Source organism: Lampris incognitus, chromosome 2, assembly GCF_029633865.1.
Source record: "Lampris incognitus isolate fLamInc1 chromosome 2, fLamInc1.hap2, whole genome shotgun sequence".
Classification (NCBI taxonomy): domain Eukaryota; kingdom Metazoa; phylum Chordata; class Actinopteri; order Lampriformes; family Lampridae; genus Lampris; species Lampris incognitus.
Genome location: NC_079212.1, coordinates 109,110,591 through 109,227,372, shown reverse-complemented (window position 1 = coordinate 109,227,372; position 116,782 = coordinate 109,110,591). Strand labels below are relative to the sequence as shown.

The window sequence follows — 116,782 nt, the reverse complement described above, 5'->3', positions numbered from 1 at the left end:
ATGGTCTCCATGACGACACAGCAGAGTCCCTGCATGTTGGAGCCGTCCACTAACCATCCGCTTTTCAGCAATGTCAGATAAGTGCTGCAACGATGGCATAACTACACAAACAATTAGTGCCACTGGTCTTTGGGGGGAAAAAAACATAATAAACGCCTCAATTAAGATTTGCACATAAAATCCAATATTCAAACGAAAAAAATTCCCTGTAAAAGTAACTATTATAAGCTCAAATTTATAAAAAGTCATCGTTTCACTCGTAAGACAGCCACAATAGCACATAGATGGAATGAAAACGTATGTTGCGATACCATGCTGTTTTGTCTTTAAAGCAATAAGCGACAAGAAGTCTTCTCGAACTTACCAACACAACTAAAAAAAAAGGTTTATCAATCAAGAGTAATGGTGTGCCACGTTGGTCCTCAGGAGCTGAAACAGAGTAAATCCCTGTAAAGTGAATCTGAAGAGTGTCTCAACGACAGATTTTGTGGAGGAAATGCATCAACAACAGCAAATCATATTCGATCATCACATTTCTGGAGTGAGGAGCACCCCTTCAATGGCACTGAACCAATGAAGACTGAAATACTTACTCAAATATATCTAATTTCACCTTAATGTAAAGATAAGCAAACAAATTCTCAAAGCATGACAAACACAAGTTAAAAGGTGACAGTGTCATACGTGTACGCGCCTATTTTCTTGTTCAGTCCCACACGATGAAAGAGAGCTAGAAAAGTCTCTGGGATGTGAGGAGAAAAGAAAAACACAAACTCACAAACTCTCCACCCGGTACTCTGGTCCGAATTAGGACTGACCGTTAACAGCCCGCATGTGGACGTAGACCGGAAGAGTTCCTGTTTATAGCGGATTTCCTTGGATCATGGCCTCAGGGGTTTGGCTCTGCAGCCAATTGGAACATTCAAATGTATTTAAAGAAACACATGTGTTATACTGTACACAGAAAATACAAAGTCCTCTGGAGTATGAGTTAAAATCTGCTTTCCCACAACCACCGCTCTGTCTGCTCTGCATGATCATTATCGAGATAATTACTCAGTCCGTTTATTTCATCTATGCATGAATACATAATTTCACTATGATTTAGACCTGTGTGAGGTAAAATAAAAAATGCAAATCTCTTTGATCTGTATGTACAATACAAGAGGCCAACCGGGTTGGTCGACTTCTGCAGCCTGTATGTATCTGCAGTCTTGACAGAGATCGCTTTCTCCATAATGCCAATAGGTGGCAGTCTTTAAGGGACTGAGGCAGAATGTGTCCAGCTACTGCATGTACCATAATAGTCTTTAATACTTTCAAGTTGACACTTTGTCAACCGGCTACTACATAAATGACAAAACAGGTATGCTTTTTTTTTAAGTAATAGAATTGTCTCCTATAAAAGCAATCTTTATATCAGCCTATGACTGAGGCCTTCCTTTACTTCACTCCATTTCGCTCGGAAAAAGCTCCAGTAGGGCGCAGTCACAGTGAACGTACAGTGAAAGGCAGATGGATGACAGCAATGGTGTGCACACAAAACGCACAAAAGTTAGAGCTGGCTTGAACAAAAACACACATTCCGAGAATTAGAATGAGCTCCGTTCACAGGTGTCGGAGCCAAGGCACCTCCAACTTGCTGATAAAGAGAGGTTCACCCTTGTAGCGCTCGTCTGAGAAGAGATTTTTCACATCGAACAAAACCTGTCCCATCCCCCCTCCTAGTCCGCAGCTCTCCGGCAAAAGGTAATAAAAGAAAATATCTCACTAAAACACTTCTGGAGGGTCCATGAAAAGATAAAAGTGCAATCGTTTGGATTGATAGATACACATCTGTCTAAGCCAAAAAGTCCTTTGCCTTGTCCACAGATGAAAAGCTTTTACAGAGTGAATCCAGGTTTGGTCTGTGAGGACAGAGACAGAGGAGGATATGGAAAGTGATAGATGAGCCTCTGCTATCCACACAGATGTCACTCCTGAATGTTACTGACCTCAGGTCAGTGTTACAGAGCTGGTCTCAGTCCTCGATGCAGATGACATCACTGGGTTTGCCTGACTTGAGGTCAGGGGTGGCCACGTCTCTCAGGGAGTCAATTGACTTCTTGTCCAGATGGCTTGAAGGGGGTGGGGGACCATTGGATGATACTAAAGTAAGAACAGATATTTTCCCTTTAATCATCAGCTCCTTATTCACAAAGGAAAGGAAGATTGACCATATCGATGGGAAGCCATGCAAGTAAGCTAAGGGAAGACTGTAAGAATGAAACTGAATATTCCGTTAAAAATGTTAACATACAAACATAGTATATAATTACTGCTTATTATTCATCGAGTCAGAAAATACTTCACCAATACGTATTATTCTTAAACCCTGATCGAAACTCTATTTGCATGACAATTAACTGTTAACTTTCCTACTCTACAAATCAGCACAGTGCAAAATGAAACACGTAAGGATGACAGCATTTTATTATAGTAGTTATGTGCAGCTCAGTGAAGCTTCATTATGGCTTAAATGTCCATTGTAAAATCAGATATTAACTAATTGTCTGGTCAAATCACTTCTGGCATTGAAAATAAAGAGGTTATGAGGCACGATTTAATTACAACTCATCTTAGAGCTTTTTACTTAAGAGGTAGACATGCTTTTTTAATGGAATCATCCATCATCTTTGAAAAAACTGAACAAAGGCAGGAAAACCTCCCCAAAATGGCGACACAGCATTTTAGAATGAAGTCCCTCACACATACAACGGAAAGCATGTCAACTTCAAATTCTACTACAATAACAGTTAAATGCATGAATAATCACTGTATGAAGTTGGTAATCTATTTCAGTGTGTTTCTGACATATAGGTTCAGTTATTTGAGCAGTATTCATTAAAACCATGTTGAGACTCTGTCTTTATGCATGCTCAATAATCCAGGTAAGGAAGCCACAGAAAGGTGAATCAGTTCATCCGAACACAACGTTTATTGAGAGAAACGTTTTCATCACTCATCTAAGTGACCTGTTCAGTCTCAATTGAGTGATACCTGCAGTCAGTTCAGACTGAAGAGGTCACTTAGCTGAGTGATGAAAATGTTTCTCTCAATAAACGTTGTGTTCGGATGAACTGATTCACCTTTCTGTGACATGTTGAGAGTGTAAATAGATCTGAGCCATACCACTGACATAGGGTCCCAGAGGCATCTGACTGTAGTTGACCATGGGTTGTCCACCTGGTCCTCTGAATCCTCCACCGAAGCTGCTGCCATACATCTGGGAGCAGCTGAAACCGCCCTGCGTAAAAGGCTGCACATAACACAGACAATGTCAGCATAACACTGTGTTGCATTGAATTCACAGCAAAATAGTCTTAATCCAAAATTGATGCATCTATTATTAACAAACAAAAAAAGAGAAGTTCCACCACTCCACCACTCGGGGGAGAAAATCCCCCCCATTTGTCCCATGCAGTTTTTCCTGGTTCCCGAATTTTCTACAATAAGTGTGTGCATCTTGACAGGGAAGAAAAAGGAAGGTAGTTCCACCGCTATCAGTAAATTAACTGGTTTACTTATGAAACAAAAAAATGGTGCATTCCAACATGTTTTAAGAAGGAAGATTAAAGATGTAATGTTTGCTTTGATAGTTTAACCTTTAATAAAGCACTTTAACCTCACTCCAGCTTCCTTTTTGTTTTTTTGTTTTTTTCATTTTTATCTGATACCATCTAATTGATGTGTGTTCACCATTTATATGAATATAATGTAATGAAACATACAACCTCTCTATAGACACCTGTCAGCTAAATATCAGCTGCTTCAAAACAGGAAGTTAAAAACAGACAACAGGTTACAGTAACACCACTTTGTGTTGCCTAAAGTACATTTTTAATAACTTTGGGAAAGACCTAAAAGTGAAAGTAATCCTGTGCCACTTCAGGATATCTCGTGATTTCAGAGGAGGATTTTCAGAACAGAGATGGTACCGTTCAGTGCCAAAGCCTTGGTTTTAAAATACTTTTTTTTTTATTTCCAATGTATGAAATGTCACTTTAAGCAGACTGTTTGATCACAATTACCAGAATATCTAAGCAGCATTAGTATAGGAATTATTCTGTCCAGAAACTATTGATCAGTATGAAGAAAGAAAGCCACTTTATTTTGTCATTGTATTCTTACAATGAATATGTTCTCTGCATTTAGCCCATCCTATTGTATAGGAGCAGCGGGCAACTGCAGGGCCCAGTGACCAACTCCAGCTCTACTTTCCATTGCCTTGGTCAGGGGCACAGACAGGATTATTAACCCTAACATACATGTCTTTTTGATGGTGGGAGGAAACCGGAGCACCCGGAGAAAACCCATGCAGACACAGGGAGAACATGCACACTCCACACAGAAAGGACCTGGGACAGCCTGTGGTTCGAACCCAGGACCTTCTTGCTGTGAGGCAACAGTGCTAACCACTGGGCCACCATACCACCCATGTCAGTATAACCAGTTGATCTTTATAACCATGATCACTGTAAACGGTTTCCACTGTACTTAATTTATTCCAACACCTTTCAGCTTTTCATGAGGACATTTGTAAAGTCAGACAATTTAAGCAGTGATCTGTGTTATGTTGAGGTGTCCCCTCCAGAAAACTCCTATCCAAAATGTGGCAGATTTTAGTTCTCAGCACAGTATTAAGTGACTAATTAAGTTAATCTTCATGGCGTTGCTGAAACGGTTGACCATTTTTGTCTCACCTGCTGTGGCGGGGGTTCGTTGCCTCGGTTGGTCAGCCGGCTGAGGATGCTCCTCTCAGACATCTGCAGGCGGGCCGACACTGGGGGGATCCTGGACAGCATGTTGGGCAGCCGTGTCACATCCGCCTTCATATCACTCAGGAGTTCCTCCAGTTGATTCAGCACTATAAACAAGAAAACACACACACACACACACACACACACACACACACACACACACACACACACACACACACACACACGGAAAAAATATGGAAAAGTTTTTTGGGGTTTTAGCAGGAGTCCGGTGCACCTGTGCATCAGCTGACTGAAGAGACTTATAGTATGGTTAATAATTTTAGTGATACAAAACAAATACTTGATACAAAATACTATGAATAAGTGTGGTAGGTAGCAGAAAGACATCCCATGTATCTCATCCCAAATGCTCACAGCATCAAAAAGACTTTAGTCTTGTGGGAAAATATGGAAAAATGTGGAAGTGTGTAAGCTAAGGGACGTTTTAGGCATCAAAGACCTGTCGGTTGTGTAGTTAATACAGTTGTGTTTTCAGAGGTGGAACCAGGGACACAAAAAAACATAAGAAAACAGGAAAATCTCCCATTAGAAATGAGTTGGAGCCATTTTTACGGAAACTGTAATGACCAGTCTTTGTCCCTGTCCCTGGTTCCATGATTAAAATGGTCCATAATCAAATTATTAAAAAAAAAAAAAATCACCCAACATTCAAACGATATGACCAGTCTTTGTCTATGTCCCTGGTTCCATGATTAGAATGGTTAATAATCAAATTATTAAAAAAAATAAAATCACCCAATATTCAGACGATATGATGGTCAGGCAAGCATGATCAAACCCATTTTCCATCATCGTAACAAGACCACATAGCAGTTTCTTGCAGTTGTATGTTCGCGTTAAACGTGATTTTTTTCCCATTTCATTGTCACCTCATTTCCAGCATTGAGAGAAAAACAAATCAGAGATAAACTGTTTCTGTCATATGTTGCATCAACAAAATTAAAACTGTCCTGAATTAACCTGGAAAATTATGATTTTTTTTTTCATTTTGCACCTGATGACTGACCTTTGTGCAGGACTGCATTGGCCGGCTTGTTCCCAGCCAGGGATTCCTTGGATAGGTGCTGGTGGGACTCGGCCAGGCACTCCACCTCAGCGAAACGTGTGTTGAGGGCCATGGCCGGGTGACTCGGGTCCTGGGTCATATTCAGGTATGCCGCCCTCCTCAGCTGCTCCTCAATCACCAGAGCCTGCTCCAACAACTATGCGGGGGGGGGGGGGGCAAAGAGTGAATAAAGAGAAAGCGAAATTAAGAGAATGGGAAGTGCATACAATGCATATGCAGAATATTAAAGGTAGAGGGAGATCATTAATGTTACACTTATATTCAGTTCAGTTTCTTCATTGCCACACAAGGAGAATTTTGTTTTGCAGCAAGGCACATTAAGAATAGTCAAACATACAATGCGACATAAAACAAATGCAATACAATAAGAGTCTGTGCAATAAAAGGATGTAATTAAATACAGTCCATATTTTGGGAGATAAGATATAAAAACTAGTCAGACAAAGTGCTAAACGGTGTCAGAGGGTGGGAAAGCAGCATTTTATATTGAGTGCAAATTAAGGTTTATTGTGCATGGAACAAATCTATTGCAGACCAAAATGCGGGCTCTTCGTCGCCATCGATGTAGCATCATCAGATAGTCATTGCAAACCCATTCCTTATCCCTAACCTCATCCCTAACCTTTTCCGTAACCTTAACAGCCCAACCTGCGATGCTGTTCTGAAACCCTTGGATTTTCAAAAGCATCACAAAAGGCAAAAGCATCCGACAGTCGTTCAGTTTCTGGGAGAGACGGTAATGAGGAGCGGCTGATGCCATGGCAGCAGTGAGGAGCATGACGTCAGTGCCAAGAGAGTGACGAATCGACGTTGAGGTAAAGTTAACTTTTACCTAAATTAGTGACAATATGCTGAAGCAGCAACTGGTGACAAACAAGGCCTTCGTTCCAGTTCCAGTAAAGACAAGCCCTCCCAGACTTACCCTGGGCATTCGGCCTTGGGGAACCCCCGCTGCTGTCTTGAGGGGCATCCCTAGCCACATTAAAGTTTGAGGGAAGTTTGCAACAAAAGCCCCTCAATCCCTGATTTTAACACAAGGGGGGAGTTTACAAAACTATACACTTGAAACAGTACCCATATCCTGAGCTGCTTTGTGATTTTTCATCATATCCGCGGGTTCTGAGCAAACACAGCCCCTTCGGCAAAGGCACTCATTCGATGTAGTTCTCACAGTCAGGAGGGTGCGTCTGTGAGTGGGGGGGGGGGTCAAGATAGGAAAGAAATGGGAAGGCAGGCATGGATTTCCTCCCTCCCTAACATCTCTACCACAAACCTGATAACCTATTGGGCACAACTACACTCCGTGTCTGCAACACTGGGTAGGGCAGGGTAAAACCTTCAGACTGTGTTACCTTACCTTAAAGCGTCGGGCCAGGAATTTGTTTTTCATCTCCAGGTAATTTCCCTTGTGCATCTCTGTCTTAAAGGGCTCATTTAGGATGGCGTAGCGCGGGTCATTCTGAATGTCCTGCCAGCGTGCGTAGCCGTGTCTGAGCGAGAGTCCCGGTCAAGGAGAAGAAGTGGGACCACGGCACTTCACAAAGCGCTTCAAATAACAAATACCAGTGACAGAGCATTGTGGAAACCATAGCTGTTGTAAATAGATTTTTTTCCAGCGGTTTCAAATCTGGCTCCCTCCAGGCCTTAGATGATTACATTACACTGCCAAATGATGACTGTTTCTCTCTCGTGTCTGGGAAAGGATACGTTACAATTCCAGCCAGTAGCCAGTAGTCATGGCGGCGATGCCAGATGTCGTACATCTTCCCAGATGACAATGCTGCTCGCTCCTCTGTTTGCCAGAGGGTATGCAACTCTGACGGGGGAAATTTCAGAGACAAACAGTTGATATAAATAAATAAGTAGTGATTCACACTCCTTCCCTTATTTCAAATACAAACAACGCAGCGTATCAACATCATTTAAAATATGGTGAACAAAAGACAGTGGATAACCGGGACGGCTGCAGTGATTCAAGATTGTGTATGAAGTTTATGTACATGTGAGAGGAGACAAAATCAACTACATCAATTTAGTGCTAAATTGTCAACTTTTAGAAATCATAAGGTCACTTGGGCTCAGAGCTGGAGAGCAGATGAACACTGGTTAATGTCTGTTCTCTCCTGAGGGGTTTGAACCCATAACACACACACACACACACACACACACACACACACACACACACACACACACACACACACACACACACACACACACACACACACACACACACACACACACACACACACACACACACACACGGGTCAAAACCCCTAGTCGACACTGTGCATAGTTGTAGACTAATCATTCATCTGTGGTTTTAGCCAAACTGGTCTCTTGGATCTGTGTACAAATAACACAACTTGACACTTTCAAATTGCATGCAGCACATATGCCGAAATCCAATTTTGCAGGCAGGTGTTACACTAATCCTTCCCATTAACCTCAGTGGAGAGCAGATGCAGCAAAATACCACGCATCACCTTGAACGGTCACGACGTCACCGATGAGGCTGAATTTGCCCAGTTCACTTGATGTGCAGTGACCCAGTCACCAGAATAAAATGCTGGTATTTTACATTTCTGCCAGCCATGGATATGTTAAAATCTCGACATTTCCAAACCAAAAATACATTTCGTATTAACATTTCAACTAATAGCCAATGTTGGTTGAGACTGCGTCCATGTCACGTGACTTGTCAAATTTCTGTCTGTGAAAAGAAAAAAAATGGGTGACGTTCTTTTTATTCTCAGTGGAAAATGCTCTAAGTGTTGTGGCATTTAGAAATGACTTGAAAATCGTTCAATCCTTAAAAAAATACTGGGAAAGAGGCGTGCCTTCTGACTCTGAATTATTTGCATTACATATTGTTTAAACCCCCTTAAAGCTCAAGTTAATTTAACTTACAGTTTTATTTTATTTTATTTTTTCTTCTTGTTAAAGTATGCTGCTTGGAATTATTATCAGGTGTGTTTAATCATGATAATGCCTATTTGTTATTTGAAAATGTTTAATATTTTAAAAAATGGAGGAACAAGAGAAATGGAAGAAAGGACAAAATGTGATTTTAAGATAGTTTCAGTATTAAAATGCATTTTGATAACATTTGTAGTGAGAAATATGTGTTTTATTTTCATAATCTTCGTTCAGTGAATGTATATGATCTTTGGTTTGTTAGTTATTATGAAGATTCTTTCAGGTCTTGCCAGAAAATTGTTGGAATGCAACGTTTCTGATATTGAACACAACCCCTAAACATGTTTCCAAAATACTAGCTAAAATATCCTAAATAAATAAAATTTTGTATGCTTTTTTTTTTATTTTATAAAACCACCTAAATACAGTGTAATTTATGTTTTGGCTACAGTAAATATTTGATGTATTCTGCATATATACGTTTTTCTACGACCCTATTTACAACGCTATTTTGCAAACTGGAAAAACTACAACTGTGGTGATTATTTGTATCAGGCTGCATGGCCGCAGCTCAAGGGAATTATAGTTTTTAAAATATAACTAACAACCCTTCCAACATGCACTGAGGTCAGGTTCAGAACTCAGTCTTTCAAAGCAGGAGCCATTTAAAATCTTCGGACTGACATAATGTTAATCTATAGGTCGAAACCTTTCCAATTATGCATTTCATTTAGTTGTATGACAAGTTTTAATTTTCACATTTCATGGCCACAGTCTTGACCCGGGTTTACTTTCAGAGAACCCTTTGGAGGCCCAACACATGAAATGAAAGGGCTTTCGTTTTCGGGCTTTTGTTTTCGGGTTTTGTTTTTTTTTTTGTCTGTTTTTGTGGAAATAGTGACAAACATCATTTAAGGTAATACATTTTTGACTAATTTACAACAAAATTAGTAATTTTGGCCTACTTTGAAATTTATTTTTCTGTTGAAATGCAAGATCTTTCTTTTAAGACCTAACCCTAACCCAAATAATTCCGGCCCCATACTTGTAGTAATGCCCTGGGTAGTCAGCAGGATTGTAATATTTAAAGACAACTTATTTAAAAAAAAAAAAACAATTGGACAAGCAAACAACATAACTTTCATTTCATTTCATGAACTCCAAAGCGTTCTCTAAAACTAGGCCTGTGCCAAGGCTCTGCAATTTGGAGCTCATGAAATCAAATGAAAGTTATTTTGTTTGTTTGTTGGACTCTGGCGTATGCACCGCATGCAATTTGAAAGTGCAAAGTCGTGTTATTTGTAAGCAGATTGAAGGGGCCCGGTTGTTTTAGCACTGCATTAATAAAGCTGTAGCAATGCAGCTACAGTAGTTATGCAGCTGGGGGCGCTGTGATTACAATATAGATTTGTCGGAACAATCCTCCATCCATCCATCCACCCATTATCCACACAGCTTATCCTGCTCTCAGGGTCGTGGGGATGCTGAAGTCTATCCCAGCAGTCATTGGGCGGCAGGTGGCGAGACACCATGGACAGGCCACCAGGCCATCACAGGGCTGATACACACAATCATTTTCTACGTTATGTCATGTTAAATAAGAGATTTAGGGAACAATTAAGAGTGTTTTGGTTTAATGAGTGACCATGTTAACTGGTGACTTTAGTGATGGCAGCTGTTGAAAACACGAACAGAACACATAGTGTCCTCCTAAAAGCCTTCAATTTTACTTTAATCACTTTTAAATACACACTCATCTGTGTTTAATATCTATGCTAACCCTTTACACAAGTAAAATTGCACTCAGCAAGACTCATTCACCTCTTTTAATGTTTCTTATAATGTGGGAAACAAAACGCAGTTGGCAATACAGCTGTATTTTATACCGTTATCCTCAATCAGATAGTGACCCATATTCAATATTTAACCTGTAACATTATAATGTCAAATTCCTCATCAGATGCTAGCTGCTCTGCTACACTATGTTTTTCCCCACGTTAAAAGGAACTTCAACAAATGTGAATGCTTCTTGTTGGCAACACCATTTAATTTACATCATTGATGCGGCCATAACAACCTGGAGCTGAACATGCTCAAAACTGTGGAGATGACCGTGAACTTCAGGAGGAGACCCCCAACACTGCCCCCCCCCCCGCCCCACACTATACTCAACAGTATGGTGTCTGCAGTGAAAACCTACAGATTTCTGGGTTCCATAATCTCCCAAGACCCAAGGTGGGCATCCAACATACACACTATCATCAAAAAGACCCAGCAGAAGGTGTACTTTCTCTGCCAGCTCAGGAAGTTCAACCTGCCTCAGGAGCTGTTGATTCAGTTCTACTCTGCAATAATCCAGTCTGTTCTCTGTACATCCATCACTGTCTGGTTTGGTTCGGCCACCAAACAGGACAGGGACAGACTACAACAGACAGTTAAGTCTGTAGAGAAAATCATTGGGGCCAACCTGCCCTTCATTCAGGACTTATAGACCTCCAGAGTCAGGAAACCGGCAGGCAACATCACTGCAGACCCATCACACCCTGGTCACAACCTGTTCAGACTCCTCCCCTCTGGCAGGTGCTACAGAGCACTGTACCCCAAAACAACCAGATATAAAAACAGTTTCTTTCCGCTGGCTGTCATTCAAATGAACGGTTAACACTGCAAAATAAATCCAACAATTTTGTATATACTGTACTGTACTGTATATTGTACATACACCGGTATGCTCTGCCATGTCCCTCTACCTCAAGCATGTATTTAAGTAACCAGCTAACATCTATTTCAGCATCTCTGATATATTCTCTGCACCTTTGCACTTTATTGCCTCTTATTTCGCATGTATAAGTCAATCTTTGTGTATATGTTACGGGTAATGTGAAAAAACGTTTAATGTGCAAACTACCCGGTTAATGTGCAGATTACCCAACAGGGCGGTTAATGTGCACATTACCCGCCAGAACGGGTTATCTGCACATTAACCGGGTAGTCTGCACACTACCCGCTTGGGCGGTTAATGTGGATAGAACGAACCACATTATCCACATTAACTGGGTAGTCTGCACACCACCCGTTTGGATGGTTAATGTGGATGGAACGAATTCACATTAACGCGCAGATGCGCGTGCACGTGGTTGCTTTAGGCTACTTGCACAGCACAGCTAGTCTATCGACAATCTGTTTGCTCCCTCCCATATTCTCGGTTAGATTAGGATATGATCGATGAAATATGTAGGCTACTAGTAGGATATTAGCCAGGTGAGGGAGGGAATCGGGCACATTTTTGTCTTTTTTGGTGGTTGTGTAAAAGTGCATCTGAAAGGTATCGCCTGTTCATTCATTTTTCTGCCTGATTGGCAGGCAGGAATTGCATTTTGACATATTTTTTCGCTGCTTCTGCTCCTACATACTGGGCTTATAAAACGAATTTGGTTCTGTTTTCATATCATCTAGTCTTAGTATTTTTTCCCCGCCAGTACCCCTCTTCCATAAAGTTTTATTTACCAGTCTGTCCACGGAGTGATTGCCATTTGGGACTGGTTGAATGACGCATGTCTCCAGTGAGAGTAGGCTATAGCAGCCTGATGGAAGATGGCCGAGACGGATATTTCTTTTCACCCTTGTCAAATTTGTAGGCTATTCATTCATATCAGGGATCAGATAGAGAGCGAGGAGGGCTCATGTTTGTGTTCTTTGATGCTATATAATATAGCCTAGTTATACAAGTGGGAGAAAAGGTTGATTTAAAGACAGAATGATATCGCCAATGTCTGTTCTTTCATTTACCACAAGTTGTGATTCCTCAGATGGCCTCACTTCATGAGTCATTAGGCTAAAGGCCTATTGCTGATTTAAATATCAAAATATCGTAAAAACATGAGTTGCAGGTTCGTTCCATCCACATTAACCATCCAAACGGGTGATGTGCAGACTACCCGGTTAATGTGCAGATAACTCGTTCTGGCGAGTAATGTGCACATTAACCGCCCCGTTGGGTAATCTGCACATTAACCGGGTAGTTTGCACATTAACCATTTTTTCCCATTACCCGTAACATATATATCTGAAGATTGTTGTGTTGTAGTGTTGTTATTCTATGTGAAGTACACTGAGAGCCACAAAACCAGAGTCAATTCCATGTATATGCAAACCTACATGGCCAATAAACATGATTCTGATAATGTAGGACGAAAAGGATCAGACAAATATATAGTGTAATGAACATTCAATTTAAGCTAATTTAAGGCTTTTAGGCTTTTCAACAGCTGCTGTCACCACAACAACCACGGACGCACAAAGTCACCAGTTAACATGGTCACTAGTTAAACCAAAACACCTGCTAGAAAGCAGTCTCATTGTTACTGCAGTCAAACTCTCCAGCTCAGACCAACAGTATCTGTCTGTGGACTGCAAGACAGGGGCGGAACGTGTAGGGGTGTTACAGGACTTCCATCACTTCCCCTAACCTTAACCTCCCAACCTTAACCTCGGGAGGGGGGTCTTGCATTGTGGGGTTGTGTCTTGTACACTATGCCCCTCTATTGCACTCCACAGACAGATACTGTTGAGACAGGGGTGTAACATACAAGATACACCACCACAGTGCAAGAACACACACACACACACACCCCACACAGGAAATGCCCTCCCCTCACCTCACCTACTAAGGTTAAGGTTGGGAGGTTAAGGTTAGGGGAAGTGATGGGGGTCCTGTTCCGTCCCTGTCTTGTAGTCCACAGACAGACACTTCTTGCTCAGGATTGCTGGGGGTTTAGTCCAATCAGATTGTGGCTCATTTGTAAACAGCCTATCAGAGCCAATCAATGACTATGCTATTTCCTCTACCCCCACGCCACGTTGGTCCTGCCTACATTAGTTAACCATGAACTGGTTGTATTGGAGACCTTCTTGATGAAAATGTACCGTTGTTATTAGGTGAAAAAAAGAGTAGTTAATCACTATTAAAATGCAGCAGTCATGAATGCCCTAACACACAACACCATAGCAACACCATGGTGGAGTCATTGTAGGGTAAGGGTGAGGGTGGGTTACACACACACTCACACACACACACACACACAGCACGCATCCTGCGTTTTCTCCTACTATCCCCCTCCTATCCTTGTCTCTCTGGAACCTTGAGAGTGTGTGTGTGTGTGTGTGTGTGTGTGTGTGTGTGTGTGTGTGTGTGTGTGTGTGTGTGTGTGTGTGTATGTGAGTGTGTGTGTGTGTGTGTGTGTGTGTGTGTGTGTGTGTGTGTGTGTGTGTGTGTGTGTGTGTGTGTGTGTGTAAACCACCCTTACCTTACAATGACTCCACCATGGTGTTGCTAAAATATAGTCAACTTTCCTAATTCCAAGTTTTACAAACTTAATCAGTGTCACCTTTATGTTCCGTACCTGTGAAGCCTCCATCTGCGATATTGAACATGAACCTGGTTTTGCACCCATTTTTGTCCTCCCTCCTGCTCTCATCTGTTTCATCCAGAGTGTCTTTTTCTCCATTTAATCGACCCTCTGGCATGTCTTCGCTCTTCACATCATCTGTAACAGCTGAAAGAGAAACCGTTATGCAAATGCTTAATTCTGTTGAGATCGTTCTGTTTGAATAATAATTGAAGAAATATTAAAGTTAAAGGTAGGAAGAGTAGGATTGTATAGACTCATACAAAAATAATCACTCTCAAGCATCACTTATGACCCTCTAGACATGTGTGGCGGTGTCTATATCTACAGAGACCCTGTCCTCTGCCTGTATTTTCTTATTTTTCTTATCTTGCTGTGTACGGGACATATCTGGGCATTAACCTTTGGGCAGTGGGACTCTATAAAAACGTAGTGACCAGGTGTCGGATTGAGTTTGTAAGCACACATCCAAAAGGAAGCTACAACAAATGGCGGACACAGCGCCGAAAAGACACAAATATAGCGAGGCAAAACGTCAAGCGGACAAAGCACATTCCAAAATGAGAGTGAATCTGGGGTTGATTTTCACCCGCTGGCGAGCACTGAAGGAGAGGATGGGGATGAAGAGCGACGCGGAGTTGGCCTGTACTCTGGGATGTGTTCTGGCTGCTGCGGTCAGGGGCGTGTCCTTGTGGTGTCGTTGAGCCGGGGAGGAGGGGCAAGCTTTGAATGTTGTGTTTACAAACCGCAGCCAACAAATCCTACTCGTTCTACCATTAAAGTAAAAATATATATATTCATGACAGACAATCCATTGAAGCTGCTTGTCTTTCAAATTCAAACCAATGTTGTCACGCTTAAAAGATCTGTAACAGATTACTATGCATACCTGGCTTATTTTCCTTGTCTTCTGTTTTCGCAGGCGGATCACTCTCCCCTTTCTCTGATGACCTCTCAGAGTCTTTACAGGGCTCCACTACAGGGATCACATAAAAAAGACTTCAACTCAGTTTGACCCCACGGCGGACAGATGATGCATAATTCAGAGGTCTGGCACTGCTCACCTTTGGGCGAAGTTTGATTGTGAGGCGGCTCTGTCTGTTTCAAAGCGGGCTCCTTAGGGTTAGCAGACAATTCTGTCCTCGTTGAGGGAGACTCAGTTCTATCCCTCTCCTCTCCCGTTTTCTCCTCTGTGCCGGCCTTGGTCTCTTCCCTGTCAGTGACTTTCTCTGGTTCAGAAGCTTGCTCTGTGCCTGCAGAAGTCTGCAGAGGGAAGGGGAAAAAAATGACCAAAGTTGACAGGGGTTACCGGGGTAGAAGTAGGAGCATTGCAAGTGTGCAGACAGACAAGTCAAAAGGTGTTGGTGTTTGACAGAAGCGTGCTTTGAGGATGGTGAGATGAGAATGGTTAAAGTGCATTGGCCCACAGAAAGATGGACAAGACAATAAAGGAGAATGGAATAGAGGAGATTGGGCAGTGGGGGGGGGGGGGGGGGTAGGACTCACCTCCTGTTCTGTCATTTTCTTGTTCTCTTGCTCCATGGACTCCTTGTCCTCAGCAGAGCCCGAGAGAGACTCGGTCTTCTCTATAAATCATAGTACAAAAACAACTCAATATTTCTCTTTGACTTTGGTCTTTTACTGAAACTTTCATTTGGATGCAGAGCCTCTCATGAATCTGGCTTCTAATTCACTCAGTGCCTAACAAACTGACATTTAGTCTCATGTTTAGCCATACCATCTGTGTAGAATCAGGGCGGTGTTGCAAAAATGCCTGTGAGGGAGTGCATCTAAAAATATATATTCTGTTGTAAGACGTTAAAGATTTTGCGTCTTCTAAATAACACTATAAACCTCATTTGATAAGACAATTGGCAAATTATATTTTTTCTGCACCTCTACCACTATTTCCAGTTCTGATGTGTCAGCTTGCTTTTCTGAGTTGTTGGGTTTGCTGAAAACTTTATTCAGACGAGGCAACTTTAGCCGCATTTTAACCGATGTGAAAGCTTCTATTTTACTGTCACTGTCAATGTTAAGCATGACCAATACATTACATTAGCTACACATCTGTAAATGTGCCATCAGTACTAGACCTACTAGCTATTACAAAGTTAAGACAATGACTCCATATATACAAAGTCACACGACAGCTGTGCTTTGCATCTATGACACTATGTCTCCTTGCATAAACTCTTGCTACAATCTTGCAAAGAATAGACATGAAAAAGTATAAGCACAGGTATTTGGTTCTGACCTGGTGGGACAGGGGTACCGGGCTGCGTAGCCACTGGGCTGGCTGGCACCGGGGTGTTTGGATCGGAGGACAGACTCTCTGTCAGTTTCTTCAGCTCCATGCCAATAGGGATCAGATCTGGAGAACTCAGCTTACCGTTCACATGCTCAAATTCCTGCACCTACACACAAGCCGCAACATTAAAATGGTTAGGCCAAAGTAAAATATGACAGCAACAGACTTATTATACAAGGCAGCGCCACAGAATCCAAGGCATGCAGCATACTCCCTAGTGTTCCTACCTATCTGATTTCATACTATTAACCTGTCAAAATTATCCTTTACCGTCCAGGGACAAGGGGGAAAAGAAAACAATATAAAAAAGTACTCATCCCAGCTAAGCATTTGGTCTCATATCGAGTCTTAGTCTTATTTTTCTTTGAACCAATTTAGAAATCTGAGATGATCCAATTCGCCGCTGATGCAGATTAATTAATTTCAAGAACTTTCTGAAATGCTTTTACAATGTGGTTACAGTTTGATCCTAGTGGAGTGACTCAACTTGTTTGTAGATATTGTCGCTGGTTTCTTTAATTTTTAAAACGTGATAAGCCACATTGAAAACAAATGATAATACCACAACCCAATGGCAATTTTCTTCTAAATTTGTTTTTTTTTTTATTTGTTTTTATTTTTCCCCCCATTTTCTGCTCAATTGTATCCTGCTATTTACCCCACTCTTCCGAGCCGTCCCAGTCACTGCTCCACCCCCTCTGCCGATCCGGTGGGCTGCAGACTACCACATGCCTCCTCCGATACATGTGGCGTTGCCAGCCGCTTCTTTTCACCTGACAGTGAGGCGTTTCACCAGGGGGACGTAGCACGTGGGAGGATCACGCTATTCCCCCTAGTTCCCCCTCCCCTCCAAACAGGCACCTCGACCGACCAGAGGAGGCGCTAGTGCAGAAACCAGGATACATACCCACATCCGGCTTCCCACCCGCAGACACAGCCAATTGTGTCTGTAGGGACGGCCGACCAAGCTGCAGGCAACACGAGGATTCAAACCAGGATCCCCGTGTTGGTAGGCAACGGAATAGACCTCTACACTACCCGGATGCCCCGATTTGTTTTTTTTTCGATGCTCGAGAGCTACGTGGTTTGTGTGGAATTCTATGTTCCACCAGTGTTTTTCCTTACTTGTTTCTAGTTTTTAGTATTTAGTATACTATTTGTTTCTAGTACTTTACATTTATTTAACCAAGAAGTAATCTGAATATTAAAAATCTCTCTTGAGGGAGACCTGGCCAAGAAGTGGCAACACCAAATGATTGAGTTACTTTGAACCAGTTCAACAGATTTCCTTCACCAACGATGACAAGGAAGAATTTCTGGGATAACTGACATCTTTAGTGAATGACTGAATGACAAACACCTTTTTCCGCACAAGGGACATGACTCCGATCCTGGTGAGGACGTGCTGGCGGGACAGTCCCTCACGTGGGACTCCATCAGCAAAGGTCTCTGCTCCATCCGCCCCTGGCTCACAAAGGTGTCTCATGAACAGAGACACATAGGCCCTGACCAAACAAAATATGTGTTTTACACCACACTTAACTTTGCACACCGCACTTAATGACTTAAACTGCTCTGAAGTGGCGAGAAAGAGGACTATATGTCAAATTACCAGCTGGTGGGTGGCTATATTTATCTGAAGCCAATGGCTAACTGGTGATGTTTAGACTACAGGCTGCCTCTGGTGTCTCAACTCTGGGTTAGATAATATCCGACACTGATGCAATCAAAAACAGACTTATGCAAAAGTTTGCAAGACTCAACTTTACAAGATGAACAATACAATCCTTGAACTGCGATTTCAAAAAGGGGCTAAAATAACTCCAGGGTCAACTCCTAACTCAGGGATAACCCAGGTTCACATGCACATGTGAATGAATGTGTGAATAAACAGTGTGAAAAGAGAGAAGGAATGATTAAGTGCTTTCACTATAAAATTACACTATGAAAGTCAAATATAAAAAATACCAGGGTAGAGAGAATTACCTGAACTCCCTCTCACTTTTCCCTCTCAAATCTCTGACCAACCAGTGGGAGTTGAAGGCATCTTGAGGGGGCATGCCCCAGCGCATGATGGCATTGAGGAAGGCTTTCCTCTGGCGAGCATTGAACCCCAGGACCTACACATTAGAGCCACAGCATTACATTAAAACAGAGGGCACACAGTGCAAACTGAAAATGTTACCTTACGTAAACATTATGCAGGGGATTTGGGCTATTCTGTGAAGAAAAGCCAACACAGAGGAAAAACAACCTTGCTTATATAGATTAGCTTAATAAAGGCCAGTATAATTGTACAAGCAAAGTCCACTGCAATCAAGTTTCAGTGTATATAATAAATTATCTGTCTTTATTTATGACTACACGGGTGACACACAGGTTGGTAAATGAGGGTTGGTCAGGAGGGAGTGAGAGAAAGGGATCGTTCACTTAGTGAGCTTGGCACAGTGCATCTAACTAACCTCTCCCTTATAATGTGTCCCATTAAGTAGGTGCAGAAGAAGAGGCCTGCAGAGTGTCTAAAGTGCATGTGCATATGCCTTGACGCCTCAGACATGTATGCACTGTGTCTTATAGCCTGAAAGGACAGACTGAAGAGATTGTTGGACTCATCCCAAGAGGGTTAAAGCTAACTGAGTGTCTGTGGTGTGTAATCTGTTATATGTCGTAAGCAGAGTTGTAAAAAACAGGTCCAGAAAGTAAAAGTTCAAACCATGTATTTGCTCCACTCATGCACTACACCAACAGATTCTAGTCAACACCACTGAGCAACGAGATAGGGAACACTAGCTAATGAAATCAGCTGATTTATACTGCTCAAAAAAATAAAGGGAACACCTAAAAACACAATATAGACCTCGATGAATTAAATATTTCAGCTGAAAATCTTTATTTATTAGACAGAGGAATGTGTTTAGAGCAAAATAACCTAAGAATGATCAATGGAAATCAAAATCATTAGCCCATTAAGGTCTGGATTCAGAATCATACTCAAAATCAAAGTGGAAAATGAGAACATAGGCTGATCCAACTTCTGTGGAAATTTTTCAAGACGATTCAAAATGAGGCTCAGTAGTGTGTGTGGCCTCCACGTGCCTGTATGCACTCCCTACAACGTCTGGGCATGCTCCTGATGAGACGACGGATGGTCTCCTGAGGGATCTCCTCCCAGACCTGGATCAGGGCATCGGTCAACTCCTGGACAGTCTGTGGTGCGACATCGCGTTGGCGGATGGTACGAGACATGATGTCCCAGAGGTGCTCGATTGGATTCAGGTCTGGGGAACGTGCAGGCCAGTCCATAGCATCAATGCCCTCGGCATACAGGAACTGCTGACACACTCTGGCCACATGAGGACGAGCATTGTCATGCATGAGCAGGAACCCAGGGCCCACTGCACCAGCATATGGTCTGACAATGGGTCTGAGGATCCCATCCCGGTACCTAATGGCAGTCATGGTACCTCTGGCTAGCACGTAGAGGTCTGTGCGGCCCTCCAAGGATATGCCTCCCCAGACCATCACTGACCCACCGCCAAACCGGTCATGCTGGAGGATGTTGCAGGCAGCAGAACGTTCTCCACAGCGTCTCCAGACTCTCTCACGTCTGTCACATGTGTTCAGTGTGAACCTGCTCGCATCTGTGAAGAGCACAGGGCGCAATGGCGAATCTGCCAACCAAGATGTTCTCTGGCAAAGGTCAATCGGGCTGCACGGTGTTGGGCTGTGAGCACAGGCGCCAATTGTGGACGTCGGGCCCTCATACCATCCTCATGCATTCTGTTTCTCACTGTTTGAGCAGAAACCTGCACATTAGTGGCCTGTTGAAGGTCGTTTTGTAGGGCTCCGGCAGTGCTCCTCCTGTTCCTCCTTGCACAAAGGACCAGATAGCGGTCCTGCTGCGGGGTTGTTGTCCTCCTGCGGCCCCCTCCACGTCTCCTGGTGTACTGGCCTGTCTCCTGGTACCTCCTCCATGCTCTGGACACTGTGCTGGGAGACACATCAAATCTTCTTGCCACAGCACGCATTGATGTGCCATCCTGGATGAGCTGCACTACCTGAGCAACTTCTGTAGGTTGCAGATACCGCCTCATGCCACCTCTAGTGGTGAGGGCACTAGCAAAATGAAAAACTAACCAAAGATCGGCCAGAAAAGATGAGGACAGGCAAATGGTCTGTGGCCACCACCTGCAAATCCATTCCTTTTATAGGGGTTGTCTTGCAAATTGTCTAATTTCGACCTGGTGGAAATTAGACAATTTACCAACAGGTGAAATTGAGTCACAAATCAGTGTTGCTTCCTAACTGGACAGGTTGATATCTCAAAAGTGTGACTGACTTGGAGCTACATTGTATTGCTTATGTGTTCCCTTTATTTTTTTGAGCAGTGTAGTAACACAGTTGGAGCAAATACACGGTTTGGATATTTACTTTCTGGACCTGGTTTTTACAACTCTGGTTGTAAGGCTTACCAGAACGCTCCCCTCCAATGCCTCTCCTTCAATAGTCCCCAGTTTGTGAGACGAGTAACACTGCAGTCACTCATATATTGGCATTTGTATAGCTGTGGTCTTGTCTGTTTTGTACCTGCAGCTCTACTCTACCTACTATGTTGACATCCATCCATCCATCCATCCATTATCCAAACCGCTTATCATGTGAACTGAAAATGATGGTAAGGTGACATTTGATTATGCACCATAGGGTAGTCATATTTTTGCTCGGGGCCCCTCCACAGGGAGGCCACAGCAGGGGTTTGGCAGCAAAACTGCACCCCCGAAACAGCCAAGGAATCGGTACCTTGGCTCAAAGGAGCTACAGCAAAGTGGACACATGCCATTATTCGGGGTGAGCACCAGGGTCCTCCTCTTTACTCACAATACCACCCTACTCTCTAAAGTTTTTAGTTGCTACCAGCTTAGTACCTAATTGACATGCCTTATGATGCCTGGGTTAGGGTTAGGGTCAGGGTTAGGGTTAACTCCCGAGAGTTCATACCTCGATGTTGCCCCCTACGCGTGCAAGTAGTGGGGGCAAAGGTTTGTCTTTCTCCCCTCTAAGCTGCCTGCGAGACTGTCTGCGCCCTCCTACAGGAAGACAAAACAGCCAATTGTGAGATGGATCAGTCATCAATGTCTGACTGTGGATATATGGAAATGATGTTAGGTTAGCTGTGTGACCGCTCAAAACAACGTTCAGATCTACATAGGGTTCTGCTGATATGTTTCTTAAAAGTGCACTACTCCAAAATTTGAATGCTGTATCAGCGAACAATTCCTTTCTTTTCCTGTTTGTACACTAAATAGTCTGTTTTTAGACACAGACTTCTCATGAATCTTCATCTGTCAAGTCACATCAAGTCGACTTGACACTTCATCTGCTATTTGACTATGTATAACAATGACATCCTATCCATTTAATCTGAACTTTTTGTAATGTTTTGTACATATTGCATAAATTCCCTGTTATACTTTTATAATCTACTGAAGTGTCTAATGGTCTGCATGAGAAATCCACCATGTCACATTGGTTGTATGTACTGTGGAGTCATTTGATTAATAAAAACAGGTTCTAATCCTGGTTCTGATGAGTGTTCTCCACTGAGGGGCTTGTGTATTTGTCTGAAATAATCAAAAAAATTCAAACCAATATGTAAATCAAAATAAGTCCAGGCCCCACTTAGTAGCACAAAACAGGTGCGTGGGTACCCACCTTCAGGTCTCTCCTCGAAGTCTTCGTCCTCGTCCTCGGACCCCACAGAATACTCGGACTGATTGTCTGAAAGATCATCCTGCCATTCTGAGCCACAGATCAAAGACAAACAGGTACAGCGCATTCACTTCTCTAAGTGGCCACGTGAGGGCGCCCTGGCACTGCAGATTACTACAGACCACTACAGCTGGACATGCACACACATACATACAAACACGCGCGCGCGCACACACACACACACACACACACACACACACACACACACGACCTCTGACCCCCAGTCGGTGAGATTGAAGAGCTGATAACTCTGGCAGACTAATGTCTTAGGCAGTGCTTTATATATGAAGCGAATGCTAATTGATGACGATAGGCTTCAGACACCTAATTCCCTCTCTTAGTTTAACACTTATTGCTGAACTATGAAGAACAGGGTCCAGAAACCTCAGAAAGCAGGCGAATCGACACAACATATAAATGTAATCGGTAAACGGATATCTGAACCACAGACAGACATGTCCCCGGAAACCTGTTGAGGGAAGTATATCAATATTACTTCTTTGTGTTGTGGATGAATAGATTATGTAGTCTGAGCCATGACAAAACTTTTATGTTAAACCCAAATAGAGATCTACCTGTGCAGTATTCATGCTAGGCTATCGTGGGCCTGACACTGAATGAAGCTTAAAGATCCAGTCCAATGAAAATCGAGTTTTCCAGTCTCATTGGATTTTTTTCCAGCGTGTGTTTGTGTGAATTTACCAAAAATATTAGAACTGTTGTTGATATGAAAATATAAATAAAGCCCCTTGAAAAACTATCCTCCTGGATCACAGCATAATTCAACTATTTCATATAACAATCTGCTTCCGGTAATACATTGCTCATCTATTAACCCTGATTTGTTTGGACAGTATCATCATCGGTCTGTCCTATCACAACCAGTGTATTTGCCTGGCAACATCATGCAAGTTAGCGGGCTAGATCGCTATCACATGCATTGACAATGACTAGCTTTCACTTGGCTGTTTTTACCACTGATTCACAACTTGTTGGTCTCTGAGGTGTTCATCCACTTCAGGCTCTTGGACCAGAGTGGCTGGAGTGTGTCTATGTGGGTTCGCACATATATGACACAATAAGAGTTGGGCTATGCTCTTGAGACATTGTGACCAACAATGAGCCTCTGCGACTGAATGCGATAAACAGAGGGTCCATAACCACTCATCCTGCTGAGAACTGGCTTTGCTCAGAGAGGGGCTGAAACAGCTTTCACAAATCAAACGATACATCTGAAGCTGAAAAAATTACACTCTTAACATTAACATTAATATTCAACAAAGACTCTTTCCTGACTTGATTAAAATCATTGGACTGGGTCATTAAACTGACCGAGTGAATCCCCCTTTAAGGTCAAATAGCTCAGCCTACTATAAGACGTGTTTGCTGGGGCCGGAGCCCAGGGTGTCTGTTGTATGGGGACTAACCTTGATCTTCCTGGGTGGTATCGTTGTAGTTGACCTGCTTGCGGATGCGTTTGCCCTTGCCAAGGTTGCGGGCTAGGTCCTCCTGTTGCTGCTCGTAGTGGTGTCGGAGGAGTTTCTCCCAGTAGTCTGGGTCCACATTCTCCTCCTGCTTAATGATCTCCCGCTGCACCTCCTCCTGTATACACAGCATGGCAACACACATTTAAACACACACACACACGATCATACACAAAAGTACAAAATGATATTATTTCTGAGTATATGTAAAGGATAACATTACATAAATATTTTTAAACCATGACAATACATTCACAGGACAGAGTCTCCTGGTGAAAAAAGAAAACATCCAGGGATTCATTTATGATATTCATGCAAAGAAGATTTTATGCTCATCAGTTTGGTGTCAAAACCAGCAGGTTGCAATGTTTTTTTTGATTTTTTTTTTTTGTGATATAAAAAGAACCAAAGGTAATCATGTTCCAAGACATGAATCTGTGAGGTTTACCCTTCGTTCATGTTTTTATCTATCTTTGAAGTGATTATATATAATAAAATAAACTTAAAAGTCAAGAATATTTTAAGAAATAAAACCCCCAGTGTGCGGAGTACCACATGCTAGACTCGGGTATTATCTCATTATAATGTTAAATTATAATCTGGTATTCTATATATAATCCCACCAGAATAGAATAGAATAGAATACACTTTATTTCTCATTTGTACATACATACAATGAAATTTGATGGTGGGAGGAAACCGGAGCACCCAGAAGAAACCCCCGCAGACATGGGGATAAAATGCAAACTTCACATAGTAAGGACCTAGGATGGCCTGGGGTTCAAACCAGGACCTTCTTGCTGTGAGGCAACAGTGCTAACCACTGGGCCACTGTGCCACCCAAGGTAATGTCCACATATCTCTGACTACAAACATGCAACTTTCTCACCTCGCCATCCTCCTCTTTCACCACATACTGGGCCACCTTGAAGGAGCTGAGGTACTCGTTCATGTTCTGAATCTCGGTGTCCTCGGTGGCATCCTGGCTGCGGTCGAGGAGTTTGGAAATAGCATTGTCATCATAGTGGATCACACTGCCTTCCTCGCCGTCTTTAATGTCCCCTGTTGATGAAAAACTTTTAGCAAGTGACTAATTGGGGTCCTTTATTAAACAAAAAAAGGACACACTTTCATGCAAAAAAAAAAAGTTTTGCCCATTGAACTTGAGAGAGTTTATGGAGAATCAATGATAACGCAATTTTTGGAAGTAAATACACACAACTTACAGATCTTGGTTATTTTTCATCTCGAAAAAAAGATGACAAACTGTTCTTCTGGTAACTATAAGTGACCATGCATAAAAAAGTATTCCCACACTGGCGTAGAAAAACAACACATAAAATATCTAAATGTCAAAGTCTCTCTTCTGCCAAACAGAATTGAATCCTTTTTGGCTGGTTAGAGACCAGTAATGAGAGGAGCACATGTGTTATAGCACCATTATCGTACCCATGGCTCTAGCTGCCTCCACCTCATCTTTGAAGAGCTCCTCAGTGCCGAATTTGAGGATGTCATCCAGCTCCTGTTTGGACATAGAGCCCGTCTTGGAGCCCAGGCCGGGCCGCACCACCAGGTGGGTCAACATCATCTTCCTCTTGGCCACTTGAGTGATCCTTTCCTCCACCGAGGCTCGCGTCACAAAACGGTAGATCATCACCTTTTTATTCTGGCCTATACGGTGGGCCCTGCTAAATGCCTGCAGAAGAGGGGAGATGGAGGAACAAGAGAGAAAAAGATTGAGAGGGGGGCAAATGTGATAGCCAAGCAATGAAAAGATGAAATTAGCGAAATTTAAAACGTCCTCACAAGGGCGGGCGATCTCACGAGGGGATCACAGCATTGTAATCAGTTCGCAAGTGGGCCTGGTTTCACAAAGCTAATCAAATCATGCATGGCAGTGGAAACATGCAAGTGGGCACAAGCAAATCTTTGATTGAGCCAGTACTTGGATGTCATTGTGGGGATTCCAGTCGGAGTCGTAGATAATCACGGTGTCTGCAGTCGCCAAGTTGATGCCAAGGCCACCAGCTCGAGTTGAAAGCAAAAAGCAGAACTGCTGTGCGCCCGGTGCTGCAGCGAAAACCAAAGCAAAGTGTCACTTTGTGTGTGTGTGTGAGTGAGTGTGTGTGTGTGTGTGTGAGTGGGTGAGACTGAGTGGGTGAGAAAGAGAGAGGGGAGGGGGGAATATATGCACACACTCAGAGGGATTCTCACCGTTGAATCGGTCAATGGCCTCCTGCCTTAAGCCTCCTGTAATGCCTCCATCGATACGTTCATATTTATATCCCTCATACTCCAGAAAATCCTCCAGCAGATCCAGCATCTTGGTCATCTGAAAAACAAGAAAGAAATTACAAGTTTATATTTCCCCCCACAGCAACTAAAGTCTGTGTTGAAGAGAAGATGGTAACCAACATTAATCAAGTCTTACTCAAAGTATATTGTAGTAAAAACTGCATATATATTTACAAAACATTTGAAGAGGGAAATAATATAAGAATATAAGACTTGAGCTGGCAAATGCACAAAAGGATGTCCACAGTATGGACAGGGGCATTTTCGGGTTTGTTTAATGGTCACTGACCAAAGCTATAAATGGTTCAGTCCAGGTTTAACATTTGTTGGCTATTACCTGGGAGAAAATCAGAACTCTGTGCCCTTCATCTTTAAGTTTCTTCAGCATCTTCTGAAGCAGAGTCAGTTTTCCTGAGGACTTTACCAGCAGATTGCCATCATAAGAACCATTCGGCAATACAGGGGCTTCCTGTAGGGTCAGAGACAGAACATAAAGAAGTGAGGAGTCCACATTAGATGTCTACATTTTTCATATGTCATAAACAGTGCAGAATTTACTTTTGTAGATGTGTACCTGAGGCACATAGATACACAGACTTTCTAAATAGACCCTGTGCATAAAGTCGCAGACCAACAATTGATAGTTGACGTCATTCTGTCTGGTCCATCCCACAGGACAACTCCCACTGGCCGTCTGCGGTCAAAATTTGATTCAAATTCATCACTTTCCCTCAGCCCAAACAGAAAGCAATTCATCTGTTTTGTTTGTTTTGTTTTTTTCATTCATGTGACCAAGACAACTGTGTATTCACCGCAATTCAAAGGCAGTTTAATTACTAACTTATGAATGAGTATAAAGCAAATGGATTTATCACAAGGGTTTCAACAATGCAACACAAAGTGGACTTAGCATTGAGGATTGGGTTTGCCCTTCGGCCTGGTAGAAATAGTAAGTGCAGACATTGCCGATGGACCATTTGCATTGTGGGAGAAAGATTAAAAACCCATCTTTATGCATCTGGCTGAAAGGCACTCCCTCTGACAGAAAGGTCAGGACTCACAGGGTGAGATGACTGAGTAATGCATCTAATAGAGTGAGTACTGAAGGTTTTTTTTTTCTCCATGACCCATAATTTTTCGCTAGAAAACATTGGCATTGACACAACATTGGTTTCACTGACCACAGCAGCCACGGGGAACAGGTACGGATGGTTGCAACACTTCTTTAGGTCCATCATGATGTTGAGCAGCGACACCTGGTTTCCTCCACCCTTGGAGTTCAGAGCCTCAAAATTCCGCGTCAAGATGAACTTGTAGTACTTCCTGCGGATCAGAGGTTAGAGACGCAGACTAGGTGAGGAGGAGAGAGGCACAAAACCCAAAACAGCAACTACATGGGGTAAACCATCTGTGCCTCTCTGTGTTGTTAAATTAATTCGACCCAACGGGCCTTTTTGAGGGTGCTTAAGAAGTAAAGTTATGGTTGGTTTTCCTTCTCTTTCTTGGATTAAAATATACATGGTCATTCTACGTGTTGTCTTGGTTGCATAGTCATCGGGCACCTGAAAGCTGTTATGAGCCAACTGTAGAATTAAAAACAATAGGAATCTATGAAGAGCTTTAGCTCTCTTGAATAACTTGCTCTTTAGAAAACACATGATAGAGAGACGTGAAACACAGCAGGAACTGAAGCAGGAGAATATGAAACCCGGGGTGGGAGGGCATACTTCTGCATTGGGCTGAGTTCCACTCGGACGATGAGCTCTGTCTTGGCCGGCATGTTCTTGAAGACGTCCGCTTTCAGCCGTCTGAGCATGTGCGGCCCCAGCAGATCATGCAGTTTCTTGATCTGGTCCTCCTTAGAGATGTCGGCAAACTCCTCCAGAAAGCCATCCAGGTTACTGCATAGGTCAAAGGTCACAAACAGAATGTTCAAACACTTAATTTGAGGTATTAGGTTTGTGGTTAATTCAAATAATACTATGGTAGAGTTAAAATGTCTTGGAAATAAAGCACCTCATTGATCGGTGTGTGACAGTTCAAACACAAAAGACATTGACAGTAACCAAAGAAGAAAGTAACTTTGTGAATACTGCCCACCATATAAGCACATCCTCTAATTAAACTACCGTTATATCTATCTATCTATCTATCTATCTATCTATCTATCTATCTATCTATCTATCTATCTATCTATCTATCTATCTATCTATCTATCTATCTATCTATCTATCTATCTGTCTAATCTATCTATCTAATGTGTGTGGATATCCATCCATCCATCCATTAACCAAGCCACTTATCCCAACTGGGGTCGTGGGGATGCTGACGCCTATCCCAGCAGTCACTGGGCGGCAGGCAGGGAGAGACCCTGGACAGGCCACCAGTCCATAACAGGTGTGTGGATATATAAAAATTTATAAATTTTGATATTATGCAATTGTGTATTACAAATAAAACATGCTTTGCTGATGTTATACACTACCGTTCAAAAGTTTGGGATCACCCAAACAATTTTGTGTTTTCCATGAAAAGTCACACATATTCACCACCATATGTTGTGAAATGAATAGAAAATAGAGTCAAGACATTGACAAGGTTAGAAATAATGATTTGTATTTGAAATAAGATTTTTTTTACATCAAATTTTGCTTTCGTCAAAGAATCCTCCATTTGCAGCAATTACAGCATTGCAGACCTTTGGCATTCTAGCTGTTAATTTGTTGAGGTAATCTGGAGAAATTGCACCCCACGCTTCCAGAAGCAGCTCCCACAAGTTGGATTGGTTGGATGGGCACTTCTTTGAGCAGATTGAGTTTCTGGAGCATCACATTTGTGGGGTCAATTAAACGCTCAAAATGGCCAGAAAAAGAGAACTTTCATCTGAAACTCGACAGTCTATTCTTGTTCTTAGAAATGAAGGCTATTCCATGCGAGAAATTGCTAAGAAATTGAAGATTTCCTACACCGGTGTGTACTACTCCCTTCAGAGGACAGCACAAACAGGCTCTAACCAGAGTAGAAAAAGAAGTGGGAGGCCGCGTTGCACAACTGAGCAAGAAGATAAGTACATTAGAGTCTCTAGTTTGAGAAACAGACGCCTCACAGGTCCCCAACTGGCATCTTCATTAAATAGTACCTGTTAGAGCCTGTTTGTGCTGTCCTCTGAAGGGAGTAGTACACACCGGTGTAGGAAATCTTCAATTTCTTAGCAATTTCTCGCATGGAATAGCCTTCATTTCTAAGAACAAGAATAGACTGTCGAGTTTCAGATGAAAGTTCTCTTTTTCTGGCCATTTTGAGCGTTTAATTGACCCCACAAATGTGATGCTCCAGAAACTCAATCTGCTCAAAGAAGTGCCCATCCAACCAATCCAACTTGTGGGAGCTGCTTCTGGAAGCGTGGGGTGCAATTTCTCCAGATTACCTCAACAAATTAACAGCTAGAATGCCAAAGGTCTGCAATGCTGTAATTGCTGCAAATGGAGGATTCTTTGACGAAAGCAAAGTTTGATGTAAAAAAATCTTATTTCAAATACAAATCATTATTTCTAACCTTGTCAATGTCTTGACTCTATTTTCTATTCATTTCACAACATATGGTGGTGAATAAGTGTGACTTTTCATGGAAAACACGAAATTGTTTGGGTGATCCCAAACTTTTGAACGGTAGTGTATATAGAATGTGTTATTTGTAAAAGACCAAAAAATACACTATTGTGCAATATCTAAATTTCAGTTATTTAAAATGCCACAACTCATACAGTTTGACATCATATACTGTGACGCTAATGTGAGCAAGTCCAATGATGTATTGCCTTAAGGCACTGTAGGACCCTTGTGAGGGTCATAATGACAAATCCTGGAGCAAAATCTCTGGTGTATCTCCATAACCAGGAAGCCTTCAATAACCGCATTTCTATCCAAGTGTTTTTGTGCAATTTTTTTTCGTTTTGAATAAAAAAAAAAAAAACTTTGGAAATGGCAAATACCAAATGAATCCCCAAAATGCGCACAAATGTTTGTATGCTCGCTTGAGGTGAACAAACTTTTTTGTCGCTATGCAATAAATTGCGATGAAAAAAACACTTGGCAAATAAAAAAGAAAAAGTGAATAAAATGGATTCACATGATCAGCCTTTTCTTAATTATAACTGGTCGATCTTTTTCGTGGGTGTCAAAGTACCGATACACGGTGTAGGACACATGTGCCTGTGTTCATGTTCAGGGCTTTATTAGTTTAAACAGATGTAATGGACATGCACCTCATAATAAACTGCACAATTTACTTTGCGACATGTAATCATTCGCTTGAAATCGACGTGAGAGGTGTATGAAAACATAACAACAGTTGGACTGAAATCTGAATCTGCAACCAGCCTCAGGGACACCAGGGGCTCACAGCAGCGCCCTGTGGGTACAGAGATGGCAGGATGGTTGAATAGATGGACTAAAAAACACAGGTGAGTGGAGAGATGTGGCTTATATAAAACCCCCACCTCTTTAAGACAGTTAAGGCTGACTGAGGAGGCCCAGAGGACAGAGGGATGAGGGATAGGGAGATGGTGGAAGGGTACACTGTAAAAGCAGGGAGGTATGACAGGACAGGTGGTGGGATGGATCTGAGGACGAGGACATAGAAAGACAGGTGAGATGGGAAAACTGAAGGAGGGGATGGGAAAGGCTTACTTGAAGCGCTCGGGGGTGAGGAAGTTAAGCAAGTGGAACAGCTCCTCCAGGTTGTTCTGAAGCGGAGTCCCAGTCAGCAGCAGCTTGTAGTAAATTTTATACCCATTGAGGATCCTGAAAAACTGGACAGGGCGCATTATTGGTGATGGTATGAATACAGCCGCCATGATAACCTTTGCAGTGACAATATATGTAAAATCCAATCAATCGTTTAAGGATTGCAGGGTTTTTTGGCCATTTACTATAATTTTTCAATGGAGATTATTTTTATCTTACATTTTTTCAATTATTAGACAACACTTTTTCTCGAAGACAGTGCCAGGACTTGAACCGTGAACCTTAGCATTGGAATGTAAGTTTACTGCACCACCCGGGTGCACTATGTTAATATAATCTAATAGGATATTACCCATCATGACAAACAAACTATAACATGTATGAAAGAGGATCTAAATAAGAGAAGAGAAAAATTACAAGTACCAATAACAGCAAAGCCGTTAATTCTAACCTTATAAGATGCAAAACAAGACTAGTAAAACAATGAAAATATATGGGTTAACAGCATAAATGGGGGCTTTGAGCTAAGTTAGGCAGACAGACCAATGAAATATGATAAACATTCATAACAGAATAAATGTTGTACGTGCAATATGAAAATATTGAGATGTATGAGGATATACAATATGTTTCCTCAGCTCTACCACTTTGTGTTCCTGTGATCTTGTTGCTTCTAAAGAGCTCAGACAAACAAACACTTTGGATTGGTGCTCTGGTGCCAGAAATGGTGTATTACCTTTGACTGGTTGTTCTTGAGTCTGTGGGCCTCGTCCACTACCAAACAGGCCCAACTGATGGAGCCCAGAATGGCCTGGTCGATGGTGATCAGCTCATAAGATGTCAGCAGCACATGGAACTTGATAGGTGTGTCTTTCTGCAAGGAAGAAAATGGAGAGCATCAACAGAATATGCAGCTACTCATCAGTTTCTGAAGACCAAGCAATTTAGATTTAGTAAAATATGGTTGAGGACGCCCCGCCTGCCGCCCAATGACTGCTGGGATAGGGTCCAGCATCCCCGCAACCCTGAGATCCGGATAAGTGGTTTGGATAATGGATGGATGGATGGATGAGGACGCTGCATAAGAGTCAAAGTATTTAGAAACTACACCAAACTGATTAGTGTTGTAAGCCATGGTCATTTAGTTTCTAAGAAGTTCCCAATATTCTTTAAAATTCATTTTCAGTTCATCCTTGATAGTTTATAATATTTGATATAATTTGAATGTTCAAATAACTTTGCAATTTATAAAATTTCCTGTTAGGGCTAAGTGTTCAATATGAGCAACCTACCAAATCAAAGTCCTAGTTCATGAAAACTTTACTGGCAATTGATATGGACTCGGATTCAAATTAAAAAAAAAGTTCTCAGCATTTGTCTCAGATGCATGCAGTACAAAATATGTGGGACTTTATCAAGACATTTGAAATGACATAAATAGAAAAGTAGTGCATTGTCATTTATAACTAGGTAAACTAAAATTACTTTAAGATGCATCGCAACGATTTTTTTGTTTACTTTCTGGAACTTATTGTATTGCCTTGTCTAGCAAAACTTAGATCTTTATTCCAACTAACACACCTCCAATACATCAGCTGATTCCAGTAGATCCCTTCCCTCTCTGTGTTTGAGGGTAATTCATGGAATCAGCTCTTCTTGTGTTTGACTGAGATGAACACCTGTATACACATGGCTCAAAATGGCAAACCATTTGTATTTACTTGAAAAGCGTAGGTTACCTTCATGCGGAAAACCTTCCGTCCTGACTTGACTGCACTGTCTTCAAAGGTGAACTCATTCTCCCTGATGATGGCCCTGCTGTCTTTGTCCCCAGTGTACGTCACCACATAGAAGTCTGGGGCCCACATCTCAAACTCCCTCTCCCAGTTGATGATGGTGGACAGGGGTGCACTCACTAGGAAGGGCCCCTTAGAATGACCCTAAAAGAGACCAAATGTCATGCTGAGTCATCTACAATATCAATGAGAAATAATTTAACGTACAATTTTATTCTTCATTATTTTCATCTCCTAATAGCAAGTCTGCCATCTAGTATACAAAGCACTAGGTCATTTTCCAAGTCACCCGAGATGAATATGAGTCCATGCATTTGATGAGCCCAGTGGGAACTGAGCTCATAACATCAGCAGTGCCAGTGCTATGCTCCACCCATCAAGCTACACAGGGCCAGGATGTAACGACTGTGATGTAATGTAACATTAGCATCTTCAAGGATCCCAGTGACTCCATAGGACTGAAATGACTACGTATATCAAGCCCATTCTCATTCCCAGGTCACACTATAGCGAAGCTTTGATAAAATCCCTTGGCATCAGCGGATGAACACGGAAGGTACCTTTCTGTGTCTGTATAGCACAGCATAAGATAGCGAAATTTTCATAGCTATCAACCTAATCTTAACCCTGAACTTAACCACTACCTAACCTGTATCTCACTGATATTCATGGATTGGCCTAAACCACTGAAGGAAAAAGGTTCTCACAACCAGGTAAAGAAGCTTTAGGCATCCAACACTGCTGCAGAGGGTTCAACACTGGAGTCTACTGGACACCTGGTGCTACCCTACACGAATGTGTAAAGGTATTTTATGTGTACACATGCTGACATTTTTGCCAAAGCTCCAATAAACTCTGAGGTGCTCTGGGATGAGAATGTGTCACTATAACTTTGACATATCAGATCATTTGGCTCAAAACTGCCCACATTATGAGTTTTCCTGTCCTTACCTCCTTGTAGAGTGAGTAGAGGAACACTATGGTCTGCACTGTCTTTCCCAGGCCCATCTCATCGGCCAGGATGGTGTCTGTGCCTTGTGCCCAGGAAAATCTCAGCCAATTCAGCCCCTCCAACTGATATGGGTGCAAGGTACCCCCAGTGGCGTTAATGTACCACGGCTGATGCTCAAACTTGATGGTTGGCTGGTGATGAGAAAAGGCAGGGAGACATAATAATCCAAATAACTGGATTTATTCAAGAACTTTTCTAAAGCCAAAGTATGCAAAGTGGTTTACAATCAAGACAAAAATGAGGCAAATAGCTGTATGTTGTACAACAATGTACATGGTACATTTTCTCTATGTTAGTGTGATGGTGGCGATGAGTTAAGCCACTTCAGTGAGTAACGTAAATATGAAGAGAGTGGGGGGTGTTGTAACTCCAAGTTAGTTGTAATACTGTCAGTTTGACCAATCAGAAAAGAGCTGCAGTGATGTGATCAATATCCTACACTCCCATTTCCTTTTTGGGGGTCACAGGAGAAGTGGCATGTTTATGAGAGCAACACTGTGGATTTTATGACCAAAAACGGATTTTCATGTAGGAAAGTAATTTTTTTTAATCAAGATTATTTTTTTGCCTAGCGTTCATTGTATCGTAGATACAATGGTTTGACTTACATAACCTGAAGTAGCAAATTTTCTAGTTTAATTTGATGCTTTGCATCCATGCTAACTTCAAACCCACATGCTAAAACAGTTAGCTATGTAATGGCTGCTCGGGGTGGGGATAGTTGCAACAGTTCATTAAAAATGTTGCAACCATCCCCTTACGATGACTCAGTGTTTTTGTACTTCTCTCCTTTTTTCAAGCATGCCTAGGCAGTGAAAGCGGAAGACGGACAGGGGTGTCGCTGCAGACATTCTGAGAAAGGCCGTAATTGAAATCAGGTGGGGAAAATTAGTGGGATCAATCGCCAAGGCCAGCTCCATCTGTCACGTCACATTGCATAGATATTGTAAAGCCACAGAAGCTAAGAGAAGAGGGTTCAATGAGCAGCCCCATGTAGGCTACCGTAATAGTCAGAAAGCCTCCAGTGACTTCTACGGTAGCCTACACGGGTCTACCATAGTAGTAGTAGTAGTAGTCAGAGTGTCTTCAATGAGGCACAGGAGGAACTCTTGACTATTTGAAGGAAGCAGCTGATCTGTACTATGGGTTAACCCCCGAGAGCTAAGAATGAGATAGGCCCAAATAAAAAATGGGGCACTCATATTTTTAAGGAAAATATTTCATTCCACAATTATTGTCCCCATTATGAAGAGGTAGAGACTATTGATTAACAGCTTTTCCGCAATAGTTGTTGTGGCTTGTTTATCACTGATTGCCCAATAGAGTCATACATCATTTATACGCGATAACATGTTTACTGTTGACTTGATTTTAGGTCAGGAAGTTTGCATACCAGTTAGAAGTAGACAATAACTGTAAACACCCCCAGTCATAAGCTGAGAGATCCATGGTAGGATCTGACTGGTTTTCAGTCTTCATATCCAAATCTGTCCATCACAAGTGCACAGCCAACTAAGAACTGTGAGTCAAGTGTGAACATTGTCAGTTCTGGGCCCACAACGCCTGCACCCCAGGGGCAGCCATCTACATTTGCCACAACTGTGATTGAACCCTTATGTGGCATATGCACATTCAGGAATACAGCCCACACACACACACTCACACACACACATACAGCAATTGTTTTTGTGCTAAATTTAGTTTTAGAAAAAAATGTTTTGTCACTTTAAATTGTTCACTTTATTCAAAACTATTTATTCTTTATTATTCAATAAAGTTCTTGCATAAATTAGATAGTGTGGATCTTAATTACCTGTCATTATTACATCTATCCCCAGCTAGTGTTGTAGCTAGCTAGCTAGACAAATATGGGTACCACATATCAAAGTTTGAGAGACCTAGCATGAACAACCACCAATTTACTGATGATCAAACAAGATGTGTTACTACCATCCCTGGTCTCCCCTATCTACAGCAACAAACAACTCAGGGGGATATTTGGTATAATTTTTTTTTCAAAAAGAGACTACACTTTTTTTTTTCCTGGTAGCATAATAGCAGCATCAAGTACTTCATTAGAATAGATAAGAGAAACCTTAATTATACCCATGAGAGAACTGGCTCATTCTGTCCAATGAATGAGTGAAGCATACAATAAATATACACTACCGTTCAAAAGTTTGGGATCACCCAAACAATTTCGTGTTTTCCATGAAAAGTCACACTTATTCACCACCATATGTTGTGAAATGAATAGAAAATAGAGTCAAGACATTGACAAGGTTAGAAATAATGATTTGTATTTGAAATAAGATTTTTTTTACATCAAACTTTGCTTTCGTCAAAGAATCCTCCATTTGCAGCAATTACAGCATTGCAGACCTTTGGCATTCTAGCTGTTAATTTGTTGAGGTAATCTGGAGAAATTGCACCCCACGCTTCCAGAAGCAGCTCCCACAAGTTGGATTGGTTGGATGGGCACTTCTTTGAGCAGATTGAGTTTCTGGAGCATCACATTTGTGGGGTCAATTAAACGCTCAAAATGGCCAGAAAAAGAGAACTTTCATCTGAAACTCGATAGTCTATTCTTGTTCTTAGAAATGAAGGCTATTCCATGCCAGAAATTGCTAAGAAATTGAAGATTTCCTACACCGGTGTGTACTACTCCCTTCAGAGGACAGCACAAACAGGCTCTAACAGGTACTATTTAATGAAGATGCCAGTTGGGGACCTGTGAGGCGTCTGTTTCTCAAACTAGAGACTCTAATGTACTTATCTTCTTGCTCAGTTGTGCAACGCGGCCTCCCACTTCTTTTTCTACTCTGGTTAGAGCCTGTTTGTGCTGTCCTCTGAAGGGAGTAGTACACACCGGTGTAGGAAATCTTCAATTTCTTAGCAATTTCTCGCATGGAATAGCCTTCATTTCTAAGAACAAGAATAGACTGTCGAGTTTCAGATGAAAGTTCTCTTTTTCTGGCCATTTTGAGCGTTTAATTGACCCCACAAATGTGATGCTCCAGAAACTCAATCTGCTCAAAGAAGTGCCCATCCAACCAATCCAACTTGTGGGAGCTGCTTCTGGAAGCGTGGGGTGCAATTTCTCCAGATTACCTCAACAAATTAACAGCTAGAATGCCAAAGGTCTGCAATGCTGTAATTGATGCAAATGGAGGATTCTTTGACGAAAGCAAAGTTTGATGTAAAAAAAATCTTATTTCAAATACAAATCATTATTTCTAACCTTGTCAATGTCTTGACTCTATTTTCTATTCATTTCACAACATATGGTGGTGAATAAGTGTGACTTTTCATGGAAAACACAAAATTGTTTGGGTGATCCCAAACTTTTGAACGGTAGTGTATATATATTGTAGCGAATTCGGGGGGCAGTCTGGAAGACCGTCGCCACAGCTGGGACGCGAACCAGTGGCTCCCACACCGCAAGCGACAACGTTAACCAGTCGACTAAAGGGTCCGACCCGTTAGTCAAGGACCAACGTGTCTACTTATCCATGCACGTTACAATATCATAAACGATACAAGAATTAGTAAGTGTGAAAATTACACATTGAAGATAGGCCAGTAGCTATTTTGGCTATTGACCAATCAACTGACAGCTCAGACTCGTATCCTACCACAACTTCTCCCATGTACACTATCACATTCACGCAGTAATACCTCCACTCTCTACAAACACTCTTAGCCTAAGTATAAGTAAACAGCTATCTCCCCCCCCCCCCACACTTTTAACAAGCTCTCATGGAAAGCAGACTGCAGATTTTATGTTTTAAATGAACAATATGACGTTTGATGTGATTGATCAGCTGATCTCTTTAAATCATTCGGTAAGGCCTACTTACGTCAATGATGGGGGCGTCAGGCGGGACTTCCCTCTTAGGATGGTCCTCTTTCAGTTTCTTTCCTTTCCTAGCCAACAGGGGGCGTTGGTCCTCCCCGAGTATCTGCTCCCTGTCACACAACCCCAGCACCCCATTAGGGATATCAGACCAAACAATGAAGAGGGGGTAGCACAGAGCAGCAGATGGGGGGGGGGCATATGTCTTTGTTTATTTTCATGTGTGCAGGCAAACACAGCTAACTAACAAAGGACAAGAAAGGAAGAGGGGGAAAGACAGTAGGGAAAAAACAGATAAAAGATACCAACTGAAGAGAAAGAGTCAATCATACTATATATGCTGTGGTGGAAGAAGTACTACTAAAGTAAATGTACATGTACATTGACACAAAACTACTGGAACAAACGTGAACGTACTGCACTGACATTTCTACCTGAGTAAAAGTATGAATACTTGCTCTTAAAGTAAAAAAGTAAAACTACTTTTCATATTCAGTACCCTGATAAAATGAAAAGCCTCTAATGAAGCTTAAAGTATGCATACTGCACCTCTTTTTCTGCAGATGAGAGCTTATGCATACCCCCATTACAATTTACAAGATAAAATAGCATAGATGGTGTCAGAGTAATTTACAAGGATATGGACCCACTGAATCATTGATGAGCAATCCTATATCAGCAGTCCTTTTAGACGTTTCATAAATCCAGTCACTCACTGCTGTTGGGTTTTTTTACCCTATTTGACCCAGATCTAATAATACACAGAATTTCCACTTGTGATTCTGTTAATCAAAATGAGACGTTTTTCTCCATGTTGTTAGCAATATTGCATTGAATTGCAATATTGCTAACAAACCTCAAAACAACAATTAAATTGAAGATTTGGTCTTACTTTTACAACATTTTAATGAATCTGTGTGATTGTTGGTTCAGTGGATTGGCTCCTCTTGCTTTTGTTATAACAGATATAAATCCTGTTTTGTTTTTTTTTGTTTGTTTTTTTTGTCCTGTTTTGTTTTAATAAAATAATGCTGCTGTGTTAGAAATGTAGTGGAGTTAAAACGTATAGATATTTGTTTTGAAAAGTAGTGCAAAGTCGTGCAAAGTTAGTTTTAGCGTAAAGTCTCTGAAGTTTAATATACTCAAGTACAGATGCTTGAAAATATATTTAAGTACAGTAACAACTTGATTCAATTCCTTTGGATAACCATGACCTGGATTAATGAGAACATTCACAGACATACAGTAACAACATACTTGAACTTCATTTCTTTCAACCACTGAGTATAAATGGCAGGCTTAAAGAGGATCTGCACATTAGGGCCCCTATTTATGACTTGTGCACATAATTGTCCTGATAATTGTCAGCCCTGCATGGAGCTTCCCCGGCCTCCAACCCAGGGCATTTATACAGGTTTTCCTCACCCTCCTGCCCTGCCAACTTAAAAAGCGACCCTGGAAAGAGGAATGACTTCAGGTCGAGTTAATGAACAGATGCGGCAAACTGACCTGTGGTCCCAGTAGCAAGCTTTATGGCTGTCATATTCTGGGATGTCAAAATCATCCACCTCCCAGGTGCTCTGGTCATAGGGCAAGTCTCTCCACTTGATCAAGTAATGTACATCCCCGTCCTTGTCAAAGCTGCAGGGGGAAAGAAAAAAACAAACAGATACGGTAAAGAAAAAAGAAAGTATCCGGTTTTAAGAAGCCTTTTGTACTCACATAGCAACTGTGGACATTTAAGATGGGTTTTTTTGTGAGAGTGTTTCTTTGTTTTTTATTGTTGCTGGTGGTTTATTTGCGAGACATTGGGGTACACTTTATCATTACCATTTCTTCATGATGTTGGTGGAAGTTAGTGTATTGTAAATAATTGCTGTCAGAACTGCAACTCCTTTTCTTAGTCTTTGATAACTATAGAAACAAAAGTAAAATACTTACCTGGAATTAAGAAACACTCATAGATTACCTCTTAGTGTGAGACTATGCTATACCTCAAATTGGAAAAAAGCTATAACTGTTTCCCTTTTTAGTGATGACTATCTTGTGGGTCTGCTTTCCATTGTGGTCTGAACAAAAGGCACATATCTGAGCCAGTGGTGCCTGCAGAAAATATTTGAATGGGGCGGCGAAAGAGGGGTTGGTGGTTTTTGGAAGATGGCATTCAAATTGTTCTTAAGAGTTTAGTATGTTATTTGTGATACAGTTGCAGTTCACATAGTTGTACATGCAAGAGAATGAGGAGACATTAATTTGATAAATCAATGCAAATCGCTCTTTGGATATAATGTAAGCTGAAATCTATTTGAAGTGATAGAGAATTGAATGTATTGTACTCCAGCATCTTTGCAGTCTCCTCCATCAATGTGCAGTTATAGTATTTGCAGATCCCTCTGCACAGGAGTAATGAAATATCTGGAAAAATGCTGAAGGCCTATAATTTGTAAGGTCTCTTGTAAGGGAATTTGAGAATGCTGAATTGAGTCTAGTAAGTCATAGAAAGGTGATTCAGTTCATCTAAACACAACGTTTAGTGGAAGAAACATTTCATCACTCATCCAAGTGACTTCGTCAGTCTTAACTGGCTGCAGGTATCCCCACCCTTATAAACAATACAGTGGCATAATGACCGAAAACAACGATCGGTTTCATATGCAAATCAGTGTAACCATTAACTAGAGTAAGGTAGGGTTACCATGAAGTGCTGATTGTCATATGACCTCACCACTGACACAAAATCTGCATCTATTTCATTTTTATTTTTTTATTTTTTTTAAATTTTAAATGGTGAAGTGGCAACCTCTTTAGAATTGGGTTTAAGCATGCGTGTAAAAATGAGTGGCCACCTGTGGTTAAGTATCCGGTGGATGACCATCCACTCTGGTTTGATGCCATATCGATAGAAGCGCTCCTCCATCACAGCATACTGAGGATCTTTGCTCTTCCTCTTCTCACTGTTAAGCTCTTCCTCTCCGGATCCATAGTCATACGGTGGGGGCTCATCCATGTCATTCTTACGCTGGTAGTTACGGTACATGACCATGTGGTAAAGCTCCAACTGCACAAGCCCAGATGGGAAAAAGCACAGAACATGATTTAAATCAAGTCAAGTTAAGTCAAATTTATTTGTATAGCCCAATATCACAAATTACAAATTTGCCTGAGGGGCTTTATAGCAACACAACATCCTGTCCCTTGCATCAGATAAGGAACAACTCCCTAAAAAAAAAAACTTTAAACTTTAACAGGGAGAAAAAATAGGAAGAAACCTCAAGAAGAGCAACAGAGGAGGGATCTCTGTCCCAAGATGGACCATGTGCAATAAAATGTAGCATGGTTTCACGCAAAGAAGCATGGAGGTAGCATAAAACAACACAAATTAAGAACTCATCATGGGGGTTAACTCTTTTGACATATACCCTATTATTGTTGGCCATTTGACTTCAAAAATAAATAAGCGCTAAATGAGAAATTGAAAAATGTGTTTGTTAAATCGTGATGTTGGCCCATGAGAGAAAAAGTGTCCTTTAGCCCAAATTAACTACAAACAAATGTTCAGTCAGCACTTGAATGTTCAAAAAGTGGTGGTTTTTTGCCTTTGTATTTTAATTACATTAAGATTTCTGGGTAGTTATATTCTCAACACTGAATGGCTGAGGGACCATGCGATGGTCACTCTATACTGGGCCCACATGTAGAGTCTAGCAGAAAACTAATTATTTTTGCAACCAGCATTAGACACCATCTTCTCTGTTGAATAAGTGATGATGAAAATACACAAAAGCATCCGATTTGAGACAAGACCTCGCTCTGTGATCCCACCTGCAGCTCGCTGACCCAGGAGCAGTGCCAGTAGGACAGGCCAGCCCACTTCACAAAGAACTCCCTCTCTGGATGGCCCTTGAGCGGGGGCTTGGCCAGCGGGTCTGCGGGCTTGCCGTCAGGGCCAGGAGGCAGCTCAGCCGGCAGCGGGGGTTCCCCCCACGTCCAATGAAGGATCTTCTGTACTTTGCCTTTTAGGGGTGGGCACTGTTGAAGAGATGAGATGAGTTGGGGGATACTACACGCCAGCATTTGCCAGTAACCAGCTGATGACTTTCAATGTGCTCCACTGTATGCCATGAGGTTGACATTATACGATTCCACCCACATTGAGTAGTTTTGGCAACATAAATGTTTAAAATCTCAAATTTTAGAAAATTAAGCCAACTATTTGCTTGAGCATTGTTTTTATCCTGTCCAAAAAAGACAGTTTTACCTTGAGCTCAATTATACTATGTGTTTTTGGAGCAAAAAATGTAAGACGGGGCCTTATAATTTAAAGCTTCTGGTCTGTGACCTTAGACGAGCTCTGGTGAGCGTAAACAAAGTCAGATTTAAATAGCGAGGGACATGAAATTGGAGTGTGGCATATTGGGAGCTGTCCAGCCAACTAAATGGCAGTCCCCATGGGGACTACCATTTAGTTGTACACCGGATTAAACAACAGGGCAGTTTACTGGGTAGATTTAAAGTACAGTAGATAATCAACTCAACATAAGAAGTGTAGATTAAAAGTGGCACAATGTAACTTTTTGAATTTTGGCAATGTCGTTTCCATCTTCTGTTCCAGTGGGTTTTATGCCCTATGGCAGACAAAATACATAGCGAAAACAAGGTCTCTGATGAATTGATCTGATGGCGATTGTATTGTTCTCCCATAGCCATCACAATCCAACCTAAATTAATTTAATGATATGTTTTTTTCTTTCCTCCTTTCTCTCCCCAATTGTATCAGGCCAATTACCCCACTCTTCCAAGCCGTCCCGATCTCTACTCCACCCTCTCTGCCGATCCGGGGGGGGGGCTGCAGACTACCACATGCCTCCTCCAATACACGTGGAGTCACCAGCCACTTCTTTTCACCTTACAGTGAAGAGTTTCGCAGGGAGATGTAGAGCATGGGAGGATCACGCTATTCCCCCCAGTTCCCCCTCCCCCCTGAACAGGCACGCCGACCGACCAGAGTAGGCGCTAGTGCAGCAACCAGGACACATACCCACATCCGGCTTCCCACCTGCAGACACGGCCAATTGTGTCTTTAAGGACGCCCGACCAATCCGAAAGCAAGATGGGTTTTCAAACCGGGATCCCCGTGTTTGTAGGCAACAGAATACACCGCTATGCTACCCAGACGCCCTAATGATGATATGTTGAAGCAAAAAAGTTATCTGGTGCTGCTTTGAATACACACACAGGCTATTCACTTTTAAGAAAAATAAAAATTAAACCTACTTTTATGGGATTATTCCTGACAAGAAAATAGAATTTATTTTAAAAAATAATGACAAGATTGATTGGAGATGTTGAACTGACATTTCCTTCTTAAGGAGAGGATAAGAACAACATTTAGGCGTTAAAGTCTTAAGTCAGCATGCGGCCTTGGGGCAGCTCACCATGCAGCGTGGGCAGAGCCACTCTCCGTTGGGGATCTCGGGCAGGGGCGGGTTGAGACAGTGGATGTGATAGGAGGATGGACAGGTGTCGCAGCACAGCAGCTCTCCTCCGTCCTTACACACACGGCAGAACTCCATGTGGTCATCCTCCTCCTCGCCCGCAGCCTCCTCCTCCTCCTCATCGTCATCCTTGGCCTCCCACTGGATACCCTCCTTCTCCTGTGGGGCGGAGCAAGGTGCATGCCGGCAGGGAACAGCACAACATCACCTCAGCCTCAGTTCTCGCTTTTTCACTCTCATTCAAGTGTGAGTTGAGCTTTGACCCACTTTTTTCCAAGCTGATGTCAATCTTGATTGTGTCAGTTCAGAGTGCTTGTTTAGTTACATTTTACCTTTTGAGTGATGGTATTTTGCTTTTATTTCCTGTTTTGCTTGGACAATTTGATTTTATCTAAACCAAAATAGCAGTTTTTGTTCACCTTATGGTCATTGATTAACATTGCTTCAGTTTTCATACACTTTGACTGTACTGAGACTTTTGCAGGTGTCAATGTCTTACATGGTTGAGGCTAGCAGTCAGTTCTCTTGACTCGTATTTATATTTCAATATCAAATCGATAACAAATAATAGATTTGTCAGTGGCTATTGATAATACAGAATAGTACATAATACATAATACTTACACTGCTATCACTCTTTTGACCACTCTGAAAACAGACACAGCAAAAAACTGATAACCTCGAATTGGTTTGTCATTTCACATGGTCAGTTTCCATTATATGCATTTCACCAGGAAGCTTACAGCATTTTTTTCCAAAGCAAAAAGTTATTCATGTATCATACACCCCCTATGTACATGCAAATACAAAATATTCACTGAACATTGCCATACAAAACACGAAAACCCAAACAGTAAATGATAGAATTCCCAGGGATCACAAATAATCCCTCAATACCGCAGGCTAAATCACTGGTTTGATAACAATTTACTATGGGGACCGAAAACATGATTTGGTATCTAAAAGCAACAACTGATGTGTTAGAAACTTAATACTCATAAATCTTAGCATGTTATTAGCATGGATGTGCTGTAACTGTCCTTCATAAGAGACGTATGATAAAACATAGGATCACTCACACAGTGTGGGCAGCTCCACTTGCCCTCGGGGGCCTTCTCCAGTTCAGGGTCCAGACAGACTAAATGGTAGGCTCTGGGACAGGTGTCACACAGGATGATCTCCCCACCTTGTTGGCACACCTCGCAGTAGTCCTGGTGGTCTGTCTCATAGCCATCCCCATCCTCCTCTGGAGAGGGGACACAGTACAGCAGGTCAAATATAAACACCTTACTCACTGTATAATGTGCACAAACACAAACTGCTACGATCGAGCTGCTTGGTGACTGACAGTCCAGAGCAGTGGTCACCAACCCTGCTCCTGGCGAGCTACCATCCAGCTAGTTTTCACTCCAACCCTAATTTAACACATCTGATTCAATTAATCAATCAATTAATCAAACGCTTTGGGTGTCTAGAAACGTGCTATATAGTAAATGTAATGATTATTGTTATTGATTATCATTGTTATCATTATTATTATTATTATTATTATTATTATTATCCATCCATCAGTTATCCAAGCCGCTTATCCCAGTTGGTGTCCCGGGATGCTGGAGCCTATCCCAGCAGATTATTATTATTATTATTATTATTAAGACCTTGATTAATAATAATAATAATAATAATTACTATTATGATTGTTATTATTATTATTGTTATTGTTATTATTAATATTAATCAAGGTCTTGAGTAGGTAATCAGTAGAATCAGGTTTGTTAAATTAGGGTTGGAGTGAAAACCGGCAGGATGGTAGCTCTCCAGGAGCAGGGTTGGTGACCACTGGTCCAGAGCAATGCAGTGTGACTGTGAGCAACTACCTAATTGAAAAAAGTAGGTTTGCCGATTAAAAATTAAAAAAAAAAAAAAAAAAAACATGGAAGCTCGACAAACTTTCTCAAAACAAAGAAAAAATTAATAAACAATACAGTATAGAGATATATGCACATCTTCCCAGATCTTTTTTTGTTTTGTTTTTTTTTACTCTCACCATAAATCAAACCCAAGAATCAGGTCAGGAGTGGTTTCAGAGGGATTTGAGAGAGATATACACCAGGGAGGGTATGGGAGTGCAGACAGTCAACATACTTTTCCTTTTTTTGCGCCCACGTCGGGGCTTTTTCTTGGCGGCTGCCCCCGAGGTATCAGAAAGCACAGAGGCACTGTGGATGCTGATGTCATCAAAGTCTGACTCCTCCAAGAAGTCCTCCTCACTCTGAAAACACACACACACACACACACACACACACAAATTGGTGATTGAGACACACCTTGTTAGTACCATGATGCTCACACCAAACATTTTTTTCTTTTTTTGCATTGAAAAAGGCATGGTGCAGTATGTTATGGTGTGCTATGCTTCACTGTAATACAACTTATCTGTGAGCTGAGCTAGACTAGATCACATTTCACACTGTCACCATATGAACACCCCGCTGTGACACGGGTCCCTATGCATCACATTGGAAACAGACAGTAGCTGACAGAATGGACAGGGGTGGGAGGATGGTGGTTGCAACTAACAAAACAACATACCGAGGATGCTTTCTTCTTCTTTGCACTTTGGCCTGACTTTGATTTGGTCTTCTTCGGCTTCGGCTTCTTCTTCACCTCTTTCATGGTCTTGCTCTTCTTTCTAACCCCTGGCCCTGAGACACGGATCCAGACCACAGCTGTGTTAAGTGACTGGTGTCACTTCCTATTGTTTCTAAAAACAAAACAAAACCCAAAAACCACTCTCACTGTCTGCTGCTAGTCCTTACCCTTTCCCTCTTTGGTTTTGGCTTTTTTGACTGGCCCCAGCTGAGCGCCCGTCTGGCCGCTGCTCACAGAGATTGGCTGAGCTACCGTAACCGTTTCCACGGCGGCGGCCACGGCGGCGGCCACAGCAGTGGCAGATGCGCCTTTGAACGGGTTGTTGGCGCTGAACTCCCGCCACTTGGCACCCAACACGGTCATCATCTTTGACATGGGAATCTTGGGGTTCTTCTTGGCGATGAGAGGCCTGAGTAAAACCAGGGGAGGGGAAAGAGAGAGAGCGATGCAAGGCGGCGTTATTATGTCACAGTCCATTCCCGTCAACATAATTCATGCCTCCCTCCACACCAAGAGGGAACCGAGCTTCGATTCGCGACAAACCCACTGCCCCGTAAGTTTGGTTTGTCGCTGCTGCAGAGTGTGTGTGTGTGTGTGTGTGTGTGTGTGTGTGTGTGTGTGTGTGTGTGTGTGTGTGTGTGTGTGTGTGTGTGTGTGTGTGTGTGTGTGTGTGTGTGTGTGTGTGTGTGTGTGTGTGTGTCATGTCTGTGATTTGTCAGGCTACAGCTCGAGGTTTGGCATGCTGGCCTGTGAGAGGCAGTGGGTCAAAGTACTAAGTCCCAGAGCCCCGCGGCTGTCAAAGGCATCCAGTAAGCAGCTGAATGCTCACCAGGGGCACTGCAGGAGCTCATGCTCCACTTTGTCAGAGCAGAGGCTTAGCCCAGCCCGGCAGCCCCCAGGTGAGACAGACTCTTTACACCAACAGCCGAGCTTTCTAACGCAGACAAAAAGAGCTGTGTTTGCTCACCACACAGAGCTCGACTTTGACGGTGGAGGGTTGTTGGGGTTTTTTTTTTTTTTTTTTTTTTTTTTTAGATAATTTCAGCGAGGCAATCCAAGGCAATAGAGGAGCGGGTGCTAATCAAGATATCAAAAGCTAACACTGGTGTGATTTTAAATTCTTTTTATTGTCAACAAATGCATTTGAAAGACTGAGATCCCCCATGCATTTCCTGTACCAACAAGTCTTTTTCATTTAGCCATCGCCACACTTAGCTCCCATCCAGGAAGCCATAGGATCCCACTGTAATCAAAAACACTGACCAAAACAGGTCACGGACTCATATTGTTGCCTTGTCCACCATAATGTATCATTGTAAATGTGGGGTTTTTTTCAGTTTTTCCTGAAAAATCTTCATAAAGGGATAATTTATTTTGTGATTTATGGAAATTAGTTTAGTTTCTGGCAGACTCGGGTGTTAAGAAATCACTATGCATATTTTGGGGCTTCCTATTGGATGAATGTGGGCTCTACCCTATGTAAGTTTGTTTACTACAGTGCCTCACATTGGTCCAGGTTTGACTGATTTGGTTATTCTAGTCTGTCATTGAGTGTTCTAACATTTGATTGGCTGTTCTCCGATGCCCGTAGTGTGATTGTCACACTTCCATCTGCTTGTCGCATTGGAAGTAAATGCAAGTAGGTAGCACTGAAATAATGAAATGTTTTCCTGTTAAACAGAACAGTTTGCTGCCTTTAGAAGTCACCTTTGGAAAAAGTAGAACACAGGTTTTTCACAACAATGAACTGCACTGTTTAAAACTGAGGCTATGTATTTGTTAGCTGTATTTTATAATTTTTTGAAAGCGATGGGATCCTATGGTTTCCAGGATGGGAGCTAAGTGTGCCATCAGCTAGATTGAAAAGACTTGTGAGTATGGGGGGAATGCATGGGGGAATTTTCATGGCCTTTCTCGAAAATGAGAAAAACATAAAATTACAACAGTTGTCATCCTTTAAAATGGATACTAACCTGAGGAACTGGCTGAAGGCCTTATAGTTGGTGATGGTTTTATAGTCCTCCTCCGTGAAACCATATTGGACGTCCTCTAGGCCCCACTCTTGCATGAGCTGGCTGGATGACTTGGGTTCCTGGGGCAACAAAGGTCAGGGATTGATCACAATGCAAAGCAGACAGACTAATAGAAAAAGCCCTGGGAAACTATGTTAAACACAGACACAGGATGAGAATGAAGAGATTAACACTTTAAGATTGTGCTCTAAGATGTGCTAGCACAACTAATAAGGTCCCTGTGGGAGCTGGTTGCTCATCCAAGTCAGTAAATCCAGTGGGCTAAATCACATCTTCGACACATAAGGGGGATAGCGATTCTCACTAGTAGACTTTCAGTTATATACAGCACCAACCAAACTTAATAAACATGTAGTTCTTGCCAGTGACAATTAAAATTTGGCCAGAACTTTTTCCCTGACAAAGCGTTAAACTTACTTTCATATTTCCATCATCATCATCATCTTCATCATCCTCATCGTCTCTCTTCTTCTTCCTGGGCTTTTTCTCTTTCTTTTCTTTTGGTTTCTTTTTCTTTTTCTTCGTGGGTCCGTAGGTGCTGCTCTCGCTCTCTGAGCCAATCTCTGGACGTTCACGTTCCTCCTCCATCTCAGAGGCCTCCTCCAAGTCACTATCGACGTCCACCTGGATTCCTGCCTGAGACATGCACACATGCATGTGTACGCATTCACACACAAAAACACACACGACAAAACACAGACACACACATGCACATCAATTATGGTCATTAGCAACAGATTCACAGGTCATTATATATTACACACACGAGCACACACACACAGAATACCTTAACTACACTAACAGGAAAAATAGCAGCGCACAGGTAATACAGAGGTCATTTTTACTCTTTTGTAATATGCCTTGAAAAAAACAAGTTAAACAGATGAAAGTTAGATTCTGCTAGCCAACAATGGAGGGAGAGACAAAGGTCAAAATTAACAAAATATGGAGTAACTATCACAACAACCACCAACAAATGCTTGTGTGCAGTACAGCATCATATGATTCAAAGCGACTCATTGTAATAAATGGCTTTCCAGGCTCAACTACTGTCCCCCCCCCCTTTTCTCCCCAGTTGTGTCTGGCCAATTACCCCACTCTTCTGAGCCATCCCGGTCACTGCTCCACCCCCTCTGCGGATCCAGGGAAAGCTGCAGACTACCACATGTCTCCTTCGATACATGTGGAGTCACCAGCCGCTTCTTTTCACCGGACAGTGAGGAGTTTCACCAGGGAGACGTAGTGCATGGGAGGATCACGCTATTCCCCCCAGTTCCCCCTCCCCCTCCAAACAGACGCTTCGACCGACCACAGGAGACACTAGTGCAGCGACCAAGACACATACCCACATCCGGCTTCCCACCCGCAGACACAGCCAATTGTGTCTGCAGGATGCCCGACCAAGCCGGAGGTAACACAGAGATTCGATTCGGCGATCCCCGTGTTGGTAAGCAATGGAATAGACCGCTATGCTACCTGGACACCCCAGACTCAACTATTGTGAAACCAATTTGCCTGCCATATAATCATATATGGTGTTTGCTTACTTTTAATCTTTGACCATGGATGATCTATACCATGTCTAAACTGAGTCTATATTGCTTGGATAGATGCTTAAAGCTTGTGTGTAGCAGAACAAAGGTAGTGCTATAGAGTGTCTTCTCCGTGTGAACTAATAAAGGCCTATTGTTAACTGTTAGCTGATAGCAGAGAAATGTATGGGAAGCTCATTTGAATGTAACAAGGTCTGAAGGAACAGTCCTGGAGAATCACAAGCTGGAGGATAAGGATGAGAGGAGACCTGACCTACGAACTCTTGGAGCAAGTTCTGTTATCCATTGGGATGACAGTCCAGCAATAAAGATAAGCTACTTCCTCCAAACAGGATTAGGGAGAAACTCTGGGTAAGTACCATTGTGACCATGACAATAAGCATGTTTGGACTGCAATGCATAAAGGGAGTGTACTCTGAGATCAGGGCACGCACTAAGTATCCATACTTTGTGCATCTGTTCATGAACATATTAAAGTGTGACAATACTGTAAGAGTAGCGCATGGGAGGATCACGCTATAAGTTCATGGATAACCATGACCTGGATGAATGAGAACATTCACAGACAATACTGTAAGAGATTTTTTTCTCGCACCTCATTTATTGTCAGAATGAGATTAAATAATTGCCATGAGAGTTATTTACAACAATTCATCCCTGTTGTATAGTTGCTTCTGCTGCATTAGGTTGAAGCTAAAATTTGTTTTAAAAAAAACCTCTTAGATCCCCATAGCATTGACTGGCCCATCTACTTTTTGGACAGGCCTAGATTTTTGACATTGCTTTCAATGAGGGGGGAGCTGGTTATACCAGTATTTAACATCTACTTATGTAAATATAGCAAAGGAGAGAGATGATTAAAACATCACATTGAAGGGCAGGGCATTACCATTGTCAAGTGTTGTGAAGGTGCTTTGGATAAAAGTATCCACTAAATAGCACAGGCATGTGTGTTCAATCAAAACCGACATTGTTCCATGTCACATCCTTACAACAGTGTGTTATCCTAATACAGTTGTGCAATATATGTCCATAGGTCAGTGGTGAGTTGGTACTGGGGACACCTCCATAGGGGGAAAAGAGACACGGAACTACAGGATCTCCCCATAACAAACTGAACTTTGAAACAACACACCTTGAGCAGTCCAGCCAATCACAGCCTTAAATTGCCCTGTGGATATGTAGTGCTGCATCTTGCCAGGGTAGTATTAGGCAACATCTGGAGGGCTATATGGAAATAACACCTAAAAGGTGCTGTTATCATTATTAACAGTGTCGCCTATGAGCAGATTTATTAGTGTGGATTCTCCTTCTTTCACATTAGGAGTATATCCATGAGTCTGCGTGTTTAAGATCAAAAGAGACAGAAGGAGAAAGACAGAGAGAGAGAGAGAGAGAGAGAGAGAGAGAGAGAGAGAGAGAGAGAGAGAGAGAGAGAGAGAGAGAGATGCAATTTACTCATCTCTCACCTTTACACCTGTGCATGTCTTTGTGTTTATCTTTCTCCCTCTTGTCTATGCACAGTATGTATATGTATGGGATATATGTTTCTATCTTTTTTGTCTATATACATGTTTTTGTGTGCTGTGTTGTGTATTATGTGTGTATGTATGCATGTGTAATTATGTGTATGTGTGTGTTTGAATACGAATGTGTGAATCTGTGTGTGTGTGCGTGTGTGTGTGTGTGTGTGTGTGTGTGTGTGTGAGAGAGAGAGAGAGAGCGAGCTTGTGTTTGTAGGTGTGCATGTGTGTTTTGGAGTAAATTAGGACGTAAGTACTTCAGTCTGCTTGCTGCCTGTTGCACAGTAGGCCTGTGTGGATCCATGGAGAGACTTGCAGGCGTTTTGCTCTGCAGCACAGCGGAAAGGCTCACGTTGCCGCAGCGCCCGCCAGCCCTACCAGCAGCCCGGCTGTGTTGCCATGGAGACCAAATTCGAGCAGTGTCTGGCTCTCTCTCTCTCTCTCTCTCTTTCTCGCTCTCTCTCTCTCTCTCTCTCTCTCTCTCTCTCTCTCTCTCTCTCTCTCTCTCTCTCTCTCCTCACTTTGTCTCTCTCTCCCTCTCTATCTCCATTTCTCTATTCACACAGCCCCCACCCGCCATCCCCACCCACCCTCTTCTCGCACTCTCTCTCCCTCTCTTTTTCCTCCTCTCTCCTTCTCTTTCACACACCTCACCTCAAAGCTCCCACTATTGCCACTATTGTTCTTTTTCTTCTCTCTCTCTCTCTCTCTCTCTCTCACTCTCTCTCATAGCTGCCCTTTCATTTGCTCTCTCACTCTTTCTTTCTTCCCTTCCACACACTCTCACCCCCCACCCTCACCCCCCTCATCCCATCCCCCCAACTCTCTAGCAGTGGCAGCCAATGGAACGGCGCCATCCAATCAGATGCGTTTGCATAACAAGCTTGTTATGCAGAGGCCGGGGCTCCAATTCTGGTCTAGACAAATCTCATTTATGCATAAGAAGGAGAAATGGTGACAGAGAGAGAGAAAAAAGACACAGAGAGAGGGAGGAGGGGGGGAATGGAAAGGGGGTGGGTTGGGGGTGGGGGGTTAATGTTGGAGGCAGAAGAGGGGAGAAGCAAGGAAGCAGAACCACTGTTAATCCAGGGAGCAACTGCAAAGACAAGATGTTCAAGGTGGCCCAGAGTTCAATGCTATGCGTGCATTACAGGTCCAAAAAGGACTCTGGCAGCAACAAAGACTGTGTCTCTTCATCCAGAAGAAAAAAGGAAAAGGCCTGATAGCATAATTGAATTAGATGCCTTGCCTATAATGGCTCTGCCTTAGGGAGGTAACACAAAACAGCACATAAAGTATCAAATAAATACAGCTGTGAGTGACACTTCAGAGCCTCATCACACCCAACACATTTAACCATGAGAAATTTAGGCCCCGTCTATACACAGGAATCAATTACAGCTTTTGCTCTTTCTGGCAACACTTTGCAGCTTCATCATATGCACAATATTTTACCATAGCAAATCCATACCCTCTTTCTTTTCAAGAAAGTCAAGTACATGTTTATTCAAGATCCCAAAACTGAATCCTTAAAAAAGTGGACTATAGATGTTTCCTATCTGTTTGTACAGGTCCTTTGTTTCCCTCAGAGCTGGGAGGAATAACAGAGTTCCTGCCTCAGTAATATTCCTTCCAGCAGCGGCTGTGACATGGGAGGGAGATCCGTCACTGGGAGCCCCTGACCCCAGTTGATCTGTGGTGATGTTTGACACCAACCTCCCAGGAGTGTTTGGAAGTTATTTATAGCAGCAGTCAGTCCTTGGCGATGGCATTAAACAAAAAAACAAAAAAAATTGAGGTGAAGAAAGGAGGAGGATGAAAAGAAGGAGTGAAGGACAGAAAGAAAGAAAGAAAGAAAGAAAGAAAGAAAGAAAGAAAGAAAGAAAGAAAGAAAGAAAGAAAGAAAGAAAGAAAGAAAGAAAGAAAGAAAGAAAGAAAGAAAGAAAGAAAGAAAGAAAGAAAGAAAGAAAGAAAAAGAAAGAACGAAATGCCATAAAGCAAGGACCGCAACAAAAGAGCAAGTATCAATGAAGAGGAAGAATGAAGTGATGCACCGTGAGAGGGACAACAGGGGAGGAGAGGGAGGGAAGAGGTAAAGACAGTCGGAGCAGAGTGTGCATGACTGTGTGTGTGTGTGTGTGTGTGTGTGTGTGTGTGTGTGTGTGTGTGTGTGTGTGTGTGTGTGTGTGCGCGTGTGTGTGAGTGAGAGAGAGAGAGAGAGAGAGAGAGAGAGAGAGAGAGAGAGCAAAAGAGAGGAAGAGACGATGAGAGAGAGGGAAGAGTGTCAGAGCGGGAGTCCCCCATCATTAGCTCAGCAGGACCCGGAGCTCAGTGTTTATCATGAGCAGCCAAAGGGCCGTTGGCAAGCTGGCCAGCCAAGCTCCTCACAGCACCACCGCCATCCGTGAGCCAGCAGAGGAGAAACATCCTGGCTGTGTCACCGATACTGCCCTGAGTCCTTACCAACACAGGCTAGATGGAGATGCTGGGAATACAGTTCAATCTTGCACACTGTCATCCTGCACGTCAGGAGGAACGTATATGCTCACAGATCATTCGTGTGTGCAAAGGGGCTCAACTGGACACCACTGTGTGCTGTGCCAAGCTTTCTCTCCTAGCCCCAAAGCTCAGCAATCTCATAACAAGGTTTGTTGATGATTATTGCATTCAGTATCATTACAGTACCTGGGCTGGTGTTAATTCACATGGGGGGGAAAAAACAACATAAAACAAACACAGATCATTAGAAGGCTTGTAGGTGCTGAGTAGAGGTTTCATAGACATATGCTTTGGCTTTGCTTCTCGAACTCCAGTCTCTGCTGTCTGAACCTCATTGAAAGCAAGATGTACGATCTCTACGGGAATAACCTGGTTGAACAAAGGTTAAATAAGAGATACATAGAGATGAAACTGTCGCCGCTGTTTACGCTGCAAGCCATTTAAACCTCTAACCTGCTGTCTAAATGTCAAAGCCTAGACACTGGAGAAGCTTGGCTGTCGAAACTGCTCTGTCACTCGGCTGTGGAAGCCTGGCCCCCACAGCACACTCCTGACCTACCGCACATACCCCCACCACCAATGCCAACGTCAGCACACTCACAAATTGACTCCCTAAACTAGTACTCAGCTCACACACACAGCTTATACCGATGCTAGCAATGACATCGGCGCCAAGTGCCCTGAGCCAGAGACACCTCGCTGCCTCTCATTTAGATTAGAGGCAGTCTGCTGGTCAAAACACACCTTTGATCCAATCAAAGGGACACCATATAAGAGCTTGAGAAATAGAAAATGTGGGGTAAGCTCTTGCCGAAATCCCTGCCAGACCTGTCGAGTGCGGGGTCACGATGCGTAATGTGACTGTGGACTGCAGCTTACCTCCTTTTTCCTCTTCTTAACCTTGAGCATTTTCCCCTCTTTCATCTTTTTGGGCTTCTTCTTCTTCTGTTGTTTGAGGGAGTCATCATCGGAGAAGAAGCTTTCGAGCGGCGTGAGGGGAACAGTGTGGCGTTCACCTTCGTCATCCTCATCTGGACTCAAAGATAAGAACAAAGACCGTGTTGTGTTCAGGGACACAATGTACCAAGCATTGTGTACTCAGGCTTCATGTACCACAATAAGCATAAAAATTAATTAACACATTTTCTCCGGCCAAATGTTCAGGACCAGGTTTTGGCTCTGTTGTTCCACTACTTTTCAAGCCAATTTGGCATGTCACTGAAAAGTATCATTTTATTTCAAACATGAATTAATTTGTCCCCGAACAGCAAAACTGTTTTCCATGCTTGTGTGCTTCCTACCGTCCACTCAAGACAGTCATCGACTGTCTTGAGTGGATAAACATTGGCCTTTCTGTTCGATAGAAAATTGATTATTTTTACTTCATTTCAGAACACTTTGTAAGAAGTAAAACACTTGATCAGAGCAGATCATTAAGTGTGGGTCAACTTTTCCAGTCAAAACACAAACACGTGGCATTAACTGCCCCACCTCTGAGCGGAAACACCCCCACCCCCACCCCCAGGGCACATTGAGGTACAACAGAGCATATCTGCTGACTTTAATGCTTGCTAGGAATGAAGAGACCCACAGCTGGTTGTCAAACTGTACTGTGTCAGAGCTGCTGTGTAACGGGCATGCCAACCGCTGAGCACGGCAGACTTCAATGGTGCCATAGTGGGTCACCGAGGAGTAAGTAAAGGAGAGACAGCGGTGAGACAGCAGCAGAAGAAAAAATACATCATCACAAAGAGGCTCTCACATGATACGTCCTCCCTCTCTCTCTCTCTCTCTCTCTCTCTCTCTCTCTCTCTCTCTCTCTCTCTCTCTCTCTCTCTCTCTCTCTCTCTGTGTCAGAGTTCCTCTCGCCTTGTCTTTATCTACCTGTCTCTCTTTATCACTCCTTTTCTCTCTCTGTCTCCCTGCCTTTCTTGTACACGGAGACGTGCGCGCTCAGACTGGAGGGCATGAAATATGCAGCACAAGTATTGGAGTCAGTCAGCCAACACCAGCCCCGCAGTCCTCCATTCCCCTGGGTAGCTGGAGTGAAAGAGTGATGAGGAGGGATTCCTCTGTAGTAGACATGCAAGCCTCATCGACCACTTATCCTCTATTTAGCCACGCTAGCAGGACCCCCCCCCCACACACACACACACACACAGCCCTCGGTGGCACCCAAGGTTTAATCAATGGCAACGACAACCTCATGGTATATCGTCTGTGTTTTTTCAGAGAAGAAATGGATTTCCCCTCCGCCAGTACAGAACGGCTGCTCTCTCTTTTCGCTTTCTTGACCTGTTTATGTGCATACATCTATCTAGCTAGCTAGCTAGCTATCTATCTATTTATCTAGATAGATAGATAGATAGATAGATAGATAGATAGATAGATAGATAGATAGATAGATAGATAGATAGATAGATAGATAGATAGCTTTTTCTGTTTGTCTGTCTATCTATCTATCTATCTATCTATCTGTCTGTCTGTCCATCCATCCATCCATCCATCCATCTATCTATCTATCTATCTATCTATCTATCTATCTATCTATCTATCTATCTATCTATCTATCTATCTATCTATCTATCTATCTATCTATCTATCTATCTATCTATCTATCTCTGTCTGTCTGTCTGTCTGTCTGTCTGTCTGTCTGTCTGTCTGTCTGTCTGTCTGTCTGTCTATCTATCTATCTATCTATCTATCTATCTATCTATCTATCTATCTATCTATCTATCTATCTATCTATCTATCTATCTATCTATCTATCTATCTGTCTGTCTGTCTGTCTGTCTGTCTGTCTGTCTGTCTGTCTGTCTGTCTATCTATCATAGCTTTCTTTCTATGACTGAACCATACTCCTTCGCCTTTGTTTTCTTGTGTTTCTTTTTTTTTTACTATTCAAATGTATCCTATCTTTTTCTGTTTGTTCTTTTGTTCAGTCCTTTATTCTTACATTTTCTTATATAATTTCTTTGTTTCTCTCTTCTTCTTCTTTTTTGCATCTTCTTTGTCACGTGATGTTCTGTCTGTCCTCTGTATTAAAATATCTTTCTTCCTCTAAATGACGCCTTGAGATTATGTCTTTAATGTCTCACAGTGGGAGCTCTTTTACATTTGGGTTATGCTAGCTGTCTACCAGGCAAGTCATGGCAGCAGGCAGCTCACATCTCTCTCCGATGCACACATGATGAAATGAACTGAGATGCAGTGGGAGACAGCCCTAGTTTACACAAAGGGAAAATACAGTCCACTCTCTGGCTCTCCCTTATTTGTGGGCGAACAGATAAAGAAGATATCGCCGGCCATTTTCAATGAAGACAGCTTCATGCTAAAATAATTGTGCTCTTGCTCTGCTTCGAATGCAATAAATTATCTAAACCTAACGGCAGTCTTTCAGCCTTACTGAGTGGGAGAGCCATTTATTGAAATAAGGTTTAGAACTTGGTGTTGCACACCCAATTACCCTTAACAACAGATTAAATTAGTGCACTTATCCAAGTCAAACCGGATATGATCGTTTCATCAAGTGGATGCAAGTATATAGGCCTAGCAACAGTCTCTTAGAAAAGCACTCGATTTGTAAGCCAACAGTATAGTAGCTATATTGCAACAGTTAAAGAATAAATTATATTAAAAAAAATTGGTGCATGTGAGTGCAAAGACTGCATTGCTTTTGCATGAGAAGCAACTGCAAAAAACTGTTTCTGGCACCCTCACAACTAAATGGTCGGTGTCGCCTCCCAAAGGAATGCCACCAGGGAAAAAGATAATCTTTCTGGTCGCTGAGAGGGAAAGGCTATGCCAGCTGTGTGTGTGTGTGTGTGTGTGTGTGTGTGTGTGTGTGTGTGTGTGTGTGTGTGTGTGTGTGTGTGTGTGTGTGTGTGTGTGTGTGTGTGTGTGTGTGTGAGTGATGGTGTGGTCACTCAGTCATGTGGCCAAAGGGGACTGGCACCAGATCCTGTCAGAGGGAGGACCGCCGCTCCACTTGGCACATGTGCCCTCTGCTACGTGCATTGAGGAATGGCACTAACACTGCTCTGACCTTCTTGCAAGGGCTTGTCCAATGGAGCGACCCATTAGAGGGGAGATTCATGAGTCGCTCCCTGGCGAGAAAGCCAGAGTTTACAGGCAAACACATTATCCTTTTCCCTGACAGCCCCCGTGTGGAAATACTCACTCAATGAAGCCCAGGCTGCCCGCCATAGAGGAAGAAAGATGGAGCCAAGGATTCTCCTCTTTGATGGTTGCTTGTACCTCAGCCATCAAATGCTTTCAGACAAAGAAACCTAGCCACTGTTCTTCGCTAATCGGAACATTAAGATGACGAGGGGATATGCTGCACATATCAACATTAAAATCTTATCTATCCCTAAAGAGGACCATGCACTAGACGACATACCGCGAGTAATGAGCACATTTCCAAAACGAGGTGCAACTGAGGGCAATAACAAACACATCCAAACGTAGCACTGTATATCTGCAAATATACATAAAAAAACACCCCTCCATTATAGGCTACGTGCACGCGGAGAAGGGAAAAATGGTGTCAACTTTCACTGCATGAGATCCTAAAATAGACCATTTTCCAATTGGGGATAACATTTGTAGGCACACAAAAGCCTGTGATAATCCCTCAATTTGAGGGAAGAACAAAAAAATAAAATAAATAAAATAAAAAAATATATATATAATAAAGAGACCTGCAACAGTGAAAGCGCAGGGAGTAAAAGAAAAGGATACAGAGATGTGAGAGCATGTGGCACATCAACTAAAAAGCAGTGGTACACAGGGCGACTTTTTTGATCCAAAGGACAGCTGCGCTTGAGGAGCTGCCTCACCATTGTTCCATTTTTTTGCATAGCAACATGTTGCTATGAGGAAACATTTAGATCAATTTCTGACCCAGTCTTTCTATTTGTCATCTGCTGTGGGAAGTGCTAAATATGTCTGTTAACCCAAAAGGGGGCCCAATCTGTCCCCACCTAAACAATGATTTGACTATCAGATTATTTCCATTTTTGTAATGGTCAGTGATGAAGAGTGTAAAGAAATCTATACTATATATAGATGGTGTGTGTCTTCCTCAAGCTCGGGTCCTCTACCAGAGGTCTGGGAGTTTGAGGGTTCTGTACAGTATCTTAGCTGTTCCTAGGACTGCACTCTTCTGGACAGAGACCTCAGATGTTGTTCCTGGAATCTGCTGGAGCCACTCTCCCAGTTTCGGGGCCACAGCTCCTAGTGCTCCTATCACCACTGGGACTACTGTAGATTTCGCCTTCTCCCTCAGCCCTTAGTATTTCTCTAGCTTCTCTTGCTCTTTCTTCCTGATGTTGCCAGTGCTTGGGACTGCGACATCAATCACTACTGCTTTCTTCTGTTCCTTGTCGACCACCACAATGTCTGGTTGGTTAGCCAGCACCTGCTTGTCAGTCTGGAACTTGAAGTCCCACAGGATCTTAGCTCTGCCAAGCTGATGCTGATACTATTTCTAAACTATATCCTGAGTGTTGAGATTCTAATGTTTCACTTGGCTTTAAATTCGAGGTTAAACTACTTTTATTAAATGTTAATAAAAATGCGTGACACCTAAGTTTAAACTCGACTTCTTGCCTCTGTCTCAATTTCCAGTTTCCCTGATATCACTTACTATGGATGTTGCTCTTGATATCGAAATAAAAAATAATGATATGAATTCACACACACACACACACACACACACACACACACACACACACACACACACGCATGCACACACGCACACACACACACACACACACATGCACACACATAAGGAAAACAAGGTGTCTGATTATGATGGAGGTCTCCAAAACCTTTCCTGAAATTCATTAAGAATCTTTAGTCTACCTGCCATAATAAACTGAACCTCCTCCCTCTCGTGCGTGTTAAACCAAGTACTGGGTTTTATTGGGGACACACATCAGTGGTTGCTTTCTCCGTCAGACATGGCTGACATACGTAGATGATGCCTTAGCTGCAAAACACTCCTCTCTCTTTCTGACTCTCTCGCTCTCCTTCTCCTTCTCTTGCACACTTTTCCATGCACACCGGCTGCCTTTGATACCAGTCCTCAAAAATGTTGTGCGAAAAAACAAATGTGTTACCGAGTCATTTTATTTGGAAGGCTTAGTGCAGGTAACATTTAGCCTGTGCTAAATGCAAATGCTATTCTTGTACTCAATGTGCCCGGATGAAGCTAATTACTAACATCAATCAACGATATAATGATGGGCGTGCATATCCTCATTTGAATTTCTGAACTCGTAAATAATTCCTCTAAATGCTAGCAACATTAACAAGAGTGTAGCTCCTCTCTCACCCAGAGATGACTCATACAAAAAAACCTTAGTTAAATGAGATTAAGATTTTTATGACACCATACCATAGAGACACGTTTATTAAGCTATGAGCGTAATGAAGAAAAAAGAACATTACATGGGTATGTGGACCTGTCAGCCTTTCTGTCGTACTCTGTCTGTTGTTATAAGTGGCAAACCTCTCTCTCCCTTCTTCTGATGTGAGAAGGAATTGGAGGGCAAAGTGACATATTTTTAAGCTTTGCCCTTGACACTGAACCCATGGCAAATCATCAGAGTGCACTGGCGGAGTAAAAAAAAAAACAACAACAACAACAACTATGAATCTATTGCTCTCAAAGACTGAACTGACACTAAGGATGCCTGGCTGGAGTGTCCAGGGGGCCCTTCATCACGCAAGCCCCTAGACACACCTAGGCCACGTTATGGCCCCTTGAAGAGATTTAGGGCCTAGCTTGACTGAGATGGATGGAGAGACTGATGAGCAAGGCTCTTTCTCGGCTCCACACGACAGACTCTTGCTTTACACTAGCAGTATAAATACACGTCAGATATAATGACTGCAACCTAGGTCATAGGCTCAGGTTTCCTATCATGTTGTGCAGCAGACTAGGGAGTCAATGAGTCTTCTAAAAGACCACCCTAAAATTCCACAACAAAACACCAAAATCATCCACAAACCATCAACGTTTCTGAAAGTCGAAGCCATGAAATGGAAGATGGGTCAGAGGACTAGCGGCGTAGACAAACTTACTGTCAACAACACATTAATTTCACCAATGGCCTTTTGGCAGACAGTAAAAGTACGACGGTGAATCCTTACATTCACCATTTTTAGACAGATAGTATACTCGCTGTAAGTGCTGATGGTTGGTTAGCTGCCAGGTGGACAGTTACCAGACCAGGCTGGTGGCCTCAGTGAAAGCCACCATGTGAAAGCAACCAGAAATGTTGACAAGGATCAGAGCTGTGATTTCAGTTCAACTGATCGGGTCGGTATGTCCACAAGCCTGGCGCATGTGCTGCATTTTAGGAGTCATGTTCCAGTGAGGACCACCGCAGCACCGGACACTTGAAAATCGGTGTTTACTGTATACACGTGGCTTTTACACCTCTGCGGCCAGTGCTGGAGGTACCCAAAAAAAGAAAAGAAGTCAGAGCACCTTGGCATATCTTCTCAGTTACTAGCAGAAACAGCAGCGAAACCTCGTCACACCTTTCATTTGCACGACAACATTAACAATCACGTTTTCATTTCTAAATGCAGCTTCTCGGCGCTAAACACAACATCCTCTCATTAGTGTCCTGCAGGAATCTGGCTTCATCAAGGCTAGATCCGAGAAATTAAACAAGGACCACAGCTTCTGCACGGTAAATATGAATGTGCTGAAACGCATTTAAACGCTATCTGAACGAAAGTAGCCTAATATCCCCCCTCCCATTTTTGTTCCCTTTCAAGAGAAAGAAATTGCGATCAAGCATATACCACAAAATGTCACTGACAAGATCGCCTCGAAACCGTCGCTTTCATCACGTCAAATTTTTTTGCGATGTGTTCCGCCGGCAGTAAAATGAAGACCCCGTTACCCCCTTAGAGACACTGGGTCGTGAAAAAATAATAGCATGACTCTGCTTAATGCACCCCACCCCTCCTCCTATTTGGTCTCAAGAACACAGGACAAGCCCTTTTCCCCGCATTCAAGGCGTAGCGGCGCAAAATATGTGAAGGACACTCCGCCTACCCCCTCCCCCCCTTCCTCTCACCTGGCATATCGTCTTCAAAATCCATGTCGTCTTGTCCCTCGTCTTCATTACTGAGCGACCCCGGCATCTTTATCTCATCCCCCCAGACCCTTTAGGCTGAGAATGCTCAAAGTTAACCCTCAAGGTGCCAACAGCCTGTTTCTTCCTTCCACCACAGAAATATTCGTCGAGAAATGAAAAAAAATATATTTTTTTTAAATTTATTTTTAGTCCTTCTCCCCCCCAGTTCAAGCTGGATTTCCCTTCAGGAAAAGAAGAAATACATATTTTTCCACTGTTCTCTATCCAGGTCCCACTCTGAAAACAAGAAAGACAAAAATGGAACACACATGCCCAGATAGTGACGTCTGGTCTGTTGCCATGACAATCCATCCCATAATTTCACCCACAACTAGTTAGTCATGCCCTTCTAGTTACCACCTCGACTAGTTAAGTGTGCGGCGCGTTTGAACGGGTGGCGGTACCAGCGCCGCGAATGACAACCCCCCCCCCCCTCGCCTGTCGCTTTGCCCATTTTCCCTTTTCGCCCAAGTCCGTCCGCGCAATCGGAGGTTACACACACGGGGGATGTTGGCCGGCAAACTTCTGCCGATGCCTGAAAGATCGTGTAGCTATACCTCCACACTGAGGCGTCGTGCGTCAGGCCATTCGAGTGGGACGGGTAGTGACAACGTTTTCAAAAAAAACAAAAAAAAATAAAAATCTGAACCGTGCATATTTCTGGGGGGGGGGGCGTTTGAATGAATGCACAGGCACGTCTTTTTTTCGTCTTTTTTTAATCTAGGGCGCTTTGCCGTTTCCAGGTGAGTGTAACCTGCCATTTATTATTTAGTTGAATCAGTTGCGTTAAATATCCACAACCCTGCTCGGCTTTCCTCCCCCCCAGAAACCTCAGTTTGCATGCAGACTAGGAAAAGACAAAACACACACGCACGGCCGGCGTCGTGTCCGCCACCAAGCTGCGGTGGTTGTCGAGGTTACCATGGCTGCAACAGACGATGCCCCGTTGCCGTCGCACCCAAGGGAACACGTGCGAGTTTTGCCATCTTCACCCGTTTGCCGGATTTGTGGAAAAGAAGACTTGTCATGTACAGCAGGGGCATCTCTTTTTAACATCTGTCGTCACAAAAACGTTGAAAAGATGCCTTTGTACTGCGCATTCATTCATCCCTGCAAGATAGAAATCATGTGAAACGAAAATTATCAATTGGCCAAAACATTAAAACCACCTGCCTAATACTGTGTATGTCTGTTGACCCAAAAAGAGGCCTAATCTGTCCCCACCTGAACAATGATTTTGTTCAGTGATGCAGAGAGTGAGGAAATCTTTACAAACAGAAATACAAACCATTCCCCCTTGTGCTCCCGAAACAGCTCTGACATGTCGAGGTGTGGACTCCACAAGACCTCTGAAGGTGTCCTCTGGTATCTGGCACCAAGAGGTTAGCAAATCTTCTAAGGCCTGTAAATTGCAAGGTGGGGCCTCCGTGGATCAGACTTGTTTTTAAAGCACATCCCACAGATGCTAAATCGGATTGAGATCTGGGAAATTTGGAGGCCAAGGCAACACCTTGAACTTTGTCATGCTCCCGAAACCATTCCTGAACAATGTGTGCAGTGTGGGTGGGTGCATTATCCTTCTGAAAGAGGCCACGGCCATCAGGGAATACTGTTGCCATGTTGCAGACCTGGTCTGCAACAATCTTAAGGTAGGTGGCATGTGTCAAAGTAACATCCAAATGAATGAATGCCAGGACCCAAGGTTTCCCAGCAGAATATTGCCCAGAGCATCGCACTGCCTCCACCCGCTTGTCTTCTTCCCATAGTGCATCTTGGTGGCATTTCTTCCACAGGAAAACAATGCACACACACTCAGCCATCCATGATTTAAGAAAAATTTGATTCATCAGACAAGGCCACCTTTTTCCATTGCTCCATGGTCCCCAGTTCCCACTCACACACCCAAGTAAGTGTTTTTGGTGGTGGACAGGGGTCATCATGGGCACTCTGACCGGTCTGCAGCTACACAGCCAAATACAGAGCAAGCTGTGATGCAGTGTGTTCTGACATGTCTATCATAGCCAGCATTAACTTTTTCAGCAATTTGAGCTACAGTAGCTCTTCTGTGGGCTCTGACAACATGGGCTAGCCTTCACTCCCCATGTGCATCAGTGAGCCTTGGGCACCCATGACCTGTCACCGGTTCCCCGGTTGTCCTTCCTTGGACCACTTTTGGTAGGTACTGATCACTGCATACTGGTGACACCCCACAAGACCTGCTGTTTTGAAGATGCTCTGACCCAGTTGTCTAGCCATCACAATTTAGCCCTTGTCAAAGTCACTCAGATCCTTATGCTTGCCCATTTTTCCTGTTTCCAACACATCAACTTCAATGACTGACTTGCTGCCCAATACATCCCACCCCTTGACCCCCGCCATTGTAACAAGATAAATCAATGTTATTCACTTACCTGTCAGTGGTTTTAATGTTTTGGCTGATCGGTGTTTATCGCTGTATGCAGCATCTAGCCAAATTACTTGAGGGATACTAAGGTGAAAAGGTGTATTGTCAAGGAAAAACAAGACGCAGGTCGTTTTTTTTTCTTTCCCCTTCCAACATTTTATTAAAAGTGGTGTAAAGTTTAATCGTCATCCTCTTCCTCTTCCTCGTCCTGGTTGATCTGGAAGTAGCGCAGCTCGTAGCTCTCCTTGGTGTTGGCTACTACACGCAGCCAGTCTCTCAGGTTGTTCTTTTTCAGATATTTCTTGGTGAGATACTTCAAGTACCTGTTAAAAACAGGAGGAAACGAGTCATTTTCTCTGAACGGAGCAAAGTCGATTTTATGGCATGTTCGTGTGTGTGTGTGTGTGTGTGTGTGTGTGTGTGTGTGTGTGTGTGTGTGTGTGTGTGTGTGTGTGTGTGTGTGTGTGTGAATATATGTATGTACAGTAGTACAGCCGAGTGACTTTCATGGTATAAATTGCTAGCCTCTCTGGTCCTCGAAGGAGAGGACAACAGTTTTTCACAAACAGGACTCAATACATTCTTAGATTAAAAAAAAGAAATCAATTAAGTATTTCAGTGACAATTAAGACACAACCCTGATCTTCCTCATTCAGTAGATCCCTGCCATTTGGGTACAGCAAGTAGCTTAAAGCCCCTGAAAACTGCCTTAAAATTGGCATCCTGTGCATCATATTCTTCATAAATTTTATAATTCCATTATAATTCTGTTTATCCTCTTTCAGTGTTGTATTCTGTAAATTGTGTAAACACAACATGCATTGCACGTTGTCCGTCTTGGGAGAGAGATCCCTCCTCTGCTGCTCTCCCTGAGGGTTCTTCCTATTTTTTTCTCCCAGTTAAAGGGTTTTCTTGTAGGGAGTTGTTCCTTATCCGATGAGAGGGTCTAAGGACAGGATGTTGTGTTGCTGTAAAGCCCACTGAGGCAAATTTGTAATTTGTGATATTGGGTTATACAAATAAAATTGATTAGACTTAAAAAAAAGTCTACGATATTGAAGATATCGGACGTGGAAAAAAATCAACCAAAAATAGAATTTAAAGAAAAAAACATTTACTGTAATTAACATGCTTAAAAAAGCAACTATTCTTCCCAATCAGAATAATGACTGACAGTGGCATCTTCCCAGTGACACCAGCAGCCCAATGGCAGTGAGTGTTGTGCTAGCAATGACACCATAGGGTAAATTTGGCATGTCTCAGCCATACACGTTAGAACTGGCAAATGATGATTTCCCAATGGGTTAACCAGAGGCCGCGTCCCCAGAAAACAAAACTTTGCTCTTTCTCAACTACTTGTTGATTGGTGAGAGACAAGGCCGTAAGTACATGGAAGCCAAGCTTACATTAGTCAGCTAAGACCCATGGTAACTCCTATCTGGGAGTCATTGGGCAGCACGGTGGCCCAGTGGTTAGTGCTGTCGCCTCACAGCAAGAAGGTCTTGGGTTCGAACCCCGGGGTTGCCCAACCTTGGGGGTCATCTCAGGTCGTCCTCTGTGTGGAATTTGAATGTTCTCCCCATGTCTGCGGTAGGTTTTCTCCGGGTGCTCCGGTTTCCCCCACCATCAAAAAGACATGCATGTTAGGGTTAATACTCCTGTCTGTGGCCCTGACCGAGGCATGCCAAGATGGACTGGAGTTGGTCCCCGGGTGCTGCACGGCAGCTGCCCACTGCTCCTAGCTACACAGCTAGGATGGGTTAAATGCAGAGTATAATTTCCCCACGGGGATCAATAAAATATATCAAAATCCAAAAAAAAATCTAAATTTAAATCCGTGCATTTGCTTTCATCTTCCTATATCCATTTTAATGTCTCTGGGCTCGTAACATTTCTTGTGTTATATAAGTTTGCATGCCCAATTTCCTTTGCATATCATTGATGCAAGTGCTGGTAACAAACTGACTGACTAGAGCATGAAAGTGTAGCTTTAAAACAAAAGTTGATATATTTGTGAATTCTTCAGTGTGGATTAAAGGAATAAGCCCAAGTATTCTGTATACCACCAGTAACAGAAATCAAAGCACAAATCTGGATTTCCAATGACTGCAGGCTTTTGATATACAAAAGGTTAAGCTTAAATAATAATATAATAATGCATTTTATTTAAAGGCACCTTTCATGACAAGTCACCTTACATCAACTACAATAAAACAAAGCAGTAAAAAACACGAATGCAAGTAAAATAACACGAGTGCAAATGCAGTCTATGTTTGAATGTTTTGGAAAGGACATGGTTGTGCCATCCCATTACATCAGAGCTAACATCTTTCTTCAGTCATGATCTGAAACGATTAAACAAAAGGGATACCAATACTAATTTATGGCTATTACATTTTCTGCATTTGCACCTTTGTCAAAAGGGTTCCTTTAACTTTTATTGGGACTGCGCAAATAACAATCATGCACTCACAGTCAAGTCCCATTTCATTATAGTGTGACAATGAGCTCAGCAACCTGACACTAATCAAGACGCTAATTAATCTCAGAGTCTAGCAGGTGGAGTGGAGAAGAGCAATTTTTATTGTGCAGCTTCAGACAGCTATGCCATCTCACTGATCAATGCCAGCCTATTTACATCTGTGAAAACCTACCAATATTAAGTTTTCCAAAGTAGTTATACAGTGTATCAATAAATTATCCCAACAAAATTGATCCACAATCCCAGCCTCTATGGTATTTATCTCCTTATTTATACTAACACACATGGTATAACATTTCCGCCATTTACCATATACCAGCCATATACCATTTTAGGATCAGCTTCTATCTGTCTACTTTATTTAGGAAATTTCAAATGGGGTATTCTACATAAATGAGATAGCTTCCCTCTTAAAAAAAAATCCCAATCCCTTGAGTGTTTTAAATGCACTTTAAAAGCCACAGGAGGTGCCAGGAAAGGCAATTTCAGTTTGAAGTTTTCCATCGAGGCAATGGATGTCAAGTAGGTTTAGAATAAAATTGATCAAAACACATTGCCATTTGGCTAAAGATAAAAAACACTCACTTTTAATGAAAATAAAGCAACCTGAACACCAGAATTAAAGCATATGTGGTTTTGCAAAAACATTCCACCTCCATCACCTGGCAACCAACAGGTCACTGCTTCTCTCTGTCTCTCTCTGTCTGTATGTCTGTCTGTCTATCTGTCTGTCTCTCTCTCTTTCTCACACACACACACACACACACACACACACACACACACACACACACACACACACACACACACACACACACACACACACACACACACACACACACAAGACCTTTGTTAGCCCATAGAGTCTCCACACTACAAGAAAATGTGGATTACTGCAGTTAACACAGACCCCTGGTTGGAATGTTTATCAATATTTCTTTGCCCAACATCAAATGTGCATATGTTAAAAGACCAAAACCTACAGTGAAAGACAGCCCTCAGCTCAAGTGAGTTTTGTACTCTTCATTTCAAAGTCATGAGCCACTCCTATATTTGCCTTTTATGCTAGCAAGTATTGGTAACTGCCATGGCAACCAGCAACCCTGTGAAGACTTCAGCATACATGCTGCAGAAACAAAATGATGAAAAATTGAAGCATAGTCGAATATACTTGCAGAATACAAATGCAGCTGCAGATCTGTATTGTTCATTTACAATACAAGACGTCACAAAGATCTGAACTAGGGCAATTAACTGGAAAAGGAATTTCAGCAGTGATCTGGCAACTAATAAAAAATGCTATAAAAGCTGTAAGAGTGGGTCAGTCACTCTACAGTTTAATGTTGCCAACCAGACTGAAATGACCGAGACTGGTGCCATTATCTGCATTTCCATCAAACTACATTTATGCAAATGTGTAAGTAGGGAATAATAAAAGATCAATGGAAACTCAAAAATCTTAAATACAACCTCCTATATAGGGCTGTCACAATGTTATATTTTCACTACAGAGTCATTGTAGCCAAAAGAATTCACGATATTGCAACATCTATAGAACATTTGCGCAAAAAAAAATAAATATATATATATATATATATAATATGTATAATAATAATGCTATCAGTCAAATTCATCATTAGCTTTGTTTATTGGGCATTTTCTCTCTTTCTGAGCAAATGAATGACACTCAAAATACGAGTGTGTGTGTGTGTGTGGGGGGGGGGGGGGGTCTGTAACCATGACTGAACAAAAGCATACAGAAAGAACAACTGCACTTGATGGATACTGAAAAGGCAACCAGATGAACTGATAAACAAAAGATCCACAAGGCCTAACATCTGCCATCAACACAATGTCAACTGAAACACAATCACTTGCGGGGAGTAGGGAACAGACATTTTATGTGTGTGAGACCAACAGCTGACAACTAATCACTCTGATATCATCATCATCATTATCAGTTCTGTAACCTATGGAGGTCGTAGGAGCACAGCTGATGACTCAACAATTGGTTGAGTCATCGTTGTTTCAACAGGGGGAGTACCTGGTGGTCCCTATCTCCTCTGCAGGTATGGATGGCTGTTGGTTCACAGAGGAACTCAGCCGCCCTTTGACAGGTTTTGTTTTTAGTCCTGCTGGGTGTCCACACACCCTCCTCACAACAACACAAGGGTTGAAGTGGGGGTGCTGGATTAGTCGCCGACGACTCGACGGTTGCAGTTTTACATCATACCCATGACTAATCGCTATGATATACTGTGATTTAATATCCACTGACCATGTCCTTACATAATTTTTTCCTTTTTCATGACATGATTTTATGCAGCAGTAGTAGCCACACACTGTGGTAGTAGCTAGCTAGTGTAGCGTTTGACCAAGTTTAAACCAGTCTGGGTCAATGTCAAACCCCACAAAGGATACATGTATTCAGAATGCACATGACCCGTGGTTATTTTCGTGGGGCGTCCCAAACACCACATCGCTGTGCTTTGATTATGTAACACTACACGAGGTTAAGACACCCGTTAATTGTTCCCGACATTCATAAACGGGCCCCACGCTGGAAACTCGTCGGCGACAACAAAATCATGATGCATTGGTGTAGTCCGACCCCGGCATTACTGACAGGGATTGTTTCATCTCTTAAAAACCATTAATGGAAAGCATACTAATCTGCAATTTCTCCAACTTTAAAAAGCTTGCAAATAATTCATGTGATGCTTGGATAGAAACATGGCTAATGGGGACAGCAACACAGGGTCAAATGCTCTTTTATACGGACCTTTTCATTCCATGGAGAATAACACTGATCCATCTCACCCATCAAAATGCCCTTGGACAAGAAATCAATCTCCTAGCCCTCTTACATACTAGCCAGTATTCCTCTGTTTATGTGGGTGAAAAATTACAGTTTAAAAGTTCCTTACCCAAAGGCAAACATTTATATATCAAAGACGATGACTTTAAAAGTAAGTTGTTGAATTAGAACAAGTCCAATAGTCAATTCATCTTAAATCTGATCTGCTGAGCATTGGTTATTTCAAAAGCAAACAAAAAAATATATCTTTTTCCTATCAAAATCCATGACATGAAAAATAATCGAGGGTCATTCTGCATGGCTCCTAGTTCTGACTTCTCGTTTTTGTCATTTGTGTACAACCAACAACGTCAAATTAATCAATTTAAGGCCGCCTACACAGTTGAATGGTTATAGCGTAAACCACATGGTCGCAATGTCACTGGTTCGAATCCAGCTGGCGACCTTTGTTGCAGGCCATACCCCTCTCTCTCTCTCGCCCATTTCCTGCCTGCCTTCACTGTCACTATCCAATAAAGGTATAAAAAAACCACAAAAAAACCAATCAAACAAAAAACAACGTTATCAATTTAAATAGTGTAAATATACACAAGATAAATGGCTAGTCTACAAATACATAGAAGTACGTCACTTCCTGTGTGCCAGTAAAGATTTCACAGGAAAGCACGGGATGTGCTCAGCAATTGACAAATAGGCAAATTGATAAATCTATGTAACGCAGTTCGGTTTTTGTTTTTTTTTCCCCATTGGGGTTTGGGGGGGCATTTTCAACATTAATAGCAATTAAAATGTAATATTTCACCATAAAAATATTCCCTTAAGCAACTTTAAAAGCTATCATTTGATTGAGTTTTGCTTGCTCAATGAGACGTTTTATTTACTAATGGATCCCTACAAAGTCTGAAAAAGACCACGAGTCACAAGTAAGAGGCGTGTATGTTTGCTAATAAGCATGACAACACCAAATCTGTATAAACCTTAATTTGTGCCCAGAAACAGCAGAGTGATTAAATCTACAAACTCTAAAGCCACACAAATGCCCACCCTAGTTTAGGATCTAACGCCAAATATTTCTTGTTGCGAGCTTCCTACTCCTCCTTGTTCTTAACTTTCAAACCCTACATTATGAAAGAATAAACAAAACAATGGAGCTGTGAATCACTAAGGCACTTTGCAACTCTACTATGAAACAGAAGGCTACAATAGCAGTCCAAACGAAAGTTGATTATTGTTAACTAATTTGAAGAAAATAGTGTAATTAATGATTCATAATTAAAATAATCTCATTGTGACGTAAGATTCTGAAGCTATAGAAGTTGGAATTCCTTGCATCACATGCGAGTAACACCCTGCCAGTTTTCCTGAGTTATTCTTTGATTTAAGCATTAATCCCATTAAAGAGAGAGGGTGCGACTATACAGTTGAAACATTGTTTTTCCTCCAACTCTGAGCGAAACCATGCGATGGAATTTCTCACATTTGTAGTATTACAAAAATGACAGTATGGCATAGTCTGCATACAGCACGGCTCATGCTCTTTTTATCTTTAACCTCAACAAAATCGAAATAAACCCACCCTTTTATAGCAAAGGGAGCCCATCAAATTCCTCCTCCACTTGGTTTGTTAGTCTTTGCTTGTATAAGGCAGACTTATACAAAGCAAGCCAAAAGGAAAGTGCGGAGTACATATTGTTTGGGGTAAATATACATGTTTTTTTTCTTTCCATTTTTTACTGTTACATTAGCCAAATGGTTTAAAATACAATGTGAACTAAACCTATGAAAAAGTTGTTTAATTTGCATATATAAAACTAAATAATTTATAAGGTTTCATTCAGTGGTGCAATTTGAAAATCCAATTATCCAGTGTTGTTTTGCACATTGCTGCAGAATTGTTAATAAAAGTCTCTTGACGTCAAAGAATGCACTGTCTCCCATCCCTTGTTCTCATTCTACACAGAAAGGTTAGCACCTGCTATCCTCACTGCATCAGGGCACCAGTATTCAATGTTTTGCATATAAAAACATTCACTGACAGCATGTGCATTTTAAAGGGAATTGCAAAACATCAAATCCCAACTTTTTTAAGGCTGTGCTGAAATGTATACCTCTTGGAAAAAGGAACCTCGGAGTTCACAGCAATTTTGCTCTTGCTTCTCTCGATGGACACCACACCACCGCCCAGGTTTCCAGCTTTTCCATTCACTTTAATGCGCTCCTGTAGGAACTGCTCCTGCAGTGCAGAAGAGCAAGAAAAACATCACAGGGCCTTATAGAAATTTTAAAACAAACAAGCACACAAATTAGGTCACCAAATTAGCTGAGTGTCTCCCTCTTTATTTCACCAATGACTACATATGGATAATGACAAAGGGTCAGATAATCATGAAATTTGCGTAAACTGCTCACATACACTTTAAAAGATTGGAAAAATTACACACTAACGTGTCATTGGAAGAAGATAACTGCTGATAAGACATGACAGCTATTCCAGATGACATGCAAGTTTAACTTTAGAATACCAATTGCAGTTAAAGAGAACTTCATCATAGTAATACTTGAGTAGAATATCCTTGTTTGAAAGACAGCACCATCATAGAGCGATAACAGCAACTGCATTAGCATCGATGCAACAAGGGGAAAAAAAATGACAGGTTGAAAGAGTGGAAATCGGTATTCCCATGTCCACGGATCTTGCTTAGCTGCTACTGTACTTTGTGCGACGGCCAGCATGGAAATTAAGGTCAGATAGCTGATTACTTACAAAGTTAGCAGCATCCATGATGCCATCCTCGACAGGGTGAGTGCAGTCCAGGGTGAACTTGAGGATCTGTTTCTTCTTCTTACCACCCTGCTTCTTGACCACTGGCTTTTTCTAACAGTACAATGCAAAACGTTGTTCAAACAACCAAATTTCAGACTCATCCGCAACTCCCGAAAAACAACAGTCTTGGACAAATGTAATATTTTAAACCATCTTTGATCATATAAAGACATATGACCGATGTGATCTAATGGCTACAGCGCTTTGGAGAAACCCACAGCACTCGAGGTCAGTCTCACTTCGATGAGTGATCAAACTTTTCTCTCAATAAACGTTGCGTCCAAATGAATCGATTAAACTTTCTATGACCACAACACTCGAGTTGCACTTAAAACTTGTGTTTGATTACTCACTTTACGCTGATGTCAAAACTAGCAACCAAATTTCACAAAATAATTTGAGTCTTTACACATAAAAAAGCCATTTAAACGTCCTCGCTACTTGCGGACATGTAGAACATGAAAGGTAATGCGCTGACGTGATAGCACTAGCCACGGCTAGCTAACGATAGCAGAAGCCCAACGTGGTTTCATCGTACGCAGTAAACAAACCAAAATGAACGATTATTTCCTTGCCTGAAATGGGTAATACGATACACAGCTTATATGTGTTCTTACTATTACAAAATAAAAGCAAATATAATCAATCTAAGAGTGCTTTTTTCGACATTTTGCTACTCACAATCGGAGCCATGACGGACAAAATTGGCAGAAAGGAAGGAGGAAAGGCTGGACAGGAAGTATAACATCGGCCTGCACAATCGATTAGATCGACTTTTGTGGAATTGATTAAGCGTTCCGGTTCATAGCAAGATTAAGTTTCAGGACCTATACAATAAGTTTTAAACGTTATTTAGAATGTACTTAAAATTATAGCATCAAAGCATTAATTAGTTCATTTTGTACGCAAGCTTATGAAACTATAGTTTCATGAACATTAACTGTTGAGTGTGATGTGTGATGTGTGGCATATACGGCAATATGTTTACTGTGTTCCGGGGGTCTAATGGGATGATGGTGTTGCTGTGAGGTTTCTTTAATTTGTCATTGTTTCTATGCTGTAGTGTAAACATGTTTTTAGCGCTGGCTGTGTGGTCATTAAAGTATTTGAACTGAAGTGAATTGAATCACAAGCTTGCAGATACACTCAATGTTTGTCAGAACTAATTATCTGAAGGAGTTAAAGTAGGCATTTTATCACAATATACTGTAAGCCAATTCAGAAAATGTGTAGTAGGACAGATTTGTTTGAGACATTTGTCACAGTTAGTTTTTATCTTACATTTTTCATTCTCAGCAGCGATTTCCAGCATACCCACGTCACATATATTGACATTTATTGAGAAACAATGCTAAAATTATCAATAGCACTGATGTAGAACAAACCCCTTCAGACTTGGGAGTTATGGAGGAATAACAAAACGTACAAGTTCAGAAAATCCTCCCACCTAAACTCTAGCTGGGATGCTGCCAATTTTCATAAAAATCACATTTTCCATCCCCCCCTCCCCCTGACTATTTTACATTTGCACAGGCTTTCCCTGATGTCTGAGAAATATGCACAGAATTATCATCATACAAGCAGTGCAGGTTAGACCAAAAAAAAGGCTCAGTGTTAAAATGACACTCCTAATCTACATGGGACAGCAATATTAATTTCCCTTCAACACCCTGGCAGTATCCCAATCCATTGTCTCACTCTCTCTCCCCTTGGTAGGTGGGGGCATGGTGGTTTGCTGTCAGCTGCCTGGTGTCAGAACCCCATAGGCCTACTATTGAAGAGTTTCTGCATCGCTGTCATTCCTGCTTGCGGGGTAGCTGATAGCACCAGTGAAAGGTAAGACAGTAGCTTTCGGTGCTCTCTACAGACCAGCCCACTACTGTGGTATTCATTAGCTGGCTACCATGCCAGTGCTGACAATACAACCAGCTTTGAAGTAGCTTTCCTGCAATATACGGACTGTGTTTATTGTTTGTTTGTTTGTTTTTTTGTTTTTTTGTGTTGTTTATTTGTTTGTTTTTTACCCTAGCTCTGACTACTAATTCATCTTCTGATAAGGTAAGAAAATTTGAACAACTGTCTTTCAGTTTATTCAAACAGGAGACATGCTTATTCAAAGTCAGCAGATCTACTTCACAAAGCTCTTATGAGGCCATAATATGATACTGTAATGGGACACAGAAATGGCAAAACGCTGCTCGTTGACTGCACTACTGCACGTTTGGTTTGTTGTCATTTACATTCTTTATTTGCAGATGGCAGGGGGAATCTTCTCCAATTTGGATAACCTTTGTAATGTGGATTGTACAAATGTCCATCCCCTGGTTTGTCACCTGTGCCATGAGCAGTACCAGCACCCATGTCTCTTGGACTGCTACCACATTTTCTGTGCCCGCTGCCTACGTGGCCGGACCAATGAGAGCCGTCTCAGTTGCCCCCTCTGTGGGTAAGGGATAGCACTTTGAGACCAAACAACACAAATTTAGCTTATTCAAACTGTAACTTTCATAACCCTTTGTTTGCAACTTTCTTTTGACCATCTACTATAGTTTTAATAAGAAGAGGCTATGATTATTTTTAACACAGCCTTAAGTCAGTTACCTTCTTTTATGAGACTAACCACATTAATCAAACTGCCAACTTAACAAAAGTGGCGCAGTGCGCGCTGGCTTTCCATTGTCTAGCAGCTGAATTTAACAGGAACAATACTGCATTAATGGATATACATAATGGAAAAGTACAGTTTGGGAATTTATCATTACAGTGCAATCGGTGAAAACCCGCCATATAGAATTGCAAACTGTTTTGGTGCCCGTTTAGGCTTGGCTTGGATAGGAAAAGCCAAGATATCCCCCTCCTACGATACTGAGCCATACGACCCTAAATGAACTTTTTGACAATGACAGTTGTAAAGGATAACAAACTTGATTGTTGTATCATCACAAAACTCAGTGTACCCTCGGATTAAGGAGGTAATTTCAAGCTTGTGGTTCAAATATAATCAACCTCCACTGAACTACACCTGCAGGGTACGCTGTCACTCTCTGGACCCCCACCGAGGACCAAAGGTTTTTTTGTGGAGTCGATCCTAGTTTGGGCAAGCTCTGCTCTGGGGGATTCGTTCCACATAACTTGATTAGTAGATTGGAGTGGTTTATGCTGGAGATTTACAGGAGAATCCCACCAGTTTCAGTTGTCGGGAGTTTGGTTGGGCATTTATTGCCCCAGCGTTAGCCCAGTCTGGCTACTACAGGGTAGGACAGGCCTGAGTGGCCCAAACAGCTGCAAAGTCAACGCAGGATCTAATTAAGCCCCAAGGGCTTAGGAGTCAGCGTGACCAGCGAGCTCAGCTAAGGCCACCTTGCAGTGACACAACAAACAATGCACTCACTGGCATTTGGCACTAGTGTGTGCAGCTTAGGTCCACAAAATACAGTCACACGCCACCTTCTGCATCACCCTCTTCTGAAAAAAAAAAGGCTCATGGTTTACAGTCGTCGAAAGGGCTGCAGCATTAACTCTTGCTAATCGAAGACCACATGGATGCATGGATTTGGATTCCTCCTGGAAGGTGATTGCAAAAAACATCATCTATGTCTTGAGTTGTGACATAAACCAAAAAAGATTCTCCTCTCCACCCCCAGCCTTTGAATGAAGAGATCAGAGAATAAGGTGATGCTAATGTGCTTTTATGTCACAGCATTTCTGTTAGTCTCTACCTGGTTTTATTGCGTCTCTTGAGCATGATTCACACTGGAGGCGAGCCACCTCTAGTGAAAGATGACTTTACAGCCAGCTGCAGTGCTAAAAGGCCCACCGCTATATTTGTCTCTTTTGTTGTTGCAGTGTATCAAGTAACTTTTATCTCTGGAAGTTAGTGACTTTAAAATGCCCAAGATCCACCATACAAATGAGAGAAACTACATTCAGTTGAATTTATTAGTGTGTTTTATGTGGAAATGACCGAACTGGGCACGCATCATCTCAACAAGCATTCCAGACTCCACTCTGCTGTCTGGTCATGGGCAACAGGGAATTGCTGCTTGCTATTTTCATCATCAGTGGCCTACTACCAAATGCTCGCTTGAGGACCGTGTAATCTAGGAATTTGCTGCTCTATTAGTAGAACAAAACAGACCTTGTTGCTACGAAAACTACATATGTGTGTATTCGACAAGGAAATACACATTTGCGTTATCTTCACTGATACAGACAGTAATTGAACCAAATTAATAGGCTTCGGGATGGCAATGCCATAACTTAGTGATGACAATAGTAGCAACTTGTTTTCCCTGTTATACGTCAAAACAAACAAACCAGTCCAGTCTAGATTTTTCAAGGACTCACTTACTTTTCCAAAGAGTACAGGGAAACTATAAATGACTCTTCTTCTCAAGGTGAAGTGGGATAGGTAAAGTTTATGAATTTACTTTTCACTTGACATTGCCAATGTGTGTATAATACACACACACACATATGCACACACACCTGTCAAGCAAGGCGTTGACTGACTGAAATGCATGACCATTCCATTACCAGAATTAAGCAAGCATAAAAATAAAACAATGCAGAATCATTATGGGTATTTATGGAGAACACTATGCAGACATGCATTTTAACTTAGAGTGTAGATATTTTGAAATAATTTAAGCAGCTATTAAAAGCACTTGTTAACAGAAAATGCTGCCTGCTTTCCTTAACATCGGCCAAGTGCACAAAAAAAATTAAAAGCGAAATTAAAGCACATATTAAATGTTGGGGTGTCATGCTTTAAGACAATAGAAAAACTCATTTTAAATTCCCTGTGTACAAACACACGGTATTGCAGATGATAGGGCGCCACCTCCTGGAATGGTGTAAAAATGCAACAGGCATTGAGAACTTGGGCTTTCACATATACATCATTAAGCAAAACACTTGCCGAGTTACTAAAAAATCTTCTAACTTTTAGTTCATTTTCCCATTATAATTTATTCAACTTAAATGTATTTATTCAGAGTAGTACAACTTACTGCTGATGTCAGCACACATAAATGCTTAACTCAAATAATATGACCAAGGCAGAAAAAACAGTGTGGAAATATAATGCCAGGCTTTCGTCAAAATCCTTATGGTGTCCTGATCTATTCGTCTCATTTAACTTAAAACAGCCTGGCTTCCAGGCCTTTCAAATGGTTTAACAATTCAGTTTATTCTTGGTATCCCTCCGTCTTCATGTCATTCAAACCAAGGTCTTCGTTCTGCTCAAATGTACGGGTGTACTTCTCAGTGGTGATCTCTGGGTCCGGGTCGGGGGCATAGACATTCTGGAGATAGCTGTTCCCTGCCGGGTCGTCGAGAATGATGCGGACATCCATTTGTCCTGCAATAATCTTGTCTAGCTTCTCCCCAAAGAGCTTCAGTTTGTTCACCTGTTCTTGGTTGCTGCTGTCACCGCAAAGGAAAGGATTTTTGGAGACAATCAGCTCTTTGATGTCTTTCAACAGTCCTTCCAGGGTGGTGAACTTACCGCCCAGAGCTGCCATACCCAGCTCAAACTCTAGCTCTGGTATAATAACGCTACACGTTTCTGATTTAAGCAAGTCTCTGCTCATATCTGATGGGTCAGTGACATGCAGAGTGATCTTGGTACCAAGCTCCTCTGTTGCACCACCTGATTTCACCTCATTTGTCCGATGTCCACACTCGTCACAGTTCGTGGCCATGATAACGACTTCTTTGAAGTGAGGTATTTGGACAAGCTTCATGTTGGTAGAAGCCGGTACGTTGCATTCTGGGCAATTGGTGTTGAACACCAAAACCTCATTTCTCATAGTCTCCAGGTCATTAACAGGTTCTTCCTCTTCCAAGTCGTCATCGGGTCTTAACCCTAACTGTGCATCCTGATGTATGGTCCGCTGAAACCTGGTGACAGTGAGGGCCTCGTCTGCCTGGGGAGCAACTGGATTTTCCACAAAACTATTTCCAGATGGGTCTTCGATGATCAAGGTAAACTCATCTTCCACCTCTTTGAGCTTTTTCAATTTCTCGATGAAATCATCTAATTTCTTAGCTACTTCCGGCGTCGTCGCCCTCCTTACAGGCTGGTCTTGTTCGAGTCCCGCAATTGCTCGATCTAAAAGACCCTCAATAGTAGACAGGGAACCTTTCTGTGCGAATGCGGGAATTTCAAAATCCAGTTCTGGTATTCTAGTGGTCGCACTGTCGGCCTTTACAAGCTCTCGATTCAAATCTTGTTTTGACTTTACTTTCAGTGTGTAGCATACCCCTTGGTTCTGTATCCGACCGGCTGACTGGATTTCAGTGTTGGACCATCCACAGTCGGTGCAGCTGAAAGAACTGATGATGATTTCTTTGAAGAAAGGGATTCTAGTAAGAAGCATACGAGTCATGCCGTTTTGGTAACAGTTCATACACAGGCTCTCGATTTCGGTGGGCTGCGAATCTTCGTCGTCGGCGCTTATATCCTTGAAAACCCTTTCGCCCCGCACATTTTCTTCGGCGATGACTGACATTATTTCTCGTCAAACAGGCAAATACGTCGACGGGAAAACTAGCGTTGTTCTTTAATGTCGCACTCTGTCAGCTTTACTAGAACCTTCTTTCAAGCCACCCAGAGTTTCTTCAAGCACACGTTGTTAAAACAAGCTTTTTCTGGTGCTCTTCTTTGCTGTTGTCGAACCCTTACGACCACTATCGCCCTCCACAGGATTGGCGCGGTACTAATAAGTAAACTACTTAAAAGCGCACTACCGCCCCCAGCTGGTCTGGAGTGTGGAGTTGCATTTACAAACGCCATATCTATAAAGTCTTTCAGTTGTAGAGCCGAAGGAACGGAGAAGACCGTAGGTTCACACTTTAGCCGTGTAGGCAACTTTCTTTAATCCACGGTAAATCAGAGAGACAACTAAACCACAGCTCGACTGAGCGGAGGCGGCAAGAATAACCAGAAAACTGGCTGGACAACCATAACTTAACCCTTAGTTCCTGGGTTGAATTCTGTCCCCAATACGTGTCCACCACACAGTCACAATTTTGAAGACTCAACCTCTGGTTTATTTGACTGTATAAAACGGAGGTGTATTTTCATACACATCGAGGATTTTGCGTTATAGATTGTAAATAAGCACTTTGTGTCTTTCTCAATCGACCGTACTTGAAAATATGGACCCGTTTTACTCCAATGATCGTTTACAGCGTCAGAAAATGCTGGAAATTTATTGGAAACCTGCCAATCGATTAGGGCGCGATGACAGGTTCCAATCCTGTGTTTTGTTTAGTTAAATTAAGAATTGTCCCTTTAACATGTAACACTGATTCATTAACCTTTTTGTTCTTAAGAAGTTTAACGATTATTTTATCTTCCTCTCTTGTATTCCGTTTCAGAATTGTACTAATATTTAACTCTACTCCACCCTCAGTTATGCTAATTCCAAGTGTATGTTGTTCTCTTGCATATTTTTTAGTCAGTTCAAATATGTATATGTAAGAGTATTATTCAAATAAGTGTGACCCAATTTATGTTGTGTTATTACAATTTCTCCCTTTTATATTGCCACCTCCCAAACATGCAGTTCCAACAATTGAATTCATTATAAACAAATGACACCTTTATTTGCCTTTTCTGAAATAACTAGTCAAGCCACACCTGAAGGATGAGTGTGTGGCCAACGCTGCCTGTGGGCAAGAAAATGGATCTCGATCAAAATCACTCCCTTAAAATGACTGTCATTTGGAGTAACTGATTGTCTTATTTTTCTTAGATCCCAAAACCATGTTTTTGTAGTGCCCTTACTCTGGAAGGAAAACCATTTTCAAAACAATGGTATAGATGTCCGTTACTAAATAATGAGCCAAATCGTGCAACGGACAGTTCACATGTTTTGGTCAAATACATTATCTGCTTGACAACTTACTCAGCAGTTTGTCTGAATTTGTGCTTGTGCTTTGTCACCCACAGTTACCCATCCATAGTAAAAGGGACGAACGCCCTCCCACCAGAGGACCGTTTGCTGAAGTTTCTGGTGGATAGCAATGCTGACACAGAGGAGACGGTCCAATGTGCCAACTGTGACCAAGAAAGTACTAAAAAGGTACTGTGAGACAGACTCATGTGAATAAGTGTTAATTCAAGTTAAGGTTATACTGTAGTCAAGCCTACATTCCATAACTCTATCCACTTCCCCCATTTTCCAAATTGCTCTGTTTCTTTCATGTCACTTCACTTTGATGCAACTCTCTGTCTCTACTGACATAGCAGGATCATTCTTATATTTCCAAAGAGTAGTTGTGTTACACACTACCAATGAATGTACATTTTCAACAAATAAAAACATAAATAATCAAATGAACTATAAACTAAACAACCATCTCTCTTTTCTGCCTCTCTTCTTGACAGGATATGGGTATGATGTATTACTGTAACACCTGTGGCCAGCCACTGTGTGCAGCCTGCAGGGAGTTAACACACATGGCCAGAATGTTTGCCCACCATGACATTGTATCTCTGGCCAAACGCACCAAAGCCAGACATAGGAAGTGCTGTGAGTGTCACTCATAAAGTGGGAGGACTCTGGGCCAATAATGCCCTGTTGCACCATCATAGAAACATCCATTTTCTGTATGAACAAAGAGCACTGTAGGGTTTGAACTATGGGGGCTACAGGCAAGCTAGCTATTATTAGCCACACAAATATGTAATTAATTTCTCACCAAAGCTGACAACAGTGTTCTGCTGAGGTCTACTCACTACCCATTAGACAAGTCTATGTTAAAGGTGTTATTTGTACTTCTGCTTGCACCCTGACCTTTATTGTCTTGCAGAATAACAACAACAATGCAAATTCCCTGCTGATGTATCCTACAGCTAATATTTACTAGTCATATCAAACTTCAGGTGAAGCAAAATATTACACATAGTACCTTAATCTTTGTTTGTCTGGGCCTTTAATATTTTTCAACCAAGGCAAAGAAAGGTCCCAAGTGCTTCATGGTCTCATCTAACCAACCTACACTCTGCCAATCCTATGGTGGATGACTTACAGATAATTTACAAAGACGTACACGGCAATAGATGGAAATGTGACGGTAAATATTGTTTGCTTTCGCAGCTCTCCATGAGGAGCCCTACATCCTATTCTCCACAGAGAAGAAGTCCATGCTTTGCATCAAGTGCTTCAGAGACATGCAAGTGTAGGTCAACCGTTCAAAGTCACCGATGTGATGACAGTTTTCTGATGCGAAGTTAATCCTCACTCAGTGTCCAATTAAAAGGAAATTACTGAATTCAAAGGAAAATATGTTTTTGAGTTCATACATTATCATATTATAATAAATCTTCATATTATGTTATGGTACATTATATTGTGTTGTATTATATTACATTATGCATTTTTTATTAACTACAGGGAGAGCAGAACACACTGTATTGATATTGAGACAGCTTACATACAAGGATGTGAGATGTTGGACCAGGCAGTCTTGGTAAGACAGTCACAGCTGCTCTGACACAAAATTATGGCATTTCAATATTACAAATATTTTTTCATTAAGGGCAATCTTTGGTTCAGTGATTAACAAGTAATTTTATCTCTAGCAGATGTGAGACAGAAATAATTTGCCAAATGTGTGAAACGACACCAAAATTGTGTTGTTTTTTTTCTCATTACAAGGTATGAGCATGCTGAGCATGATTAAAATGTAGACACTGTTTATTTTGCATTTCAAGATATTTGTAAATGATCAAAATCAGACATGAATAGTCTTTTCCTTCAATTGGTCATGTTTCCTTTCATATTATATCATATTATTAAATGTTCTAGGGAGTAACTAACTCGCTATCTTCTTGTAAGACAATGCTGATAGCTTATTTCAACAAACTCACTTAAATATTTTAATATTTCATGCTATTGCTAAGTCTTTTATTCTGTGTTAGGCACAAACTTACATGTAACTGACATAAAATATATCTGTTTACACAAAGAATTTGCTATAAAAGCGAAGGTTATAGCTGTTATTTATCCAATTACCGATATTTTGGAGACTGTCGGGCATGGCCGATGGTAAAGTGGCACACTGTGGCCCTCTTCCTCCGCAGGCAGTGAAGGAGCTGCAGACTTCCACTCGGGAGGCCATCGTTCTGTTGAGGTCTATGATAGGAGAAGTGTGTCTAAACATGGAGGAAGAGGAGAGTGCAATCTGCACCCTTTTCAACAGCTTGCAGGTGATCATTACCTTGTGAAGCCAAGCAGTGTTATTTACATTAGCCTGTTCGATAAGTTGGATGTGATATTATGTAAGCCATGTGAACAGTTTTTTTTGTTTTGTTTTGTTTTGTTTTTTTACTAAAACTCAGCAAAAATTTGCTACAAACAGTGGTAGGCCAAACCTCAAGTTGATCTGATTGAACAGTAAAAATACATTAATTTTAATTTATTTCAGTTTATTTAACCCTAGAGAACAACACAGATAGTATAATTCAGTTGTCCGGTGACAAGGAAGTGTGCAGGATCAGCCTTCACACCCATTCTTGGAATTCCGCCACAAAGCTCAACTTTATTTTTCTTCCGAACGACTTAAAACATGTTAAGGATTGTTTGCAAATGCTGTTTGACTTTGGTATAGAACCAGCATGTCTTCTCAAGTTGCTGCTGCACCCCCCCCCCATGGGGAGCTTTTATTGTGAATTGTTTTTTCCTGTTATTCATTTATTTATTTATTTGCTTGTTTGTTTTGCTGCCTCTGCTTCACCACTGGATGTCTCTGTTGACCTTATTGTGAAAGGACGAGCCCCTTATGTTCTGTGCCTAATGAGAAAAAAATCCACCCCAAGGAGAGAACGCCCCACTGCCAAATGTGTACAATGTTTTTTTCTCTCCACAGCTTTAAAGATTCATTAGAAGTGATAGGGCTTAAGGCCATTTTTACAGCAGTGTGTGTGATATGAAAGGAAGTGTCTCTCTGCTCTCATCTGACAGGAGAAGCTGGCTGAGAGGAAGAAGATTCTGCTGAAAGTAGCTCAGAGGTAAAAAAAAATAATAAGAAGAAGAATTATAAGAATTTTTGAGTGTTAACGTTTTTCTGATGAAAACACTCTTTGTTGCCTCATAACCAGTATTAATGCAGCGATTACCAAATGGGCTGCTATTATTCAGCTGTCACCGGGTCTTTCATTGTGTATTTTCTTTTCTTTGCACAGCGCACTCACTCACAGCATTGTACGTCAAGGTGATGAATAGCGCCCTGTTTGCGCTGGAATAATCCTTCTCCTCTCCAAACATGTTTTCTGGGGTGATTTTCATTTTCATCCGTGATTAGAGAAGAAGAGATATACCTTTAGGCATGACTGACAGACCAGCAGCCCGAGTGAAAACCACTTCAATACTCCTGCTGTTCCGTGCCCGTGGTTTCATCTCATGGCTAGAGTGAATCAATGAAAATATGTAGCCAACCTTAAAGTATCAATATTCTTTCTGAAGTCCCAAACAGAAAACAGCCACTAAAACTCCAATAAAGCGGCAATTAAATGTGCAACTCTCCTCCACTCTAAATGAAAATTGTGCAGCCCAGCACCATTTATATGGATTTTGTATACCTTTCCCTCATTGGATACCTCAAGCTGCACTATGCAATGCTTCTCACATGCCTACATTTTGCAGCAACTCTGCACGAAAATTGATTTTGCATGACTCCAGGTTTAATCGTATTGCTCTGCACAAATCTGGGACCATCACCGTGCTTTTATGGCTATCCATGGACCTTTGATGCTTTTACTTAGCGCCAAAATGAATTTCATTAGTATCCAAATGTCCAAACATTTTGTGTCCAATTGAATATATTAAAATACATATTCTCGAGTAGTTACAGTACATCTCATATGTGTTGGAGCAATTCATATAATCGTTCCAACACCACATCTTGCTGAGCTGATCTTGATGACAGATTCAGTTGACAAGACTTAAACATTGAACTTAATTTGAATTAGGGCATTGCACGAAGCTTCTGCGATGGCTTTTCCTGTCTTTTACGGTTTCACGTCTGCCTCATTAGATAGACAGATGTGGCCAGGCCAATAAAAGGAACGTATTCCAGGCAAACCAGATCTCAATTTTTGTTTGTGTGCTTTGTAGCCTGTCAGAATAAGCTGTTAGTTTTCACATTTGTTTGCTTTCTTGCTGTAGTTTTAGGTTGCAAAATGAAATAGTTGTATATAATTTTTATAAGAAAAAACTAATCAAATAACACATTTCCCTAAAGGGTTTGATGTGGCGAGCCTCTACAGTTAAACCTTTACCCATCGGTTAAGTTTTGTATTGCTGAAATATATTTTCAGGTTAAACTGATTATGACCTCTGTAATTTTCTCAGATATGAGAATTGTTTCAGCTTTTATCCTCGATAATCATCCTCTGAGAGCTCGCTTCTTCAAAATGATTCCCAAGAACAAAATTCAGATAGCAATAAACACCTGAGGGGCAACCATTTGCGTGTGTTTGTGTATGTGTGTGTGCGTGCACACGTGCACATGTTAGTGAGTGAGAGACAGAGAGAGAGAGAGAGAGTGTATTGAGTTACACACTGTAGGAATTCTTGTCATCAGTATTTCTGTGTCCAGCATCTTCTCTCTCTCTCTCCCCCCTCCCATATTTTTTTCCTCCCTTGCTACTTCCCTATTGCCTGGAAGCAGCCAAGCGGTTAGGTTCCCTGAAGAGTGTTAAAGGCTATTTATGTTGAGGTCTGCGTGTACGACCCTATTTTATTGGGGATGACAGATGGATTAACTTTTGAAAGTATGCAGCGTGTGTGTTTGATTGTGTCTCCTTTGCTGAGTCCTCTGTGTGTATCTATACTGTCCTGCTGTAGCTGCTCAGGTTTAATGTTACACACATGTATGTTTGCAGTCAACACGAGGAGAAGGAGAAAGCTCTAAAGGAACAGCTCTCACACCTTGCTGCTCTCCTACCAACCCTTCAGGTAATAATAATAATGATAATAATAATAAGTATATATATACACTACCGTTCAAAAGTTTGGGATCACCCAAACAATTTTGTGTTTTCCATGAAAAGTCACACTTATTCACCACCATATGTTGTGAAATGAATAGAAAATAGAGTCAAGACATTGACAAGGTTAGAAATAATGATTTGTATTTGAAATAAGATTTTTTTTACATCAAACTTTGCTTTCATCAAAGAATCCTCCATTTGCAGCGATTACAGCATTGCAGACCTTTGGCATTCTAGCTGTTAATTTGTTGAGGTAATCTGGAGAAATTGCACCCCACGCTTCCAGAAGCAGCTCCCACAAGTTGGATTGGTTGGATGGGCACTTCTTTGAGCAGATTGAGTTTCTGGAGCATCACATTTGTGGGGTCAATTAAACGCTCAAAATGGCCAGAAAAAGAGAACTTTCATCTGAAACTCGACAGTCTATTCTTGTTCTTAGAAATGAAGGCTATTCCATGCGAGAAATTGCTAAGAAATTGAAGATTTCCTACACCGGTGTGTACTACTCCCTTCAGAGGACAGCACAAACAGGCTCTAACCAGAGTAGAAAAAGAAGTGGGAGGCCGCGTTGCACAACTGAGCAAGAAGATAAGTACATTAGAGTCTCTAGTTTGAGAAACAGACGCCTCACAGGTCCCCAACTGGCATCTTCATTAAATAGTACCTGTTAGAGCCTGTTTGTGCTGTCCTCTGAAGGGAGTAGTACACACCGGTGTAGGAAATCTTCAATTTCTTAGCAATTTCTCGCATGGAATAGCCTTCATTTCTAAGAACAAGAATAGACTGTCGAGTTTCAGATGAAAGTTCTCTTTTTCTGGCCATTTTGAGCGTTTAATTGACCCCACAAATGTGATGCTCCAGAAACTCAATCTGCTCAAAGAAGTGCCCATCCAACCAATCCAACTTGTGGGAGCTGCTTCTGGAAGCGTGGGGTGCAATTTCTCCAGATTACCTCAACAAATTAACAGCTAGAATGCCAAAGGTCTGCAATGCTGTAATTGCTGCAAATGGAGGATTCTTTGACGAAAGCAAAGTTTGATGTAAAAAAAATCTTATTTCAAATACAAATCATTATTTCTAACCTTGTCAATGTCTTGACTCTATTTTCTATTCATTTCACAACATATGGTGGTGAATAAGTGTGACTTTTCATGGAAAACACAAAATTGTTTGGGTGATCCCAAACTTTTGAACGGTAGTGTATATATATATATATATATATATATATATATATATATATATATATATATATATATATATATATATATATATATATGAATAATAATAATGATAATGAATTCACAGACACAGTTCTAGTTACAAACTGTACTGGTGTCTGCCAGGACCCACTCATTGACATACAAGACATGGCTAACATGGGCTGTTGAAGGTGACAGAATGATGGAAAACAAAACAATGATGGAGCCTATTGATTTTTATTGATTACAATCTGCCAATTTTACACATTGCTACCAGCTTGTTTGACCTTTAGCCTTCTCTAATGCCCCCAAGGTTCACCTCGTCACCTGCTCTGCCTTCCTCAGCTCGGCCAACAAGTTTGAGTTTTTGGACATGGGCTACGTGAGTATGGCTTGTTTTGAAGCGGAGAGACCTGTGATATAGTTTAATTACTAGTATTATTGATAGAGTAATTCCAAAGCAGTCCTGCTGAAATAAAATTGAGCTCAAGGCATTTCAAAGAAAGTTTTCTGGACAAGAGTTAAGTGTTTGGCTTCAGTGAACTGTATTGCACTTTGAATAGAAGCACTCCACTATTTCTTGATAAAAGTGAATGGGTCACTGAATCACATCCCGATCCCTCTTGCTTACACAGCAGCTTATGGAGAGGCTGAAGAGGATTGTAAAACTCCCTCATCGACTGAGGCCGGTACAGAGCAGCAAAGTGAGTGCAACTGGTGTAATACAAGGTTGTATTATGTTTAAGTTGTCATCTCTCAAAGATCAGAATAAGAATCAGCTTTATTTCGCCTTGTGTGTGTAGGCCTACACTTACAAGGAATTTGACTCTGGTTCCTCCATTGCTCTCTATTTACTTACACAGAATAAACATACAGCTAAAACAAAGACAACAAGGTAAACATAAACATTTAACTACTATGTACAGATATAGATTTATGTAAAAAAAGTATATTATAAAAAAGAAAAAACAACAGTGACGTAACAGAAAGACAATAGTGTCTGTGAATGTTCTCATTCATCCAGGTCACGGTTATCCAAAGGAATTGAATCGAGTGCAACTGGACTTGGTATATATCCGTGAAGACGTTTCGCCTCTCATCCAAGAGGCTTAGCCTGGTCTAGTCAGAAAGGCATGAACTGATGAAGCCTCTTGGATGAGAGGCAAAACGTCTTCACGGATATATACCAAGTCCAGTTGCACTCGATTCAATTCCTTTGGAAAAGACAATAGTGCAATGGTGCAGAGTGCAAAGATTCTGGAATAAATATACTGTATACATGAGTAGGTGGACATGACAGAATGTGCATGTATACATATAATATACAGTATATACAGCATGTTTAGATTTATTTTTGACAGTGATGATATGTTAAACCTGGGTTTAAACTACAAGATATATAATTTAGTATTTGTAGGTATAGTGGAAGTTCAGTGTTGCAGGTATATTCCACTGGGATTGTTTCTGACACTGTATGACAATGTGAAGTGTTCAATCAGAGTGACAGCCTGCAGAAAGAGATGGTTTTTATAGCTGGTTGTTTTGGCATACAGTGCTCTGTAGTGCCTACCAGAGGGGAGGAGTTGGAACAGGTTGTGACCAGGGTGTGATGGGTCTGCAGTGATGTTGCCTGCCCATTTCCTAACTCTGGAGAAGTTTAAGTCCTAAATGGAGGGCAGGTTGGCACCAGTGATTTTCTCTGCAGTCCTGACTGTCCATTGTAGTCTGTTGCTGTCTTGTTTGGTGGCCGAGCCAAACCAGACAGTGATGGATGTGCAGAGGACAGACTGGATTATTGCAGAGTAGAACTGAATCAGCAGCTCCTAAGGCAGGTTGTACTTTCTGAACTGGTGCAGAAAGTACGTATATCCTCTGCTGGGCCTTTTTGATGATTGTATCTGTGTTGAACTATCATATTAAGTCCTGGGAGATTTGTTGTTGGAACCCAGAAACCTGAAGGTTTCCACAGCAGACAGTGCTGTTGAGTATGGCGGTGGGGGGGGGGGGGCAGTGTTGGGGGGGCTCCTCCTGAAGTCCACCGTCATCTCCACAGTTTTAAGCGTTTTCAGCTCCAGGTTGTTATGACCGCACCAGAGGGCCAGCTCTTCAACCTCCCATCTATATGCAGACTCATCTCCGTCCCAGATGAGGCCGATGATTTTTGTGTCATCTGCAAACTTCAGGAGTTTGACAGATGGGTCTCCTGAGGGGTAGTCATTTGTGTAGAGGGAGAAGAGTAGAGGGCAGCGCACACATCCATAGGGCACGCTAGTGCTGATTTTTTGGGTGCCGAATGTGATTGTCCCCAGCATCACCTGCTGCTTCCTGTCTGTCAGGAAGTATGTTATCCACCGACAGGTGGGGCCGGGCACATGGTGTTGAATGCCGAGCTGAAGTCCATAAACAGGATCCTTGTATATGTCCCTGGGGAGTTGCGGTGTTGCAGTATGTAGTGCAGTCCCATGTTAACCGCATCATCCGCTGAGCTGTTTGCCCAGTAGGCAAACTGCAAGGGGTCTGTGATGTCCTTCAGCTGGGTCAACACCAGTATCTCAAAGAACTTCGTGACCACAGATGTCAAGGCAATGGGCCTGGAGTCATTCATTCCAATGATGGAGGGTTTCTTGGGGATCGGGATGATAGTAGAGCGTTTGAAGCAGGAGGGGACTTCACACAGCTCCAGTGATCTGTGTAAGATCCGTGTGAAGATGGAGGCCAGCGGGGCTGCGCAGACTTTCAGACAGGAGGGTGACACACCATCTGGGCCTCGTGCCTTCCTGATCTTCTGTCTCTGGAAGAGCTGACACACATCCTCGTCACAGACAATCAGTGCCGCTGGCAATGACTGATTACCTGTTAAAAATTGTAATCCACCTCAGCTGTCCAACTCAGTGCCTTGAATAATTTAATTCTGGGTTACCTTGCCCCCGAGAATGTGTATGCAATTGAGATAACAAACGATAAATTTAACAGCATTATTTTCACCATTTCTTTCCAGTAGGTCTCTTTATTTTAAAATCTGCAAAACTGTTGTAGTGTTACTTGTTTTCAGAGCAAACATACTGAAGTCTCTGTAACCTGAATAATGTATTCTTATTGTGCATGGAAATACACAGGATCTAGAAAACAGTTAAATATTCACTGTGATTAGATTACCTGAATGCTATAAAATCTAATCTGTTTTCCATTAACCCTGTTCTAATAGCTACAAAGAGCACAATGTTCACAGTGCACAGAATATTAGCCTCAGAGACAGAATCCGTTTTATCATCAGAAGTAATTTTGCAGACAGAAGGATTTGCTGTTGTGCTCAAATTAAAACCTAAACAGTGTAACGGAACATCGTGAGACGAGTGTATCTAGCCCACAAAGACAAGTATAGATTGTATAATGCACTAAACTAGAATATGTCTATTGTCAGATCAACACTGATTTCCGGAGCGAGTTTGCACGGTGCCTTGAACCCCTGCTGCTTCTGGGACAGCGCTGCCCACCCTCTGCCGGTGGGTCCACGAGTGTCACAACCCGGTAAGATTTTCTATCTCATGAGCCTTGTGTGAAACCTCTATAGATAAAAGAACCATTCTGTTCCATAAAACCAGCTGTCCGCATACACACACATCAGTACAAGAGATTTTCCTTCACAACCCTCACTGAGTTGACAAGGTGTCAGTCATGATGAGATGATGGGGGGGGGGGTAGTGATGACTGCTAAGAAATGAAAGGAGACGACATGGTGGGGAGACACTATGTCAGTTATTCTGTCAGTGGCGTGTAAGCTGTGGTCACTGATATGTTTATGTAACTCACCTTGTTGCCCGGGGGTTGGAGAAGTGGCAGTCGTCCTGTTTTAGAAAGCCCAAGTCCTATCTTAGGCCATGCCAGAAACACAGCTGATAACATTAGGTCTGATGGGTGGATAGCAGTGTGGGCGTGGTGTTCGAATCGCAAATCACAGTTCCTGGAAAGAGATGTTTTCTGCTTGGTGCCATCCGTATGTCCAAACCCGATGTAATGGGCTGTGTCCAGCTTCCAACCCCTGACTGTCTGATGCTGTTTTTAGCTTTTATTTGAAATTACTGGAGTCATATTGTCCCATGGAAAACAATAGAAAGTAATTCAGCAAAGAAGCCAGACTATTTACAAGGAAAACTAAGGCTATAACTGCACGGTACTTTTCTATTCTTATTCAAATCAACTTTGTATCGAGACAAAAAAAGATGGACACAAACTAACACAAAATAAGGAAAATACAGTGGAAAAAAGAAATAGCCATAAGGGTTTCCTGTGATTAAATAAAAGGAAAGTGGTGGGAGAGTCGGAGAAGGAAATATAAGCGTTTAAATAAACCATGTCCTTTGAGCTTGAAGTACAGCTAGGTTGAGAGAATGAAACCTGAAGTTGTTTAGTTTCAGAACCTGTAATATAACAAATCTCATAATGGGACACTGAATTATTAGCTGACACATGCAGTGTCTATATTCTTTAACACCCATCACTACTGGGCATCATCGCCTGGCGTTTGGGTCCTCATATTTCACGTGGATACGAGTCAAACGCTCCCCCTCGACTCATTTTCCTCATGAATCACACCCAACTTTTCACACCAAGCCTGCAAACCCACCCCTCAGCCTGGCATCCTGACAAATCCTCCCTTCGGACTTTCCAGTAGCACACGGTGCAATGTGGCGGAGGGATGGGCGGGCTGGCTGGCACTATTTTTATCAAAATTTCACAGAAACGTCCAGCATTGATTCGTTCCGGAGGTGGGCCCGCAGGAGTGAAGTGACGAGGGGGCCACTTTTGTTGTGTGTCCCTGCTGTGGCACTGGCAGGGGCTTTATTTGGCATCACTGGAGGTGGTATGGTGGTGCTGGAAGAATGACATGTGTACCGCGGGGCAAGAAAGATGCACAGTTAAGTGGAAGATAGCTCAGCTCTTGCATCAGTGCTTGGCAAGACGTGAGGGAGAAGAAACAAACGAGAGCCCCAGGTAGTAAAGATGTGTGTTTCTTCACTTTTATGAAAGTTGTTTTTATTTTTTATACCACTTCAGCACTATACCAAGGGCCATGTGTGTCTGATTCCAACCTGCATTGTCTCGGCATGTACCCTCACTTGCAGAGTATTACACCGTGTGTGTGTATATATATATATATTTATCTCTTATTGTATGCCTCATTGTGGACATACAAGGCTGCCTCTGGGACATGAAGTGGAAAATGAAATATAGTTGCAAAGACTGAAGCGGAGTTTCCAGTGAATTTGCTGCATGAATTGAATGAACCTCTTGCTTCATTGGTGGCAGTGGGGTCATGGACGGGCTGCCCTTCTCAGTTGTTCCATCTCCTGCAGGTTTACAGAATTGCCCTCAGCACCGTGATATAACAATAGTGAGACTCAGTCTGTTTTACCACTCCACTCTTAAGTTCTCGGAAGGCGAGAAAAGAGGCTGCTTTTTTTTTCTTTTTTTTCCTCCTATTGTAAGCGAACTCAGAATACAATGGCACCTATTTAATGGAGCCTTTAAAATGTGGCGGGCTCTATTGTCGAGTCTTCTCGGATTCACTGTGAAAGCCTTTCATCCTCTATGCTGATAACCGTTCTCATCAGCTACTCACACGTCAACGCCGGATATGAAGTGGGCAGGGACTGGTTGCTGGCTGTTGGGCTGACCGGCACTATTTTTATCTTAATTTCACAGAGCTCTACAGGATTTAACTGGAGTTGGGTGTACAGGAACTGTCTGGATTTGCTCTGTGCCACCCATGTTGCAGCATTAGCATTGGTGGAGACTCAAACTCGTATTGCTGGGAAACTGCCTGGATACTCGAAGGATGGGTTGTGTTTGTCAGGGTCAAAGAGAGAGACTCTAGCAGTTAAGCATCACTGAATTATTCCAGGGGCAGTTTTGCAATGGTGGGCAGGAAACCAGGAATAAGGGCCTTCTCACAGAACCCTAGGTAAAGATTTGGTTTTCTAGGTGTGTGCCTACGCGTTTCCCATGCTTTGCTTTAAACTCTTTAGGGGGATGGTGCAGAACTGACATGGCCCCTGGCTTGGCTCCGGGGTGGAAATTCAATAGTGCATTAAAATTCAAGCGCTTTTTGAAAGTTGAAAACAAATAGTGTTTCATTGCTTCAGGTGAGGTAATGGAAGGGTATGAGAACCACATTTCCAAGAATGATCAAGCAGTTTTGTGTTGCTCTTTTTCTCTTGATTGCTTGTTTTTGTTACTTTTGATTTTTAATGACTGCAGTTCGATTCAGTGCTGGTCCAGCTCTCCATAAATGCTTCTTATGGTTAGTTGTTAACATGGACAGCCTTCGACTATGAACCCCTCTTGCTTGTGCAACATAGACTGGGAGGCGAATCTGTGAATGGAGTGCAAGCAAAGATGAAGCAAGAGTCAATTTTTATTGACTTATTTGATTGTTAGGGTCCAGATTTGCCCTCTTTACTAAGGCTTAGATTGGGCAAAGTGGTTGGGCTTTTCTCTCCCTCTCTCCCAGTTGCCCACAGGCCAGTGGGAGAAGACTGATTGAACGGGGCTGCTCCCAGGTGATACAATGATAATGTGATGCCTTTTATTGATCCCTTTAGGGAAATTATCTTCAATTACCTCCCTCTGCCATGGGGACTCGCAGCATAGTGTCACCTTCATAATAGATTCATGGTCCTTCACCCATTGACGCCACAGTAGCAGACTGGGTGCTCACCAACATAACGGCTTAAAATGGGGTCTTGTTGTTTTTTTTCTTTTTTGGATTTTTCTCCCTTTTTCTCCCATTTGTACTTAGCCAATTACCCCACTCTTCCGAGCCATCCCGGTCACTGTTCCACCCCCTCTGCCGATCCAGAGAGGGTTGCAGACTACCACATGCCTCCTCTGACACATGTGGAGTCACCAGCCGCTTCTTTTCACCTGACAGTGAGGAGTTTCACCAGGGGGACATAGTGCATGAGAGGATCACGCTATTCCCCCCAGTTCCCCCTTCCCTCGAACAGGCACCCTGACCGACCAGAAGAGGTGCTAGTGCAGCGACCAGGACACATACCTACATCCAGCTTCCCACCCGCAGACACGGCCAATTGTGTCTGTAGGGATGCCCGACCAAGCCAGAGGTAACACGGGGATTCGAACTGGCGTTCCCCATGTTGGTAAGCAACGGAATAGACCGCTACGCTACCTGGATACCCTGAAATGGGGTGTTGTGGTTGAAAGGTGGTCTCTCTACCACCCGGTTTCCTGGAAATGTGTCCGTGTGTGTAGCTTTATCCTGTATATATGAAGGAGGGCATTTATATGGTAGAAAAAAAACAGCATAGTAGTTCAGAATCATCTAAAATAGAGAAGAGTTCAGGTAAAAAAAAAAAGGCTGTTATTCCAGATGTAAGTTATAAAACACTGAGTCGCCAGAGAATATCAAATATCAGAAGCACAGAGGCTGGATGTCCCAATAATTTGTTTTTCCCTAACTTCAGGCTTCCATCCCCTCTCTCCATGTCGTGCCGTTCCCCATCCTTTACTGATATGCCTTTGGGCTCTACTCTGGGGCGAAGGCCGACCGCCCACCGCTACATCTGTACCAAGGTCCTCCTGGCTGAAGGAGGGGAAACACCTTTCACAGAGCACTGCCGCAACTATGAGAATACTTACAGGGTTAGTGTGTGTGTGTGTGTGTGTGTGTGTGTGTGTGTGTGTGTGTGTGTGTGTGTGTGTGTGTGTGTGTTTGATCACAGGCACAAAATGTTATGTATTGATATGTACATTTTAACCGTTTATTTGATGCTGCTATCCAGAATAATAAGCTATGGTAGAAACCTTGGCTGTTTTAAATGTGTTTTGAAAGGCAAGCAAACTATTAAGTCTTGCAATGATCCTCATCACAGATGTGTGTGTGTGTGTGTGTGTGTGTGTGTGTGTGTGTGTGTGTGTGTGTGTGTGTGTGTGTGTGTGTGTGTGTGTGTGTGTGTGTGTGTGTGCGTGTGCGTGTGCGTGTGCGTGTGTGTGTGCATGTGCGTGCGTGCATATTTGGGTGTCTCCAGACTCTCCAGACTGATATTCAGAGTCTAAAGGATCAGGTACAGGAGCTGCACCGAGACCTGACCAAGCATCACTCCATCATCAACACAAACACCATGGAAGAAATCCTCGACAGATCTGTGCACATCGATAGCCAGATAGCTGCCCAGTACTCTGCTGTTGAAACCACGAGGGTGATATTTGAGGAGGTCTGCCCCTCTTGCATTAAGATTACCCCAAAGGAACACCTTCACATTCTTAATTCAACTATGCATTTTTTCTAACAGCTGCTATAAAATGTCTCGGTAGCATTACGGACAGCTAACTGAAGCCTATGAGAGCCCCCAGCAGCATCTAGCAGTGTCTGTTGGCTGGGATGAGAAATGTTAGCAACACAGTGTGATAACTAAGCAGCATGTTTCCGGGAGTGACGCAAGAGCGAATGATTTGATTCTCGCACCTGCATACCTTTTTCACCACCAACCATACATGAAACCAGCACATAGTTGTCAAAATTTGAATTTAGGTACGTGTACATACATAATTGCTCCCCTTTCATGGATAAGTTAAATAGTGCGAGGAACAAAAACCATTTTCTGGCTGGCTTTGATCGAGCAACAGTCAAGTCCAGGCTCTCTGTGTCCCCCGACAAATACTCATACTGCTAGTCATATAATTTGAAAACAAACCAAAGACTTTCTCAACCATGTTGTGACTAGAAGGAAAATAACAAATTGGAGGCGTCCAAGTGGTGTAGCGGTCTATTCCGTTGCCTAACAACACGGGGCTCGCCGGTTCGAATTCCCGTGTTACCTCCGGCTTGGTCGGGTGTCCCTACAGACACAATTGGCCATGTCTGTGGGTGGGAAGCTGGATGTGGGTATGTGTCCTGGTCGCTGCACTAGCGCCTCCTCTGGTCAGTCGGGGCGGCTGTTCAGGGGGAGGGAGAACTGGGGGGAATAGCGTGATCCTCACTGTGCTATTTCCCCCTGGTGAAACTCCTCACTGTCAGGTGAAAAGAAGCGGCTGGCGACGCCACATATATCGGAGGAGGTGGTAGTCTGAAGCCCTCCCCGGATCAGCAGAGGGGTGGAGCAGCGAACGGGACGGCTCAGAAGAATGGGGTAAATGGCCAAATTCAATTGGGGGGAAAAAGGGGGGGGGGACAAACTGAAATTCAGAATGTCATGGTGTCCCATTAATGCACTGCCATTAACATGGCTTTTCGTCTATCATTTTGCCTCATGATAGCCATGGTAGCGCTGTCTCTTCCTCCACAGATCTGGGATGAGACGTTCCAGAGGGTCACGAATGAGCAGGAGATCTACGAAGGTGTGCTTTGAACAATGGAAGATAGTACAGGCTCACTGTTTTCAGCTCACTACCAACTTGTGTGTCTCCTTCTGCATTCTCATATAGTTCTTTTCTCTTTCTTCTCTTTCCCCTATTTCAGCCCAGCTCCATGATCTATTGCAGCTGAAGCAGGAGAACTCCTACCTGACCACTATCACCAGACAGATCAGTCCTTATATTCACTCAATCGCCAAGGTCAAAGAGAGACTGGAGCCCAGGTGCTGTATTTGGAAGACTGACAAACTAGATAGAGAGTAGTCTATCTAAGCACCCCCCCCACCCCCACCCTCCGACACACACGCCAAGTTGGTTGAATGATAACATGCACTATAAGGAGGTGGATGTGCTTGTTGCCCTCGACTGCAACTGCGATTTAAATGTGGCTTTTGAGCAAGCACAGGATTGGACATGTTGGGAGGAATGAACCTGTGAAGTGTTTTGTATTCTGGCGATGATGATGATTTATTTCGAACATGTAAATAAGCAGGATATAACTTACAGATGATCCGTTGCCAATAATCTGAAGTGATCAACAAATCCACACATCAAACTTGGTGAACAAATCTCCGTATGCATCAGATTATTTGTTACATGTTGGAAAAGGAGTAGGAGGAAGTATACACTTATTTTATCCTACCCTTTCTCACCTACTCTTAAATCAATTCAGCAACTATATATACATATCAAACTCAATTTCCACTGTCCTGTATGGTTCAAATTCAATACAAGTTGTGCTGCATGATACAAACTCAACTACTGTGAACAATAAGAGAAAAAAAACCTCACAACAAAAGAGAAAGAGAAAAAATAAAAGTAAAAACACATCCTAATGTCATGTACCAAGAATAAACAGATCTCAATGCTACGTACAACCCAAATATCCACACAGTGTCATAGAAAGAAAAAATGAAAACAAGAATATAATAAGAAATGTTTAGCAATAAATAAAACTATTTTATTTTGTAATAAATAAAATAAGTTTTACAGATGTAATATAACCTCAAAGAATTAAATAGTGAGACCAAGGTAATGGGTAAACTAGACAGTTAACACAACTCTTTGTCGTCCCTATATCTCTTGGAAATCAGTCCTTTGTACTTCTTCTTGAACTGCGTAATGTTTGTACTTTGTTTGACTTCCATGCTCTGACTGTTCCCCAGTTTTACCCCACAGATTGAACTGCCCATGCTCTTCAGTCTGTGGGGTAAAAACCCTTTTCACAAGAAAATGGCAACAATCATCTTGAACAATAACCTTTATTCATATAGCACTTTCAAAACGAAGTGTTGAACATTGAAGGAAATTAAAACCATAAAAGAGATCAATAAAAAAAGACATTAAGTGGCTCAGCCATAGAGAAAGACAGATGTGTCTTATGCCGCTGAAAACCGAACAGATATTTTTAGCCTATTTGAATTGTTTTCTAGGCTTCAAGAGCCTAAGGGCCACCATGATGACCGCACAGAGACAATGCTGCAAATATATGAAGACAGCACTATGACCAAAGACAATCAAGACAGGTACTGTATAATGTACTTTATTTTCACAGCTTTTATCAGTAATATTTTAACACCAAATCTTATATTGCACTTAACATTACATGGAATGCCTGACTTTAGCAGGCAAACCAGAGGGTTAGTTTATATCAACTATGACCTAACCCTGGCACCGTGACACAGTGGTTAGCACGGTCGCCTCACAGCAAGAAGGTCCTGGGTTCGAGCCCCGGGGTAGTCCAACCTTGGGGGTCGTCCTGGGTCGTCCTCTGTGTGGAGTTTGCATGTTCTCCCCGTGTCTGTGAGGGTTTCCTCTCACAGTCCAAAGACGTGTAGGTCAGGTGAATCAGCCATACTAAATTGTCCCTAGGTGTGACTGTATGTGTATGTGTATGTGTATGTGTGTGTCAGCCCTGTGATGGTCTGGCGGCCTGTCCAGTGTGTCTCCCCGCCTGCAGCCCAATGACTGCTGGGATAGGCTCCAGCATCCCGCAACCTGACTTCGGATAAGCAGTTTGGCTAATGGATGGGTGGACCTAACCCTCTGATTTATAGGCTTAGACTGTACCAGATTATTAATACGGTATCTTTTTATCTTTACATTCTACTTTTAAAAAAATGCCCAATTTGGAAGAACAAAACACAAACATAATTGAATGAATATGAACACATTTTCCAACAAAACAAAACTGAGCTCATTGTCGAGGGCAGATCATCTTAGAGATTAAATTAAAGTTCATCAGGTGACACGTTATTCATCAAAAAATGCAGCGAAATACACTTTTTTTTTTGTTCCTTGATAGTGATGACCAGAATCGTACTGTAGAGCTGGACAGTGACAAGAACCACTCGCTGCCCTCAGGGTTGGCGGACAGCTCCTCTCTCAGGAGCGGAGATTACCATTGGCCAGGGAAGTAGAGGAGCCCCCCGAGATGGGACCACCACAATGACATGCCTTTGTAAACGATGTCATCCGATTTCTCCATCTCTCCCCTCCTCTCGCCTCACCTACACACAGCCAGAGGTGGAGTCTGCCTTCCTCTTGGCTGCTGATGGACTCCGTGCGTTCATAACATGTTCTTCTTGCAGCTGGGCAGCTGTCAGCTGATCCACGGTGGACCCTCAGACTAACGGGTCTCCCAGGACTCCTGCTGGCACTAACAGGACACACACACACACACACACGCTGAGGTCAAAGAGTCTCTGTTTGTTAGCGGCAAGGATGGACAGCTTCATCCATCGATATGGACAAATTGTCACACTGTCGCCAAGTCTTCCCGGGCCGTCACCTGGAACCATGGTAGTGGTTTGGTGAAGGAGTAGATAATGTTGTACCGTTCACGTGCTGGTTTCTCTTGCTCTATTGTGATGATTTTTGTTTGTTTACTTTTGTTATAATCTTTAAAGCTGTCCTTACTGTTTTCCTCCAGTCGATAATATACACTGAGGGGATTTGTCGAAAATCATAAACATCTTATTTTTTGTAATGGAAGTGGAAAAAAATCAGCCCGTGCCCATGGGATCATTTCACTTGTTGTTGATAGAAATCAACTTGTCTGTTGCACTGTTGTGATTGCAGGGTCATTCTAGTCTGTGGTGATTTGCACTATTCTGTGTTGATCTTGTGCAAATATAGGACTCTGTAAGAAAATTTCCCCAAAAATTGTGCTGTAATCCCATCACATTGGCAGAAATTTTTATTAACTTTTGAAGAGAAAAAAAAATCCGATATTGAATATGAGAGAAAATGACTTTAAAATGGGCTTTTTTGTTTCCGCTGCATTCTTCTGCCTCGTCTGTGGTCTGGACGTAAAACATTTTCAGGCCTTGACTTCATGAGGGCTGATTTCTCAAATAAAACTCCTGGAAAAATCACAAAAGGCTTTTTGGCAGCATAAAAGCAACACGAAAAAAACACACAAGGCTATATGTGTCATTCTGGACATCAATCTGGGTCCACATGTTTATGTGTGCATCTTTACATACGCCATCCGAATCTTCCCTTTCTTTTTTCAAAATGGGGCAGTTATTACCAGAATGGCCTCTACAGAGCCACCATGATTTCTATTTAAATCACTGGGAAATTAAGAGAACGCATAGGTCCATTTTGTGCAAGAGTGTGTGTGCGTGTGTGTGTGTGTGTGTGTGTGTGTGCGCGACTTCTCACCACCCTCTCCAGCTATTTACTCCTGCACCACACGTATCCAGACACAATGCACAATTATATTCCTCTAGGTTTCCCCTCTCTGCACCTGTATCGGTGTTAGTAGCATGCTCCAGGGTATTTGTCTGCTAGAAAGCAGCAGGTAACTTTCCTCCACTCATCCTCCTCCTCCTGTCCTCTTTCCTCTCAACCTCTTTGTCTCCTCTTCCCCATTGCTTTACACATTAATCTCGTGTGTATTTCAATGCAACACTTTGCTCCTGCTACCAGTGGAAGTTAAACACCAGTGCTCTGATTTTAGTGAAGTTTGAACTGAGCCCCGTGTTGGAAGTGACTGTAGAAGTGCTTCCCCCTACTTTGGCAAGGCAGGGGTGGCTCACCCTGTGTACAAGGTGTTTCCACCTTGCCAGGTACAATTAAATTTGCATGTGTTTCCATGCATAATTCTGTTATTAAAATGTAGAAATAATGTTGTGGGGGGAATTTTTCAACCTCGTACAATAAAACAGCATGTAGGAGTAGCTCAAGGTGAATCTACCACGTCGATTACCGGGACAGGGACAGTTCCTATTTTTGGTCCAAAAGGGGATCATAACGAGTGGCTGGGCAGATTTGCTTTGATAAACAGCGAGAGGAGGTGATTTACATCATGGGACGGATGCTAAAGTGGGCTTGTTCAGCCTTATTGGGTCCCTGAACATATTGGGGTCATGTTATTTAAAAAGAACAGGCCTTTTCTGTAGAGGAATCAGAGCTGCAGATTCAAATAAAAATACATTGGTGACAAAGGACTAAAAAATAAAAATGGCTGTGCCTCTGCTCTGGTCTTGTGCTTCCTCCCCACGGTCATTCATCATCTGCAATGGTTCAACTGCTGGGTCCTTATTCCTTGTTCATTATTCTCAGACCCTCTGTGCTTTTTTTGCCCAACGCTTGGGGAAAATAACCCCATGTTTATTTTATTGTTTTTATTCAGGAAAAATAATCTGAGCGTTCATGAAGGTACACTTTATGAAAATATGGATGTCATTGAAAATGCGCTTGTTTCTTCATACGACGCCGACAGGAGAAGACGAAAAGATTCCCAAGATGCAGAAATGTAGAAACGCACAGCACGTGACGGCGTGTAATTACTCACAGGATCAAATGAAAAGCGCCGCTGCAGCCTCACATGGCCTCCAGCTCTCCGATCATCTATTAAACTATGTACATGTACTAAACTATGACTCTGGGTCTGTATTAAGTACCTAATAAAGACCCAGACTCAAAACATTGTGAGATGAGATGAGACAAGATAGGATTAAACTTTAATAATCCCTATGGGGAAACTGGGTCATTGCAACAGAAGAGGAGTAGAAAGTTGATAGAGAATACGAAATGAGCAAATAGGGCAGATGGAATATATTGAAGATAATTTGGCAAATTGAGCACATAATTGATCATGCAATAACCACAACTTATTGACAATAATGCAGTGCATAGAGGACAATGCAGGAAGACACGGGGATACAGCATCTTTATCTTGCTGTAATGAGCTCTCGCTGTAGCTCTCTTGAGGACTGGTTTCATGTGACCTTTTGTCACCTTTACAGGTTAGCAGATGTTTACGCTGGATTGATTTATGAATTTACAGAATTTATTGCACACACTGCAATGACGTGCAGTCAGGGTAGGCAGTGCTTACCCTGTGATAATTTAATCAAAATAACCATACAACAAAATCATAACAACATATCAAAATCTCACTCAGAGTTTGCGCACGCGTGTTGCGTAGCTTAAGGTGAAATCATCGGATGAGGAAAGGCACTGCTTATGGCCACTGACCTCACGGCACACCACCGATACACTGAATATAGTAGTTATCCAGACTATGGGGCCACGGAAAGCGGCATGTGCAAGTGCTCTTTATTTTATACAACACTAAGATGAAGAAGAAGAAAAACAAAACATCGTCCCAGGCCGAATGTTTAGAGATTCTACACCCCCACCCCTTCCATGTGGCTGATGGTCAATGTGGCCTGAGTGGAACTGGAATCAATTTTGATGCCCTTATCACCACAGTGAAAGGAGCACAGGACGGCGGTGTGAAAAGGTCAAGGGTCGAAAGGGTTGTGTTCCCGAGGGATTGTATCGACGCTTGAGGCTTTAAACCATAGACTCATAATAAATCTCGCACATTAACATTTAGTTATCCACGGACAGTATGCAGACCTCCGAGCAAAGAGTTAAGGTTCTTATATATATGCCCTTCTCCACATCCTAAAAGGTGCACACATTCAACCCTGGAGGCAGCCGAGTGCAGCCACTGCTGCTGAGCAACTTCATTCAGTGAGTAGGGAGGATTTAGTGCCTTGCTTAGGGGCACAATAGCTGTAGTTATTGCAGCTGGGAGAGTAATACTCATCACCTCCTCTTCTCACGTTTTACCGTCAGGACTAAATATTTAAAGTGATGACCTCTTAACCCTGCGCGTTCAACCCGATTAGACACACACGTCAAAGAATATTGACAGTTCAGGCACATCATGGGTCTTAATTATTCAACAGCTCCGTGTTACAGTATTAACCCGCACCCGCCACAGGTTTGGGTTGACCCCGGCATCACTCAAGTTCATATCTCATCCCCGGTCTCCTGGTTTATGGCTTGAAAAATGCTGTGGGAGAAATGGATATATTTCTGTGGGGCTCATCCCTCAGCAAAGCAAGATGGCAATAGCTGGCTGGGAGAAAGCAACAAAATGAGGAGGTGGAGGGGAGGAAATTATTAAATAAACAAAAAAGAGGGGAAATAATGGTCGGGGAGTTTAACTACTTGTAAGTAGGAATAATTAATGTGATTCAAAACTCATACAGTAAACACATTCTTTATTAGGAGGGATTTGTAGAGTCAGGGTCAGATGAGACCCCTCCCCTAGATCTACACTACCAGGAAGCAGTGCGTCCTGACACACATGGACAGCCCGGGGTTTAGTTAATCTATGCTGCTTTCAAACAGACTGAGTATGTCATGTCCGAGACAGATCAAATGAAAACACTCTCACCGAACTGATTCCCAGTATTGTAGAAATACTGGCTGATGGATTTCACAATATTTTTTTCCATTCACAACGTTTATAATTTCAAAATTTATTGTTGCTTTTGGTTGTGTTTTTTTACTTCTTGTACAGAATGTGATTGTGATTGAACGTTTCAAATTTCACAAGTAGGTGCTTGAGTTTGAAATAACTTCGGGATGCACTAAACAAGCATCCAGTGAATTTCTGTGTTTAACACCGTCATGAAGAGGTGAATTTATTTGGCTTTTCACCAAGCAGTTGTGTTTTTCAGTAATGAGCAATATGACAGATTCTTCTTCAAAAACACAAATATATATATATATATATATATATATATATATATATATATATATATATATATATATAAATGCATTTGATATATTGGTCCGATGTAAATAAGACCTCTTGGAAGTGCATAGTGTTAAAACCCGGGGAATACACTCCCAGCGAGGCTTCACTGGGGATTGTTACTGGTACAATAAGAGGCCTGACACATTGAACTCCTTTTGTTGCATGGAGCAACAAAGGCACCAAGTCCTTGACTGGGAGGAATCACAGGTGTGTGCAGGGCGGATGTGGCAGCCTGGCAAGCCTGCAGTACTCAGGAGAGCCAATACGCCGGCTCCTTATTAATCAACAGCTTGTTGGGCTACCAGCATGCCACCGACCCCCCAACCCCTATCTTCTTCCTCCTCCATCTACCCCCCTCCAACTCCTTCTCACCCCCACCTCCTCCTCATCATCCACTACGGGAGCCCCCCTTTGTCACCGGGATCTCAGCAGGGAAGAGCAGCGTCAACAGACCGCTTACCAGTTAATTAAGACCTCTCCCGCGTGCTTTCCAAAACGGGGGGGGAGAGAGAGAGAGAGAATAAAATAGAATACGACACAGTGAGGAAAACAAAGCCCATTGTGTTGCGATTTTAATGATAGGTGTAACCACACCTGTGTGTATATTACAACAGTAAAATGTCCATCCACGCTCTTTCCTGCGAGGGACGTACAAGGCCCTTATCTCAAGGGCTTACTGCTGCAATACGCGCACGCACGCACGCACGTACACGCACAATAGCGCATTTGCGCTGTTCATTCACGGCTTCACAACATCACGGGCCACAAGGACCGCCTGCATTTTTTACGCAGTTTTGATTTAATACGTGCTTCATTTTGGGAGCGCTTTTTTTCACGTGGGTTTTAAGAGAAAATGAAATTAAGGCACTTTAAATGCCGGGTGGCACGCGCAGTGTAACACCAATTATTCCCGTTTTTGTCTAAAACGCAAGAGAAATGGGGGAGAAGTCAAATGTCTTCACATTCACAAGGCATTTCCATCATTTCCTTACAGTTTAAAGGGGGCTGCGTAAGTAGTCGTGTTAAGATGTGTCAGAGCATGTTGGCTACAGCGCCGGTTCCGAAAAGAAGGAGAACTGAATGTGCGATGTGTAAATATTTGAGAATATGTAGTACAGCGAAGTGCAAGAGAGGCAGGGCAAGACAACCACGAAGGTAAGTGTCTCGTATTACTGGATAAGGATTATTGAGTCGGGAGCAGCAGAAAGGAGAAAAACCCCTTCGGTTTATGAGACATTTTGGGACCTGAAAACACATTATATACAAACGTTTCCTCTATGGGACCAAATTGTTTCTACTCGATTCTCACTGACCTGAGTCAGAAACGGGTCAAGCGGTGTAGTCAGTTATTTAAAGCTGCTATGAGGAATTTTGAATTTTTGACTTTGCGCCCCCTGTGGACAAAAGTGGTAGTTTTTTTTGTTTGTTTTTTTTTACAGAAGAGCGACCTCATTTCTCATAAGCATCGACTCTTGATACAAAGATCTACAACCAGCCTCTGGTAGCTGGTGCCCTTGAGGTGAGCGATCTGCATCTCCAGTTGTTGCTACGTATGGCGTCTGCATGCCGTAAATCGTTTCGTCCAATTTCGCGGGGAATCTGACCCGGCATAAAGCATTTGAAATCGTTAGTCTGGAAGGCATCCATTGAAAATTGAGCCCGGCAGCTGGAAACTTGACAAAGAGCTGCTTGAGAACGACAACAAGGGCAGCGCTAGGCGAGGTCAGCATCAATGCTGTTACAAAATTAGTATATTTACAAAGAGAGAGATAATGACTAGCAACATTGGCTGAACTGCTAGCGGTGGTGACATTTACGAGCAGACCCATTCCTGTGGAAAAGTAGCGTTCTGGTTCTACATCATGGCGGTTGCGGCGCTCGTTAATCAAAGGTTTATCCAATCAACTGCAAAGTAATTTGGGACTACGTACATTGACAACGCCCCTAAACACAAACAAACGCCTAATGAGCCTTGCCAGGCCACAATGAGCAAATCATAATTTGTGGGCTGGGGCCCGTTCTGTACCAACGGGGAGTACTCTTCTCACGTATGAGCAGCGAGCATTGGTCAGAATCACAGATATTCAGTACAGGAGTGCTCTCCTTTCTCAGGAACCCAATTGTGTTTCTGGGCTTCAGTGGCCTTCAGGTGCCAACATTTTTAGAGTCTACATAAAGAAAAAATACTTGATGGTACAGTTTCTACAGCTGCAAATTTAACATGATGACATACAGTTTGAAACGTTATTTGACAGACATTCTCTTTATTTGTAAGAAAACATATTGCCGGATAAACTTTAAATCAGTCAGCATTGCACACCTTCACATTGAAATCTTAGGGAAAAAAAACACACAAAAAAAATAATCATTCGTAAACCGAGCATTTCAACTAGTTTGAGATCTGTACTTAGTAAAACAATACGAAGCTATTGTGCTTTGTTGATAACTTGGGCCCATTTTTTCATCCAGGCCTATCCATTCAGCTAAGTGAAAACGTTTTTTTAACAGTTATAGCATTTGTACCAATTTTCTACAAAAACCAATCAAAGAAAATGTCCATCTTATCAGGGTACCCATACCAACGCAAGAATTTTACTTGAGTCTACTGAGGCTCAAATTGTTCCACAATGTCATCTTGATCATGCGACTCAAGCTTGAAATGGGTGGAAGGATCTGCCTTATGTCAGGGTATTACCACGCTCTACAAAGGAAGACGACAGAATTACAGTGGAAAGCAGGTTATCCCTTTCTATTGGCAGTCTCCTCCCACACCGACTACATAAAATTGACAACTACTAACATTAAATGACCGAAGTGCACATTGGATTAAGTGTAAGGATATGGTAGAAAGTGCTTTTGCAGCTAACAGACATCACTATCTCTCAGGGTTGAGCGCTTGATTCTGACTAGGGCCACACATGCTGATAACATATTCACTCATAGTACTTGTATGGGGTCTGTCAAATTGCATGTGTCATATCACCTGTAACAGTCAGGCTAAGCTTGCTTGTATGCATAAAATTAAAAGATCTTTAAGACATTGCAATGGTGTATAATCTATGATCAGAAAAAAAGGCATGATGTGTACAGCATGGTGCTTACCACATCTCTGATTTGTCACTGAACATGTGACTGAAACAGGAACATCAACCTTGTGAGAAACATTAATTTGCAGAGGAAAACTTAAAGTGATGCAATCGCTCTCCGGAAGATACAAGCTATAAATACTCACACTCAGCACACTGTAAGGACCATGGCTAAAATTGTATGGAATATGTGCACTTCATGAACACGGACAACTGCTCCAATATCTGTAAATAAACCATTAAATATTCAAAAATATTTTTGTAACATTTACCTGTAAAAAATGTAAAGCTTCAATGTACTGTCACTTTCTACAGTGGGAACATTATGCAACAGAAAAACAGCTGTAAAAATGTACAGCATAAAATGAGTAACCGACAGATTACATGAAGAAATGCATAAATACATGAAGTAGTGCAACTTTAGTGCTGGGTACACAAGAAAAGAGCATCTTACATCATTGAATATAGTGTCGAGCCTTAAAATCTTATTTTTCTTCTTCTTCAAAAAAAGAAAAATCTGCAAAGTGTGGAAGATCATTTTACTTATTTCTAATATGAAAGAATCAGCTCGCTTGAATGGTTTCTCTAATGCGGGCTAATTTCCAAGTACTGTTCAAGGACATCTTCAAAACGGGAAATTGTGTGAAATTACATCACCTGTTTGGCAGATATTTGTGACACTTTATAAGAAAACCAAGATTTAACTTAATACAAGACTACATGACATCTTTAAATGGATGTTTTCGGCAGTTTATAGCGACTGATAGGCCATGGGCTTATGGACGTCTTAACTCCCTTCACGCCAGGGATAAAAACTACAAAGAAAAGTAAGTAAACCATTTGACTGTGTTGATCTTACAATAAATACTTGACACTTTGAGTTGACTCCTACAGCACTTTTTTGTACAATGAAAAATGTATTATCAATTTTTCATGACATAAAAGTTGCATAGAAAAGCATCAACAAGGGTTAGCATCTTGTCGACAACAAATTGATGCACCACCACTGCATGGAATGACAATCACATACTAGATGTACAGAAGAATTAATACACCTCAATAGAGGTATGCCTCTCTTGAGGTTTTAGTCCGGTCTGTGAGAGGGACTTGACTATTATTTTATGTGCATGATCAGAACATGACTATGATCGCTAGCCAGTGATGCAGCCATGATTTTTTTTTTCATCATATCTTCCAAACATCACGTAGGCTGTGTGCAGAGCAATGTCTGAGTAACCACTTGAAAAGGAAACCCAGTCTTAGTCATCCCATGAATTTTGCGAGTGACTTGGACTCTAAGCACTATGGTGGTGCCGTGAACTGATGATGAATTTGAGAGCCATAAAAACACACATAGTGCAACATGGGCACAAATTATGTATAGAACACAAAGAGCAACACAAAGGACAGATGTCTGCAAGTGCTGCATTCAAAAGGTAGACTGATTTGCAAATAAAAAAGTTAGCAGACAAAAGTATCCTCAACAACTGCTTATAGCAACATATGACCCGCTTGTAAAATGAACACTGACCTTGTAGCATAGAAGCAGCAGAGAACGGGTTCCTCTGTATTTATTCAGCAGCAGTGTGCCACTGGGGCATGAAAATGTAGTTAGCATTACACGTAGCCCTCTTTATCTCTTAAAAAATTAGTTATGATGTTAAGAATTAATATTTTACTGTGGTATGTCTTGATTGTCCATGTAAAAAAGTGAGTTTGTATCAAAACATACTAGCCGGAGTAGCCACTATCAGCAAATGCAACAACCTTCAAACTTTTAGGAGAAACTACCACAACACAGCTAATCTGCTCTCATACAGTCTGTTGATAATCATAATTTATGGAAATTAGCTAGCATCAACAAGCAACTATATCAATCAGTATTTTCTCCATATTGATTCGAACCATTGTGAACTGTGAGGGGAATGTGGCACATGAAACTTGTGACTGACCGGCTCACAAATACGTGGCAGATATCCTCCGAATATAGCACGCCTCTGAAATTCTGAACCTTTCTCTCAACTTAAGACAGTGCTCCGTTCTTGTGAAGCCTGCACTACAAATGGGGGAGAAAAAAGAGGAACAAATTATCAAGCCAATGTACAACAACATCATATCAACATATTAGGAATGGAAAAAGAAAAATTAGTGAAATCCTGTTGCATGAGATGACATGGACATGAGCTCTGTTAGTAGGACTGGGCTGCAGGTTTGCTGTCCTGGGCCTGGCTGAAGGGATTGCCTGAGGTAGACTGGTCCTGGGGGTCAATGGACTGATAGGCATCTCTGTTTCGTGTGATGGTGGGGAAACCTGCAGAGACAAGCCAAAAGGTCTTCAACCCCTGTGATCAACGATGGGATGATAATGAATGATTCGTAACTGGTTTGGTGCTCATGAAAATGCTCACGGCCTAAGTAAGCCTCATGAAGGAGGTTCAGTTATGATATGCTGTCCTTTCTTCTGACATGCCTTTATTTCTTCACTTTTTCAAAATTGTAGCTTTTCATACACACAATTCTGGCTCAATCAGGGCAAGTTATTTATCTTGACTCAAGCATCTGGCACTCTCTGGTTGAATATAGATTTAACGGTTGGTAACTAAAATTGCCAATAAAAAAAACTCAAATAGTCTGTGTTAACTGGCGGACAGAAAAAAATAACGGCTTTTATTCAAGCAATTCTTTCAGTTGGAACAAATTTTCTGTTTTCATCGCTCAGTATGATTTCCTTTTCTCTCTCCCCACTAGCGTTTGATCAGCTACTTAGGCTGTGGCTATTTATGGATAACTTGGCAACAAGAATAGACCACCAGTCACCACTGAGCACACAGAAAAAAGATCTCCTATAGCTATCTGCATTGTGCAAGCCTTCAGATAAGCCACCCAGAATCTTTCTGAACTGTTGGCGGGTTAGGGCTATTGAAATCCTGTGCATAAGAGTTCCTGCATACAATATATGACAGGCAAACATGATTTATAACACACTTTTGTGAAGGCAAGATAGTGGTATAATCCATCTAGTGTTTGTTATAGGCCTCCCTCATGAACCACTATGCACAGTAAACAATCGCCCAAATCTAGCATGGTCAGAATACCAATGACAAACCGGGCAACTATACAAGTCTGCACGATTTAACATCTGCCACACTGCATAGCCCAAAAGTGCATAGAGATTGAAGGTAGTCAATTTCATTTCATTCCAGTTAAAAGGTTTGCAATGCTAGATAGCACAAACAATCTCAAGCACTTTTGCAAATTCCCTGAGTATATCATGATTTTCAATGTAATTAATTCAATAGCACTCTGGGAGCACAATTCACACAATTAATCCCAAACCTTTCTGAGGGTGAAAAAAAAATCAGGCCAAATCTGATATTACCTGTTCTTTCAGGTATGTTCGAATAAGTGTGCACAGAAAGAGACTGTATCCATGCATTACCACAGGCCGGCAGTAAGTTGATTTCAATTAGGCCAACCTCAGAATGTGCAACATCATGCTGCTCTGCTTTAAATATATGCAAATAGAGAATACAAACACAAATGAGGTGTCTGGAGAGCAGCAATATGAATAATACATACACATAAGCTTACAAAAATGCATATAAACACAGACTATGGTATCTACATAGACCGGAGTAAAGGCAAACATGATGACACTGATGTAAACAATTAAAGCTATGCAGGTAAGATAGTTTAATGACAGTAGTAGTGATCGAGGAAGATGTCAGACAGACAAATGGACAAGAACAAATATATATATAGACAAATGGATAAAAAAGAAGACCAAAACACAATAGTGTGAACAGGGGATAGGTGAAAGGGGAAGGGCTGACCGGGGGGGGGGGGCAGTATATTTGTTGAATCCTGCAGTCTTATTTTCCAATCATACTTCCTGTGTGGGAGAAGTTGGGAAGATGATGATTGAAGAAGAGAAATGGATGTAAAGCAAGAAGCCGGGAATCAGACGCGACGGCCAATAAAGGCACTGTCAGCACTGTCCGTGGTGCAACGGCTGTCCACAGAGGTCTCAAAGTCTGAGAGGTCAACGATCCATGATGGAGAGGAGAGAACCGGAAGAAGGGAGATGATAAGAGGTAGTAGAGAAGAGATGAGGAGGGGGACGGGATAGGAGAACAAGAGAACAAAAGGAAAAGACAAATGATCACATTGTGGTGCTAGATTACAAACAGCAAGATAGACAAGCGTGAGGTTAGCATTTAATGGTATAGTGAGAACAGAATAGAGGGATGGCAGAACAAAATCTTACAATTAAGAATAAAAGGACAATTATGAAGAACAAAATGATTAAACTTAACCTAGACTATGGTCATAGACAAGCAGGGGACATGAGAGGTAATGCATGGCAGCGGATTTGCCCCTGAAATCTTCATGTCTCAGGACTGATGTCCTTGTGAAGAGAAATTAAAACAAGACACACTACTGAGAGTCAGATGAAAGACAGACTCATCTGACAAAACATCGGACGCACGCCATTTTGAATAAAAAGTAAAGGGACAGTGGATAACTGAACTGATAACTCACCCGCATGAAGCTGACTGCCTTGTACTTAGAGCGAGCTGGGCAGCAGGGGTCTGTATTAGCATCAGCCATGCAATCAGACAGTCATTAAAAATACACACACTCTGAAACTAGCATTAGCTACATTCATCAGCCCCTACAAAGCCAATCAAACTCAGATGGATATACCTGCTGCGCGCAACTGTGCACAGGCCATTAAAGCAAAATCACAATGAGACCGGCTTCATCAACATGCAATTCTTCCTCGAGGAAATCAAATATGGAGACGTGCTAACAAAGTGTCAACAGTTTAACCGACATTGCATCTCTGCACGCTCTGGGACCGAAGGGGCCGTCAGAGATTGCGATCAACAAGCCTAATTTAGTAGCAACACTTTGCAGCTCAAAGTGTCGTGAAATAGCGATGTCCGTTCCTCTACATTCCCACTGCTAATTAAGAATGCATGGAGAAAGATTCTTGGCCAGCCTTTTAGTCCTACCCTGACGTTGGAGTAATTTTAGTCCAAGTCATACTTTCAGGGCGAGTCTGTGGGAGTAAGTCTGAGATGCTTGATATATTTATGCCCAGATCTGTGTTATAATTCATTGTTTCTATTTGCTTTGACTCTCCCCTGCCCTGTTCAATAAAGCAAAACAAAGCCAACCTGCACAACAATCAGAGACAAATGTTTGTATCAATAACTAATCACAACTTTTCTTCAATGAAAAGTAGAATTATTCATATATGTCCCTCCATGACTGAATCAGCTGTGTACATGACTGAATCAGCTGTGTGGACAAGATGATGAACACATGCTTGTCATTTTTTTGTGTGAGTGATATATACAAGTGCAAGAAGCTGCTGTAAACCACAGTCAAATTCCTTGTATGCACAAGTACACTTGGCCAATAAAGTTGATTGTGATTCTGATTAAAGAGAAAAATTGTTTTCCCTGCATACCCATAGACCTCTGATACAACTCCCCACCCGTATTTAGCATTGCAGTAGTCTTGTGACTCTAACTCGATTAGTTTGACTGTAGTTGGAGCTGTCACAATCTTGTTGTTTGTGCTTTACTAAACAGGCTTCATACAGCAAACAACAATGAAAGAGGGAGACAGAATGCCGAGGTAGACAGTGTGCCCTTCCTCAAAATGCCTCTGCACACTACAACAACATCTGATGCACATGCATTACAATACACCATGTTTCCAGCTTTGGTTACATTCAGAGTTAATACTGGATTTTTTATTTATTTTTTTTAATGATGCACATTCTGATATGACCTCTAATGGCAATTTTTACTCTACATTTTTCAGCCAAATAGAGATTCAATAAATGTATGTCTCTCTCTCTAAACAGAATATCTCCTGACAAGTTCTCAAAGACTGTAGGAGAAATTCAGTTCTCATTGAGGGAATCTCACTGTTTTGAGCTTTTTCAATATTGATTCATCCTGACATCAACACCAAAAACACGGCATTGTGTCAATCTTGTTTCATTGTGCCATTATCTTGGTATGGTTTCTTTATATCTTAGACTCCGTGACATAAGAGTGCTTCAGTTTTTGTTTTTTTGGGGGGGGGTTCCCCCTTTTTCTCCTGAATTGTACCCATCGAATTAATTACTCCACTCTTCCAAGCCATCCTGGTCACTGCTCCACCCCCTCTGCCGATCCGCGGAGGGCTGCAGACTATCACATGCCTCCCCCGATACATGTGGAGTCACCAGCCGCTTCTTTTCACCTGACAGTGAGGAGTTTCACCAGGGGGACATAGCACATGGGATGATCACGCTATTCCCCCCCAGTTCCCCCTCCCCCCTGAACAGGCACCCCGACTGACCAGAGGAGGTGCAATTGCAGCAACCAGGACACACACCCACATCCGGCTTCCCACCCGCAGACACAGCCAATTGTGTCTGCCGGGACGCCCGACCAAGCCGGTGGTAACACAGGGATTTGAACTGGCGATCCCCGTGTTGGTAGGCAACAGAATAGACTGCTACACTACCTGGACACCCAGAGTGCTTCAGTTTTGACAGGTCAGAAGCTCCTTGTTATACTCTGAATGACTGATTAAGAGACATCAGGCAGACAGCAGGTACCTCCGTGCAAGGGTACTTACCAAAGTTGACGTTGTAATCTCCTCCACGCTCACGGTACATTTGGTAGACAAAAAAGCAGGTCACAGGTTTGAGAAGTAGGTTGAGGATGGCCATGCCCACACTGAAACGTAAAGTTTCCCTGCCCCTTTCCAATAGGACCTCTGACATTGGATAATAAATCCCAAAATGGACGACGTCAGTCATTATCGTCAGAAACATCCCAACAAGGAACTGTGAAAAAAAATAAAAAAAACAGGGGAAGTAGAGAGGTGAGTCTATCATCAGAAATGCATAAGCATCTGGAAATTGGCATGTGTCGGGTCCTTCTGTCCTTGTTCCAAGTGTAGTGCCACTCTACAGGACAATGAAGGTTTTCGATATATTTTTGTGCTAATTCAAGAGAATCATACTCCTGTGAAGATAGGTGTGGCAAGTGGAGTGCGGTCTCTCCTTTCTCGAGTCAGTCTAATTAGCTTGAGACATGTTAAAATGCAGTGGTACCCCCACAAAGACTCACGCTAGAACCTGGGAGAGAGCTGGAGTCTGCAGGGACATGGACTCACACAGCTCTCTCCCCAACAAGAGACTTTTAACGGATGTCTGGTCTGTTTTTCGTTTTTTAACTGCTTTTACACCACAGTCACAGAGCATACTTGTGTCTGATTGGCTGGAGGGTGTGTGTTAAAACTGTACAATGCACACACAGTTCGGATCACGTTTAATCAGTCCTCTACATTAATGCGCTAGCTGCAAAGATGCTATGGAACCATAGCAACCCACTGAATGAGTAGCAAGCTAAATAAACATTCAAAGCTTTAGCTTAGTGGCTACCATTTGCTTCGTAACCATTTAATTCGGAGTCTAAAACATTCAACCAAAAATAAGTTAATACTTTTTTATATTTCTTGGTAAGTGACCATGGTATAAGTGGGATAATCCACTCCGCAGAAGCAAAGAACCACCCTCCACCTTGCATCGGGTGGTTCTTTGCTTCTTTGACTCTGCATTGTGCATTAAAATCCTTTTACACACACCTTATCGCGGATTATTCCTTACCCAATCTGTTATTTTCATTCTTTGTTTAAAAATTTAAAAAAAATTGGCTCTTGTGCTCTTCATCTGTGTCCGTGTCTCTGTGCTGGAGAGCCAAGACTGGTGAGTCTGCACCACAGCCAGGGCTCTCTGGGGCTGCAGACCTGCACAGCACATTCTCCCAGTCTCTAGTGTGGGTTTTCCTGGGGATGCAGCCACATCTAAAACCTGTCTTGAGTCAATCAGGTTGGCTCAAGACTGGTGTAACCACACCTCACTCACTTATACAAATATCAAAATCATAAACATCATTCAGATTTTAAGTCTGATTGTGAGGGAAAAAGGAGAAACATTTCTGGAGAGACTTGTATGTTTATAATGAAATTCTTAAACGAGGGTTGACGAATTGTAAAGAAATAAACAAAGACACAAACATACTGCCTACATTCATGCATTACCTAATGTAATACACGCATACAAAAATGCAATATTTGAAGAATATTTAAATAAAAAGCCTCTTAAGCTTGTAGTTTGTCTTTTTTCTTCCGTCTACCCCACTGGACCACATCATCAGGCTCTTCGGTTTCAAAGAGCGCGGTTGGAAAAGTGAGTTAGTTGAAGACTTTAAAATACATGGGGTGAAAAGGTAGCCAGCCTAGATTTAACCTCTTCTCTTTTCAGCAGTGTCATCCGTGGCTTCCCATATACTCCGACACCTCTGTTGAGGTGTCAACAGTAAGTGAGACTCGGCGGATATGCAAAGTAACACATTCACTCTTCCACAATGTATACTGGGGTAATTTGGTGCTTTGAATTGATGCACTGAGAAGGACCGGGCCACTTGGTAATTCATGCTGAATTAAAGTAGGGCTGTCCTTCTGAAATGGATGCTCAGAGATTGCCCTGGATTCCAAGAACAAATTAGGATGCATACACAGCACTATGCTTATAGTTAGGCCCACATATAGCGTTGAGATTTGTGACCTGTATGAAGAAATCAAGGCAAGCACTCACCATCAGCACGGCATCGATCGAGTCCCTCTGAGCAATGGCCCATACACCAACTGCTAGCACGGTGAAGTTCCCCCAAACATAAGAGTTGGGTAGCCAAGCCATACATCCCCTAAAGCAAATGCACAGATACTAAAATTTACAAAAGATACAATTGTCTTTTCTTTTTTACTCAAATTAGATCTTGCAGTTACTTCTGGCTCTGCAAAGGGAGGTAATTTGTCAAGGCCTGCGTCAGCATATTGAGTCAAACTGTATTTTGCTGTGCAGTGTTGAGTTGGAGGGTACAACAAGAGAAGAGAAATTCCACAGGTAAGTGGGGAAAAAAGAGGTAGAGGAACCAAATGGCCAGCTCTTTTACTCACCATACAGTCAGCAGCCAGTGCACAAATACTATTGCCTGTGAAAGGGGATGGAAAAAAATGTATTTAAGAAAAATGCCATTCAGTTTTAGAATGTCTGTAAACTAATCTTCGTCTATGGCATTTAAATCAAGATCTAAGATCACAAACAACTCCCTAGCAAGCCAAAAAAATTAAGGATTAAAAATGTGATCATTTATCATCGGGTATAAAACTTAGAGCTGTCCATGGAAAATTGTGAATAGTCCCCTCATTATATATGGATCCACGGAATGCTGGTTTGAGTTTTTGTACCCAAATTTTACAGTAATCTTATAAAGTCAGACACAAAAGAAGTGATTTTTTTCCTTTGAAAATCCCCTAAGAGCAGTCTCCTGGTCATTGCTATGGAGCAGCTCCAGACTTGGAGGCTGGGTGTGATCACAGGTTTGTTGTATACCTCGACTTTCAGCTTTGTTATCATTTTCTAATACTGGTTGGACTGAGCTAGATAGTATATAGGAGTACTTACAAGCCCAGTCCCCTTTTTTGGTCAAGACAACCCTTTGATGTAATGAAAATGATTAATGATGCAATAAACTGTGATTTATGCACTAGAAACAGCTTTCGTATTCTCCTTGTGCTCCTAAAGCCCAAGTGCTAGTTACACTGATTCTATCAGTTTTGCCAGTTCCCATATATACTCGTAGCTGCTACAAATCATAAACTGTATTGGTCTCCATAGCCTCCCAACAGCAAAGACAAAAAAACAAAAACAAAACACACTTTCATTTAAACCTTCGTCGTTTTAGTTGATAAGACTCAGACAACATGAACGTGACTGCTCCATGGCGAACAGGATTATGGGGTTTATAGGCAGTGTGTGCCAAAATCACAGAGACCCCTTTGCCAAAACCAAACATCAGAGAATTGCGTAACAATCATTACTGTATTGACAGCGACGTCGATAAAAACATCAACAACAAACAAGCGCTTACCTTTAAATTTATGGCGGGGACTTCCATATCATCAGGTCGGCGTGAAACTATATCGGTCCCCTTCGAATGTTCAACAGGTCACTGGGGAAAAAAGCCCCAAAAAGTTCAATGGTGAAACTTCCCACCTCCTCCTTTGGATCAGTCGGCAAATATAAACCATGTGACATTAGCCTGACTGTAACCACGTGACTACCCACCCATCTCACACACGTGCACACACGCGCATTGTACATGCACGCACACGCACACATCTCCTTCTCGTCATGGTTACTCACATCAGGGACAGTCCACATGCGCGTCACCAGTTTTCAAGTCTAACTTAAAAAAAAACACGTCGTTTTTTTAATTCCCTTTCGAATAAAAAAGTTAAGGATCCCACCGCAAGCGAAGTTATAATAAAAAAATATATAAATAAAAAAAGCCTTTTCATTCGAAAAACGAAAAAAAGTCGCCTAACTTGGAAGGAAACGCCATTGCTTTCAGCTACATACCGAGTGGGACTGACGCTTTCACAGATCTGGGCAATGGTTTGTGGTTTGCACGTATACAGCTCCAATCCCAATGTCCCCCCTAAAGCCTAAATCCTGAACCCTCACGGACTTAATTGACGTCACCTGGTAAGAGCTTGAGTGTGACAGGCTGCGAGGACTCGAAATGGTATACTATAAATAGTAATGGGACAGCACTTTGCGACATATCAGTAATTGCCTCGAGGACGCCAAAACATGTTTCGTACTATTGTGGGTTTGAGACTTTTTATATTACGTTTTTTACTTTCTTCACGGCCAAGGTCCTATAATTAAGGGACCGACTGCCTGATTTGAACGTCTTCCAAGCTCCTGCCTTACATCAATGTACTCGTTTTTGTTAAAACAGCATCATTAGGCAATCATCAAAAGAAATGTCTGATGAATAAACTAGGTGTGTAATATAGCATATGCTTGCATTCCTCTGATTTCATGTGTTTTTAACGTACCATCTTCAATCTTTGTTAATGTAGTGTTTCTTTATAATTGTAGGCATACCAGCGCACCCAATATTGTGCCAATGTATCCTTCCATGTTTGTTTGTTTACAGTTTTTTTTACATTTCCGGTCTTCCCCTGGTAACCTAGTGTTT

The 116,782-nt window shown here is 42.1% G+C and overlaps 5 protein-coding genes across 6 annotated transcripts; 1 reads left to right on the top strand and 4 right to left on the bottom strand.

The window, feature by feature from the left end:
- Positions 1-2,013: 2,013 nt before the first annotated feature.
- Positions 2,014-61,450, bottom strand: chd5 (chromodomain helicase DNA binding protein 5). Its single transcript, XM_056301145.1, is given in 41 exon segments — positions 2,014-2,148; positions 3,172-3,286; positions 4,743-4,906; positions 5,827-6,022; positions 7,244-7,376; positions 7,594-7,702; positions 14,205-14,357; positions 15,100-15,186; positions 15,275-15,473; positions 15,717-15,796; positions 16,468-16,627; positions 17,882-18,026; positions 18,508-18,641; positions 21,520-21,608; positions 22,234-22,320; positions 23,718-23,892; positions 24,664-24,864; positions 25,150-25,470; positions 25,720-25,844; positions 25,989-26,106; positions 26,407-26,538; positions 27,251-27,392; positions 27,797-27,970; positions 30,759-30,880; positions 31,552-31,689; positions 32,555-32,755; positions 33,563-33,754; positions 37,484-37,592; positions 38,989-39,120; positions 40,326-40,537; positions 41,302-41,508; positions 42,915-43,133; positions 44,054-44,220; positions 45,120-45,246; positions 45,567-45,679; positions 45,794-46,035; positions 47,600-47,718; positions 48,077-48,256; positions 51,257-51,271; positions 54,114-54,265; positions 61,337-61,450. Coding segments are annotated over 41 exon segments (6,081 nt in total). The 5' UTR covers positions 61,404-61,450; the 3' UTR covers positions 2,014-2,020.
- Positions 61,451-63,930: 2,480 nt separating this feature from the next.
- rpl22 (ribosomal protein L22) lies at positions 63,931-72,648 on the bottom strand. Its single transcript, XM_056273370.1, has 4 exons — positions 72,603-72,648; positions 71,862-71,972; positions 71,206-71,330; positions 63,931-64,123 (listed from the first exon to the last, which is right to left on the bottom strand). The coding sequence occupies exons 1-4, from the start codon at positions 72,612-72,614 to the stop codon at positions 63,979-63,981; spliced, it is 393 nt and encodes a 130-aa protein (XP_056129345.1). The 5' UTR covers positions 72,615-72,648; the 3' UTR covers positions 63,931-63,978.
- A 1,528-nt stretch (positions 72,649-74,176) lies between these two features.
- rnf207a (ring finger protein 207a) lies at positions 74,177-97,521 on the top strand. Its single transcript, XM_056274119.1, has 17 exons — positions 74,177-74,367; positions 79,882-80,014; positions 80,320-80,464; positions 81,032-81,113; positions 81,329-81,404; positions 82,018-82,143; positions 82,898-82,944; positions 84,820-84,892; positions 86,440-86,508; positions 86,762-86,830; positions 89,548-89,654; positions 93,566-93,788; positions 94,175-94,360; positions 95,432-95,483; positions 95,605-95,722; positions 96,932-97,024; positions 97,412-97,521. Exons 1-17 carry the CDS (start codon positions 74,177-74,179, stop codon positions 97,464-97,466), a joined length of 1,845 nt encoding a protein of 614 aa, XP_056130094.1. The 3' UTR covers positions 97,467-97,521.
- Positions 75,858-78,564, bottom strand: zpr1 (ZPR1 zinc finger). Its single transcript, XM_056274120.1, has one exon. It carries the CDS (start codon positions 78,434-78,436, stop codon positions 77,111-77,113), a length of 1,326 nt encoding a protein of 441 aa, XP_056130095.1. The 5' UTR covers positions 78,437-78,564; the 3' UTR covers positions 75,858-77,110.
- Positions 97,522-104,820: 7,299 nt separating the features above from the next.
- agtrap (angiotensin II receptor-associated protein) lies at positions 104,821-115,810 on the bottom strand. Of its 2 annotated transcripts, none has more exons than XM_056274280.1 (5): positions 115,664-115,810; positions 114,690-114,724; positions 114,328-114,436; positions 112,302-112,512; positions 104,821-107,967 (listed from the first exon to the last, which is right to left on the bottom strand). In XM_056274280.1, exons 1-5 carry the CDS (start codon positions 115,688-115,690, stop codon positions 107,846-107,848), a joined length of 504 nt encoding a protein of 167 aa, XP_056130255.1. In that variant the 5' UTR covers positions 115,691-115,810; the 3' UTR covers positions 104,821-107,845. The 2 variants fall into 2 exon arrangements, with proteins under 2 accessions (XP_056130255.1, XP_056130256.1); XM_056274281.1 differs by lacking the exon at positions 104,821-107,967 and adding an exon at positions 109,565-109,690.
- Between the last annotated feature and the right edge of the window lie 972 nt (positions 115,811-116,782).

Coding starts and splice junctions, on each gene's coding strand:
- rpl22 (XM_056273370.1), bottom strand. Junction 71,331..71,861: donor TCATGGATGCTGCTAACTTT/GTAAGTAATCAG, acceptor TCTGCACTGCAG/GAGCAGTTCCTACAGGAGCG. Junction 64,124..71,205: donor GAGGTTCCTTTTTCCAAGAG/GTATACATTTCA, acceptor TGTTTTTAACAG/GTACTTGAAGTATCTCACCA.
- rnf207a (XM_056274119.1), top strand. CDS start 74,177: ATGGCAGGGGGAATCTTCTCCAATTTGGATAACCTTTGTAATGTGGAT. Junction 82,144..82,897: donor CCCTTTTCAACAGCTTGCAG/GTGATCATTACC, acceptor CTCATCTGACAG/GAGAAGCTGGCTGAGAGGAA. Junction 97,025..97,411: donor ACCAAAGACAATCAAGACAG/GTACTGTATAAT, acceptor TGTGTGTGTCAG/CCCTGTGATGGTCTGGCGGC.
- zpr1 (XM_056274120.1), bottom strand. CDS start 78,436: ATGTCAGTCATCGCCGAAGAAAATGTGCGGGGCGAAAGGGTTTTCAAG.
- agtrap (XM_056274280.1), bottom strand. CDS start 115,690: ATGGAAGTCCCCGCCATAAATTTAAAG. Junction 114,725..115,663: donor TCCCCGCCATAAATTTAAAG/GTAAGCGCTTGT, acceptor CCCCTTTCACAG/GCAATAGTATTTGTGCACTG. Junction 112,513..114,327: donor CGATCGATGCCGTGCTGATG/GTGAGTGCTTGC, acceptor TTTTTTTCACAG/TTCCTTGTTGGGATGTTTCT.